General features: G+C 42.6%; 5 protein-coding genes across 5 annotated transcripts; 2 read left to right on the plus strand and 3 right to left on the minus strand.

Annotated features, from left to right (window-relative positions):
• The first annotated feature begins 14,303 nt into the window (after nt 1-14,303).
• hopx (HOP homeobox) lies at nt 14,304-20,540 on the plus strand. The gene is made up of 2 exons (XM_079229191.1): nt 14,304-14,622; nt 20,244-20,540. Exons 1-2 carry the CDS (start codon nt 14,473-14,475, stop codon nt 20,319-20,321), a joined length of 228 nt encoding a protein of 75 aa, XP_079085317.1. The 5' UTR covers nt 14,304-14,472; the 3' UTR covers nt 20,322-20,540.
• Nucleotides 20,541-33,906: 13,366 nt separating this feature from the next.
• Nucleotides 33,907-38,191, minus strand: arl9 (ADP-ribosylation factor-like 9). The gene is made up of 4 exons (XM_079228335.1): nt 37,859-38,191; nt 36,539-36,710; nt 36,280-36,455; nt 33,907-34,958 (listed from the first exon to the last, which is right to left on the minus strand). Exons 1-4 carry the CDS (start codon nt 38,102-38,104, stop codon nt 34,782-34,784), a joined length of 771 nt encoding a protein of 256 aa, XP_079084461.1. The 5' UTR covers nt 38,105-38,191; the 3' UTR covers nt 33,907-34,781.
• A 1,511-nt stretch (nt 38,192-39,702) lies between these two features.
• LOC306745732 (snRNA-activating protein complex subunit 1-like) lies at nt 39,703-40,791 on the minus strand (the record flags this gene model as incomplete). Its single annotated transcript, XM_079228571.1, has 1 exon — nt 39,703-40,791. The coding sequence occupies one exon, from the start codon at nt 40,789-40,791 to the stop codon at nt 39,703-39,705; it is 1,089 nt and encodes a 362-aa protein (XP_079084697.1).
• A 671-nt stretch (nt 40,792-41,462) lies between these two features.
• srp72 (signal recognition particle 72) lies at nt 41,463-50,498 on the minus strand. The gene is made up of 19 exons (XM_079228949.1): nt 50,389-50,498; nt 49,970-50,090; nt 49,200-49,320; nt 48,806-48,949; nt 48,473-48,584; nt 48,357-48,388; nt 47,733-47,857; nt 47,206-47,263; nt 46,890-47,021; nt 46,666-46,794; nt 46,151-46,223; nt 45,527-45,591; nt 45,345-45,440; nt 45,154-45,257; nt 44,665-44,742; nt 43,706-43,843; nt 43,586-43,626; nt 43,168-43,327; nt 41,463-42,420 (listed from the first exon to the last, which is right to left on the minus strand). Exons 1-19 carry the CDS (start codon nt 50,486-50,488, stop codon nt 42,240-42,242), a joined length of 2,010 nt encoding a protein of 669 aa, XP_079085075.1. The 5' UTR covers nt 50,489-50,498; the 3' UTR covers nt 41,463-42,239.
• Nucleotides 50,499-51,644: 1,146 nt separating this feature from the next.
• Nucleotides 51,645-55,212, plus strand: LOC306745448 (leptin receptor overlapping transcript-like 1). Its single transcript, XM_079228238.1, has 4 exons — nt 51,645-51,669; nt 52,127-52,202; nt 53,744-53,930; nt 55,082-55,212. The coding sequence occupies exons 1-4, from the start codon at nt 51,654-51,656 to the stop codon at nt 55,196-55,198; spliced, it is 396 nt and encodes a 131-aa protein (XP_079084364.1). The 5' UTR covers nt 51,645-51,653; the 3' UTR covers nt 55,199-55,212.
• Nucleotides 55,213-144,179: the final 88,967 nt, after the last annotated feature.

The raw sequence follows: 144,179 nt of genomic DNA on the forward strand, positions 1-144,179 counted from the left end.
TTTACTGATCTATTAAGATTTATTACAGATGTAAACAAACTGCTCCAAATAGTTAAACGCTTCATTCATGTGAAATTTTCAATCTAAATTAACATTTGAATTTACCTCGGTTAATTATTCATTACATTTCTTTTGTGTTTATTCATTGTGTTCAAAGACGTTACTTCTTCTCAGTTTCGCATAACGAGCAGGCGACACTAATATATTAGCATATATTTGTAGCATTATATCCCAATTGATCCAAACATTTACAATAACTAGTGTTTTAAAGTCCAAAAGTCACGATTTATTCAAATAAATTGATAATTTCCCAAATTCACAACATGCTTTCATCTCACAAAATGAACGTTTTATTCTATAAAAGGCGGCATAACCAGGAGGCTGTAGGGCAGTGGTGTCAAACATACGGCCCGTGGGCCGGATCCGGCCCGCCAGGGGGTCCAGTCCGGCCCGCGGGATAATTCTTGCAATAGAAGAAGAGAGAAAAATAAAAATAAAAGTAGCTGAGCTAGGACTTGAACCACTGATCCTCTGCTTGAAAGTCATGCATGCAAACCATTGAAGCACAGTCACAGCTGTTTTGACGTCTGACATTACTACACATATTGCTCAACAGCAAGGGAATCTGCAGAGGAGAGCCCAGGCAGGTAAACAGTGGGCTGAATTTTTGGTCTTCATGTTTCTAGTTTATTGTAGAAAGACTTTTTTAAAATAGGGTTTATCATGCAAATACCTAAATAAATGTTGTCATTATGTATACGTTATTATGCTATGACTTGACTGGTCCGGCCCACTTGAGATCAAAATGGGCAGCATGTGGCCCCTTCACTAAAATGAGTTTGACACCCCTGCTGCAGGGTATGCATTGAAAAGCACTGCCGCACGGTTCATTCATTTAAATGGAAAGTCTTTCCCACATTTTCTTGAACTCCTCTCCAGCAGGAAGCGATCAGCCGGCAGTAGCGCTCAGACTCCTCAGACCTGCAGAGTGTGTGAGGTTTGTTTTCTTTAGGAGCCGCTCGAGGAGGAGCTGTACGACTCTGAGGCTGATCGGCTGCAGTGAACAAACATCCAGCCAGCGGCTCCCGGCTCCATTTGCAAACACATTTTGTTCTCCTGGGAAAAGCTGCTCCCTGGTCCTTTTTTTAAAATATTTTAGCTGGTCATTCTTTTGGTGATTTTATTTTTTTATTTATTTATTTATTTTTTTACAGAAAACATGGCAGATGATCCCGTCCAGCTGGAAAAGGGCGTTTTGAAAAGTCATCTTCAGCACTTCGAAGCAGCAATATTTTGCATTCTTTTCATGTTTTTGCATATCTAAAAATAAGTCTGACTTGTGATGCCAGATGTTCGTCACGCTGGAAGGTTTTCCTCTTCTCAACAACACGTCGTCTCTCTCTCTCTCTCTCTCTCTCTCTCTCTCTCTCTCTCTCTCATATAACAAACAACAAGTGGGTGTCGCTCTGCCAGATATATTTAAACTCCAGTTGGGCCTGGTCCGACCCTTCACACACACCCACTTCCAATGTGTCCAAACACCCCACACACACACACACACACACACACACACACACACACACACACACACACACCTCTGCTCGCTGCCCCCTCCACGACTCCTGGTCCAACTTTCCTTCTCACTACAGACCTTCTTTTATAAATTCACCATGAAGTCACAGTTTCCCCGTCTCGCTGTACATTTTACCTCAAGCGTTTCACGATGAAAATACAATATAATAAAACATTTAACAAACATTTAAATGCATATACATATATAACAAAATGATTAGAATAAACCAAAAGTGGCAAAAAACAAACACAATAAATAAATATCAAATAATATGAGCATGAAAATGGATCATTCATTCAGTTTTAGCATGAAGTAAAAGTTATAAAACAACTAGTTATTATGGACGTGTACAACTGATCCTATGAATATAAGACGGGGCGATTTTGAACACGTGGAAACATCTATTTATAGTTTCACTACATTTTAGGATAAAGTAAAAATGTTGGTTTTATCCCTCACCGAATGATTTTTTTTAAATATCTTTAATTTGAAACCCTGTCCACATCTTTTAAATAACGTATAATAATATTCATAACTAGAGCGCAGACTTCTGCCAAGGCCGTGAAAAATAATGCGTGTGATCGGACCCAGGGGTTCTTCCTCGGCCCGACCAGCGTTTCACCAAAGTTCATGAACATCGGGCAGCAGTGTCTTCATAATCCTGCTCACAAACAAACAAACAAACTCTTTTGAAAAGGTGCAAAGAGCAAAAACATAAAGTTAACTTGATTTCAGCTCCTCGTGAAATTAAACTTTTCTGGAAGCACATGAAGACAAAATAAATTACAATCATCTTTTCTATTCCGGCTCAAACCCCAACAGGGTCATTCATTAATCCAGAAGACACTTCTGAACCTCGGACACTTTTCAGGAAGCATCTGCATTTCTTTCACAAAGCGTACGAATAATTGCAAATATCAAAGCGTCAGGAATCCTTAAATCATGTATCAAGTTTTATCTGTACGGAATAAAAATAACAACATAATGCAATTTTTCCAGCCGGTCCTGTCGTTACATTTCTGATCTGAGATAACCTCCTCTCCCTCCTCTCCCTCCTCTCTCTTCCTCCTCTCTCTTCCTCCTCTCCCTCCTCTCCTCTTCCTCCTCTCTCCCTCCTTTTCCTCCCCTCCTCTTTCTCTCTCTCTCCCTCCTCTCCTCTTCCTCCTCTCTCTCCCTCCTCTTCCTCCTCTCCTCTTCCTCCTCTCTCTCCCTCCTCTTCCTCCTCCCTCCTCTTCCTCCTCCCTCCTCTTCCTCCTCTCCTCTTCCTCCTCTCTCTCCCTCCTCTTCCTCCTCTCTCTTCCTCCTCTCTCCCTCCTCTTCCTCCTCCCTCCTCTTCCTCCTCTCCTCTTCCTCCTCTCTCCCTCCTTTTCCTCCCCTCCTCTTCCTCTCTCCCTCCCTCCTCTCCTCTTCCTCCTCGCTCTCCCTCCTCTTCCTCCTCTCCTCTTCCTCCTCTCTCTCCCTCCTCTTCCTCCTCTCTCTTCCTCCTCTCTCCCTCCTCTTCCTCCTCCCTCCTCTTCCTCCTCCCTCCTCTTCCTCCTCTCCTCTTCCTCCTCTCTCCCTCCTCTTCCTCCTCTCCCCTCTCTCCCTCCTCTTCCTCCTCTCCTCTTCCTCCTCTCTCTCCCTCCTCTTCCTCCTCTCCTCTTCCTCCTCTCTCCCTCCTCTTCCTCCTCTCCTCTCTCTCCCTCCTCTCTCCCTCCTCTTCCTCCTCTCCTCTTCCTCCTCTCTCTCCCTCCTCTTCCTCCTCTCTCTTCCTCCTCTCTGCCTCCTCTTCCTCCTCTCTCTCCCTCCTCTTCCTCCTCTCTCTTCCTCCTCTCTCCCTCCTCTTCCTCCTCTCTCTTCCTCCTCTCTCCCTCCTCTTCCTCCTCTCTCTTCCTCCCCTCATCTGAAATCCAGTCGCTCCGTCTCGTTGTCCGCCAGTGATGCACTCTGGGAGTTTCTAGGAGTCTCCTCTCCCCTCTGAAGCAGCTTCTGTGTTCGTCCCGGAGGGAACAATGGGGGCTTGTTGCACCGGATGCACTTCAGATAGTCGCGGGTCGCCGCAGTCAAAATGCAGAGACAGAGAACGTCTCTTTTGTGGCGGCTGAGGGGGAAACCTCTGAGTCTGGGCGCCAGATAAGGAGCTCCGTGTTGCATGTTTAGTCTTCACCACCGAGGCCCGTATCCTTTAAAGAAAGATTCATTACCTCAAACTTGGTTGGTTCCTCTCGTCGAGTCTCTTTGTCGCTGAAAATCTGACTTTAGGCCTTTTTGAAAAAGAAAGCAGTGCGTCTGCTTCACACGGATTCATTCTATGTTTCCGTCAAAGCGGAGTTTGAGTAAAACAAATGTGTAAATAGGATTTACTGCTTCTTTTCAATGAGGCCGGTCTAACTGCTTTGTTCTCAGAGTTCGGTTTAGCGCCACATCAAAAGGTGCTGCTTCTCCAATCTGTTGTCCTCGGCCAGCAGCACCAGGCGGGCTTCAGCCTCCAGAACCTTCTCCAGGAGTCCGGTACCTTCTGGGGCCCCTGTGTTGGCCGCGGCTCGTATGAATCCGCCCCGTTACGCAAGAGATCTGCTTTTCGTGCCTCTGCTTTGCGCTTCCTCTGAATTGGTCGGCTCAGGAAGTCGTTTCCTGCCGTCACGTCTTGGCTTCCCTCTTTCTGGCCGTTTGAAAACGTCTCCAGCGTTTCCTCTGAAAAGGTTTGGACCAGAGCAGGAAGTGTCCTCACTGTCGGGGATCCCTCTGTGTTCCACCAAGCTGAAACTACACACATGGTGTGAAGCAGTTAGCATGTGAAGACGGACTGGATTCAATCACCGACCACCAACTGGACCTCTGACATGCTTATTCCACCTGGAACGGGACCGGAGCTTCAGAGGACGGACGTACTGCCGATGGTTCAAACCCTTCCTCGTCTTTATTGGAAAGACCGTCACATTCTAGCAAACCCTCCTTCTTTCGAGGTTACTTTAAGGTCATTTACTTTCTCCAACACACTCATCAAGGAGAACATTCCTGCCCTCTGCAATAAGAGTGGAATAAATCAGCCCTGGCCAGATCCTCCGTAAATTGAATCAACATCAACTCTAGCACCGCTTTCACTGTATATGCTGTTTATTTACACACTTCATATACTTTGCATTTTTGCACTTTTATTATTTAATTTTCTTGTATGTCTTATGTAACCATATGTCCTCTTGGGGATGAATAAAGTACATATCCTATAATATAATATGCTATTTAAAGCGTACTAGAGAACACCCAAAAGACCTTTAAGGCCTTTACACACCTTTTTTCTTTCATGCGATCAATTCTCACTACAATATCATTTTTCAAACTGTTTTTGTCCAATACTTTCACACAGAATGTGAATGTTACACGGCAACAAAAAGGCAGATTTTTTTGGGGGGTTTTGGAACAAGGTTGATTATTCCGAGCTGTCACGCTAAACCAATCACGTTGAGTTGTGCTCATATTTGAGAAACGACGACAAACTTCGGAGTCTCCGTTGGTCCGAACCGAGAATCCAAGAAGAGCGCCGGGCTTTGAAGCTAATTTTGACCTAGTGGCCAAACGGTGGAACTACACTTTCATGTCCATCATGTGACGCCATGGGGCCCAAAAATACTTTTTCCCAAAGAGATGTCTGTAACTCAGCAGACCAAGCCCAGTCCTTCTGTCCTCACCTTTCACAATAAAAGCCCGACACGTGATATTTGTAGACACGTTTTATTTCTTCGTGTTTCCGTGTTGTTTGTTCGTCAAGAGGCCTCAAGCCGGCCGCCTGGTTTCCGCCTCTCCCAGTTCAATGTGAATTAGCTCCTTCACCCCCAGATGTTTTAGTTTGACGGGGGAGTGGATGAGGGGCCTCACAAGAGGCTCATGTCGGGGCCATGTGTGCCGAACACGAAACCCTCAGCCAATGAGGAACGCTCTCTTCCAGGCGTCGCTTCTTACTTTAATGAAAACAAGTGTCCGTGAATTACGAGGGTTAAGCGGCGAGGAGACGTCGGAGACGGCGGAGACGACCACGCATCTGTTTCCCTTGTTTCCCGACACGACCCCCGGAGATGTATTAATAGAAGCCACCGCACATATCAGATTCTCCGTGGATTTACGGTCTCACGGCTCCGCTTCTGAACACAAACCCAGTGTTTGTCTTGGATTTCCCTCCATCGGCGCGGTGAACATCCTCTCTTGGCTTTTGTACAGAGAGAGCAATCTATTTATGACTTTGTGACGTTATGCATTCCCAATCCAGTGATCTGTGGAATTAATAACTGGATGAATCTGCTTTTCCCAAAACCTCATTTTAACCTTTAACCCCATCCAGATGGGAAAATGTCATTGAATTTGACTTTATCCTCCAAGAAATGGCCCCAAAACACAATATCTATACAATGACTTCAACAAATATACAATAATAATGTTAACAACAGTGTATATAATCAGAAATCAGCAGTACTTAGGAACAGGTGGCTGGTAGTGACGTCAGTGTTCTGATATCATGACATCAGTGACCGAGCGGCTGCACTGAGACTGAGAAGTGAGGAAGACTCTGGACTCCTGTGACTGAGAAGTGAGGAAGACTCTGGACTCCTGTGACTGAGAAGTGAGGAAGACTCTGGACTCCTGTACCTGCGACTGAGAAGTGAGGAAGACTCTGGACTCCTGTACCTGAGACTGAGAAGTGAGGAAGACTCTGGACTCCTGTACCTGAGACTGAGAAGTGAGGAAGACTCTGGACTCCTGTGACTGAGAAGTGAGGAAGACTCTGGACTCCTGTGACTGAGAAGTGAGGAAGACTCTGGACTCCTGTACCTGAGACTGAGAAGTGAGGAAGACTCTGGACTCCTGTACCTGAGACTGAGAAGTGAGGAAGACTCTGGACTCCTGAGACTGAGAAGTGAGGAAGACTCTGGACTCCTGTGACTGAGAAGTGAGGAAGACTCTGGACTCCTGTGACTGAGAAGTGAGGAAGACTCTGGACTCCTGTACCTGAGACTGAGAAGTGAGGAAGACTCTGGACTCCTGAGACTGAGAAGTGAGGAAGACTCTGGACTCCTGTGACTGAGAAGTGAGGAAGACTCTGGACGCCTGTACCTGAGACTGAGAAGTGAGGAAGACTCTGGACTCCTGTACCTGAGAAGTGAGGAAGACTCTGGACTCCTGAGACTGAGAAGTGAGGAAGACTCTGGACTCCTGAGACTGAGAAGTGAGGAAGACTCTGGACGCCTGTACCTGAGAAGTGAGGAAGACTCTGGACTCCTGTACCTGAGACTGAGAAGTGAGGAAGACTCTGGACTCCTGAGACTGAGAAGTGAGGAAGACTCTGGACTCCTGTGACTGAGAAGTGAGGAAGACTCTGGACGCCTGTACCTGAGACTGAGAAGTGAGGAAGACTCTGGACTCCTGTACCTGAGAAGTGAGGAAGACTCTGGACTCCTGAGACTGAGAAGTGAGGAAGACTCTGGACGCCTGTACCTGAGAAGTGAGGAAGACTCTGGACGCCTGTGCGTGAGATTGAGAAGTGAGGAAGACTCTGGACTCCTGAGCCTGAGAAGTGAGGAAGACTCTGGACTCCTGAGCCTGTGAAGTGAGGAAGACTCTGGACTCCTGAGCCTGAGAAGTGAGGAAGACTCTGGACGCCTGTACCTGAGAAGTGAGGAAGACTCTGGACGCCTGTGCGTGAGATTGAGAAGTGAGGAAGACTCTGGACTCCTGAGCCTGAGAAGTGAGGAAGACTCTGGACTCCTGAGCCTGAGAAGTGAGGAAGACTCTGGACTCCTGAGCCTGAGAAGTGAGGAAGACTCTGGACGCCTGTGCGTGAGATTGAGAAGTGAGGAAGACTCTGGACTCCTGAGCCTGTGACGGCGTGTGAAGGCACCACTATACGTTCCTGTGTGGCGCAATAATCCGTCTCCCCTCCAGACCGAGAGGAGAAGATCCCGACGGATCATCGTGATTCAGAGTTCGTCACGAGTGTGATTACCTCTGGAATGTTTTCTTCTTCTTCCTCCTCTTCCTCTTCTTCCTCCCAACAGAAATCGCATCCCGAGGGGAACAGAAGGCGGCTAACGACCCAGATAGAGCCGCCTCTGTTATTTATTTTATATATAAAGTTGTGCTAAGCTAATGTTGCTCTTCAATAGACAGATTTGAACATAACAAGAACCTAAAGGAGAAGAAGCTCTCTTCATGGAACAAAGTGTGACACGTTGTTTAGTTTTCATGCTCGTCAACAGATGAACAAGAACGACATTTAATAAATTCTATAATTTACAGACGATATCGCAAAACTCATTTTATAACCATTTCTCCCTCCTTTAGTAGACAATGAACAGAAGTTAGTGTCTTAAGTTAATATGAACTCCTTTGTATCGCATTAATTGCATTTTAATTGGATGCAAATTATACGACCACGTAATTCACATTTTATTATATATAATAATAATTATTTTACTTTATTCTAATCTATAAACGACATTAAGACAATGAAGTAAAACATTAAGATCAGCTCACAATAATTAAACAAGGAAACTAATAGAGTAAATATACATTATTTACTACATATTTGTATCATAAGATATAGATTTTGGCTGTCAGTATACAAATCAACACACATACTTACAAAACATTACAATAAGTGCTTCAGACAACTGTCGCCAAGAGAAAGCTAAATGTATTTTCAATATTTAATACGTCTATCTTTAGTTTATGTGAATGTTTCCCAGCCGCAGCTTTATTTAATGCATTGCATTGTGGGAGAATAGCATCTAATCGATTGCACACTCAAGATTCAACCATATATATATTTAATTCAGTCACTTTTCCAATAAGAAGACACTACTGATACGACAGAACACATTTGATGACGTCTCAACCAAACAGGAAACTTTAGGGAACAGATTCATGGAAAAGAGTCGACTCGGTAAAGAACAATAAGACGGCAAGAACAAAGCGGCCAATAAAGAGCGTTCCTTATCTCCTGTTCTGAATACAGAGCAGAGTGTTTCAGTTATCAGGACAGTTTGTGAATGAAGGAAACCGTCAACAAGGAATACATGGAGTCAGACGGATAGCAGTAAAACTGTCCTGCAGATAAAGAATCTTCAAAGAATCATCAAAGAGAGTTAAAAAAAATCACTTCCTCTGTTTTAGTTTTCAAGTTTTTCAATGATAAAAGTAGGTTTTCTACGTATTTTATAGTATAAAAGTCAGTTGACATTTTTTGGGCATTCTCATGTATTCCTTGTGTTTATGTGTCTCTTATCCTCGTCTAGTCCGGTATGGAGCTGGTCCGTTTCCGTGGTTTCTTGGAGGCTATAACTTCCTCAAGGTCTAGGAAACAAACCACAATGTGAAGAAAATAAATGGAGGAATCCAGGCAGTGGAAATCGGACCCTGAGTGACGTGTCAACAAGACGACTGCGTCTTTGAAGCGAACTTGAGAAATGTTTGGCTTTTCTTTTGAAGAGGGATTCACGTTCCTCCTCGCGGTCGCACCAGACGTGAAGACTTCCTCACAGGAAGTCAACTGGAGCGTTCAGGAGGCGGCGGCACCAACACAAATCATATTTTTGCATGATACGTAGGTTTGTTGCCTCGTAGGCCGGTTCCTCCCATGTTCTCCCTTCTACCTATGTATGATGTGTTTTTACCCATAACCCCTTTCTCTCTTTCCATCCATCTCTGCAGAAGCTTCTTCCTCTGACGTACGTTTGGCTCACACGTGATTTGAACTATTTCCTGCTGGCGGGAAACCCGGGGTCGTGACCTGTGGTATTTTCACTCTGGTGTTGGACTCTGAGCCCTCGCTGTTATCAGACGTCCTGTTATCCGTCGCACCTGAACCACCGACCCGTCCACCGCGTCTGCAGTCTGCGGATTATGTCTGGGATTTAGTTTAATATTCAGTGTTTTTGGACACAACTCTTCCATCAGATTGTTGGCTAAATAAAGTCCTCCTGTGTGATTTTGACTTTACTGTCTTCTTTTTTTTAACATTGTTGTTGTGTTTTTATTATAAGTCGTCTTAAATCAAATCACTGACATTAATGAAACTGAATTTTATAGTAAATTAGTTCTGCTTAGTTACAATGACTTGGTTTAAATGTTTTATCTTCATATAATAAACACAGTTATTGGTGTATCGCATTTATTTAACAGCTTTCGATTCCCCATTTAATTTTGTCCAACTAAGAACAGATTAATATTGATTAGTTGAATTTGAGAGTTTGATTTGTTTTGAAAATAATACTCCCTGCAGACAACAGAAAATGTAATTTATACAATACATAACCTGTTAGATAACAAAATGTAACATTTTATAATTATTTTTTCTAAAATATCTGTACCGTACTATATATACAACCAACATTCTGATCATCTTTTTATATTCACTCATTAAATGATCATTTTCAGATCTGTGTCCATAAACTCACCCCTTCAAATGAAATATAATATATATGTATATATATATATATAGATATATATATATATATATATATATATTTATACATATATATATATGTATAATGTATGTATTTTATTTATATTATTATTATATTTTATAAATATATTTGTATTTATATATAATATATGTTTATTAAATAATATGTATTATATATATAAATATATATATATATTATGTAATAACTATATATATATATATATATATATATATTATATATAAATAAACATAAATATATATTTGTTTAAATGTGTGTGTATATATATATCAATATTTTCGATTAGATCTGACCCTTTGCTTCTCTCGTGTCATCTTCTCTCTCGATCATTTAAAGATATTTTTCACATCTGTGAGACTCGCTGGAGATAAAACAATAAAACCCACATTTAGTGCCGTGTGCAAACATCGGTAGAGAGTGAGAGTGAAGCCAGACGGACGGTCAGGCTCCCGGTCGGGCCCTCGATGTGAACTTTGGATCAGACCAGATGGGATCTGCTTTTCTTATCGCCTGCTTTCCCCTGAAGCACAGACCTGCACTTCCTGTTGGTCTGCCATAAACTGACAGCTTGTGATCGGCCTCGGCGTGGGAGAGACGCTCCACGTGTCCGTGTAGCGTGAGGCGCTCCACGTGTCCGTGTAGCGTGAGACGCTCCACGTGTCCGTGTAGCGTGAGACGCTCCACGTGTCCGTGTAGCGTGAGGCGCTCCACGTGTCCGTGTAGCGTGAGACGCTCCACGTGTCCGTGTAGCGTGAGGCGCTCCACGTGTCCGTGTAGCGTGAGGCGTCCGTGTAGCGTGAGACGCTCCACGTGTCCGTGTAGCGTGAGACGCTCCACGTGTCCGTGTAGCGTGAGACGCTCCACGTGTCCGTGTAGCGTGAGACGCTCCACGTGTCCGTGTAGCGTGAGACGCTCCACGTGTCCGTGTAGCGTGAGACGCTCCACGTGTCCGTGTAGCGTGAGGCGTTATGAAGCTGGTGGCTCTTCAAACATCTAAACTGGGTCGCTGTGGTTTCCCAAAAGCATCAGCTGATTCGACATTGGCCTAAAGTATAATTTGTATTTCTGGTCACATGCTCGTTCAGCTTCTTGCTATCAAACTGTTTTTGTTTTATTGGAAATCAAACTGCTTTTCTCCGGTTTGTGTTGGAGCAATCGGTCACACGGTCCATCGATGAAAAGTTAAAAACAGATGCACTGTTTTTTTTTGCAGGTTTCTCACGGTCATGGAAAACCTGGAAGAGTCATGGCATTTTAAAATGGTTATTTCCAGGCCTGGAAAAAGTACTTGGAAAAAAAAAATCCCAAAAGTTTAGTAAAAGTCATGTAAATGTGTTATATTCATGTGTTCATGTCGTTCATTTACGCTGAGTTTGAAATAATGAATATGCTTTTAAAAGAAAGACTCAGAATATAAGCAGGCATACATAAAGGCATCTATATAAATGTTTATTCTTTTAATCAAACTATTGTCTCATTCATTTGAGTCATTTAAGGTTTACTGTATGCTTTGTATTCTCATTGTTAGTTTAAATACTACATTCACTCACTTTTTACTGTTTACACCCAGATTTCACTAAATGTTTGATCATGGAGATTTGGTTTAAAGTCATGGAAACCCATTGGTCAGAACCCTATTTTTATTTGGAAGTAAAGTGTTTATATATTCATCACGCTGTTGGAAGGTCGCACGGCTTTAAAGTGCAGACTCATCACATTTGTCGTGTTTTACTTGTTCGCCGAGCGTCACATCTGATAATCTTTATGGCAGTTTGTTTGTTTAGTCAAACGTTTCGACGCCTTTAATCCCATTCGTGCTCATTTGCTTGCTTTTAGCGTGGGAGCCGCCTGTCAAAGGTCCATTTAGACTTGGAGGCCTGAAGCCACATCTTCTTCGTTGGTGTCTGTTCCAGTTGTGAAATATCTTCACGCTTTAAGTCCTCCGGCATGGAGGAATAAAATCCTTAAACCCATCCAACTCATGACTCGTTTACCAGACGTAACATGACAACACAAGCAGAACAGAGCATTACGATAAGATAATCCTTTATTAGTCCCGCAGTGGGGAAATTGCAGGATTACAGGATTATTGAATAAGGAAAACAAAAGCAGCATGTTCAGCACGCCTGATGTCCCCTGAACACCAGCGCCAATATGACGGCATTAAAGGATGAATGCAAACAAGCTGAGTGTGCGTCCTCGCCGGTGGGATTCCTGTAGGCGAGGTTTCATTTGCTATAAACAATCCACAGCGAGAGGAAATCACCCAGCAAGCTTTGCAACCACTTAAGTCTGGCTTTCAGTGAGAGTAGCACATAATTACAGGTCTAATCAGAGCCCAAAGATAGCATCAAAAGGAAGGGTGTGTGTGTGCGTGTGTGTGTGTGTGTGTGTGTGTGTGTGTGTGTGTGTGTGTGTGTGTGTGTGTGTGTGTGTGTGTGTGTGTGTGTGCATGTGTGTGTGTGTGTGTGTGTGTGTGTGTGTGTGTGTGTGTGTGTGTTTGTTTACTGTTTCTACCACGTGAAATCCAACATGCTTGTTCTGATCAGAGGCCTGTGAAGCTCCACTCACTGCAGAGAGAGCAGGGCTTTACAGGGGAGTGTGAGGAGGAGGAGGAGGAGGAGGAGGAGGAGGAGGAGGAGGAGGAGGAGGAGGAAGAAAAGGAGTGTGTTATCTCTGCAGTGGACAGATGCCTCCCGTAGTATCCTGGAGTCAGTCGACAGTAACGAGCACAAACAGAGAGATTAATAGGAAGGGAAACCCCCTTAATGATCCCATTGGGACACAAACAATGTCTTTTTATACTTAATAACCGTGAGTTATTACGTGATTTATGGTTTTATGAAACCTTAAGGCTGAATTGTGGTATTTTTATCCATTTGTATATAACATTTCTTCATATTCCTCTACATGGTTTTAGAAGTTATAGTTTTTTAGCGTTCTAAATATTTTTTTTATTCTAATCGTCCTATAGCCGATGTATGTAAAATGTTGTAATACTATACAGTAAGTTAATATAAACCAATGCCATGTTTAATATCTTCTGCTGCACAACACTGCTGTGTTATTATCCAGCTGTGTGTTTCCTTGGTGACCTTTATCCTCCTTTAATGCGTTTATCTTATCTCTTGGAGCAGGTCATTAGCTTAGCTTAGCGTAAACACTGGAAGCAGGGGGAAACTGCTAGCCTGGCTTTATCTGGAGAAAACAAAAAGATCTCACTAATAAACACGTCTTGTGTTTTTTGTTCAACATGTAAACTAATGTTGTTGTTGTGGTTTTAGAGGGACTGACATGTTGTCATCAGCATCAGAGTTACCAGATTGGACTGGTTTCCTCCCAGTTGAGCTACTTTTGATTAAGTTGTGCTTGTCAACATGTGGGGAGGTTTTGTTGAAGATTGTGCAAACATTATAAAACACGCTGCAGTTTAATGTTCAAAAACACAGATATCAGTAAACGTTGTGTTCGTTGAATTTGAGAAACACTGAACAGGGATTGTCAAATCAAAGCTCAGTAAAAAGCAGCAGAACGCATTTTTAGCCTTAATTTTTGGCTCAATCTCGGAAAACATGACGACGATTTCAGGGTTATGTTTCCCAAAATATGAAACTATGCCTTTCAATATTAGTTAATTATATTATATAATAACAGTATAATACATTAGACAAACAATGATAGCGCCCCCCAGTGGCAAAGGTCATAAAGATTTAAATATTATATAAACTTCAACGTACAGTGTGTGTGTGTGTGTATATATATATATATATATATATATATATATATATATATATATATATATATATATATATATATATATATATGTATAATACATATGTATATATAATGTGTGTGTGTGTATATGTATATTTATGTATGTGTTTATATGTATGTGTATTATATATACTTCAAAGTACAGTGTGAGTGTGTGTATATATATATATATATATATATATATATATATATATATATATATATATATATATATATATATATATATATATATATATATATATATATATATATATATATATGAATGTATGTGTGTGTATATAAGTAGCTGGCAAATGAAGTGAATTTGTTCCTGATAACTTTTATGTGAAGGTATGTCCGCGATCATAATACAGAATTCATAATCTTCCCATAATGTCCCTTTAAGCGCGGTCACCGGGATGTTTGGGGGAGGACTCTGCCGAGGGGATCGGCCTCATGACGCACCGCTGTTGACAGTAGTAAAACCTCGCCTCACACACACCCCCACACACACACGCGCACACACACACTGCCTCCACTTCACCCGCACACTCCCGCCAGAGCGCCTCCGCTGCTCCGACGCCTCTCCATCCGCGCGCCGCGCTGCTTCTGCTCTGCGCGTCCAGCTGTGCGCACGTCCCGCTGCCGGAGCTCCGACCGAACTGGAGAGCGGAAGAGGAACTATATAGGAATATGTCTTCTCAGGCGATGGAGTATCTGAAGCTGTCGGAGGAACAGATCAAGGTGCTGGAGGACAGTTTCAAGAAAACCACCCGGCACCCGGAGGGCATGACGCTCATGCTGATCGCTGCGGAGAGCGGGCTGTCAGAGGAGGACACGCAGGTGAGGAACATGGCAATATCTATTATATATATCTTCATGTGTGTGTGTGTGAAAAGTGTTGCTATATGCTTACAAGTAGGGTTTTACCCTGGAATGTATTCGTGGTCCTGAGCAAAAAGTCTGCGTGATTTCTGGAAATAATCGACAGTAGAACAGACTGTTCTCTGTTATATTCCGACATGGAGAATTACTTCTGATGCTTAAAGTAAGATTAGTTTATATTGATTTCTTATGGAATCACTTTTATTTTTTAGGGCGGTTTTAGAATAATAGTTCCTATATCTAAAATATAGTTTATTACCATGTGCACTAAAATAATAAATTACAAATTCCCTATTACACATGAAGTGACCTGTCAGTGTGTACAGTGTTTATTTTGTAAGCATTTAGCAGTTTATTCTTAAGCAATGCAAAAAAATGTGTGGCAGTAATTTGCAAAGTAACTATGAAAAATAGCACAGGTATAATAAAAACCTTTACTGAGCAACAGTATTTTAATAAAGTAGTTTTGAGAGGTTTTACTGGAGCGACCAGCTCTGACACAACAGCGTGCGACTTGTCTTTATGGTGTCACAGCTTGGTGTCAAGACAGTTTACTAGGCTGAGTGTCAGCATCACTATCAGGTGACCTCTGACCTCTGAGGAAGTAATGTGTACTTCTAAAGACACACAAAACAAGCCTTTGAGCACGTGGCAGGCCGCTCCGCTGACAGTGGGCAGCAGCTCTGTGGGCAGCGTGACATGGGATGATGCATCTGTGTTGAAATGTCACAGTCTGATGAAATAATCCTCATCAGAGCGTAAACACAGAGGGCCGGAGCTGCTGCTTGTTTTCCTTTGATGAAGTCACAGAGGCCAGTTTCCTGCTGCTGCTGTTTCTTTTGGCTCGGTTCATTCTAATGTGAGGATGTGTTGCACGTCTTTGTCTTTATTTGACGGGGAAATGAATATCTTTGAGTTTTGGTCGACTTTGTGAGGGACATTTTACAGACCAAACAAATCGATTAAGAAAGATGAATGTAGTTGCAGCATAAGCTGTGATTGGGCGTGACCTTGGGAACACTATTTTGACAAAATGATGAGGGCTGTCCTGAGACCAAAAACATTTTTTATTGACTAACACTAATTGATGAAGTGATTTAATCAAATTTCTCCACAAATAATCACACAAATGCACCACTTTAAATCTTGTGTTTACCAGAAATGATCTTAGTCTTTTGGAAATAAGTCGTTGAGCATAAAAAACAACATAAAAATAACCAATCAACTAAATAAATCTATTTTGACAAAGACTAAAACGACCAGTAGCGATGTTCAATTAATATCACGTCAATCCTTGTAGGACACGGGGAATCCTAAAGTTAACGTTTATTAGGGCTTACAATTTCACAATTTCTTTCATAATCAATTAAATACATTTTTTAGAACTGCTGCGTATTTTCATCTATACAGTTAATATATATATATATATATATATATATATATATATATATATATATATTAACATAATAATAATCAATAATAATGTTTCTAGAGCCCGAGGCAATGTCTTATTTAATCAATGTCTTATTTAATCAATGTCTTATTTAATCATACAAAAGCAGCAAAACTTAAGCTGCCATCTGTCATCAACTATTTAAATTACGATACATTAATAATAATTAATAATCATTGCAGCTCCAGAGCTTGAACACATCGTCCACTCCAGCAGGAGCTAAGCACCAAAAGTCCATTACAGAAAATGTTTCAATAATTGAAGACGATTAAATAAAGCTTCACATTATTACTTAGGTATTTAATCTCTCCCACCCGCTCTCTCTCCCTCTCTCTCTCTCTCTCTCTCTCTCTCTCTCTCTCTCTCTCTCTCTCCCGCATGTAAACACTCCCACCACCCCTCTCTATCTGAGGAATGTCTTACTGTAAAGTCATCACATCAGGAGCCAGATGCGAAGCTTCAGAGCCGATAACAAGTTCCACAAGCACCTTCAGTAGCATTCCTCCGATGGATACATCATCTGAAAAGCACTTTCATGTCTCCATCCAAAAACAGTGCTTTTAAAGAGCAGCCTAAATGTTGAATGCCTGGTTTTTTTCTTATTTTTTTTTGGCATGAACATTGCCAGTTGTTGTTCCTCCCTCAGGATTTTGTCCGAGGGAGACAACACGACTATTTGCTTAGCTGTATCCACCAGGAGGGGAAAACCCTACATGTAAATTCTGTCATTTGAGTCGTCGGGTTCAACCTCGGAGGCAAATTTCTGCTCGTGTTTGTGCTGCCGAGGCTGACGGACAGGTTCAGATCTCACGTGTCATGCAACGTGGAGCCCTCTTTCAGAATTAGCTCACACGGTACAAACACTTTAAGTCAATAACTTGTGCGCGTGTGAATGTTTTTTTTTTTTTTCCAGTTTCGACTCTGCAAACCAGTTCCTCTAGATTCCTCTGGGCGGAGGGGTTGACGCGGGCACAGCAACGGCATCACTTGAAGTGTTTTGTGTAAAGCCTCTTTTACAACTAGTCTACACTCGTGTACTTGAAGCCTTCAGTTTACATCGTGTGTTATATCGCATGTGAAGATGAAAGACTCGGAAAAACCTGGACGAACGTGCTGATTAGTTGGTCCAAGGCGGGTTCAAAACCCCGGATACACACATTATTCTAGTTGTGAGAACAACTATGCGAAGAAGAAAAAACATGCAGTAGTCTCCAATCTATGTGCAGCCCAAAAGAAGCATGTTTCAGCCTCAGTGCTCCGGGAATTAGCACTGCATTTCCATAAGGAAAGGTCAAGAAAAAAAAATGGCGCTGGCCGTATTCCAAGATGGCGACAAGGAAACTAGAGGCTTTGTAACAAGCGGCCCACAAACCAACGGTTGATGTCATGACTCATGATGACTACGTCCACTTCTTATACAGTTATGATTGGACCCCTTTACTGAAAGACATTGAATGCAGAAGAAGGAATTTGTAACTTTTAAAGATGCCCACTTCATCCGGCTAACGGCTAACAGAGCGCCATCTCCGTCACTATACCAGCAGAGGTGTTTCATTATTTGTCAAGGTTTATATTTCAGCTTTTTCTGCTGGCAGAGCCGCAATGAAAAATGTCCGATAAACTAAAAAACTGCACTAAGCCGCGTCCTAATTCCTCCTCCGGTGTCGGTGACTGTTCCCATTCATCGCGCACACAAAGGTGGGAGGCGCCGGAGCGACCTGACAGGGGAAGCCTGGTCCAGGGTGAGGTAAAGGTCTGGCCTCTCTTCAAAAGACCTGAGTTCATTTCCAGCTGATGTGTTGGTTTTTCTTTTTCTCGCTTTCTTTTTCTCTCCCCCCCCCTGTTGAGTGTTAACAAAGCTCTCATTGGAGAAGGTTTAGCTGAGGAAACACACCCCGGCTACCACTCCCCGTTTCACATTAACAATGTTTACAAGGTGCTCCGGGCGTTTGAGCTCCTTTCATAGACCAGTTTTATATTTGTGTTCAGTGCTGCAGTCAGTAAAGGTTGAGTCTTAAAGTTTAGAGTTTTAAAAGAGCCCGTTGTGTAATGCAGTGCTCGTCAATCTTCTTTTTCTTCTGGAAGTGGCACGTGTGTGATGTTTTTACAAGACATGCAATGATCTTTTACGCCACAAACACAGTACAAAGCAGCTGACCTTCCATTCAAAACCTGGTTGAGAAAATGGCCTTTTTCTTTAAAGGTTCATCACTAACTTTCCCCCAAAAAACTGAGCGACATTAATGTAAAATCCCGAAACACAGATAAAAAGCCAAGTTCAGACAGCAGTCAGATTGATTTAGTCTTGAGTGCAAATCCAGACGACTCCAAATGTGAATCTCGTGTGTTTTCAGGACAAAATGTGAAAATAGTTCCTCCTGCTAGGCGCGTGTCTCGAAAAGCAAGCCAGGGTCTCGGGCCGCCGATTCCCTGCCTGTCCCCGATGGCGTTGGACGAGATGATGTCAGCATTGTTGTGAATCCCATGACAACACGAACCGCAACACAGCAATGTGCCGGGTGTGTGTATGTGTGGTGTGGTGTGTGTGTGTGTGTGTGTGTGCGCAGTCATCATCTGGTCGGAGTTTCAGTAGAGCAGTCTGTTCAAAATTGGATGGAAACATTCGTTTTTTTGTGGTTTCCCTGAAACAACTTGGCCTCGGGGTCACTGTGAGTCAGTGACCACACTTACATGCACCGAGCAATGTGACTGTGACGCGATAATGAAGATAATAGAAGTCAGAAAGGAAACATGGCGACAATGACTCCCTTTTATTCAGAGAGTTTATGTTTAGGGTGATGGTATCACTATGGTGACCGAAAAATGTTGTTTAGTATGCTAAACATTAGTATGTTAACGTGTCAACTGCAGGCACATTAATATGCTAAACATTATCATGCTAACTTCCAAACTTTAGATACATTAATAGGCTAAATATTAGCATTGCTAGTGTTAATGCTAATATGCTAACAAGCTAACAACCAACATATCACTTTTATTATACTATGAATATGTTCACATGCTAACCGTAGCAGGCATAAATGCAAAATTTTACTTGATGAACGTTAGTGAATATGGAATTAAAATACATTTACATGCATTTTAACATGCTAACAGTAATGTTAACATGCTGAATGTTGTTGAAATCAAAAGCTGTTTACATGATGTTAACATGGAAACGTTGCTAAACGTTAGCGCATGTTCAATTCAGCAGCTCTAAAGATGTCCATTTGCTAACTTTAGCCACGTTAACATGCTCATAACATAGCATATTAATATGTGAGCTACATGTTGCTGATGAGCTTGTTAGCTTGCTAGCTTGCGATAACATGCTACAGTTAACGTGCTGAATTGATAGCGCTGTTTAAAGGAAAAGATCATAATTTTGCTTCAACCTAAAATCACAAATATGTTGTTTTGACAGTTCTGTTTTATCACAAATTAAAGATAAAACTCATCACTTAGTGAGTTTTCTGTCGGACTAGCTGGCTAGCTGTCCCCATTGCGCTAATCTTTATGCTAAACTAGCTTAACATGTTCTGATTCCAGCTTCTCATTGCACAAACACAGGATCGTCATAGTTTCACTAAAACTATTCGGTTTGCCAAGAAGGTGCTATGGCATCTTTATAAAAATGAACATTTGTAATAGTGTAATATTATGAACAATACTAGTTTCTAGCTAGCGACTAGTGAGGCGGTAATGCTACCAAAGTAAGTTACCTCAAAACAAACTGTAACAGACACAAGTAGAAATATTTAACAGGTGTTTAAGTTGCACTTCGTGTCTCGTGTGTCTGTCTTGAATACTTACGGTAACATTATTAGTGTGTGTGTGTGTGTGTGTGTGTGTGTGTGTGTGTGTGTGTGTGTGTGTGTGTGTGTGTGTGTGTGTGTAAGCGGTGCGCCTGAAGATGAGAAAAGTACAACAATGACTTTTGAGAACTCATTTTCGTTCAAATCGTTCTCAATACAACTTGTGTAACTTCTCAGGAATATTCGTGTCATGACTGTACATCCTGTGACTTCACCGCTCTCGTGTTTCAGGCTCCGTTACACCTTGTCCACTACCTCCCCATGGGTGCGATTGTAATTCTTTCCCTTTGTTTATTTGTGTGTCCTTCCAGAAATGGTTCAACCTACGTAACCAACAGTGGAGGAGGGAGGAGGGCCTTCCGGCTGAACTGGGATCAGTGTTGGACTGAGACGCTCTGTGCTGGCCTCGGTTTCTCCTGGACAAACTGACCCACCACCTCCTCTTCCTCCTCCTCTTCCTCACACACACTTCCCCCTCTCCATGTGTCATTCGCCCCCTTTTTTGTATCTATGAAGCTATTGTACCTTGCAGTAAGGAATGTGAAGGCGTTTGTGTGTTGTTGCCTAATATAACCGCCATGTCTACAGAAAATAAACATATTGTTATTATAAGTTAAAGATGACTTGAGTGTGCTTTGTGGCTACAGTGCGTCCGGGGTGTAAATTCACTGAGGTACACGAAGAAGTAGAGTATTGGGAACAGCGTGCTTTTGTTTCTCAGGCTTTGTTTACATGTGTGTCTGTCAGCGGAGAGCGGCGCTGGACGCTGAGCTGTTCACAGGACGATAAAAGATGTGAGGAAGGATTACAATGGAGGCTGCTGGAATCAGCTGCCGCTCTCCAGCAACATCCAGGGACAAAATCTGGAACATTTCCAGTTGTTGAGGGAGGAGGAGGAGGAGGAGGAGGAGGAGGAGGAGGAGGAGGAGGAGGAAGAGGAGGAGGAGGGACGACATGTGAGCCGACTGAGCTGAACAAATGACAGGTGATGTCATTTCAGGGTCCTTTTTTCACCCTCGTGATCACTCTTTGTGAACGAGGAAGTGATCTCAGCAGCCAGTTTTTTTTTTTTTACTTTCATGCCAATGAAGCCACATTGAATGAGTTATAAAGATAACTGAGACGACTGGTTGATTCATTAATTAAAAGAAAATCAATCGTTTACTATCGTCCCAGCAGTCTCCTCCAGAGTAACTTTTTACTTTTACTTTGTTGATTACTAGATACTAGAATTCATTTGTTTTAGCCTTTGCAGAGTTATGCAGAATACATGTGTGTGAATGTATATACATATACACATATACAGTATATATAATGATACTTCAAGAAGCTACAGAGGAGTTTTTCATATTTAATAGTCAAGAGGTCATATTCATTCTTTAAAATAAAGGATATTGTTATTGAGCTAAGGTTTAGAGTAAACTGAGTTTGAAAAATGTCCTGAAATCAGACTGAAAAAGTGGAGCTGGAGAGGAAAAAAGGCGACAGTTTCTCATTTTAGAGAGAGAGACAAAGAGAGAAAGAGAGAGAGAGAAGAGAGAGAGAGAGAGAGAGAGAGAGAGACAGAGAGAGAGAGAGAGCTGTGATTATCGCTCAACGAGTTCGCCAGAAACCAACACACCGACCCAGCAGGTAGTTCAACACACTGCTGCCTTCATCCCGCTGTGGTGACGTATTCATAAAGTATGAACACATTAATGTTTATAAAGTATGAACACATTAGCGATCCTGAAGTTAAAACTTTAATTGTATCAAAAAAGAGAAAATTCCCTAATTTTAAAAGTTTCTTTTCTATTTGTTTATGAGAGCATTTGTATCGTAAGCAAACACACACACACACACACACACACACACACACACACACACACACACACACACACACACGCACACACACACACACACGCACACACACACACCGATGTCTGTTTCCTGAGTCTGCATAGGGGTGTTTTCATATGTTCAGTATTAGTTTACATTGCACACACACCCGCACACACACAAAGTTAAAAACACACATTACATCCCAGACCCCGCCCCTTTCCCACTGCTCATAAATCTTTTATTCCAGCAGCTTGTTTGGCTTGAAACCATTAAATTCTTAGACATGATGTTGTCCAGGATTATGAAATAAAACTCAGGCATCACGGATATGAAAACAGCAGCACAGGATTAAACAGGAAATATTTGCTTTTGTACTTTGTAAAACTTGTGATTTAAAACCAGCTGTGAAACCCTTTTACCAAAATATGAGACACAAAAAAAAAGATGACATTTTAACAAATTCATTCAATGAGCAAATAGAGGTTCAGTCATTTTAATTTGTGGGAGGAGGTGGAGGAGGTCATTGTAAATGTTTTAGCTTGGTGGCTTATCCAAAGTGCTAAAAGTGGAATAAATGACAAATATCACTGTGAGAGGTCTCGAGGCCTCCATGGGGACAACACAACGTTCTCTCGGGTTCCACAGAGGCTCCACAGAGGTTCCACAGAGGTTCCACAGAGGTTCCACAGAGGTTCCTCAGAGGTTCCACAGAGGTTCCACAGAGGTTCCACAGAGGTTCCTCAGAGGTTCCACAGAGGCTCCACAGAGGTTCCACAGAGGTTCCTCAGAGGTTCCACAGAGGTTCCTCGGAGGCTCCTCGGAGGCTCCGGTGAAGCCGAGTGTCAGGCGGTGCGACCGTGAGCGTGTGCAGCATGTGAATGCAGAGCGGTTTTGTCTGTTGCTAAGAGGACTCTGCAGAGCGCTGAGGAATCTGCCATTTAGGAGCCGCCGGGCTCGGCCTGCGTCTCTTTGGGCCGCCGGACTTTTTGTTGCTCCATGCGGGCGCTCTGAGGGGTTTGACTCCATGGGAAGAAGTGCAAACATAAAACTAAATATCTATTCAAGCGCTACACTAGCATTAGCGTTAGCATCGGGGCCCGAACGTGCTTCCAGTGAAGCCGTGCAACCAGTAAGTCTTCGCTCGCATCATGGAAAACGTTTGTTAGGGGACCAAAGTTTGACTTTAGGACTTTAGGACATCTTTGTACACTATCTCATTTTTATTACTTTTTTTGACACTTTTATTAACTTTTTTTAAATGTATGACATACGTCCATGGGATTTTTTTATTCTATTTTTGAGAAATACTAGTCAAGATTTCGATGAGGTTTTTCTGGCATAAGCTTTTTTTTAATAACAAATATTTTATTACGACAAATATGACTTTTTACGACAAACCATACTGTGACATTGTTTATGACAGTTTACGATTACCTTTTTTTATAAAATGTACTTTTGACTTTGAAATTGACATATATATTTATGTACATATTTATATACATATATATGTTTATATATATGTATTGATATTGATATATGTATATTTATAGTCAATTTAAAAAGTTTAACATACTATACAATTACTTTTTCCCATATGATATACTGTTCTTTTTAAGAACAAGGCATTTTACAACATGACTTATTATGCTGTAACTTTTTTAATGATATACAAACAATGAATTCTAACATTTGAATAAATAAAATAAATCCTGGGTTTGAGTGAAGTCCAGTTGATGTATTGGTCAGACTGGTTCCAGTTTAAAAACCCAGTAGCATCTGCTGCCTGTTTTGTCACCGCTCTGAGAATATTTACCTGTGAGGGTTTTCTTTGGAGGGAATTCCTGTTGCTCCACCCTGAACTCACCCACGCAAACCAAAAAGAGAGAGAGAGAGAGAGAGAGAGAGAAGTCTTCAACGTTTTGTGGATCACACCTTTACTATGAGAGCAGGTTTTAGTTGACTTTCTTTGAGCATTCGTTGCATCACTGTGGCTGAGTTATTGTCTCCATCTCTGGCCGAGCAGAGCGATGTCATGAATGCTGTTTCAACTGTTTCCTGTGAGCAGAAGGTGTGAGTTAAACTAGTCCATGATCATACATGATCATACGTAGACCTTAGACCAGTCACACCAGTAGCACCAGTAGCACCAGTAGGTAAGGTTCTTTCCTGATATCAGACAGATTGATCAACTCTTCATAAACAGTCTGTTGAGCTGTGACATCACAAACGATGGTTTCACTCACCTGGTTAACAAATGATTGTTGGGCTAAAACTCAGCTTTATTTTTTTTAAAGTCCCCATCTCCTTCCTTCCTTCCCTTTTCCTTCTTTCCCCTCCTTCCTTCCTTCTTTCCCTCCCTTCCTTTCCCCTTCCTTCCTTCTTTCCCTTCCTAACTTCCATTTTCCTTCCTTCCTTATTTCCCTCCCTTCCTTCATTCCTTCCTTCCTTATTTCCCTTCCTTCCTTCAATCATTCCCTTCCCCTCCCATTTCCTTCCTTCCTCCCTTCTTTCCCTCCATTTTCCTTCTTTCCCTTTCCTCCTTCCTTTTCCTCCCCTTCCTCCCTCCCCCTTCCTTCCTTCCTCCCTTCTTTCCCTCCATTTTCATTCTTTCCCTTCCCTCCCTTCCTTCCTTCCTTTTCCTCCCCTCCTTCCTTCCTTCCCTTCCTTCTTTCCCATCCTTCCTTCCTTCCTTCCTTCCTTCTCCACCCCTCCTTCCTTCCTTCCTCCCTCCCTCCCTTCTTTTCCTCCATTTTCATTATTTCCTTTCCCTCCCTTCCTTTTCCTCCCCTCCTTCCTTCCTTCCTCCCTCCTTCCCTCCCTTCCCTCCTCTCCTCCTCCTCCTCCTCCCAACCTTGTGGTCCCAGGTCACATCACAGCAGGGTAATCCCAGATTAGCCCCCAGCGGCACATCGGTTCAATCTCCTTTGATGTCTAGCCGAGTCGTGCTGCGCCACAAACCTGCACTGATCTACCGCCTGAACACACACACACACACACACACACACACACACACACACACACACACACACACACACACACACACTTTTATTGTGTTATATATTCACGCTCACTTACACAAGTGTAAATATGATTACAGTGGATTTCCAGTGGGCACTTTTTGTAAACTAAACTGTGGCCAGATTTTTTGTATTTCCCTAAAAGATGGTGAAGCGTCTGAAAGTCTTTGGTAAGAACGTCTCCTGCATGCAGAAAGTGGCCTGAAGGGACAGAGAAAAGAAAAGCTCATGGCGGACGCACATCTGTCCCAAATCAGCGAGAGATGGAGAGGAAGTGGTAAAAACTGAGAGGCACAGTGTCGCCTCAGAGGAAACTCACTCTTTAAAGGCTAAAATACCTTCAAAATAAAGGTCAGTGACCTGACGCCGTCTGTGTGTGTGTGTGTGTGTGTGTGTGTGTGGATTCAAACACACATGGTTGTGTTTTAAATGCAGACTCCAGTTTTAAAAAACCTGTGGAATATACCTTTAAATATGTTTTTACTCCCAACATTATTCATCTTCTCTGATTTATTCAGAAGGTCTGAGATATAAACCATCAATCTGTCATACATTTTAGTCTCCAAATCTTTTATTCAAGGTTTTACACACATGGGAACATTATCAACAGAGCCGCAAATAAACAGACGCACCAGTTTCCAGGTTTCCCTTCCAGATGTCTCAAATTGAGTTTGGAATTTAAACGCATTCAATACTTTCATAATCTTTGATCTTAGTTTTCTACAAACTTCTTACAGCATTCATGTGTTTTAGTTCATTTCCACGCCATCATTTAGATCAAGTTACCAAATGATCCGGATTTCTATTTTCATTTGTTTGTGGTTTTATGATGTTTTACAGCAAATTATCTCAGAAACTCAAGTAACTGCTATCGTATTCTTTTTTGGTCTGCAAACAAACACTTTATCTGAATTATGAGCGAAAAGGAATTAGGAAAAAATGGGCCGTGACCTTGAGGGAGGCTCAGGGGGACGGGCCGTGACCTTGAGGGAGGCTCAGGGGGACGGGCCGTGACCTTGAGGGAGGCTCAGGGGGACGGGCCGTGACCTTGAGGGAGGCTCAGGGGGACGGGCCGTGACCTTGAGGGAGGCTCAGGAGAACGGGGCCGTGACCTTGATGGAGGCTCAAGGGGACGGGACCGTTACCTTGAGGGAGGCTCAGGAGGACGGGCCGTGACCTTGATGGAGGCTCAAGGGGACGGGACCGTTACCTTGAGGGAGGCTCAGGAGGACGGGCCGTGACCTTGAGGGAGGCTCAGGGGGATGGGCCGTGACCTTGATGGAGGCTCAAGGGGACGGGACCGTTACCTTGAGGGAGGCTCAGGGGGACGGGCCGTGACCTTGAGGGAGGCTTAAGGGGACGGGACTGTGACCTTGAGGGAGGCTCAGGGGGACGGGCCGTGACCTTGAGGGAGACTCAGGAGAACGGGGCCGTGACCTTGAGGGAGGCTCAGGGGGACGGGCCGTGACCTTGAGGGAGACTCAGGAGAACGGGGCCGTGACCTTGATGGAGGCTCAGGAGGACGGGCCGTGACCTTGAGGGAGGCTCAGGAGGACGGGCCGTGACCTTGATGGAGGCTCAAGGGGACGGGACCGTTACCTTGAGGGAGGCTCAGGGGGATGGGCCGTGACCTTGAGGGAGGCTCAGGGGGACGTGACGTGACCTTGAGGGAGGCTCAGGGGGACGGGACGTGACCTTGAGGGAGACTCAGGGGGACGGGACGTGACCTTGAGGGAGGCTCAGGGGGACGGGCCGTGACCTTGAGGGAGGCTCAGGGGGACGGGCCGTGACCTTGAGGGAGGCTCAGGGGGACGGGCCTTGACCTTGAGGGAGGCTCAGGGGGACGGGCCGTGGGTTCGGCTCCACTCGGGTTCTCGTGGGGGGACGTAGTCCTCGGAGAGCTGCTTCGGCGTCGCCAACGCTTCAACACGGGCGCTCGCCGTGGCTCTCAGCGCCGCCCGAGAAACCTGGTTGTGAGAGATTGAAGTTCAGACTTCATGTCTTAAAAGATGTTAATCCCGTTGCACGTTCAGCTGCTGCTCAAAGCAAAAAGGAATCTTTTGTCATTACACAGTTCTCTGGAAACGTTTCATTCATCGGAGCCGGAGCCAGACTAAAACCTCATCGTGAGGACGGAAAAACATCTGGCAGCCGTGTGGAAGCAGTCGTTGGGCCGATGACAATGATTGGAAAATTCCACAATTAATTGCAAGGAATAGTGAAAACAACTCCAGTTGACTGCAGAGAGCTGGTTCCAACAGCTGGAACGCATCTAAACTCACTGTGCCATGTCAAGCAGGCAGCCATTTTTAGAGTTTTCTCCACAAGTACTGACTTGTTCGTGAACGTTTGAACTAAACTTGACTAACTATTGAGGTGGATTCATCAGAAGGAGCTCTTACGGTCCAGATCGGGTCCACTGGGCGTCCCGGCTCGTGGCAGATGTTGCTCCGCTTCAGTCGGGGCAGCGACAGCTGGACCAGCCGCTGAGAGACTCGAGCCGTCTTGGAAGCGAAGGACACGACGGACGCAACGCTCTGTGGAGCACAAACGGACTTCAAGCACCTCCGACAGTCTGGATTTATTATTAGAAAACACCACTACATTTCATTTCAAGCGGTCATTGTTCATCGATGAAGATCCCTAGAAGGAAAATATGGAATAAATACACTAAATAATAAGAGATATATGAGACTAAAATGAGAATAAAGTGACAGCAGTGGGATAAACAGCAGCAACAGCAACTTAGAGGTGAGTGAAAGCGATAAAATCTCTACCAGTTTGTGTCATTTTATATCAGATATCACACAATGTGGAAGTTTATATGCTTCAAATAATCAGCTGATCCTGCGAATAAAATACCTAAAAATAAAGCTACATCACATCCCGTGAATCCGATATAATAACCGGCCTGATGTGCTTCCTCGGTGAGGAAGAGCTGCAGGATCTCATGTGCTTCCTCGGTGAGGAAGAGCTGCAGGATCTCATGTGCTTCCTCAGTGAGTAAGAGCTGCAGGATCTCATGTGCTTCCTCAGTGAGGAAGAGCTACAGGATCTCATGTGCTTCCTCAGTGAGGAAGAGCTGCAGGATCTCATGTGCTTCCTCGGTGAGGAAGAGCTGCAGGATCTCATGTGCTTCCTCGGTGAGGAAGAGCTGCAGGATCTCACCTCTCTGTTGCTCTGGAAGTCCGGGTGGTTGCTTTTGGGGATGGAGAGCCGCAGCAGCCGCGGCGTGAGCACGGCGGTCCTGATGCTGCGGTCCACGTGCCAGACGGGACAGTTCTTATCACACAGAGGCGTGTGAGGAGGCCTGCAGGCCGCAGAGACGCTTTAGTGCACAATGAACTGAGGAAAAGTCAAGAGGTTTAGTTATGAGCTTCATGCTTCTGAAATTAGTCATTTCTTTCTATTGTTATCATGACTTTTTCCTCACCGGATTGAGTCTTTATTGTGAACTTCTTTGGGGTTTTTTCCCACTAAAAACAGTTTCTAGAACATTTGTAAGTGAGAGCATCGCATCAGATTTTGGTTTTAAGAAAAACAAGACAACAACAAATGAAATGCTTTTCTAAGTAAAGAATATTATCTGACGAAATTTCTCAAATATTGGTTAAAAAGAAAGTGTTGTGCCTCATCTCCTCCAAGTCTCAGTCTCTCAATAAACAACGTAATGAAGTATTTCGGACATGAAATACTTAAATATGTTTATTATTATTATGAGTTTGCTGTACATGTTTTCCGGGTATTCTTGTTTTGTTTTGGTTCTTTAACATATTCGGAATAATAAAGAAAAGTCCATGAAATACAGAAAGGGAACACTCGTCTTATAAATACTTAAAAATTATTAGCAACCAAGTAAATAGTTCCATCAGCTTTCGTTACACCAATATTTTTGTCACGGTAGGCACATGCGTTTAATTTGAGCAGAAATTCATTAATTTATTAAGCTTTTGTTGTGCTGTTTTTTTTTTGGAGCAACGAGATGAGAGGATTACGTTTCAGCAGCTGGTGATTCATAATGTTTTCTGCAGGGCATAAAAACAAAAATAATCAATCCGTTATGTCTGCAATCTAAATTACAAAAGCGAAAATTCATTTTGTGCATTGCCTCCAGAACGTAAACGCTGAATAAATCTCTCTTCGCCGCGTTCAGGGTTTATAAAAAGACTTCCGGCTGCCTGCGAGCGTCCCGGGGGAGCTGGACGTCAGACAATGAGCTCCATTGTCTCCTCGCTGTCCCGCCTGACACTGAAATAGCAGACGACCCAACGCGGACTTCCTCACACGGCGACCGCTGCTTCTCATATTCGACCATATGATATGCAATATTCTGCAGAGATTTCATTCTAGACTTTGGTTTCTTTTCTTTTCAGATTACCACAAAAATGCTCATCTTGGTGATGCCTTCAGGTTTCTCGTTTTGTGTGATTAACAGTCCAAAAATATTCTCTATTTACAGTTTGTTTTATATATATATATATATATATATATATATATATATATATATATATATATATACACATTATATGGTTATGTAAACCACAGAGGAGCAGAACGTCCTCACAGTTAGCATTATTAGCAAGATCAATAACTTAAGTCAGTGATCGTCACCCCTTAAAATGAGCAACTTCTACTTTTAGCTTCAGTGTGAGAAAGTTTTTCCTTCACAGATATAATATTTATCGAGGCCTGTTGTGCTGAAACTTATCAGTAAGTCCCAATAATTGATATTAACATTAATTAGCGTGACATAAATATTGCTGTTTTCTTAAAACCTTTTAAATTTCTTCATGCTTTTTACCCAAAGATTGGGAACCACCGTCTTGGATAATAATGACACTGAATATGTGCTTTCTGACAAATCAACAGCTGATGAGAAAGTGTGCTACACACACACACACACACACACACACACACACACACACACACACACACAGGAGGAGGAAGGCCCCTCGTCACCGATATCTACTGCATTATGCAGACGCAGCTCAGCTTCTGGGCGCTGCTCTGAGCCCAGTGTGTTCGGTGCAGCTTTACCCGGCTTCCTGGGAGCTGCAGCTCCGGGTTCTGGGTGTTGACAAGCGGACAATGCGCTCGTACCGGGACGCCTCGGAGGAAGGACGTCGGGTCTTCCTGGAGAAGCTCGCCTCCTCCTTCCTGCAGGAAAATGGAGAGGCCATTACCACATCCATTAATGGGACAAAAGAATGTCTTGAGGCAGAAGGAAGGAGGAGGAGGAACAATGGATGAGTGTCTGTACCCACAAAAACATTTAAATGTCTTTCACTTCGTGGAGACAGCGGGGTGACACACGGCCAAGGTCAAACGTTGACATTATCACAGGTCATGTCAAGGGTTTACGGAACGAATCATCAAATATCAAAGACAAGGCTCCTATTCTTTATATTTCTTATGGTCAACAAATGTCACTAAAAACCTAAATGTACGATGAAGGTCCCAAACGAAAGCAACATCGACTCATTTCATCGTTTGAGTCACTGCAGTCAGCCTGCAAGAAGAAAAGCTCTTGAGAAAAACACTATTTCTCTCTGATGGTCTTGTTCACTAATGAAGGTCTTAGAGAGGCCTCCGTATTAAACTGACACCGTTTAATGATCGATTATTCTATTTGTTTGACTTTTTTTCAAGCAGAAACGCCGAAACACAAGGATTTCCCCACTTTTCTCGATCTTATAATCACCATCTTTGGGTTTTGCGGCGTCAATCGGACAAAACAGATCACTTGAAGCCGTCCGGCGGGTCCATAAAGGAACCGTTTCAAAGACTAAAAGATGATTTAATCTGCAGATTAAATCCAGGGACAAGATGCTCGGTGGTTGCAGCGTCACATGGAGCGACGGCAGCAGCTGCTCGCCATCCTCTGACGCGTGACACCGTGAGATATTTAACCAGATAATCAGATTATAAACTCACTAAAGGGAGGAGGGGGCAGACTGATGTGATCACAGGAGCAGTGAGGTCATCACAAGTCATAATACAGTACAGTCGTCATAATCTAGATTAAGAATTTAATCTAGATTATCGATACAAAACAAGCCGGTTTGAAGAATAAATAAATATATATTTATATATACATTCAGCAGTTCTTTTTCTTTCCTGATCGTCAATTACAGTACATTAGTGCTATTTGTTCTGGGAGCTGCACTTCCTGTGTGGGCTTCTGATTGAGTTACACTGCATGTCACTGTGTGGAGATCTGACAGCTGAGGCAGAGGGGAGGAGACAAACAACAACAACAGAATAAAGGCCTCTGGAGCTTCTCGTCCACTAATTGATCCGGTCGGGGCCGATCAGCTGGCGTCCGTCCCGAGCATCACTTTGCAGTTTCATCGTTACCTTCAGCTCCAAAACATTGTTCTCAAATATGTCGACGCAGCATAAAAAGGGCCTGTGACAGGATCCATACACATTTCATGACCAAATTCCCATGACAAACATTTAGTGAAATCTGGGTGTAAACAGTAAAAAGTGAGTGAATGTAGTATTTAAACTAACAATGAGAATACAAAGCATACAGTAAACCTTAAATGGCTCAAATGAATGAGACAATAGTTTGATTAAAAGAATAAACATTTATATAGATGCCTGTATGCATGCCTGCTTATATTTCTTTTAAAAGCATATTCATTATTTCAAACTCAGCGTAAATAAACGACATGAACACATGAATATAACACGTTTACATGACTTTTACAACACTTTTGGGGATTTTTAGGGACTTTTCCATGCCTGGAAATAACCATTTTATGGATGAACACAAACAACTCCCTCCTCTCAAGCATCATCAATGGAGTCGTGGGTGCAGACGGTTACCTGCGGTGGTCCTCCCTTGCCGAGAAGTCTCCTTTGTGGCCCGCCAGGTGTTGGGTTCTCTCGCTTGGACGGGCTCCCAGCGCCGCGGCGGCCGGCGGCCACATGGGCTCCTGGTCGCCCCAGTTCAGCTTCCTGCTGCTCGAGGAGAGAGATGCAGAGGCCTCGCTATTGATTCCAGGCGAAACCAAAATGAAAGAATACTTTCAAAATCGAAACGCGACCACTTGTTCGGCTCCCCGTTGTTGTTCTGCTTCGGCCGCACAAAGCGTGCCAGACATCTGTCTCTGATCACGCCGGGTACAGAGGAAGCCAACGCCGACCGCACAGGCTCCTGGATTCCTGGGAGTCGGTTTCACACCCGACCGATGAGCAAAGAGCTACTTTCTGTGTGAACGCTGAAGACGTTTACAGGCCGAGAGGAACCAGGAATGATAATAATGATGATGATGAACGTACAGCTTCTTGTTTCCTTCCATGCAACTGATTTGAGTTGAGAGGAAAGCTGTGGAAGGACTCAGCTGCTCACCAGGGAGTCGTAGCCCAGACCGACTTTGAGGTTTTGTGCTGCGCCAGCTCCAAGACTCTGCCGAGAAAAACACACAATCCAGAAACAACACACACACACACACACAGACACACACACCGGCTCTGAATGAGAGTAACTCTGAGGCTCTGTGGGTTTCCCGTCTGTGTTTGAGGGGTTTTATTCTCTCTGGCAGAGAAACTGAATCTAAACTCTGAACCTCTCTGTGGCCACGAGTCAAAGTCAGAGACTCAACTGAACTGTTTTACGTTTATCTTCAGAGTTTCTCATTTTTTAAAGCTGACTGAAGGAGAAAAGTTCACATTTTTGGCCTCAAGAAAGTTTTTAACATGGTGACGTATAAAAAAATGTAGGCAACACTTTGCTTTAACACCCTGTATGTATTATTTATGAGCAGTATATATAATATAATACACTCTTTATAACGCATTACAATGTAGGCATCACCAGACATTTTAAGTGTCTATTAATGTGCAGTAATTTTAACAATTACAACTTCTTCTATGAAGACATATTTTGTGTCTTTCATCACATTTAAATAGTAGTATAACTACTAAACAAAGACCAAATATCTGTGGTCTGTGGTCATTTTAGGTTGTTAGAAAACATTCATGGATTGTTATAATGCTGCGTATATATATACACTAAATAGGGGGATGGGGCGAATACAAGACAATAGAGGAGAAAATGAGACAAAACATGAGACTGAGGTCATAAAAGCAGCTCAACAACTATTTGAATGAGGTCATAAATTAAGGAAATTAGTGGGATGACATTAAAAAGCTACGTAGAAATACTTTAAACCAGCGGTTCAATACAATGAAGACAGAAATAAGATAAATTTGAAGCAATTATATGAATGAAATAGATAGAACACTAAAAAGCTATACTAAATCTATAAAGAAATTGCAATATGTGGTTCCCAACTCTCATTATTTTGGTTTAAATAGATAGACAGACAGATAGTTTGTGGCAGCAGTAAAGTTACATAGAAGACATAAAATTATTAAGTATGAAAAATACTCAATACAAACCAGCAGAGCCTATTCATTTAAGAAAATTAAACAATAAAGGGCAAATATGCAGTGTTTGGAGTATTATACAAGTGATATATTGTGAAAATGATAAACAGATGAGCAAACAAATTAAAGTTAAAAAAGTGTTATTGTTAAAAGTAGTCATTGCTTTCTTACAACAAATTAAATGTTTGTAGACATTAATAAAAATGTTGTTACTGCACCTGTTTGATGGACCGAATCTGGGCTGAATATCTGCAGCAACAACAACAACAAGAGAAATAAACAAAACTGAAAATACAAACGTACGAATGTTTTGAAGGTCGTGTTGCAGAGTTAGTAAACGCACCTCGTCTTCTGGACAGCATCTCAACGTGCAGCAGGCGGTGTGTGTGTGTGTGTGTGTGTGTGTGTGTGTGTGGCCTCGCTGCCCGCCGATGGCGTCACACTGATCTCCTGCTGTTGCTATGGAGCTGGAGTCCTTAGCAACCAACATCCCACCCGAGGACTCCTTGAAACCGGAGTCTGCACTCGTCCGTCCGGCTCCGTCTCCAGACGTCCGCTTAAAGAAGCGGATACGTGGAGATCTTTTTGGGATCAGATTCCAGACGTGAAAGAGAGCAGCTTTATTTATTTACCTCACGTGAGTCCGTCTGCATCCTCAGATTAAATGTTGTTGTTGGTTTTATACCCGTGAAAGTGTCGTCGCGACAAATAAAAAGTCACACCAGATCGATTTAGTGGAAACGATTTATTCAAGTGTGAAAAAACACAGAATACAAGACAATCAGACGGTTGATGAATACTGTGTAGTGGAAACTGTTATATTCCTGGATTAATGTAACATGAAGGTTTTGCACACAACAATGGAGTTCCCCTTCATCCCAAGGTTAAGAGACGGGGATTAATTAGACAGATTTGACCAAATTAAACACGGTTAAAATGAAATCCCCAAAAAAGAGAGCAATAATGTTTTTAAAGCTAATCCAACAAAAACACAAAAGTTATTTGGTAGTGTTAACGTTCGGCGACTAGCTATACGATTATTCAACAATAAAGCAAACATCCCATAATATCCACTTCTTTAAACAACCGTTTTATTTAGACATTAAAAGAGAAACTTCTTCTCTTTCTTAAAGCTGTAAATAGTCAAGTCTGCGCGTTGGCGCCCCCGTGTGGTCAAAAGAGGGAACAGTTTAAAGATACCCAGAAATCATGATCGCTGACCTGAAGACATGTTTTACGTTTTAATCTTCACCAGAAGAAGAGGGGAGGCTGATGTTTGGACTTTGTATTACACTTTGTCCGCTTCGTCTTTCGGTCTTCCTGTGGAGGAGGAACACGGAGCTCGTTGCTGGTGAGAAAGCTGCAGCCACACAGACGTCGTCCTGAGTGAATAAACCCACGTGAAAACACTCGTGGCTCACCGCCGCCATCTTGGATGAGCGTAAATCTTTGGTGGAGACGCTGCAGGCTTTAAATGAACAAAGTACCTCATTTACTTTTGGTAAACGATGGGAAAACAAATTCTAAAAACTCTACCGAAAGCAGAAAAAAACAAAAAAACACTGAAATAAATAAAGAGTTTCAGCCGGCGTGGCGAAAGCGTCCACGCTTCTATCTGCCGTCACAGACCATGTGGACGATCAGGTCGCGGGCGTCCTGGACGCCGGAGCCGAGCGCCGCCTCGCCGCGCCCCACGTGGGTGTCGATGAGGAACAAGCGGCGCTCTCCCACCTCGGACAGAGCGAGGGCGTCGTGGAGGTCGGTGATGCCGCAGCTTCCCGGAAGGTCCTGGAAACAACATTACTTTTATTATTAAGATGAACATCAAGAGGATACTCGCTCGGGGTTTTAATGTTTTCAGCGTCTGAACGGGACGAAGTATTTTAGGAATATTTAAATTATCTTTTATTTCCAATTTTAAATCTTGGACTTCTTTTTATTTTTATTCCAACAAACAAAAATGAAATCTATGGATTTACTATGATGTTGAATTTATGTTCAATAAATCTGTAGCTAAAAGATCTGATGGACACATGATTAAATATTTTTAAAAGGGTAGATGATAGATGGAAGGATAGATATTTAATTTTTTTTTTTTAATTTTTTAAAAATTTTAATTTTTTTTTTTTTTAAGTTACTTCACGAAAACAAAAACTTGAATTTACTGAGATGACAGCTGCATTAAAAACATTAACTCAGAGAAAAGAAAGCTTACATTTTCTGATTTTAAGAACATTTTGGAGCACAATCATGCTTTTTAAAATCTGATTCAATAACATGACAACATTTGGATCATTGGATGATTCTGAGCTGAAACTGTGAAATCTATTCTCAACTGTAGTGTTGAAAGGAGGATTCCATGAAGTTATTCGTCAATTGAAAGAAAATACAAAAATTAAAATCAAAATCAGCAAATGTGTTGATGATCGATTTATTGTGAGTGATTTTATTTATTTTATAAAAGGAAAAATGCAGAGTATTCACTGGCTACGGCTTCTGTATGTGTTTTTTTCTCCTATAATAACAAACTGAATATATATATATATATATATATATATATATATATATATATATATATATATATATATATATATATATATATATATATATATATATTTGGGTTATTGAGCTTTGATCGGACAGAACAAGACATTTGAAGATGTCACTTTGGATGTTTTTTCCTTATTTTCAGACCAAGTGACTAAATCTAAATAATAATCTGCACTTTAATCGATAATGAAAATAACCGTCCGTCGCGGCCGACGTGAACATTAGTCTCTGAAGCTTCGTCTAATTTCAGATTAGATTTGAAAGAAAATGACCGATAGTTATAAACTACTTCCACTTCATATTGATAGTAGACCGCCTCAAGATGTCACTCAGAGACAATCAAGACATTATTATGTTGAATTACAAAACAAAAGTTCTTTAAAACCTCCTTTATGCGCTGACTTCAAATCAATTTATGAGGCAATTTATGTCTAATTTCAGATTAGATCTGAAAGGAAATGACCCATAGTTATAAACTACTTCCACTTCATATTCTCCGAGCACAAGAGGCCGGCGGGTTCTGTTTAAAGCGGCGTGGAGTGTTTCCTGTCAGAATCACCTGCTTGTTGGCCAGCACCATCACAGGCAGGCGGGGCTCGGAGGCCAGCAGCTCGTGTAAATGCTTCTTAGCGACGGGGAACCGCGCCGGGTTGGAGGAGTCGACCACGAACACCAGCAGCAGGGCCCTGGACATGTACTTCTGCCAGTACGGCCGCAGCTCCTCTTTACCGCCAACTGGCAGACAGACAGGCAGACAGACAGGCTGTGACATCGAGCTCACGACTGACTTGAAGCGTCTCTTTTGAGGCCAGACCTACTTTCTAGGAACTCGATGTGCAGGTCCTCCCTGTTGATGGAGACGGCATTGAAGCCCTGCGTCGGCTGCACGTCCGGGTCCAGGCAGCCGGTGGAGAAGCAGTTCAGCAGGCTGGTCTTACCGGCGCCATCCAGACCCAGAACCAGAACCTGGGTCCCTGCAGAGCCCGCGGACTGGAGGCGCACACAGACCGGTGCTCGTCAGATTGAGGACGGACACACGGATACATAACACTGAGCAGTCTTGTCAGGAAACCCCCTTTTTTATATTTAGAGATATCAACAAAGAAATGTCTTTAATAACATAAAGCAAAGACTAAAACAATCTGCAATATTTGATTTAAAAAAAAAAAAGGAAACATGAAGAATCTGCATTGACTGGAGCTGAAACAATTAGACAGACAGAAATTTAACTGCAACATTTTGGGGGAATTTATTTACCGTTTAATAATAATTATAATAAATAATACATTGTATTTGTAAAGCACTACTAAGGTACTCAAGGCACTCAACGTGGTAAAAACGGAAACAATAGAAGCAATAACAATGCACACATGAGAGGCGACATAACAGGAAACAAACAAAAACATACTGAACTAGCATCACAGATTTAAATAAATAATGAAGTCAATTATCAAGCAAAAATAGTTGCAAAACAAAAGTATGCACATGCAATCTGCACACGTTTATGCTTCAAATGGCATATTGTTTTTAAATGAATGTTGTTCGCTGACATTAGTCTGGTATGTTTGTTTTCTTCTGCTATGACAAGAAAACCCCAACAAAGAATAAATTAAGTATATATCAACTATTACGAGAGGATGTAATGCTTTTCTTTTGTTATATCAACGTAAATGTAATCTTTTTTTGCAAAAGAAGAACAATTGCAAATGATTTTCCTGATTAATCGATTGGTCTTTTAAACTATAAAATGATCAGAAATGTCCATCATAACTCCCCAGAAGACAAGTGACGTCTTCTAATTACTTGAAGCCGAACATATTCAATGTACTAAGAATAATCATCACATTTGATAGCCTTTAAAAATAATGTGTCCGTGTGACTACATTTCCCAGAACCCACCACGGCAACTCCGCAGAGAACTTGCCTTAACTTGTAGCTGTTGTAACCCACAGAAATAAAAAGGTATCCGGCTGTTTGTAGTTTATAAACTCTGAATGTTTATTTAAGTAAAACGTAGTGAAAATGTGCTCAGTTATATCTTCCCTTCGTCTACGTAAGAACAGTTGGATGTTAAATCAATTAAAAGCTTATGTTTAAAGTAATTATTACGACACCAACGGCTGTTTTTATTTTTTTACCTCCGACTTTTTCTTGGGTTCAGCAGCAACAACCGGCGCAGCAGCAGCGGCAACCACGACGGGTTGTTCACTTTTAACGTCTCTTTGAGGCTTCTTCCCCGCAGAGGAGGAGGAGGTGGAGGAGGAGAAGGAGGTGGAGGATGAGAAGGAGGTGGAGGAGGAGGTGTAGTTCCAGACGAAATACGCGACTCCCCCCGCAAGAGCCGCGGAGGCGCCGACGACTGCGGCTTCTCTCCACCCGAACATGGTGCTCAAACCGCCGTTTTTTTTTTTTTTTTAGTCGTCCGTGTCCGCCATTGTTACACTTTTAGTGGCGGTTTGTTGTGTGTTCACCTCTTCGTCCTCCTCAACAAGTGGATTAACCAACAGACAGGAAGCGAGGAACTCCTTCAAATGCGACTTCCGGGTAGAAGTGCGCCGCTTTGTGTTGTTGATGCAGTGTCACAATCCTACCGCTTGAGGGCGCCATTGTTCCTACAACTGTCCTGACACAGGAATACAACTTTTGCCTTATTGTAATTAAAATGGACGAATAAATCAATTATAACCAAGTGACTAAGTACATCTACACATGTGCTGTACTTAAGTAACCTAAAATATAGGTATTACTCAATTATAAATAAAGTATCATTCATTAATATCAAAAAAGAAAAAGAAATAAAGAAAGAAAATAAATATCTCTGTTAAGACAAATTGTAACATTCAACCCAAAGCTGTTCTCAAAAAGCTGTGTTCGTATCCTCGGTAATAAGTCAGACACGTTCCCGGTGGGTGTTGGCCTCCGCCAGGGCTGCCCTTTATCACCGGTCCTGTTCGTGACCTTCATGGACAGGATATCTAGGCGCAGCCAGGGGGCGGAGAGGATCCGGTTCGGGAGTCTCGGGATCGCCTCTCTGCTGTTCGCGGATGATGTGGTCCTGTTTGCCTCCTCGGATTGTGACCTCCAGCATTCACTGGGGCGTTTTGCAGCCGAGTGTGAAGCGGCAGGGATGAGAGTTAGCGCCTCCAAATCTGAGGCCATGGTGCTCTGCCGGAAACCGGTGGATTGCTCCCTCCAGGTGGGGACAAACGGCCTACCCCAAGCGAAGGAGTTCAAGTATCTCGGGGTCTTGTTCACGAGTGAGGGTAGGGTGGAGCGGGAGATCGACAGACGGATCGGTGCGGCTGCAGCAATAAAACAGGCGCTGTACCGGTCCGTCTTGGTGAAGAGGAGCTGAGCCGGAAGGCGAAGCTCTCCATTTACTGGTCGGTCTACGTTCCAACCCTCACCTATGGTCACGAACTGGCAAGAACAAGCTGACTTTTAAGAAAGTGAGGTTTGCAGACTCAAATCATGTTGGGCTATGATGGATAAAATAGAACAAGCCCTTCTTTGATTAGAGTACTTTAAATGCATTTTGCTGATAGTACCTCATTACCTGTATCTTCTTCTTGCTTGGAATACTTCCTAAACAACTTATAGTAATGGAAGAAGTACTCTGATTTTGTTTGACCTAAGTACGAGAAGAGATACCCTGAATACACTGGTTTCTAAAACGATACAGCCATGAATTGTATGTGAAATTGAGTAAGTAAATCATAAATATAGTGACAAAAATAATGTAGGTCGACCAAAAACATCCTTGGATCCTTGTAAATACCAGTTGAGTCGCATTAAAACAGATCTTTTATTACACAAACCAGCAATTATTAAATACATTTATGAACAAAATAGATAAATAACTGATGCGTGACGAGTGAGAACCAACTCAAATCCAAGTGTTTATGAAACGTAAAAGGCTCGTGGATGAGCACAAATAGAAAACACAACTTCTTTCTGCATCTTTAGAGTCCGGGCCTCCGCGTCACGCGCGGGAGGACGCAGCCGGCTGGTGGTACTTCCTTCCCGGCCTCCTCCCCGGCCTCCTCGGCGACGTCTCCTGCGTCTCGGGGACACTCAGCAGCCAGGTCTGGAGCGTGCGTTCCTCCCACGCCACCCCGAGGCTCTTCCGGGTCCGAGCCCTCAGCGACGGGGGTCTCTGCCGCTGCAGGGTCGCCGAGGCCTCCCGGGTCTGCTCGGCCCCGGAGCTGGAGGAGTCCGCCGCCGCCTCGGACTTGGAGGCGTCCCGGAAGTTGCCGTAGCTCTTCTGCTTGATGGCGGACAGGAGCCGGGCCCTGCCGCTGCAGTACTCCGCCTCGCTCGGCTTCTCCTCCTCGGCGTCCGCTTCGGCCTCGTTGCCCTGCGAGAAGGTCCTCTGCTGCCACGCGAGGAACTCGGACACGCAGTCGTTGATGCGCACGCACAAGTCCGGGTGCGTGACGGTGACCTCTCGGTTGACCTTCGCCGTGGCCTCCTTCAGCTTCTCGTACTGGGTCTGCACGTTGGCCACCTCCTCCAGGACTTCCGCGGAGGAGAACTCCTGCACGGCCGTGGTCCTCCCGAGGAACCCGGCGCACACGGACTCCATCTTCTTCTTCCTCTGCTTCTTGAAGAACAGGAAGTGCGGCATGGCGGCGTAGTGCACGGCCTGGGCGGCGACGAGCTTGTGGAAGACGTAGACCACGTCTAGGTGCCCGGCGTCCGCGGAGTCCCGCAGGAACATCTGGACCACGGCCCAGTCCTTCAGAGCCAGTCGGACCTTCACGCGGGGACTCGCGAGCTGCGCGTGGAAGAAGCCGAACATCAGGTACAGGCCTCCCACGCGGATCTGGTAGCTGTGCGGAGGCAGGAAGAACTTGGCGGCGGTGTTCAGGGCCACTCTGCAGAAGCGTTTCATTTCTCCCACGTTCGGCATGCCCATGAACAGGTCCGAGAAGCCCATCGCCCTCCAGATGGCGGAGAAGTCCTCGAACCGGACCGAGTCGGCCTGCTGGAAGCGGGCCAGCAGCTCCTCCACGTCCTCCGTCAGGGGCGGGAAGAAGGCGTCCGAGTAGAGGGGCGGAAAGCGCGGCATCCCGACCCCAAAACTACCGGCTCGTTGGTAATGACCTGAACTGTGACCTCAAGTGGCGCGACTCAATTATAAGCAATTGAGGGGTGCGTTCACGGGGCGTTGGAATAATCGGAAAAGGTATGTCCAGATCGAGTTAGCTAGCTAGAGAAATTTCGAGACGCTTTCATGCGATACTGGCTACAGGAAATTATCTGATGTCACTCATTTTAAATATATGGAAACCCATTTCTGCAGCAAAATAAATAATATAATTATGAGATAGAAAGTTGAAATTATGATAGAAAGTCATAAGATAAGCAAGTCATAATGAGATAGAAAGTAAAAATTATGAGAAACAGGTTTGTTACGGGAACCTGGCTCCTGCTTTAGGAACAGTTTAAGAATAAAGATTAATATAAACATTGCTGTGACTATTATATATTATTGTAGTATATTTATGTTGCAAAGTTTCCAGACACCAGCTTGTCAGCGTTTAACTAAAACTGGTTTATGACATGCTTTTATTCTGAAAGTTTTATTCCAACAGATTATTGCAATCAATAAATACAAAATTATAATAAACCTACTGTGACCACTAGCCCTAAATAAATATCTGTTTTTACATAGCTCAGGAGTCGTTGCCATCTAGTTAATGTATGAACCACAGGGGCCGTGTCTTTGTGAAGGGTTTTATTAAGACTTAACAAAAGCGGACATCTGTTGGGCCTAAAACATGCATCGGACAGAATTAAATTCAAGAAGTTAAATTATTTTTCTTGAACATAGGGACTCAAAAATAAATATTTCTCAATGTTTCAGCTGATTGAAAGCAAAGGGACAATTTTAGGGAAATAAGAGTATGATTTAATACTCGGATCCAAGAAATATTAAAGACAATCCTCCCAAAATGTAACTTCAAGTTACTGCAAAAGTAGTTTTTCTAATTAAAATAATAAAGAAAGTAAAATACTGAGATGGATTAAATGTAGTGTTACAGAAATGTAAAGTCCCACAAAGCGTTCTTGATGAAGGACGGACATGATTTTAATGATTTAATTGAAACTTCAGTGATTAGAGGTTGTATGGACATTTACAGCACCAGGTAACAGTAAAGAAAAGTATTTTTTCCATTCATCTGACATTTTAATGAAGAAAAAAATTATAATATCTGCATTTCATTTTATTGTATTTCACCGTGACCTGAGAAGGTCAAAAGTAAAAAACAGAAACACTAAGAAACCATCTGCTTTTGCAGAGCAACGAAAAGTAAATTTCGGCGGAGCCGTCCTTTAATTACTCTCTTCTGTACTTTCAACGCCACAAGTTAACGCCGTAGAAGAGCAGAGCGGAGCTTTTGGTTTCACGTGTATAAACGAAGAGCCAGGACAAAAGTCAAATTTACCTAGAAACATAAAAAAAGAAACGCTCATGATTTCTTGGTGAGGCCCATCTGTCTCGCTTCCCTCCGACTACCAGCCTCCTTTGCCTCCCTTCTTCTTCTTCTGTGGTGCCTTCTTGCGCGTGGCCCCCGAGGCCGCGGGTTTCTGCTGTCGCGGTGGGACCACGCTGGGGCCGGCGGCCGCAGAGGAGCCGGATGCAGACCCTGGTCTGGGGGAGGTAGGGGGGCTACTGGCTGTCTTACTGGCATCCCTGGAACAGAGGAAGAAACAAATATAAATATATATAAAAAAAATATTTATTTATAAATATTACATATAATATTACATACATTTTATATATAATATTATATATTATAAATATATATATATATATATAATATTACATACATTTTATATATATATAATATTACATATTATAAATATATATTATTTTTAACAAATATACATTTATATATACACATATATACACACATACATATACACACATACATACATACATACACATATATACAATATATTATATATATATATTAGTTTTAAGAAATATACATTTATTTTATATATATAAAATATACATATAAAATATATTAAAAATATATATACATATAAAAAATATATTAAAAAAAATATATAAATTAAATATATATATTATTTTTAATAAATATAATACATTTATTTTTGATATATATATATATATATATATTTTTTAACAAATATACATCAAGAAACACCAATTTGTTTTATGTAATTTTTCTAAATTCTAGAAGAAGTTATGACGAAGGGTTATTTTTCAAGAGCAGAGGTAGTTTGATAATATAACAATAAAATAAGCATGTGGAGTTCTCCTTTGGTCTAAATAACACACAAGCCGTTTCTTCTGGACGTCTCCACTGAGGATTCATCGGCAGGAAACAAGCAGGTCACTCTGCTGTTCCTCCATTAGTCGATTACTGGGTTTCATTACAGGAAACTGCAGCCAGGCGGTTTCTTTACTCACAGCTCGGCCGACGCTCCGGCTGTCGCTCCCTGCGTGCCTTTTCCTATCTGGTCCTTCTTCTTCCCCTTCTTCTTGCCTCTGTAGGTGGTGCGCTCCTTCATGGGCATCCACCTCTCCACGTCAGGGGTCGCTGTGGGGTCGCAGTTCTTGGGCAGCTTGCCTAAAAATAAAAACAAAAACATCAGGATTACATGAGGAGATGATTAGTCCGTGGTCAATCCCTCTGCATTATACATCAACGGTAAAGCATTTTGTATAAGATTAAATATAACAAAGTCGACCTAACATTGGGTTAGGTTGTTAAACGTCACACAATGATTGTTTTTTATTATTATAAGATATAAGCATAGAGACCTTTTGAATATTATTTGTTTTGCTTTAATCGTTCTGTCCCACAAACATTAGATTAACTGCATACCTTTCTTCTTTTTCCTCTTCTTTTTGATCTCGCCCGGCTGGCTGTGAAGCAAAAATCAGACGTATGAGCATCGGGGTGAAAGCGTATGAACATCATGAGTGAGAGAGAAAGGGCGTTTACATTTGTTCTTTGGGAAGGTTCTCTCCGGTGACCTTAGCGGCCTTCTTCCTGATGTAGGTCGCTCCGATGGAGTTCTCCAGCTCGTCCACGTCCACGTTTAAGGCCATTGTGTCCGCGGACGGGAGGTGCTTGCTGAGGCTGGAGAGGAACGCTCAGGACAAAACCGTTAAATATGGAACCTTTTCAGGTGGAGGATCGACTTAAAAATTACTTTTACAATCTTGCTTTTAATTAATTCTATTACATTTCTATATCTTATAAGTGTTTTTCCACTATCAACATGTTTTATTACTAGTATCGTCCTATTTTGTACCTTTTTTATAGGATTTTATTTGCTCCTTGCGTCTCCTGTGTTTTTAAATACCTGCTGCATTTTATGAAAGGTGCTATATAAATAAAGCGTATTATTATTTTAACCTTCATAGGGTCTAAAGAGTCTTACGGTTCTTGCATTATTATTGTTAGGAATGCAATGTTGTACAATAGCTTATAGCATAAATGAAATGCAATTAAAATATGATGATAATCTCAGGTTGGACAATATATGATGGAGCTCCAATACTGTGCTCCATGTTATCTAAATAATCATATTAGCCATTAGAGTCTAAGGTGTGGTCTTCCAGGGCTGCAACAAAATTGTTTTTTAATTTGGGATTATTCTGACAGTTATTCTGACACAACTAAGCAGTTAATCATTTTGTCTTTAAAAATATGAAAAATAGTGGAAGTTGTTTATTATATTTTCTCCAAGTCCAAGGTGCTGTCCTTATATACCTTTCATCTCAACATTAATAAAAAATTAAAAAAAACTAATTTACCAGACAATCCTCACATTTGAGACCTTAAAAATCAGAGATGCTGGGTGTTTTTGTTTGAGCTGTTGGCAGTTAAAAAAAAAAAAAAAAAAAAAGAACCTTTTCAGCTCAAGTGTCTTAAATGTCAGGAGATCAAAAGGATACGATTTGGCTTTGTCCGTGTCCACCAGAGAATACGCCGAGATGAGTTGTGCCAGCGTGTGGATGTCCTTGGTGTTTTGCCTGTTTGAAGAAAAATGAAACAAATGAAGCTTCGTTGAAGTAAAAAGGAGGAAACCCAACAACTGTTAAAGTAAAAGACAAAAATAGACCAACACAAATAAATGAAAAAGGTTCTACTGTAGGCATTGCACGACTAAGAAATGTTGAAAACAGCCGAACTATCCCTTTAACCTCTGCAATGAATAAACGCTTTGCCTTCACATGGAGTTTAAATTGTCATTTTATAGTTCAAAATTTTTTTTCTGCTCTACAAGCACATTGCAGTGATGTTTATCAAGCCGTTTAAAAGAACTCAACAAACACATGCGCTGCTTGACAAGCCTGATGGAACACAGGAGCAGAATCAGCAGCTGTGAAATGACCTCTAACGCTCCGCACATGTTGGGCCTCGCAGTTCTTTCTGTAACTCACTTCCACAGCTGCTCCAGATCACTAATGGCTTCTTTTTTCCGTCCGTACTTCAGTTTGAAATTGGCCGCTTCTCGTACGAGCGCCAAGTGTGCAGCAGACCCGGGCTGTGGAGGAGAACAGGCCGCCGATTACACACAGAACCAGTTTGGTGTCAGGCGGCCATGGACTCGTCACATCGGCAGAACACCAACCTGTTCAGACTGGTAGTGCTCGATAGCTTGTTTGAAAATCTCGATGGCGCTGTCGATGTCTTCTTCGTGGGAGTACATCGTTACCAGAGCGGAAATCTGGAGGAGTCCACAACAAAGTTTAGAGGTCAGAGGTCAAGACGATGTGGATATACAAAAAGAAATAAAAGTCTGAAAGGACTTACCATCCCCGATTTGTGCTTGAACTCCTCAATGGACCTCAGAACATCACAAGCTTTTGTTACGTGACCTGAGGACCAAAAACAATTAAAAAAAAAAAAAAAAAAAAGAGTATTAGATAGATAAATATATACTTTATTCATCCCCAAAGGGGAATTTGTTTGTCACAGTAGCAAAAACACAAAAATAACAGGAATGAAAGACGCTCAATACATACAACAAAACAGCAGAGTGTATTCATTTGGGAAATTAAACAATAATAAAGAAAGTATATGAAGGTTATGCAAGTATGTACAGTGAGTAACAAACAACAAAAGCGGTGCCAGGGCTACTGATGATGACAACACAAATGCCCACGATGGAACATTATTAAACTTATCATCACAAAGTGAATTGATTACTGGAAAACTACATTTTAAAAAAGGCCATAAAACAAGTTTGAAAGCGGTTCAATTCTTCTTGCTAATGAATATTTAAGCACTCCAACGATTAAAAACTGAATGAACTATTCCGTTAAACAATAAAAAATGCTTTCATTTGAAGCTGGAACATTTTCAACTGACATGCCGTCCTTAAGAGTAATGTGTTTGAACACATTAAAGCATAATCAATGGAACAACATGCATTACCTTGTATTAAATAGAGTTGAGCCATCGTCAGTTTGATGCCAGAGGCACTTTCTGGATGTTGGTCTGAGAAATGCTGGAAAACAAAATAATAGTCGTTAAAAACAAGATCTAAAGAGAATACACTTGATGCAAATAAAACAGAACTAAATCATTTAATGAAATCCTGCTTAACGTACTAAATAGGCTTTATTATTGTCTCTATGGACGCATGGAGCATCATCACTTCTCACATTCAATATTTACCTTCTTTTCTTCAGTCACAGAGCAGTAAGATTATTCTTGAGTAAATAATTCAGAGCCACAAAAAAGATGTGGTAACGTAGACATTGTGTGCATGCAACTATACCGCCTTTTGGGGAGTTTAAAAGTACGAAGATCTGAAGGTTTTATGGAATGAAAGTGAGAAGGAAACATCAGCAACAATGGTGTTTTACTTTTACGCGATCAGAAAGCAAAGTAAGGAGGATTCAGTTTGTCTTTTGAGGACGCGAGTCGGCCGCGCCGTGGCCTCGTACCTGCAGCAGCTCGATGGCCCGGCCGTGCTGCTTCTCCCTGCACAGCTGAGCCACCTGGATGAGGACCGGCCGCGGGTGACCCGGGTTCTGAGACTGGAGACTGGACGCCAGTTTCCTGCACTGGTCCGCCTGTTGACGCCAACAAAATCCTGGTCAGTAATGACGTCTAACAATTGTGGAAGAATAACCCAAGACTTCACATCCTCTTCTTCCGAGGACGCTACCTGGTTGGTGTACATGGCCAGGAGGGCTTTGTTGAAGTCGATGGCCTGCAGCTGCTTCCTCGCCAGCTTGTACTCGACACCTTCCGCGTTCGTCAGTTTCACCTTCTTCTTGGAGTCAAACACGTTTTGGTCCTGTGAAAGCAGACGAGCGCTTCAATCAAAACACATTGTGGCCAGTTGGAACATTGCTTCCTGATTTAAGGACTGTGGATAGATGTGGACGGATTTCAGTAGTTTGGACGAGGCTGTCTGAGGTTTACTCTTATGATACTTTCATGATGAAGTACTTCCGTTGGTAAGATAGTCTCACACTCACCTTATTTATTGTAATGATATTGTTGGCGGTCACAGCAAGCAGCCCCACATCTGACGGCCTGCAAATTAAGAGCATATGACGTTTAGAAACTCCTTTGTGCCTCCCACAATAAGAATATGAAATGATGTTCGAGCAACAATAGCTCCACGGTATGATGCCAGCGGCTCTGCATTATATGGTTGTAATATCTGTTTGTGTAATATGGGCAATGTGTCATTTTAGTACACCTTGCTTTGTTTGACCGTCTCTTTTTTTCACTACTATGGAGGCAGCTATAATGAAAAGACGATGTGTTATGTGTCATCATGTGCGCAGCGCTTTAGTCCACGCCAAAGTACATTGTATATAATGGAATATGTATTTGACATCTGCTTTGTTGACACATACTACTACATATAAGTACAAGCTGTGTACAAATGGAGCACAAAGTGCCACAAATAAAAACAATACAACAACATCCTCGTTGTTTCAACCCGTGCTACACCATCTTCCCCTGCTCTTTAAAAGGCATTAAACTCTGCACTCACTTGAGCTTGATAACCTGGTTGTAGAGCTGCAGCGCCTCGTCCGTCCGACCTTGTAACTGCATGACGTACGCCATCTGAGAATGGATGCAGGCCAGCTCCGACTCGATGTCCTCCTCGGTCACATCCTGAAAGGGACAAAGCGGCAATGACGGTTCGTTCTGGGAGAATTAAGACGTCAAGCATTGTTGTACGTTTATTTTAACCATTACTAGTTGCCTGTAATGTTAATATTTTCTTGTCATCCACCATCGACCTTGATAACATTTAAACTCAAATGAGTGATTTCCAAAATCCCAATCTTTGTCCAGACTATTTCTGGGAATTGACGATTGTGTTTGTTCAGTAAGATTTAACTACAAAACTTCACTTTACAGATAAAAACAAAAACCCTACTGACAAGATTAATTCCTTATCATGTACTAAATTATAAGACATTTAAGACTCTTTCGTTATTCTCCACTTCATGATCTTTCATAAATATACAGAGTCCACAAAGAGCATCACATCCTCATCTCTGAAGCATCTACTTCTGTCTTACAGGTGACAATGTTCCACATTAAAAATGTCGCTTTTCTTCATAAATGGTGCGTAAATGTTTTAGGAGCCAAAGAAAGCAACACTCACAGAATCATCTACCAACGAGACTCTGCAAAGCTCTGTGAAAGAAAAACAACCACGTTTACGTCAGAGGAAAGAACGGAGAACAACACAGCGAGAAGGTAGAACGGAGCGCGACTGACCCTCCGCTTGCCGTAGTTTATTGAAGGACTCCGTGAGCTGTCCCTGGCCAATCAGAGCGCAGGCAGCGTTGTAGCACAGCTCATACGTGGTCTCTGGAAGACCTAGATCCTCCTGCAGGGGAAAACATAACACGTCAAAAAACATAATACAATAATATCCAGTTACGACTTAGAAGTAGCTGAATATGAGATTTCCAGTCGTTTTACTCTATTTTGTTATGCTCTGCATTCAAGTTGCACTTCAAAGTTGCTTTTTTGTATTAGTTTCAAGACCGAAACATAAAACATAGTCCGTGAAAAAACCCAACATGTAAATACTGCATAGGAGCTTACCAATGGAGCTTCCTCCCACTGACTCATAGAAGCCACCACAGCAGCGAGGTTGGTCTTCCTCTCCTCCTCGTACTCATCCTGGGAGTTCCGGATCAGATCTGTGTACGTGGACTTGCAGTCATCGTAGCGCTCCAGTCTGTACAGCTGGACAATGAGAAGAGACACTTCCCATCAGCAGGAGTCTTTACACAAACACCAAAAGCTTCAGTGATTAAAAAAAAAAAAAGGTTTCTTGTTGAGAGAGCAGGCAAATACAGACATTCAAAAATACAAACGTCTTGTGGGCTTTTACAAGATGCTCCACATAAAGAGGCACGCTGTTTTATTTCCCCTCAGAAGTATACAGTCTACAAATAGAGAGCATCCATTTTTTTTTATGTCTTAACAGCCTCACCACTTGACCGTAGAGCTCCTTCAGCTTGTCCGTTTGCTCGGGCGCAGCCTCGATGGTCTTCAGGGCGCTTTCCACTCGGTTCAGCCGGTACTCGCAGTACGCCTTCTCAAACACAACATCACTGAGAGGAGAGAAATACACATTATTCACACCGCGAGTCACACACTGCAATGGACCTGTACTTGTAGTCTTACGACCATTTAAAGCGCTTTAACACTACTCGTCATCATTCACCCATTCATACAAATATTAAAAACGAGGCTGCAACTACTGATTGTTTACGTCAACAATTGAAGTGTTGATCATTTCTTTAATTTAAACATATCAGATAGAGCTTCAGCGCTCATGCTCTTCATGTATTGGAACAACTTTTCTGCTGAGTGGAGGTAAAACTCGAGCCACTTATGGACATGTTTGCGTGTCTGCATGTATTGACTACTTATTCACTACAGTTTAATCCCCATGTTAAACTCAATGAGCTGATTTTTGTGCAATAAAGTGCTCTACAAACTAACCTGAACAACAGATTAAACATTGAGTTAATAGCGGTCTCTTTTGTATGTCCGTCCAGCAGTCCAAAACACAAATATGTTTAATTTACATCACCTGAAACAGTGTGGAAACCCTAGCATTTGAAAAGCTATAAATGTATTTAACTAATTGATGATCTGGTTAATCAGATGGTTGTTTCTCACCTTGGGAATACACATTCACCCTTCATACATAATGTGTTTTAAACATTAAAATAAGCACACAGTTCAGTGTATTACCTGCTGAGCACTTTTGAATGCGTGTTCATGACGTTCAGCGCCTCTTTGAAGCTTCCGGTCTGAACGAGGCAAACAGTTTTACAGTGAAGAGCCGTCACGTCGTCCCTGTTTTCCTGGAGAACTGCGACCACAAACACACACACATTCATTAGCGGCGCAGATTAAAAAGGGACAAGGACACACACTACCGACTGAAACCTGAAGAGCCAACGGGCACTGCACGCGCATAACGGTGTTCGGTGACAGCTGACTGTAAAGCTGGTGGTACACCGACCATGTTGAGCTAGCTCAAGGGCTAGGGACACGTCACGAACCAGGAGAGAAACGGCACGTTCCTGGGGTAAATTACTGCTTTACCAAGGCGCGTGGACCGTCCTGTTTCCGGTTTGGAAGTAAAGACGACAGGCGGGAACACCTACTTTTAGTCACAGCCTTCAGGGCTCTCGTAAAGTCTCCATTCTGCCCGCAACGGTTCACTTCGGTCCACAGCGAAGCCACCGAGACCCCTCCGCTCGCCATCTTGGCTGGAATGGGCTCACGGAGTCGGCGGAAGTAGAAAAGTGGACACATCCGGGTCAGAAGTTAGACTAATAATAATGTATTATTAATTTTAAAATAACTTAAAAATACACAAGGTGAATATTCGTGATATACCACGACGTTTTTTCATTGATAATTACACTTTACGTTATATTTTTGGAAATAGGCTTTGGTTTCTCACTGTTCGGTGAAGTGATGCCTTCACGGACGATTTAGAAAGTTTGATTTCCTGCAATGCGACCATCAGTCCGCCTGCAGTCTGTGGTCCCCGTCCTCCATACCTGGGAAAGTTATACTAAAACACAGTTACTTACTGGGAAAGTTATATTAAAACAGAAAGTAAAAAAGTAAAGCAGAATAATTTTGATGAACAAGAAAAAAAATAGTGGTGGTTCTACTTTAATATCAAGGCTACTTGACTATATTTCTGAGGGTATTGTACTTTTTCCTCCACTGATTGAGCTAGTCAAGCGTTTACATACAAAACATGAATAGTTTTTTAAATATTATATATTTTTTATAAATTACCCAACAGTAAATATGAACTGAACCTCGATGAGCTTCTATTTAAATGCTTCTAACACGTTTATGCATCCGTTGTAATAAACTAATACACATTTCTTTGCTTTTACTGAAATAAGATTTCAAATATGTTTTCCACCACTAACCACCAGGTTGCAGGACACTAAATACAAAACACTCCTTTGTATGTTATACACATATATAAATCATAAATATCAAAAACCCTAGCACCACTTTGGTCGTTTAGTTAGATACCTACTATTTAGTATAATATCTATTTCACTGTATATACTTTGTATACAATTTACATACACCGTATATACTTTGCAGTTTTGCATTTTCTTTATTATTTAATTTTCCTAAATTGAATATGCTCTGCTATTTTGTTGTGTTATATATATTGAGTATTGTGTTAATACTTTTATGTTTACTCTTGTATGTTTAACTTTGCTTGCTGCTGCTACAAACAAACGTTCCCCTGGGTTTGTTTTTTTGTATCTTAAAAATCCTATATTCCTGTAAGCACCGGAAGGCAGCACGGCAGCAGGGTCGTAGGTACGGTTGGACGTGCGGACTGTTGTCGTTCGTCGGCGCCGCGTGTTGAGCTTTTTGTCCAGGAGAAATGGCCGGGATTAAAGGTAAAATAAACAACCTTTTAATAACCCCGGCGCAGTCTATATAACGGTAACTACTCCTGAAGATGGATGGCTGGCTAGCGGTGACGCGAGGAAGCCGCAGGGCCAGTACAGTCGTTAGCGTTAGCTTCACGGTCTCCATTCTTTAATCAACACAATGATGCGCATTATAACAATAGAACAGACGCTTCAGTCACGTGACGCGTCACTGAGAGGCTGCAATTAGTGCCAGTTCCTCTTTTTTGTCGTTGTTGTGGTGCAATAACGTAGTAGTTACCGTTATAATGCGATGCTAGCTGCTTTATATCAGCTGATTCATCACATGGGCGGCTGCAGGAGGAGGGGGTGATGATGGGATGGAAGAGGGAAGATGTGTGACTTTCATAATAATATTTAAATATTATAGTTTTATATAGACATTGTCCATGCTGATGTCCTCTTGTCTCCTCTTGTCTTCTAGCTCTCATCAGCCTGTCCTTCGGAGGGGCCATTGGCCTCATGTTCCTCATGCTGGGATGTGCACTCCCTGTGTATGAGTAAGTACCACCATCTCTCACACACACACACACACACACACACACACACAGCATGTGAATGTGTGTGTGTTTCTCAGTGTTCCCACTTGGCACTCAGGTGCATCTTGGGTGATCCCATCATGGGTTTACAGCTTTAGATGCAGGTGTGGATGCAGGGGCCGGATTAACCCGCCGCACGACTCTCCTCCCTTTGTGAGCAGTAACGTTACCTTTCAGTCCCACATTTAGACTTTCCTTCTTCTCTCTTCAGTATTTTTACGGTGGGATATCGAGACGGCCCCCTGGGTTTGTCGCCTGGTAATTTGTGGGACGGTTCATTTGAACTACAGCAGTTAACATCCAAGCTGATTGCAGAAATATGATGATCCTCACAGGATCACCATGTTGGGTGATAAAGTGCCTCAAAGACATCGAGCGTGACAGTGGATGTGTTACTTTAGTGACGCACTTTCACAAACAATGTTACAGTTTTTAAAATGGCCGCAAACGAATTGAGAAAAAGTGAATCTTGGGCTTTCGACCACATTGAAAGAGAGCCTGGTCTTTTTGTCTCTCTGCTCGTCGCCCACCACTCTCTCCAGTGGGGTCGACCCGCTAATTGAAAACGACTCTGACGAGGTTTTCCACGCCCAACACGAGAAACCTGGAGCCACAGCCCCGAGGTCTGGCTCCAGAGATCTAATCTCATTTCCATTTGAGCCGTTACCGGGACGCCAAGTGTCGGCCTCGGTCCAGCAGGACGTGTTGGAAGGAGGCCGTTAGAAAATCAATGGAGGATATTCATCAGCAGAGTCCGATGTCATCGGACGGTTGAAGCTCATCATCAGGATCAGTTACCGTAGAATCGTCGGCTCATGAATAACGGGAAGCTGCAGATCATTAAAACCCCGACGTTCAAGATTCAAGATGTTTTTATTGTCGTATACGCAGATAACAAAGTTACTCCGTACATGAAGAACTCCTTCCACACAGATTACAATAAACTTAAGGTACACATTTGAATTAATAATGCAAAAACTCAAATAAAAACATTGCTATAAATGCTAATAGTGTAAGAAAATACATGAATATGAGAACAGTATTGCACAATCAGTTTCACCGAGTGTATAAAGTGCAGATTCATTTAATGTTAATAATACAGGCTTGTCCCCTTCAAATAGTATCTTATTTATGGTTTATTATAAATAGTATATTGAGTAAAATTCATATTTAAAATATATGCACATGGGTTTTATTCTTTTTTTGTATCTAGTTGAACTTTTGTTGTTAGGTTTAATAACTGTTATAGACGCTAAAATGTACCATTTAAGGCACAACTCAATCATAACTAAATGTAAGGGAGAGCTTCAGCGTTTACGTTAAAAACAAAACATGCAAACCAGTTATCAGGTTGTAATAGAATAAAATAAAATACTATATCATAGAATAAAATACTATAATGTGCTGAAAAGTGTTTTGTCCTTTATCCTTCAAGTCACTCGACTTCCTCCTTCATCATCACAGCGTGAGGGTATTTATCTCTCTCTCTCTCTCTCTCTCAGTAAATACTGGCCCCTGTTCCTCCTCTTCTTCTACATCCTGGCCCCCATCCCTTACTGCATCTCGCGGAGAGTGGTCGACGACACGGACTCGGCCAGCAACGCCTGCAAAGAGCTGGCCATCTTCCTCACGACGGGCATCGTCATCTCGGCCTTCGGTCTGCCCGTCGTCTTCGCCAGAGCGGCCGTCGTAAGTTACGGAGGCTTCACGCCGCCGTTTACCGTCACTGTGACGGGGCGGCGCCGTGAAATGAAACAAAACCAGACTTTTGTGGAAAAGATAGAAGATAGAAGGCATCACTTCCACATAATAACTTCTGTTATGAAGATATGTTCTTATAAATATAGCGCCGCAACCCGGGAGGCGATTAGCTTAGCATAAAGACAGGAAGCTATCCTCGTCAAAAAAATAAAACGAAGGCATCACTTCTACATAATAATAATAAAAAAAGCCAACTTTCCCATCATTTAAAAACCTTAAAATGCAACTCTTAATCCGTCATTTTTACTTTTCGCTTGTTGGCTAAATTTTGACCAAAGCTAAAATATAAAGGCCTGGATGATTTGGGGAAAAATATCTAATTGTGATGCATTTTTCACTATTCTCATATTCATTAATAATTGATTTTTTTTGTCACTTAAATGTGTATTCATTTAGATATATTAACATTAAACATAAATACAAAAATGAGGTTTGTCAGACAATAATAAAGTACAAAAAAAATACAATCACCCCGACACCCCTTTATTTATTATATACCTGTATCTTCTTGAACACACAAATCCCGCCCACGAGTACTTGACCACTCATATTCATTCATAAAAAAAATAAAGATATTATATATAAAGATATTTTCGTGGATGTGAACCAAACGAGACGTTAAGTTGTTAAGTTTGATGAGCCGGATGATTGACTGTTTTTCTTTTTTTATGGTATTTTGACACATGTTACTTCAGTATTGTGTCTCCTGCCATGTTGTACTTTTTTGAAATAAATTTAGATTAATTGTGCAGCCGTGAAAACAAGTGTTTCCCTCGTGTTCCGTTCCACCCAAAACGTCCTGTTTATCAGCAAAATAAAGGTGTAGCCCTTTATCATGCAAGTAGCCATATATGGTCATTTCCCTCACAAAGTATCTCAACGAGTGCCCTAGAAAGGTTTTAACATTTTACAGTAAAAAGTACATGAAGTAAAAGATGAAAACCAACACTGTATTGATGCTACTAACAGTCATAAGTCTGATATCCTGAACTAGATCTTCGGCCTGAATAATGCGCTGCGGCCTGGCAGACGTGTGCGGCAGCATTTGTTGACCTGAATTATTGACGTGTTGCCCACAGATCGCCTGGGGCGCGTGTGCGCTCGTGCTGACGGGCAACGTCGTCATCTTCGGGACCATCCTGGGCTTCTTCTTGGTCTTCGGGTCCAACGACGACTTCAGCTGGCAGCAGTGGTAAAACAGCAGAGGGAGGGAACCGTTTTTATTAGTATTATAATTATTATTGTATTACTGTTTGGTTCTTATTGTTATTTATATGATGACCGCCCATCCATAGACTCACACCAAACCAGTGCAATACTTTCTTCTTTTTTTTTTTTTACCGCCTGCATTATGTTGAACTGACACTCGTGGGATGGAAACTGCTGACTTTCTGTTGGATTTGTACTCATTTTAGTTCCTGTGGTTTTTTTTATGTTCTCCATTTGTGTGTTTCCCGTTTGAGAGGTGTGTGTGTGTGTGTGTGTGTGTGTGTGTGAGCTGAAAGTACTGCTGGTTTTATCTGTGAAAAAAGAAAGAAAAAAGACTTAGAAGGACGGGGTCGTCTGGATTTTATCGCCCATGATTATCAGAAAAGGTCTGTTTCCTTTTGGCACCATCAGAATAAAACTGTGTCTGTTTTATTTATTTTTTCTCCTCAAAAGTAAAAGGTGAAAACTTAAGCTAACGTAGCGTCAAGCTGTGATAGTGATGCTGCCACCAAACCCTGTTAAATGTGTGACTGTAAATCAGTTGTTGGGAATATGTGTCACTTTAAAAACAAAAGTTATCCCCTTTCAACTCCCTAAAGTCCCGCGTCATCACACAAAGGGAGACGGAGATCAAATTAAACCGACGCGGCGTTTTTTCCCAGGCGCCCCGTCTGCAGAGCTGTGACCTCGCTCCTCCAGCATTCAGCTCAAGAAACCATGAAAAGCTTATTTTTTTAAGTAGCCGCCAGCTAGCGTAGGATTAGCTCGAGGACGGCGGCCTCGTGAGAAACTGAGCCAAGCTGAGACTTAAGCTTTCACATGCGACTCCTTCAAAATAAAAGAATTCAGCGTCACGTTTTAGGTCCAGACATGCCGTCACACCTCCTCACACCAGCATTGTCATGATAAAACATATTAATAACACAGTTCTGATTTGTTTTGAGGTGTTTCTGTGAAGGAGATGTGCACACTGGGTTGTGAAACCTGTTGGCAGCTTACGGCCTCTCGTCTCCTGGTCGCTGTTGAAGTGCATTGTGGGAGCTTAAGCGCTTTTTTAGATCAAGATGTTTGGGTGGAGGAGTTGTTCTTGTGTTATGGTTCAGTTTGCTCTCTGGAAGATTAAAAAAACTGATTTTTAATGCTAAATAATACTGACTCATATCTTTGTGAGCGGGGTTTCCAAGCACAGCAGATTTCCAATGAAAGTTTCTGACGCTCATAACGTCAACGCGTTTGGTCCCAAAACTAAATGTTCCACTTTCAGAATCCACTTTAAAAACCAACAAGTAAAATTGTCGCTTGTTAACTAGCGATCGCACATAACTCTTTTTATATCTCTGCTCGGGCGCGGATGAAAGAAACGAGGTACAGCGTGTTAATCGATAAACTTTCGGGAAGTTTTATTGTTATGCTAAGCCGGGAGGCGATGCTAAGCTAATCGCCTCCCGGGTTGCAACAATATATTTGAGTCTTCACTTGAGTCCCAATAACACAACAATAACACACACGATGGAACTCTCAAGGTGAACGCAGTGTTTCCTTCATACAAAATATGGAGGAAATACACATTGGAAATCTGCAGAAGGGAAACCCCAACAATACTCACACACACACACACACACACACACACTTTGGTATTAAAGCCCTCACACTCAGCTGTGATATTTATTTGAACTTCCTCGTCTTGTTACGCAACTCTTCCAGAGATCACGACCTCGTGAAGGAACTGATTGTATTGAAAGCACCACTGATGGCAGCTTTTTAAAGTTCACGTTTAAATTGTATTTAACTTCTACTACTGACACGATCCGTGGTTATTGTTTACGTGACGCCACCCGGTGTGACGGGATGGGCTCCTCTTGTGTTTCTGTTCTGGGAGGATATTGTGTTTATTTATTTGAATAATTGGACGCTTCAAAATGTCAAATGTCCCTAACGCCATTTTCTATCTACAACGTTTGTGTTAAAGAGGCAGAAGTCAGCATGGTGGTTTTCCTTTCTCTTTCTTTTCTTTCTTTTTTTAAATAAACGCCATTTTTGAACATCCTCTCCTTTTTGAATGACTACCGGTGCGGCTGCATCAGATTATATCGTTCATATCCCCTCCTAAGAAGTATATAAACATTTATTAAAGGGTTTAATACAATATAATAAAGCCAAAATATATTTATTCCGTTTATTTAGCCTATTATATTGATTTTTCCCTCCCAAATAAATCCCATAGATAGAATTTTTTACAAGAAATGTCCAGTAGTAAAAGTGGAAAAGACGTAAACCAGAGTTTAGATCATCACGTGATCCTTAATCAAAAGAAATACCTTGTTTCATGAAATATTAATCCCCAACATCTCTTGGTTGATAGCACCACTGCCCTGCAAACACAAATACATGTTTTAAAAAAGGTTGCAAACTAATAATGAACACATTGAAATATAAATGCATGAAGATAAGTGTGTACACAAACTAAAAACAGCTTTCCTGAGAGGAGACCGGGACGAGGAGCTTTGTCTCCCCCTGCTGGCGTCAAAAGATTCTGCAGCAACATGCGACTCGTGCAGAGAAGAAACAGGTGAGTGACATCACAGCGTCTCTTTTATAGACGAGCCACAACAAGCAACTTCTATCCTCTTCTTCTGCACAGGGGACCAAAACCTTTAGCGGCTGTTTATTGTTTCTTGTTTACTCCATTAGTCGTGTTTTAGAGGCTATATATAAATATGAAGAGCACACAACATTATGCGCATTTGTTATTTGTAATTAGTTATTTATTTGTATTATCAAGCTATGAAACATCATTTAATTTAATTCACACATTAAATAGAGATAAATAAAAACTCCTTAATTGATCCTGACAGAAATTATTAGTTAAATGAATATTTAAAGACGTAAAAAGACTGTAAAATAACCTGCTTTCAGATCTGCATTACAACACAAACAGTGGAGAAAGTATTCTACTACTACGAGTACTACGAGTACTAATACTCTGTGAAAATATTCTGTTAAAAGTAAAGGTCCTGCATTGAAGATGTCACTTCAATGTATGCTAGTATAAACCAAGAAACCGTACTTAAAGTATTAAAAGTAAAAAAATGAAATTATTATCACTCATGTAAAAACACAGTTTTACTCTAGTATTTGGAGGTGGAGCATTTTTTTTTTTTTACTATTTTGTTTCAGGCTGCAAGTAGTGATTATTTTCATTGTGGTTTAATCTGCTGATTATTTTCCTCATTGATCGATTGATTGGTTTGTAAATATTCAGAAATGAGTGTGAAGCGCCAATCAATCAAATTCTCAGAGCCCAAAAATGACACCTTCCTAATAATAAGTAGAACGTTACGTACAGCTACCTCAGTATTACTAGTACATGTATCAGACGTCTTTGAGTCTCATACGTGGAATTTGACTCCGGTTTCACGTAGCTCTCATCGTACATATGTACATATTATATACAATAAACAAGATAAATATAAAAAAAGACATTAAAGACAACCGAGACAAAAAGACAATTATGAGAAATTATGAAAAATAAAACCGTTTCAGACTGTATTCCACATACGAACCTGCCCAATACATAAGCTGTAATTAAATGCCGGTATGTTCCTCCATGAATTCCCTCTCACAGAAGAGCTAACCCGCCGCCTGCGAGACGCAACAAGCTCCTGCAGCGCCGCCGCCTCGGGGGGCCAACTTTATATTTCCATTTCACGGCTTATCAAGCCTTCAGTTTGAGCACGAAATCAAGTCAAGCGTTTTCCTATCTATTCAAACAGTGAGCCAGATCACAATGAAACGCATCAGGTCTAAAAACACACACACACACACACACACACACACACACACACACACACACACACACACACACACACACAGTGGCAGCACGCCTCCATGTTATGCAAACAGCAGCTTACACTGATGCCTAAACTTGCCCTCTGTAGGTGCGCTCTTGTCTTCTTAAGACAGACTTACAGGGAGAGTGAAATATTGCAGGTAGACACACCTGCCTGCTCCTAAGGATCATGGGAAGCCGGAGGAGGCTTTAGATCGGGGATCGGAGAGAGAGAGAGAGAGAGCAAGAGATCCATCATGAGGAGGTTCTTCCAGGCGCACCGGGACGAAGACTGCAGTCAGATCCAGTATCTGACGGCCAAGTGCACCCGGCTGGCTCACGACAAAGGTGAGAACGAAGTTACACATTTACCTTTCGGCTGCTGGAGTGCACGGTTCATGGGGGGAAACTGCCATTATGACCTTGTTAGTCCAGTTAAAGTCGAGAGATTCTATAATATAATATATAGGAGTAGCAGAATGTCATGTAAAGTGTAATTTAACATATTTCTGTTGTAGCTAAATGTTCATAAAGGTGTTTGGTTTTCATAAATGTGCAGAAAGCAACATCATAACCAACAGAGATCCACGCTACACGCTGAAGAAGAACCTGTTAGCGGATAATATCAAAGGTCACGACGTGAAACGGTTTACTGCTTTGATGTCATCAGGATTCACGAGGAAGAGAAACAATCCCCACACAGCACCTGACAACCAGCCAGTGAAACCTGCAGGAGAAACATCCTCACTCATCTTAATGTTTCACTTCAGCTGCAAGGAGAGAAATCACACCTTTTTTTTTAACGTTGATTAGCAATAGCTGCCACCATCTTTTGGCAGCTACTTTTAATGCCTGACCGGGTTCATGTCTCCCTGAGTTAGAACGGCTCCGTAAGAGCCGGATTCCTTTCCTAAAATAAGACGGGAAACGTGTTTCTGTAAAACCCAAAATCCTAAATGATCATCCTCAACTGAGATTGGACCTGCATTCTCTCTCCTGACCACCAGGGGGCGACTCCTCTGGTTGTATAGAAGTCTATATGAATGACTCTACTTCTCTTGATTTATTCCCTCAGTAAACATTGTAAACATGAGTTTATGTCTCAATCTCTAGTTTCAAGTCTTCTTCAATACAGCATGACGTTCATTTAGTAAATTATGGTCATTTAGAGTCAAACAGACCATAAAGCAGGGGACGCTTTAGGGGCGGGGCTTACTGTGATTGACAGGTTACAATTTTAACCCCTTTTCAGTGTGTTTTCACGTGATGAGGTGAGAGGAAAGGGAAGAGTTCCAATGCCAGAAGTGTCAGCAGCTGACATACAGCCCTTTATTCTAGGTGTCGTGGTTTAAAAAACGATGGTTATTCTAAACACACTTTATCACCGTCTTGAAAATGCATCATCCAGCAGATCTTCTGTGGTTCAGCGGTTCCAACCCCGACTGTTGTCTGTTGTTGTCTGTGGCTGCAGCGGTGCTGGACCGGGAGCTTCTGGTGGCCAGAGACCGGGACAGGAAGCTGCAGAGCGACCTGGACGCCGCCGCCGCTCGACTCCGCCTCCAGGAGCAGATGAGCGCGGAGCTCCGGGCGAGAGAGGAACATCTCATCGGCAAGATCCACCGGCAGCAGGTTCAAGAGCCCAGATATTTATATTGTCGGTCCTCCTTACACACAGAATTATGGTTCACTCTCTCAGCTCTCATCAGTGATGTTGTTTTCTTCAGTTCACGACTAGCTGGTGATCATTTAGCAGCTAAAGAGACGCATATCTCCCTCCGGAGGTGGTGGAGACCAAACACTGAGCCAAAAGGAGAATGAATGTTGGACTTCTATTCATCAGGTGGCCGTTTTTCTTTATTTCATGCTGCATTAAGGGGTTATTTTGGGCCTTTTGGTAGCGTTTAACACATACAGAGCAACATAGCATTCATTTTTAGTCTTTTTCTGGCTTCTCCAATACAGCACGATGTTCCTGGAGTAAATGATGGTCCATTTAGAGTCAAATAAGCCATAAATCAGGTGTTTTAGGGCGGGGCTACAAGGTGATTGACAGGTCACCACGGCGTTGTCCGGTCTGGGAGTTGTCTGAATCAGTAGTTCTCAAATGGGAGTACATGAAAAGAAATTACAAAATATATGTATTTAAAATTAGCATCCATTCAAAAATCCTTGAAAAAACTAATATTAAATCAAATAAAAGTGTAAATGAATCAACAGATATATTAAATCAGACACTGATGGCACAGCCATTACAACGTCACCAAGAAGCCAAAAATAATCACATAATGCAGCACGAGATGAAGGCCTGGACAGAAGGTGAGGACAGTGTTATATTATATATGTTATGTTATATTATGAATAATATAAATAGAGATTTTAAAGATAGACTGATGGTTCTAGTTTCCCAAAAATAGCATCTTGGTATCTCCTCCTCCTCTTTAATCCCCAAACATTCAGCCACTGTCTCTTGTTCCTCAAATGATTCCACTTTGAAACATCAAAGGTATCCTGAGATGAAGATGTGGAGGTTTAATGAAACCGAGTCGGGCTCTTTCTTTCTTACCAGATGTTTTCTGCTGTTTGCTGCTATAAAAGCAGAAAAAGGCCGACCCACACAGTAAATGTGCCGTAAAGCCAAAACTATTAGTTTTAAAAAGGCTTCAAAAACCTCGGCGGAGTCGGCGGATAATTTGTCGCTGTGTCACTATTTTAACCTCAAACGCCGGCGTTACAATTAGAGTCTTGGTGAGGAAATACTTACCTGAAGGCTAACGGCTGTCCAATTCAGTGGTTTTTTATTTTTATTTTTTTAATCTTGTAGCGTTTAACCCATAATTTCAATGCACATAGCCATGACCGTGCCAGCCGGCCACCTATGCTGCAATTACTGAAAATGACTCTGGAATGAGTCTACCAGTAAGAGCCAGTTAGCATCAGTACCGTCAGGGGCTTTGCTCGTGGTTACCAACCTTTTGGGGCTTTTTTTTTACTCTTTCTGGGTTTTTGGCTCCTACTCAACTAAAGTTGTGCAAGTTTTAAGCTGTGAGCAGTTTTAGCTCAAGAGATATTTAGTCTCTGAATGCTTTATTTCAAGGATTTTACAAGCAAGGAAAAAACAAGCAAGACGAGACAAAACTCTGAAGAAAATGTGATAAATTCTGGTGGTTTTGTCTCTTCTTCTTGAGCGTGCCAACAACAACCTCGAGGATTTATCCCTGCTTCACAGTAACAAACGAGCAGCTCTGCTAGAAGCCTTCATGGTGTTTGTTGGAGATGTGGAGAGTGTGACTCACACACTTTACACTCACAGATTAGGTATAAAGTCAGGTTTGGGCTCGTCTCGAACTCGTTGACCTCTAGCTGTGTTGGAATCTGCGTACAAGAGGATGATGTGAAGATCAGGGAGGCTTTAATAGATAAAGCAATAGAGGATACATATGCATGATAATATGCCTTTTGTGCACATTTTGACCATTTTGCATGCATCTTTATGTAAGAATGAGTATGAAGAGACGAAGCTAAGCTAACTATAGTGAACTAAGCAGTACAACAATAAAAGCCATAAAACAGTATTTGTGTATTTATCAGATAAACGTGTGTGTGTGTGTGTGTGTGTGTATCATTGTGTATGTGTGTGTGTATCATTGTGTATGTGTGTGTGTATCATTGTGTGTGTATCATTGTGTCCGTGTGTATCATTGTGTCTGTGTGTGTCATTGTGTCATTGTATCCGTTTGTGTCATTGTGTGTGTGTGTGTGTGTGTGTGTGTCATTGTGTCCGTGTGTGTTATTGTGTCACTGTATCATTGTGTCTATGTGTGTGTGTCATTGTGTGTGTGTGTGTGTGTGTCATTGTCTGTGTCATTGTGTCCGTGTATGTCATTGTGTGTGTAATCGTGTCCATGTGTGTTATTGTGTGTGTGTGTGTGTGTGTGTGTGTGTGTCATTGTGTCCGTGTGTGTTATTGTGTCATTGTATCATTGTGTCTGTGTGTGTGTGTTATTGTGTGTGTGTGTGTGTGTGTGTGTGTGTGTGTGTGTCATTGTCTGTGTGTGTATGTGTGTGTGTCATTGTCTGAGTGTGTGTCATTGTGTGTGTGTCATTGTGTGTGTAATCGTGTCCATGTGTGTTATTGTGTGTGTGTGTGTGTGTGTGTCATTGTGTCCGTGTGTGTTATTGTGTCATTGTATCATTGTGTCTGTGTGTCTGTGTTATTGTGTGTGTGTGTGTGTGTGTGTGTGTGTCATTGTCTGTGTGTGTGTGTGTGTGTGTCATTGTCTGAGTGTGTGTCATTGTGTGTGTGTCATTGTGTCCGTGTCTGTCATTGTGTGTGTGTGTGTGTCATTGTGTGTGTGTCATTGTGTCCGTGTGTGTCATTGTGTGTGTGTGTGTGTGTCTCCCCTGCAGGACCAGCTGGATCTGCTGCAGCAGCGCGTGGTCCTGCTGGTGGAGGCGAGCTCCCGTGACGGGGAGCTGCTGCAACAGGTCGGCTCAGAGCTGCTGTGCCTGCAGAGCTCCGAGGTGGAGCTGGAGGGCCTGGTGAACGAGCTGCACGGCGAGGCCCAGCGCAGGGCCGCGGTGGCGGAGGGCCTCCGGACGGAGCTGCACGCTGAGGCCCAGCGCAGAGCTGCAATGACGGGGGGCCTCCAGGCGGAGCTGCTCAGGCAGGCCCACTTTTCACTTTTTCTGATTTTATAGATAAAATAATGAATTCACCGATTATTTGCTGTGTAGACACTTATATTGCATCAATGGTGGGGATATTAATATGAAAAAAGAAGATGAAAGAAATCTAAACGATAACAGGGACGTTCATATTTACTTAAAAATGTATTTAAAATTCAGATGAACCAACAAATCTGTGGCAAAAACACTTGAAATAAAAACATTGTTTTAGTTTAAGAGTCATATTTTATATTCAAACTGAACTTGAACTTAAAGCCATTTTAATTAAAAGTCTTCGTGCTACTTTCTCCTTTTCAGTCATAAAAATAACGTTCTTTCTCAGTTGTATTGTCCACATTATAGTAGAAAATAAGGTATTTTTAAGGTACAATCTGCTGTCCAGCGGTATTCGTGCATCATTTTGCCGGTTAGTTTCTGTTTATTAATGTAAGAAATCAGATGGATGGAGTTTCCTGTTCCTTGTGTAAAAATCTGGTCAGAAAAGTGAACGTAAACAATCAAATAAAATAATAAAACAATCTTCTTTGTGTTTGTCCCCAACAGGAAGACGTCCGCGCTGGAGGAGCTTCAGGACTCCAACCGAACGCTGACAGAGGAGCTGAAGGATTTACGCTCCGCTCATCAGAAGGAGGTAAAGTCAAAATTAATCAAAACGTCTTGAACGACTCCAGCAGCATAAAACATCCATATTTATATCCACATGTGTTTTGATGCATATTTGATTTACGCAATTTCCACTATCAACTGATCTGATTATTTTCTTGATTAATCAAATAATAATTTGTGAATAAATGTCCGTCAAAAGTTCCCAAAGCCGAAGTTGACACGTTAAGATAGTCCAGAAGGCAAAGATGTTCAATATTAATATTAAAGAAACACTGAGAAAACCAGCAGATTTAAATTATTTTAAAGAATGATTTACAACAATGAATCAATATAAAATGTTCTGCCAATTGTTTGAGCTCCATTTGCACATTTTGGATGAACTATTCCCTTCAGGCCTATTTAAATCTCTTTAAATTCTTGAATATGTTTGATTAAAAAGTAAATTCATATCAGTTTTAATATCACTAACAATGTTGACACAGAGAGCACAATAATAATACTAATAACTGGGTGTTTCAGTCACATTAAGATAATAATTGGTGATGTAAACTGCTTGAGGGCAAAAAAAAAAAGTTATTAAACAAATTGTCGATGGTGCGTTCAGGTACTCATTGAGTTCAGTATATAAAACAAAACAAGAAGAGATGATAATCTGTAATAACTGCTTTGACATGTGGGCTGCAGTTTGTGTGACTATATATTAATAATGTGTGAATAATGAATGAATAGTTTTATTTACAAGAGATTATTCACACAAATTAATCAGCAACAAACCAAACATTTAAACAAACTCCAGCATCGAACAAAACTAAAATATAAGTAAAATGGTTGTAATGCAGCTTTTGTCCAGCAGGTGTCAGGAGTGGACGCTTTCTTCCCCGCTGCTTTGGTCCTCCCTGTTTGTCCATAAATAGATAACTAATGGACTTTTAATGGTTTAATAATGAATGCGGGTTATTTTCTCATTGCCAACTCCTGCAGAGATAATGCAGTGCAACACCCTCCTCCAATCAGAAGGGTTCACACCATTTAGGTCAGTTAAAAACAGAGCAACAAAGTCCGCTGACGGATTTTAAATAATTAATTTCATGAAACGTAAAAACCCCAAGGTTCAAATTTATGTTCTGTGGCCAGATTTGAAGAAAAAAAAACTGACAACCACCCGAGAGAACGCACTAATTCAGATTATTCTCCTTCTGGCATGAGGTTTGTATTAATGTGTGTCGAGTCGGGGCATTAGGGAAACATTCCTACACACTGTGAGGATATAAAATCATTTTTTACTTTTTTTATTTACGCTTGGCTTCAAAAGGCTCACTCCCCCTCCTGGCCCCGGTTTCAACCAGTCCATCAAACAGGGAGAGAATCCAACTGTACGGCTATCTCTCCTGCGAGAAGCAGCAGAGCGAAACAACAGACCGCCCTGCCAGCGAGCAACTTAATGAGAACTTTATTTGCAGAGGATAAAGTCTGTGAATTATTGTGAAAGTCCAGGGAGTCGGCGATTAAGCCGGACCCCCGTCGAGCCTCGCTCATCTTTCCAGATGACGGCACCGAGTTCCAGAGACTTCTTTTTTTATTTCCCATTTAAGGCCTTCAGCTAAGGCCCAGTCCTTACATCCTGCTTTCCTGTTGTCTTGATCACTTCCTGTCGTCTTGATCACTTCCTGTTGTCTTGATCACTTCCTGTTGTCTTGATCATTTCCTGTTGTCTTGTTTCTGTCGTCTTGATCACTTCCTGTTGTCTTGGTCCCTTCCTGTTGTCTTGGTCCCTTCCTGTTGTCTTGATTACTTCCTGTTGTCTTGATCATTTCCTGTTGTCTTGTTTCTGTCGTCTTGATCACTTCCTGTAGTCTTGATCACTTCCTGTTGTCTTGATCACTTCCTGTTGTCTTGATTACTTCCTGTTGTCTTGATTACTTCCTGTTGTCTTGATCACTTCCTGTTGTCTTGATTACTTCCTGTTGTCTTGTTCCTGTCGTCTTGATCACTTCCTGTTGTCTTGATCACTTCCTGTTGTCTTGATCACTTCCTGTTGTCTTGATCACTTCCTGTTGTCTTGATTACTTCCTGTTGTCTTGATCATTTCCTGTTGTCTTGTTTCTGTCGTCTTGATCACTTCCTGTAGTCTTGATCACTTCCTGTTGTCTTGATCACTTCCTGTCGTCTTGATCACTTCCTGTTGTCTTAATCACTTCCTGTTGTCTTTATTACTTCCTGTTGTCTTGATTACTTCCTGTTGTCTTGATCACTTCCTGTTGTCTTGTTCCTGTCATCTTGATCACTTCCTGTTGTCTTGATTACTTCCTGTCGTCTTGATCACTTCCTGTTGTCTTGATCACTTCCTGCTGTCTTGATCACTTCTTGTTGTCTTGATTACTTCCTGTTGTCTTGATTACTTCCTGTTGTCTTGATTACTTCCTGCTGTCTTGATTACTTCCTGTTGTCTTGATCACTTCCTGTTGTCTTGATCGCTTCCTGCTGTCTTGATTACTTCCTGTTGTCTTGATCACTTCCTGTTGTCTTGATCACTTCCTGTCGTCTTGATCACTTCCTGTTGTCTTGATCACTTCCTGTTGTCTTGATTACTTCCTGTTGTTTTGATTACTTCCTGTTGTCTTGATCGCTTCCTGTTGTCTTGATTACTTCCTGTTGTCTTGTTCCTGTCATCTTGATCACTTCCTGTTGTCTTGATTACTTCCTGTCGTCTTGATCACTTCCTGTTGTCTTGATCACTTCTTGTTGTCTTGATTACTTCCTGTTGTCTTGATTACTTCCTGTTGTCTTGATCACTTCCTGTTGTCTTGATCACTTCCTGTCGTCTTGATCACTTCCTGTTGTCTTGATTACTTCCTGTTGTCTTGATCGCTTCCTGTTGTCTTGATCACTTCCTGTTGTCTTGATCACTTCCTGTCGTCCTGATTACTTCCTGTCGTCTAGATCACTTCCTGTTGTAAAAAAACGTAGTAAAGAAACGTAGTAAAGAAATAAATGCGTTAAAGAAACGTAGTAAAGAAGATGGCAGTAATGCAACAAAAAGAATGCACACTGCCGTTAAACACCACAGAAGAAGAACTTCCTGTGGTCTTGATCACTCCCTGTTGTCTTGATAACTTCCTGTCATCCTGATCCCTTCCTGTCGTCTTGATCCCTTCCTGTCGTCTTGATCCCTTCCTGTCGTCCTGATCCCTTCCTGTCGTCCTGATCCCTTCCTGTCGTCCTGATCACTTCCTGTCGTCCTGATCACTTCCTGGTTGACCTTGTGACCGTTGTCCTTGAGGTGCGGGAGCTGCAGCAGGAGAACGAGGGCAGCTTGAGGAAGCTGCAGGGCACAGCGGAGCAGTTCGAGTGGCTCTGCCAGCAGCAGCGCTACTGGATGTGTTGTGTGAAGAGGTGTGTGTGTGTCTCCCTGCACTTCCATCACACACATCCGATACACAAACATCAATATTATTCAGCAACAATAAACAAGACGTATGCTGTCGATATCAGAGCGATGCTGGTTATGTCACATGAGAGATTCCTGTATTATTCATTTATTTATATGTTCTCTTTTCTCTGGCTTCAACAAGTCATTTTCACACACGCCAACGAACATTTTAAAGGAATAGTTCAACATATGAGGGAAGTCCGGGTGTTAGATTTCTTGGTTGACTCAGTTTTACAGTCTTTATAGATAAACACATGAGACATAACGTGCTAATTAATGAGCTTTAGAGGTGTTGGGAGGCAGATCTGACTTGATTGTCACGTAACTTGTGTACTTCAGTATTTTAACACAAAGCACAATTTTTTCACAAAACCTAACTAAAGTATTTCGCAGTATTCTCCTAAACTGAACCAACTAGTTTTGTTTCCGAAATCTAAATTTATTGTTTCCTGTCAAGACCGAGGTCTATTTAGAAAAGACCGTTACTTTTATGTAGGCTATCGTACGAACCGTTGTATGAGGATACGTTGGATTAGCCTAGCTTAGCATAAAGCCTGTAAACGTCTAAAAATATGTCAACCAGCATCTTTTAAGCCCATTATTTAACACGTTATCTACGTTTCTGTAAACTTTAGAGACGTTGATAGGCCAGTATAGCTGTTTCACTGTTTCCAGTCTTTATGCTAAGCTAAGCTAAGCAGCTTCTGTCTGCAAAAAGGCATTTCTTTCCCCAAATGTTGAACTATTCCTTTAATATTATTATCTTTTATACAAGTTGTATTCCTCTACAGAACGTAATAACCTAAATACACCCCTTTAAGCACCGCTTCTGAATCTATGGGAAGCTCCACTCCAGAGAGCTCCACATGGACTCATGTTACTTTATTAAGTTTAACAGACGCTCACTTCCTGTATTGTGTGCGTTCGCGTGCTTCTCCAGATTCAAAGACAGCCTGATGGAGGAGAGAGACGCTCTGCTGCGACAGGTCATCCTGCTGAAGAAGAAGGCGGAGAAGCTGAAGAAGAGTTTAAGTGAAGAAAGCCCCACGCGGAGCGTCCGCTGCCCCCTGCAGGACGCTACGCGCCATGACAGGTAAGCAAGGCAGTCAACCCAGAGTTCAGCTCTGGAGTGTTTTAAAAAGGACTATTTTTTTTAATACATTTTCCTCTGTGGCCGCACTCCCATGGCCTTTCTTTGGAAGCAGCGTGACGTCGTGGGACGCCGGCGCTGTGGCCGACCTGGAGTCTCATGGGGAGAAGTCCAACATGCTGTATGCGGAGCTCTTTAACCAGGTACCAGCTTCATTTGGTTCAGTGTTTAGAGGCCTCTGTGTGGGGGAGACTCGTACAAACCTCAGGGGTGAAGTATGAGAGATTTATCAGGGAGGGCTAATATCCATCTGAGCGCGGTCGCCAAACCTCAGAGGAGTTGCTGTTCTTTCGGCTCTTCCAGAAATTAGAAGTACTCGTCAAGAGCAGCGGGGGTTCGGTTTTCTGTCTTCTGCTCTCTGAGAAATGAGGATCCAGAGGGGCTTGACCCAGAACCATTTCAAAAAAATGTTTTTATGAAGGGTTCTTTGTTAGACTATGGGTTAACCTTTTAAAGAACCCGTTTTGGTAGAACGAGTTCAAGGATTGTTGAAAGCACGGTGTTAAAAGTTCATCTCAGCCCAAACACCCCCAAAACTTTGAGAAAAAAAGTACTGAAAAATGCTGGTTTCCTTCAAACCAAGATATCATGTGTAATCCAAAACCCATTCATGAGAAAGAAAAGCATCAAAACCTCGCATTTGAGAAGTCAGAACCGGTAAAATGGTCGACATTTATCACTTTACAGAGTTCTTACGGTCATGGAAAACATGGAAAAGTCCTTGAAAAAAAAAATGAAATCCCAAAAGTCATGTAAATTTGTTAAATTCATGTGTTCATGACGTTCATTTACGCTGAGTTTGAAATAATTAAAATGCTTTTAAAAGAAAGACTCAGAATATAAGCAGGCATACATACAGGCATCTATATAAATGTTTATTCTTTTAATCAAACTGTTGTCTCATTCATTTGAGTCATTTAAGGTTTACTGTATGCTTTGTATTCTCATTGTTAGTTTAAATACTACATTTACTCACTTTTTACTGTTTACACCCAGATTTTGGGTCATGGAAATGTGTATGAACCCTGCTTGAAATCCATAACTTGATTAAAAAAATAGTTGCAAATGGATTTTCTTTCGTCAAACTAAATGTGCAATTATCATTCTTAAAAAAAGCAACAAAAATAATCCAATTGCTCGTTTGCTCACTTTTTATCTTTTACGGGAACCATTAGACAAACTTTTATTTATAAGAGCAACCTCTTGTGTATTAAAACCTCTTCTGTATTAAAACGCTTTCTGGATCAAAGACAAGCGCTGATCCGAGGTCTGGAACAGAAGACGTCCCACCAGACGGAGCACACATCCGTGTGACTGCCAGTCCCTGCAGGACCCGTCAGGCAGCCAGAGCTCTGCAGCCTCACGGGTACCAGACTCATCTTTGCTTTTCCTTCTAAAGGTTTCTTGGCACTCGGCGGCCGCAGAATGTTCTGTTGAGCCTCATGAACTCTGACAGCAAATCTTTCACTCGCATGTTGTGAACATCCGTCCATCACGGGCCTCTTTCCCAACGCCGTCGATTCAAGTAGCTACAATGTCAACGCATAATCAATATTAGACCCTTTGAGAAGATGATCCATAACTGAAACATTGTATCAACCTTTCTTGTTGCAATAGGTCGTTACTTACTTACTCTAATGTGAACAGGGAGGATCAGTGACTTTTTAAAGGCATAAAATGGGTACAATCTACAATCTTTATACATTTTAAATGCCTTAAAAATAACTCCAGTATATTGGGTCTTATGTATTTAGCTTTGGGCATTTCTGTACAGATATATAATGCAAGTGTACTCACTAAGTACACTTTATACACTCAGTGAAGCTGATTGCGCAATACTGTTCTCCTATTTTTGTCCCTTATTTTATACATTTTCTTATACTATTAGCATTATAGTACTTTTTTGTATTCTTAATTCTTAATTTTAATGCAGATTTGTACCTTTAGTTTTAAGTTATTGTAATTTTGTGTGGAAGGAGGACCTAGCAAAATAAGCTTGTTATTGTACGGAGTAACTCTGTTAACTATCCATCCATCCCTCCATTCATCCATCCATCCATCCATCCATCCATCCATCCCCCCATCCAACATTTAGAGAAGGTCTTCAAAGACGACCCGTCCACCCGGCTGAACTGTTTTCTGATTATTGGACCCCCTGTAGTGACGTCTTCTTGTTCCCATAACTTAAATTATGACCAAATATATCTACAGAAATTAGAATTCAATGGGCGAAAAAAGGAATATGACTGAGAATTGTTGCCTAAATCTATAAAATCCTTATAATCAAGGGTTATTCAAAGTCTTTCTACCTCTAATATATTCATGAATTCATCTTTTAGACTTTTAAAGCTGCGGAAGTACTGAAGCTGCCTTTTGGATTTGGAGAAAAGGTCCCCTGCCTTTTTAAAGTGACCAGTTCAGTCCTTTAAAGCCTCCGGATCAGAGACGAGGGCCGATATATATCTCAGCGGAGAAAATAGAAATGTAAAACACAAATGGTCCTCTGAGGACGGCTGCCAGTCCCCCGTGGACTCGTGACGGCTGCCAGGACGATCACAGAGCCGATACTTCACGGAGCCTCGTCCGTGATTTACTCTCTCCGTCTCGTCTGCTTTCAAGACGTCAGCGTGCTTCGAGGGACTTTTGATTGCGAAAGCTGTTTAGCAATCAAACAGGAAACCCCTCGACGTCCCACAGAGAGCTCGCCAATCCTGACAGGGCCTCAGAACCCAAAAGGTGTTCGCTGCCCGCTTTGGGATTTTTTAAAGCTCACACTAAAGAGTGACAAGCTCAGTGGTTTTTTTTGTGTTGTTTTTGTGTTGTTTTTAAATCTCTCTGCGGACAAGAGGAAGCTTGAGAGACAGAACATAAGGCTGATGCTCCAGTGCCAGCGGAGCCGCCGCGCTGCCAAAAGCCTTGAGAGATGGCTGATACTTTCTGGGCACCGGAGTCACGTCAGGTCTTTTTCCTCTGTCTGTCTGTCGGCTGCAGATGGCTTCCTCCCAAACCGTCCGGGTGAGAGAGAGAGATGGAGAGAGGGAGAGAGAGAGAGAGAGAGAGAGAGCTAATAACGACTGGAGGAGAGGCGGATGCCAACAGCCTCTGTGCTCCGTTCCCCTCGCAGGCTCCGCGCTGCATTTCTTCAGATAATTATTCTGATTGAGTGCAGATGATGCAGGGTGCTGTTTTTCTTCTTCTACTTTTTTGTAGTGCAGAGAGAGAGAGAGAGAGAGAGAGAGAGAGAGGAAACAGCGGCGATAAATCACATCACCAGCCTCGTGTGATGTGATTTATATAAAGCGTAGATTCATAGGCGTGTTGGTGAGATTAGTCAGACTAAATCAGAGGCTCAGAAGAGGAGAGTGAAATGATTCTCGTGGTTGATATCGTTCACTTGAAGGCAAACTCTTCCAACTCTAAGACAATGGAATCATTTGTACCGTTTGTATAAATCTTGGTGAGATCGTCTGATGTCTTCATGAATACATGTGTATCAAAAGAGATGTGTACGAGGAGAGGTTAACTTTATAATGGAACAAGAGCTTCTTAAATTGCAGGAGACTTGATTGAGGTCTCCAAAAATAAGATGACTTTTTGTGAAATGATTTGTTATTTAAAATCGGTATATTGTGGTATTATGTTGCCGTAGTTGGAGAGTCTGGTGTGGAGGATTTACACAAAATAGTTTCTAAACATCAGTGCTGCGGTTTCTAGGAGCCAGTAGACATCGACATCTTTCCCTAATTGTGACCTCAGCACTATGTTATTAAGCTGTTTAGTCACAGAAGGTTAACACAAAGGTGGAGACTTTATCCTCTACCCAAGACTTTGGTGCTCGACTGTAAACCTGCAGAAACACGATCTGGAGCTGAGACGTTCCTCCGAGTCAAAGCTGCAAAGGTTATCACCGAGTTGCGCCTTTTTAGTCACTTTACACTTTGAATATGTCCTCCACATGAAGCAATAACCCGATCCAAGTATCGCGTTATTAAAGTAACGTAACTCGATTACTCTCCGTTACTTTTGGATGTGCGAGTGGAGAAAGAAGAGAAACGAAAGAAATGCAGAAATGTCCTGCTTTGTGAGAACCTAACCTGTACAGTGACGTCGCTCCTTTTCTGCTTTCCATACTAAATAATGGTCACATCTCTTTCCCTAATGTTAGTAACTGTAACAGGATACAGGTCACGTAATGCGCTCCATATTCTGTGGTTCTGTTGGTTAGAACCCACTTCTGAACTCATCTAAAAATATAAAAAAACATGCAAATGAAACCCAGTTTGAACCTTTCTGTCTGGATGGATTCTGACAGTCCATCACTTGCTGGGTTCGTTTCCCTCTCTGGGTTCCCCTCCTGCACACACGTGATGTTTATTGTGTTTGGTCATCTTCACTTACAGTTTATTGTTCTGTCCTCAGGCAGGGAGCCCCGTCAACGGACACCGAAAACCTCCCTGAGGACCCGGAAAAGCCCGGAGCCTGCACTCGTCTTCTCTCTCTTCCTCGTCCAGACCAGAACTTTACCACTCCATGCTTGTGTGTGCGGTTCGCGTCGTGGAATACTTCCCAGTCATTGTCTTTGGACTAGCTCAGTGGTTCTCAAACCTTTTTTTGTCACGCCCCACTTTGGAGGAAGGTAAATGTTCACGCCCCACCGCCCCAACAAAAAGCCGATCTCCGTGAGATATGCTTTTCTGACGTTTCTGTTTTGGCAAAATGTCAAGAATTGGTGAGTCGTCGGCCGTCGCGCAAGCTAGCCTGTTAACGGCGTAACGTAAACGTTACCACGAAAGTACAGGCATTTCGCCATGTATGTACTATGTGAAGTTCTCATGTAACTCATGGGGAGAGAGGTCGTCCTAAAACCACAAGGTAGCCGGTTCGATTCCCTGGTCTCCCCATAGTTTGCATGTGGAAGTGTCCTTGAGCAAGACCCTGAACCCCCAGTGGGTAAATTGGAGAGAATAATTTCCCCACTGTGGGATTAATAAAAAATATATAATCTTTTTTTTATAAAATTCTGCACCCAACCTGTAATACCTCTGTGTCCCACTAGAGGGTTGCGCCCCACAATTTGAGTACCACTAGGCTAGCATGTGAAAACAATAAATAATGACGTGTTATGTCCGTGTACTTTGTACTTTTGTACTATGTGAAGTTGTCATGTAGCTCATGGGGAGAGTGGTCATCCTAAAACCACAAGGTCGCCGGTTCGATTCCCTGGTCTCCCCATAGTTTGCATGTGGAAGTGTCCTTGAGCAAGACACTGCACCCCCCTGAACTGCTCCTTAATTACTAAGATGCAGTAAAATGCAGAGGATAATTTCCCCACTGTGGGATTAATAAATGATTATAAAAAAGATAAATCTGCACCCAACCTGTAATACCTCCGCGCCCCACTAGAGGGTCGCGCCCCACAGTTTGAGAACCACTGGGCTAGCGTGTGAAAACATACTGTTTCTTTCCACTATTGTTCACCTGTCTTTAAAAACAATCTGCTTGGTGATATGAATTAAAACCCTGCCTATGCGCTCGTGTCCTCCTCCCTCTGCGTGACACATGAGCATCACATGAGCATCACATGTGCCGAGCGCTCCTGAAGTCACGTTTTCCGGTAATTGCGCGTTATCCGGACCTTGTAATCGACACCGCTAACAAGAGCAGTGAAGCACCTGACAATGTTGCCGTTTGTTGTTTTGCCAATGAATCCTCACAGCTGGCGAGCAGAGGAAACGACACGACTGAAGCTCGACTTATTGTCCCCCACACACCGGGGATCTGGTACGTCTCAACTCTGATGATCGGATCCTCACTTATCAAGAAACTAAAGCGCATGTGAGGCGACGTCGACTCGATGGGAACCATGTGACGCACACGTGGTGCGGACAGTTTGAAAAGACCAGGGAAATGTTCGGGGAGTTGCTTTTGAATGTCACACCATATATTAGGGAGTGAAAATAAAGTTGAACTTCATCCGCACCCTAGAAATAGAATAGGAGCAGCTTCATAGACTGAAGTGGGCGTCGTCACCGTGATGTCACCCGTTGGTTTGTGGACTGTCGTTATGAAGCCTCGGCGTCGCCATCTTGGAATACGGCCGTTGACATATCACAATAAGCCCCGCCCCTAAAGCGTCCCCTGCTTTATAGTCTGTTTGACTCTAAATGACCATAATTTACTAAATGAACATCATGCTGTATTGAAGAAGACTTGAAACTAGAGATTGAGACATAAACTCATGTTTACAATGTTTACTGAGGGAATACATCAAGAGAAGTAGAGTCATTTATATAGACTTCTATACAACCAGAGGAGTCACCCCCTGGTGGTCAGTAGAGAGAATGCAACTTTAACACATGAAGCATGTACTTCTATACAACAAGAGGAGTCGCCCCCTGGTGGTCAGGAGAGAGAATGCAGCTTTAACACATGAAGCATATACTTCTATACAACCAGAGGAGGTGTGATGTAGAGACCTGTCAATCACCTTGTAGCCCCGCCCTAAAGCGTCCCCTGCTTTATGGTCTGTTTGACTCTAAATGACCATAATTTACTAAATTAACATCATGCTGTATTGAAGAAGACTTGAAACTAGAGATTGAGACATAAACTCATGTTTAGTCGCAGGCAGAAACTGACCAATCAGAGCAGACTCAACCTTTTCGGGAAGTGTTTTAAAGGGACAGGCGCTAAAACGGAGAGTTTCAATTATTATAATTTTTTTACAGCATATAAACATTCTTGCAGAAACCCCAAAATACAAGTATGAACCTGACAATGCGCATTAAATGTCCCCTTTAAACAAACAATACAATAAGCAGCCTCTTTATGTGCAGATGTTGCTCACCACATCCTCCCCTTCGATGTGTTTCATTCATATTCATATAATTGCATCGTATTCACCACAAGGATAATTTATGGGCCTTTTAATGTCTGTGTTTTGCAAATCTTTTCACACTGTCGATCACTTGCACTCCTCTTTCCAAAGTCACATCACGTCATAAATAATTAAATTAAAAAATATTTAAAGTGCAAGCAAAACTTTCCCCGTCAACACATTTAATCAGTTTTCCTGGAGCACTAAGCAGAGCTGTCGACTGGATCCACAACGGCTCTGGCAACTGCAACACGACTACTATTTTATGGTCATTTTTGGGCAATTCAACACACTTAGTTAAAGTCACGAAAAGGTTGTGGTTTTCATTAACTAAAGAAGTCAACACGGGAGGTTTGTTTCGAAATATTTGACAAAACCACAACCTTTTTCCTAACCTCAATTAAAAGTTTGAAGAGCACAAATGGGATGCAGGATGTGAACGCAGGTGTCAACGTCTTGTAGAGGCCTTGGATTACACACATGCAGGTTTAAAGTGACAACCAACGCAATGAGGAGCGGGACATGAATTAACATTCTTGCTAAAACTACATACTTAAAAACAAAAGATGCTTTAAAAGTCAAAACTTTCCGCTCACTCTTGTGGGGTTTAGTTCAGCATCTTAGTCATCTTCCAACAACCCTGAGTTTCATTACCGCTCCCTGTGTGATAATTAGGGTGAACACCCTGAATAATGCTGGATATTGAGGTCAGAGTGGGCTTACAATAAAGCTGACTTTGCATGAAATAGAAACACGTTTGTTCGTTTACACACGATGTCAGTTGGGTCACGTAAACAACAAAACAAAAGCTGTGTGGCAATGTGAGGATTAAGAAACGGTTTGATGGGTCAAAGGTGCAAATGTCTTCCAACAAGCTCAACAATAAAGTAAAGATATTAATAACGGCAAAGACAAGCAGGGGGAGAAGGAAGTGAAGATGCTTTACTACTAGCATATGAGAAGTTTAACGCTAATGATGTAGCTCTACTGCTGATGGTTGATTTCTGTACACGTCAAGATGTACACATGTTTGATTTTTGGGCTGTAAGGATTGAAAAAAACATATCAGTCATGCATGATTCCTACAATAATTATACTATAGTATAATATATTCAATAAAATAAGATTTTTCTTTTTCTACCACAAATGTTTGGTGCTGGTTTACCTGTAATAATATTTCAGACGGGTAAAATTCACAGGGTAAATTATTAAAAAAAGTGACTCTCAAAGAAGAGGGGGTGGGGGGGGGTATTCGGGTCGCCAAATACATTTGCAGAATTTCTTCCAGTCTTTTTAGTTAACATTCATATCTGCAGTTCACCTTCTAGCCACACGAGGGAGCCTGAATGTTCGTGTTGTTCCGATATTTGTACCCATACCATGGAATCTAATACAAAAAGGCTGCCGTTCATTCTGATTGTTTGACAGGTGAGAGGAAACAGAAGAAGAACCTAAATGCCTTCATTTGGTATTATTTATAAAGTATTTAGCATGTGGGTATGTTTTCAATAACACGTGCATTAAATAAAGTTGTGGTTTATCAAACCGCACAAATGTTGTCGATATTCAAGGCCTATTGTGAATTTGGTCGGATTGCTAGTGGATCCCAGGAAAAAAGTTTCGTAAACACTGCAGTCGAGGACAGAATGAGAAAAAGTACTTCTACTCCAAAAAGAAATAAAGATCTTTCAGTCTCAACTTCCGGGTTCAGCGGGTACATGTACAGGCCCGGGTTCAGGTCCGAGTTCTGGACCCGAGTCTAATGCATCTCCCGCTCCAGGTGGTCCACGTGTCCACCAGAGGAATGCGAGCCTGTATTTCTTTTCAACCCTTCCCCCGCTCTCAGCCCGTTGCGTTACGTCTTGTCAGGAAGGTGTGGCGGCCCCCGGATTCGCGGCCCCTGGCGCCGTTGACCACGAGGGACGCCGGTGGCAGCGGCGGGCCGCCCTTGCCCTCTGACTGCCAAGCGCTAAATATGAAAATATGAGAGTCCGACCTCAATGAGGCTGCGAGCGGCGGAGGTGTAGCCGGAGATTAACAACGTGTGGCGGCTGGAAGCAGGCTCGCGTTTGCACACAATAAATACCGCTGCGCCCCGCCATGCGGAGCGAGACGCAGACGTTATGGCCCGTTATTAATAGAACAGGTATAGGTACGGAAAGAATAGCATGTTTATGTCCAACCGTCGTCACAGCCAGACCAAACACATAACAGATATTTAACACCAGGATATAGCCGTTAAAAAAAAGAAGTGAGACTTGTTAAAGTGGAGACTTGTCTGTGCACTTGCTTGTGCAAACACAGATTATGTGGTACAAGTATGTACTGTATGAAGCTTATGTGGATTATAAATAACACCACATGCAGGCTGGAAAAGGCTCACTTATTGTGAATAGAAGGCGCATTTATGAGAGCTGGAGTCCCACTTAGGGAAATATATTCGTCTGTCTCCGCTCGTGAAAACAAACTCCGGGATGTTTCGGCACGGAGACGTTTTGCGGTTTTTCGGAGCTTAACCCCGAAAAGACAAAATGTTAGTGAAACCCGGCGTCGCGTCTCGTTCGCTCCACGTGGAGATGAGACCTCGACCCGGCGGAGCGAGGAGATGTTTACTGCCGTGTGCGCCGCTGTTTGGGTCCATCAGATTGATTACTATGGGATGTTCTGGGACCGTTCCTCCGCCTCGGAGGAGGAGGCGGCGCTCCGCTCGGCCCGCATGCTAATGCGAAACAGAGCGGGCTTCTTTTTTTTCATTCTTTCTTTCTCTCTGACACTGTTTGGATGGGCATGTAAATGTTTAACAGCGGCGTGAGTAAACACACACCGGGGTTAGGTGTCGCTTTTTTTGTTGGTGTTGTTGAGAGGTTCTTGTGGATCTTTAGCGCCGGCGCTCACGAGCAAACCGGACGGCACAAACGCTGCACGTAAACACTAAAGAAAAACACTGACATCACGCGGAGAGGAATCCTTTATCCCCGATAAACAAAAAGAATCGACAAGTCAAGTGAAAAGAATGCAAACTGGGCGACGTGCTCAAGAGGGAGTTGAGGTTTCTGCAACAATAAAGCAAACACAGCACAGTGAGGCGCTTGAGCTTCGTGTTGTAACAGACTTTATAGCGGTTAAATGGCATTTTCTTTAAAAGGTGGGCGTTTGCAGAAGCCAAAGTCCACGTGTCAAAGATTATACAACAAAAAAACAAAAAAAGGTGAATGCTGAAAAAGAGGGAACCGCATTAGTTCATGTTCACAGCGGTGGAGGAACTTTTGGATGACGAAGAAAGACCGTTGACGAGAGCATTCGCTGTCATGCAAGTGCACGATGTCACCATGCCTGTGGTCTCGGGTGGAGGGGGTGGCATGTGCATCTTTTAAAAGATGTGACACGAAAGCTGGGGAAGCTGCACGCGATGTTTCTGTTAACTCTTTCACAATGACGGCATGTCGCCACGGGAATCAACAGCGTGCGTGTTGTTGTCTTTTCTTCTTCTACTTTCTGCTGGCGTCTTCCTCATCGTTGGCTGTGTGTTTATGGAAGGAGGTGGAAGAGGATGGGATTACTATGTACTGTGTACTGTGTGTACTGTCAGCATGCAGGATCTGGGTGCAGGCCTGAAGGTCTCCGCACAACAAAATACAGTTGTAGCTCGTTGATAACACACATGAAAACACGACAAAACAAACACAACAAATATCATGAGTGACATATGACACATGTAGTCTGTAAGGGCTGCAATGTAAACGCATATGCATGAATAGAAAGTAAGAAGTGAGAAAGACTTCATGGTGGGCGGGTCAAACAAACACAGGACTTTCAGCCAGGTGACCGGCGTTCATGTCCCAGATGAGTTATTTTGAAGTTACGACGTTCACAATGTTTTTGTGACGTGTTTTCCGTTGTTTGCATTTGACTTAGTTTGCGTACTTATTACCAAGTGAGTTTATTGCCTCAAACTAACTGTTTGTGTGGCACGAAAATGCTTCATCCCTAACCCTTAATCCTATTTATTGTTTAGAGGTTGTACATGGGGATTATATATTATTGTAGCTGTGATTTCTATGTTTAATTAGATTTTTAGGGGTGATTTATACCATGTGTTTTTTCTTGATTCGTACCTTGTGACCTGATATAAAAGGGTCCCCATTTTGGGGTTGTTGACTTCATCCTCTGTCCTTTAAACATGAGAAGAAACTTCCAGCAACAGAGGAGGATCCCTCTACCAGGACGGACAGAAGTGGAATAGATGTCATGTGTACGGAGTAAAGAAGATAATAAAGTGACAACACAGTCAATCCATAAGACAGAAATGATACCTATAATGAGAGGAGTAACAGCAGTATTAGCGTTCTTCGTTTCCCTTGTTCCCCTCACCTTCAGGGCCCATGTGGGTGAGATACTCTGACAGCCGTGAGCTTCTCTGGGGCCCTTTTCCCACCGCAGTATCCTCTCCGTGTCACCGCGAACACGCAGACCAGTCCTCCGGCTTCCCGGCTCCACGCCTCCCCCGATTGTACGGATTCAACCAGCTGTCTGCGGACGGAGGATGATGGATGAGGGCCGCAGCGCCGGCCGAGCGTTTCTCTGTCCAGATCGGTGTGTGAGTTCTCAATCCTCAGTGAGGTCAAGTTGGCCGGGCGTCACTTCTTAAAGGAGCGTTTATGGGTTTGGACTTGGTTAAAAGTTGCGGTTAAGCACTGCGGAGCTGGAAGGAAATTTGTTTGAGGTTTTTAAATGTAGCCGATGTCGGCCCTCCCAGCGGAAGCAATGCAAACACGCGTGTAGCCGTTTTCCTCGCTCGGCGGCGGCGAGACGTCGACCCGCCGGTGACCCCTGGTCGGCATGTGGCCGCCGCTTATTTTATTTTACATGAACGCAGGGCGACAGGTGGAGCGCAGCGGAGGTCGTCGCCTCAAGGGCATCAAGGGTCTGGGAGACAGATGTGTTTTAACGTGGAGGAATATACTTTTCACTGGACGGGAGTGTTTATCCTGGATGATGTTGTTTTAATGTTATTACGTTGTCAATACTGACAACTGACTTTTTTTTGTGATCTCACCCGTGAAGGGTTCGACGCAGACGAAGGGAGGACGCTTTTCTCTCAATTGATTCTAATATATGTATATATACAATTTATTTTCTACGCATCCAGCGGAATTAAAATACTTTGTGGAGGTAATACTTTGACATTTTTGGAAAATACACCCATTTTCCAAGCGCGAGACGAGAAGATTGACCACTCTGGTGTCGGCAGGGAGCCAAAGTCCTGGGGTCGAGTCCCGGTCGCTCTCTGCTCCTCCAGCTCCTGCAACTCGAGTCTTTTCTTTCCTTTGTCTTCCTGACGCTCGGCTTGACTCACAGGCTCCACTACAGCGGGCGCCACCAAGAATAGAAAGCTTTGTGGTTTTAGCAGAAGGTAAACGATTACAGTGTGAACACAGAGTAATGCTCTTCTTCTTCTTTAAATTTAATAAACTGTAGTCTCTGTCCTGCCGTGACGTTCCAGCTCTATAAAGTATTGGAAATGATGTGTCACACGACATACTTTTTGAGAATATCTTAAGTCTCTAGCGTGCAAATTTCTTTGATTTTTAACGAGGTATTTTACTGCTGGAACAGAACCTGGAAGTCCTGTTTTCACTTTGATTGTTTACTTCAGTGTAAATATGAAGAGCATGAAGGCTGAAACACCACAAAACCACAACGTGGTACTTAGTGAGCCTGTAGAGGAGCTCACAGGTGGATTCAGGGTAGACTTGTTTCTTTTCTAATTGATTATTAGGATATTGCACTAGATTATCCTTCAGCTCTTTTATTGCCCTTTGACCCGCAGATGCACAGATGTGTCGCTCCTGGTTCACACATAAATGTAAATGAGCCTTTCCTACAATGTGGAATGAGCTAATCTTTTAAATCACGGCCAAAATCCCTTTTTTTTGGTGATTTTATTTGTGTTTTACAAAATGTTTAGTTCATTTCACTCTGTTATTTATGTGTTTACGCTCTTTGCCTTGTGTTTTAAATGTGCTCTGCGTTATTGTAAAGCACTTTATTGCTGTTTTGAAAGGTACCTATATAAATAAAGTGAACTGTTATTATTATGGATTCCAGTCTTTATGCTAAGCTACGCTAAACAGCAGCTGGCTTCAGAGTGGTGTTGATCTTCTCCGGTTCTTGGCAGGAAAATAAGAACTATTCCTTTTAAAGAGGTTTGTTTTTAACGGCCTGATTGCTTTATTTTCGGAGAACTTGTCAACTAACGACACTTTCTAACTGTTGATTTTCTCCTTCGCTGTAGCGCCGGCGAGATATCAGGCCGAGCCGCTGGCACCACTTCGCTGTGCAGGTTGTAAACATTTCCTCCTCGGGTTCTGGCAACGACATCTGCGATCTATTTCCTCTCAGACCTGAAATGCCTTTTGTGTGCCAGGGCAGGGTTGCTTTTCTTCTTCTTCTCTTTCTTTAATCGTTTCTTTTCCAGACATCCATCTATTCGTTTGGCACCTTAAACAAACAAGATTGGAGATGCGAGTGAAGGATCCTGGGAAGAAAGTCAGAGTTTTTTTTCGTCGTTGTCAGATATCAGTAGTTTAGAAGAGATGTCTTTCTTTGCCTTTCTTTCTCTTTTCTTGGCCATGAAGACATCAGCCGGGCTCCTGGCGGGCTTACATCACGTTGCGTGGGGAAGAATCATCGTCAACTCTCTTTAAATCACGACGCTCTTCCTCGGCACGTGAAGCCACGATGAAAGCTCTGGTAAAGCCCGGCATTAAAAGGCTCAGTCAAACTCAGGCTCAGTCGAGCTCAGTCGAGCTCAGGCTCAGTCGAGCTCAGGCTCAGTCGAGCTCAGGCTCAGTCGAGCTCAGGCTCAGTCGAGCTCAGGCTCAGTCGAGCTCAGGCCCGGCCTCACGCTTCTACACATCGTGAACCAGAAGGAGGAATTTGAGTTTGAGCAACAGACGGTTGTGAGAAATGGAAAAGACTTGGTGCCACATGGCGAGGACGGCCATATTGGATGGAATATCAGACTGGCTGTCCGCTCCAATACTCAGACTACCACTCTTATTGAGCCAGAAAAGGATTCAGTATGTCCTAATGACAGTATGCTTGATGCAGATGCCAAAATACCAGTTTGTCTACTACATCCAGTTGAGTTTTGCAGTAAAGCCAGGATGCTTTTCTGGCCCTTCGACCCACAAGGGGGTCAACATACCGCATGTATGCACTTTGTAAGAGCCGCTGCAGCACGTACTAAAATACAAATATAAAGAAAATCTGGACATGACAATGAAAAAGTAACTCTGGCTCCTACAGAGTGTTGCATTATGGGTTGTTTGGAGCCTTAAAGCCCTTTACACACCTCGGTATTCCTTTTTTTTTTTTACATGTATTCATTCATAAACATTAATATATTTGTTTTTGCTTTGAACACTTTCAAACAGAACATGAATATTGCCGTCAAAAAAGAAAAGAAATAAAGGCATCGACCAATCACGTAATAATATAGTTAACCAACACGGAGGCTCAACCAAGACGGCAAACTTTATTTCTCTCTTTCAACTTCACTATGGCAGCGCAGACCAGATCCACTCCTTCTGCTCTTGACCTTTCACAATAAAAGCCCGAGACATAAACACAGGGTAACTGTTCACTCAGAGGAAACTCAACAGCCTTCTTGACCTCTGCTTGTTTTATTTGTCTTGCATTCAGCAAATCATTCTAATTGAGTCCGTGCAACACAGGGAAGGTCGTCTACTCACCAACTGGACCTCAGCTTTAATGCAACGCTGCAGTGTCTTTAACTTAAACCTTATGGACGTACTCTCAAACTACACTATCACAATGAAAGTCAGACCAGCTGGGAGCTATATGTCCGTGTTTGTCTCTACATCTTCTACATGTGCTCCAGGCAGCAGGACCGTGTGTTCCCTCTCCACCGACTCGGCCACTGGAGGTCCCTCTTGCACCAGGATTTGCCCGGTCGGCGAAAAGCCCCGTTTTGGCACTCGCCGAGAGACGTCTCTCAAATGTGTCTTCAATTAGCGGGCCGCAGTCAACACCATGCTCTGACTTGGAATGTCAGCTGAGCTGCAGATATCCTTGTTGTTTTTTTTCTTGTATCTCACCATAAAGAAAACCCACAGCTCTCTGTGTGTGAGTGGAAGTCCCGCACACAAAGTCGAGCAAAAAGGAAAACTTAACTGAAGGGATACTTTTCAGTTCAGTGCCGATGCTCCGTTGAGTTATGCGGGCTGCTCCTGCACAAGACGCTCCCTCCTCGGTGCCATCACCACGCCGGCGACCTCGTGGTGAACGGGTAAGATGAGAGGATGAAGTCGCTCGGTGCACATGGGGGAAGAAGATTCTTCCGCAGCTGGGGGTTGCAGGGATGAAACAAACGCGCAGCTTTGAAAGTCGTTACGGTTATAATGTCCTGATATTCAATATCCATACATCTGACGGATTTAATGTGCAAAAATGACAAGAATTCCATGTCTCTGCAGGGATTCTATTCACACCACCGTAGGAGAGTCTTTGACACCATCACCGGTCACGGACAAATTGTATTTATTTATTATTTATTTTAAGTTTCTGCAGCCACCAAACATATGATAGGACACTGAGATTCAAACATTTCATATTCATCACTTGAGCAGAGCGAAGGTGATGCTTGTTGCTCCTGCTGCTAGTTCAGGGAGCTTCAAACCCACAGCAGCGAGTAACGCTGTGGCCTGAACATGGAGCACATGGTCCTGAGATTGGAGAAAGTGCTCAAACTGTAGACGGGACCACTGCCGCAACATGATATTGATTAGATTAGTTAGAGTGGGACACCAGGAACCTCTGACACATCAACAAGACGCTGACAACATGGCTGCAAAAGTTAAATAAAAATGCCAAACCAGAGCTAATAGAATAAATTCTGGATCTGGTTTCAATTCATATGAACAAATTGCTACAAATACAAAGTGAAAGAAACTAGTTGAGGATGTTTATCTGGTACGACTACAAGCTCATCAGTAGGTATTAGATTATCAACAGCTTGGAAAAATTGCCAAACTGCAGACAAAGTTGGCCTTCCAGTTAGTTAAAGCTGGGGTTATTAATCTTGAAAAACCAGCAAGAGCAAACTAACCAACCTAAAAACCCAGCTCAGTGTCAACTCACGAGCTCCAAAAGTTGCTCAATCTCACAGGAAAGTTGCCGAGTCGTCAATACTGACCGTCCCCCGTCCCTTCAGGCCTCCAAAGCCACACGAACTTAAAGGAGGAACACGGGCAGCGTTAGTGCTCGCATCTCTTTTACACGACAGGCTGCCTAAGTCAACCCGATAGCCCAGTTGGTTAAGACACATCAATCTAAAAATATGTTTTACAACTAGACACCATCAAGCAATGGGATCCCACCAGCAGCGACGCCAAATCAGATCTCAACCACACAACCTGTAAAGTGTGATGACGGCATTGCTTTGACAATAAAGACATGGAAACACCCGGCAGGGGATAGATGAGAAGATACTTCTGCTGCAGTCGATGTCTCCGGGACGCGTTCTGCCCCGACGGCTCGCGGCCAGACGCACGGGGTGAAAACAATACCGTCGTAGCAGCTGATAATAAAAGGATTGGAACTTGTTAAATCATATTTTTTTGCTCCGAGCCGTGACAGTGGAGGTCAAGTGTGAGTCCGTGTGCAGGAACGAACACAGAGATTCTCAGCACTTTTCCAGGTTTATATTTCCGTATATTGGACCGATTTTGTCATAATTTAAGACATCATTTTAACAGGTGTGGTTCTACACACACACACACACACACACACACACACACACACACACACACACACTTTAGGTCCTGATTTGGCTTTGCGGCTGTTGTGATCCCCCTCAAAGTATTTTTAGAGCCCGTTCACAACAGATTTTGCTCAAATCAGATTAATAGTGTCAACATTGTCAGTGGTGTTGACAAAACAATTAACTTAAAAACCGACTTCTTCCTTTTTGTTCTTACTAACGTAAATAAGCGCACAATTTAAAACACGGTTAAAAAAGTGGTACGAATACTTTTCATTCCACGTTTGTTGGTGTCTGTGGTCACGGTGTCCTTTTACACATCAACTGACATTAATGCATGCATTCAGTCACACACACACACACACACACACACACACACACACACACACACGCTCCTTTAACTCCTGTGTAACATTATTGTAAGGTTTCCCACCTGTCTGCAGCTGTCAGCAGGGTCTTCTAGCTATGGATACCTCCCACCTACTGTGTCTGCAATGTTAACACACACACACACACACACACACACACACACACACACACACACAGTAGTATCCCCCCCAAGGCGCCTGGAGGAGCATGATGACCGAGTCGTCCACCGCAGGAATGCAGCCTGCTCTTCTGCCATAATTAGATATGACAACAAACCTGAAAACATTCAGCAAACAATTATTGAAGCTGAGAAACCGTTGAATTGTAACGTCGCCTATTTTGTCAAAACAAACCACAAAAAATAAAAAAAGTGAAACACCTGGAGACCCAAACTCTTTTTCTCTGCAAAGTAATTTCAGTTTTTTTTTTTCTTCTCCAAATTCTTGCAGTTACGTCCCTTCCAAAAGTATGTTTTGAATCATGTGTTAATGTGTTGGGAGGCACGGCCACTGTTGATATAATGTGGAAAATGTGCTTTTAATTGCGTAAATATTAGTAGGTAATATATTGGGTGCAGGTTTGTGCCATGTGCTCATTTTCTCACAAACACGGTGCCGACGTGTGCGGGAAGGTGGACCGTCGCTTTAAAAAGACACGTCCAACAGAGAGCGACACAGCGGTGTGTGGATTGTGCCGCTTTTATGTGTTTGTTTTGGATTTAATTAAATTAAAAGAAAAAAGTCACCCAAAGATTTGTCATTAATAAAACCAAACATGATCTGGCCTCCAATTAGGACCAAAGAGTTGCATTGCATTTATTTTATATCAGAAATGTAATTCTAATGACATTACATATGACTTAATGACTGAAAATTGTACAATGTACAATGCCATATGTGAATATTTTATTCTAATTTCCAACTAACGTATTATCTTAGCTACTAAATATGAGGCAAATTGATTATTTAATTAGCAAATGTTGACCTTAGTAAAGACCGATAAGATTAGCTTAATTTCATCTGTTTCCATTCATAAAGATAAGTTTGATTATTGGTACAAAATGTGTTTAATACTGTGTTGACCAAGTTTAATTTAGGAAAATAAAACCAGCACAACTTAAATCACAATTTCACAATGAGATGTTCTCTCATTGTTTATGCTTCTGTCCCTGAAGGGGTCTGGTTCCACGTCTAAATGGTCTAAATGTTGTTTCTGTGGTTCCTCCGCTTCCACAGGAATAGCTTTGCGGGTGGAAACACTTGTGTACATTCCTGCAACCGTGTTTGCATTCATGCGTTTGTATTTGTGTGATCTCCCCGTGCATGTTGTTGCACTTCGTTGGCTCGATCTACTTCTTCACTCTGCTTTCGTGTTTTCTGGACCAGAGGGTCGAGCAAAAAGCCTCCAACGTAAATGAGGAACAACGTGCGTGAAAGCACTGGATCCTATTTGTGTGTACATCACGAATGTGTGTGTGTGTGTGTATAAATATACGCTCAGCGTCTGTCGGTGGGTAAATCCTTCTCCACTTGCTCTCGGACGTCTCTGCCAAGCAGACAGGGTGTCATGAGAATCGAACCATCTGCCTCTCCCTCCCCTTCCACCCCTTCAGCTGGCCCGATGGCCAAACAGCCAGTAACTCGCTCCAGCTGTCTGGGAAAGGAGAAGACGATCCCGAGACGCTCAAAGCGAATTGCAAACGCGGCGCAAAAGAATGAAGGATGGGAGGAGAACCGAGAGTGAGGCGAGGCGAGGCAGATGTAAGACGGTGCTTTCTTTAGAGCGGGATGAAACCTTTCAGAGGCCTCTGAGAAAAAACCTGTTCAACCCGTGTTTCTAATGACGCCTCCGTGTCAGGACTGTCAGGAGCACAGCGGGGCCGCGATACCCGGGACACTTGACGAGTGAGATGAGCTAAAGGGCCGCGGAGTCTGCATCGCGGCCGCTGGAATGCTCGGCTTCACAGGCTTCAGGCTTCAGGCTTCACAGTGCTGGACAACCACATTTGGAAAATCTGCCCATTGACATTCAATGTGATCACGTTATCAGTATTAACGGCAGCGGATATATGGCGTTTCATCCGCCTAAATTAGACTACTGATAGAAAAGAGGGGTCGCATCTCCCTTCAGTGAGAAAAGTGAGAGTTAAACTTTGCCACCAGGTTTTTAGCTTTTTATCTAGTGCTTATTTAGCTTTTTTCTACCCTGTTGGCAACCCTAATGTGAAGAAACTTTGCAATGTGGCAACAAAGTAAAAGAAGAACGCTGAAAAGTTGGTTTGCAGTTCGTTTGATTTCGGTTAGCACTGCTAGCATTGTTAGCTTCCAGCCGTCAGCTCATCCATCTCCATGTCAAGAAACATGTGGACGGCGTCAACGGACTAAACCAATGAATTCGCCATCTGTTTCTCTCATCCCGCCACACACCGAGTTGACAGACACGAACACGCTACATGCTACACGCTACACGCTGTCGTTATTTGGAACCACCCAACGCGTGCGACCGTGACGAACGCTCAGAATAAAACGACAATACAGACGTTTTGGCACCGCGGCGGTTTTGATGAGCCGACGATCATCACACAGACATGAGAAAATGGAAAGACGTCAAAGTAAAATGCAAAATGGTTGAAAAGGTTAGTTCAGTTGAGCCGCTGTCAAAACAAGCAGCTGTGAGTAAACCTTTGATTACACGGAGAGATGATATCTGCGGGATCGCCATTGAAAACCCGCAGGCGGCTGCATGGCTTCTTTCGCAGGCCGCTCATGTTTAACGCATTTGCTGATGTGTAATCGTGATGCTATCTCGCCACAAGCTCAGTAGCCTCCGGCAAAAACTGGGGCGGCGATGCTATCGCTGCGCAGTTATACGCTCAAACTGTTTCATAATGCACTGACAGGAGGAACAGGAAAAACTGCTGCATAACATCATAACAGGCTCCAAGAAATATGAACTATACATTTGGATTTTGTTTACCCACCGTCCCGCAAACAAGTAGTTTAGATGAAGATCTGCAGCAAGCTCTGTCTTTCTCCACGTACATCACTTTTTCTCATTGTGCAATACACACTTAATTCAATCCACAAACCGAATGTTAATGATGGTAATGGTCGAGACGAAGTCTTGCAAGGGAACACCGTCTTCGCACTGAGCCACCTGGTCATAAATCAGTGTTTCCTGGCCGCAGAGCGTTCCTCAGTGATCGTAAGAGCGCCGCCGAGGTGTTTGGACGCCGTTTTTCATCGCCGTGGCCCAAAAAGCTGACCCGCGTGTCACTGCAGGGCTCGTTTTTATGCCACCGATGCACACTGTCGGCTGGTCTCAAGCTCCAATTTGGTATCAAAACACAAGGAACATATTTTAATGCTATATTCTGCACAGTGTGGCTTCCGTACGTCCATTAAATTGCCTCAGAGCTGAGGTCCAAAAGCACTCCCAAGACCGCAAGCTCCCTCAAAGAAAAACAACGCATTCGAGTGGAAGAAAGAATACCTATTCATCTGAAGGCCAAGGTATTTTCTTTGCGGCGTGCTCGTGACTTTTTTTTTTAATAATCCTATATGGCCAGGTTTAAATCTTGACTTTATAAACGGCCGTGTTCCCTCCAGGTATTTTCATTGTCAATTAACCCGTACGGATTGGTGTCAAGGGGTGGTGGTTGACTCCTGGACCCCAGACAGGTTGGAGAATGTCTGGCTGTAAAAGAGAGGAAGAGGCGTCTGGGTGTGGAGCTGGGAGTTGGGGGGTTTTGGAGTCTGGGAGTACTAACCGTACTGGTTTGCACAGCATCTGCAAAGTCTGGGTTTTTCAAAAGCGAAAAACCTTCAAATTGCAGTAAGATTGTCTTCCCATGATGGCTTCCACTTTGAGTGTCTTGAGGAAAGTTAAAGTCTTTGAGCTTCTGGAGGAGACCCGCACACACACTCGCTGATACTGTTTATGTTTTCCTTTCAGCAATGAACTCCGATTGTACTTTACTTGGACTCTTTCCAAAACTCTTCAAGGAACGTTTTTGCAGAAATCTGATTACGAATCCATGAGCATAGAAAGTCATTTCCACAATCTCGTTTTCTGATCTGGGCTCTACAGTTGAACATGTATCAGAGAGTTGTGGGTTGTTTATCGTAGCTCGCCGTACAGTTACCAAAGAAACACGTGTTTCCAAACAACAGCCCATCTCCACTAAGCTTTGGAGGTAATTAGTGTGGGTTTGAATGAAGGCCAGAGCATGCTTGCTTATTGGACACTGGCGAGGGGAAGAGGATACGCCGCTTTGATGTAACACGGATTGGAGAGGATTGAAGGGTGGCTGTGCGCCCAAAATACAACGTGACCTCTACAAAGAGCCCGTCTTCAGTCTGCGCATGGGGGCAGAAGCCACGCTGATTGTGGATACAGAAGCCAAAACAATGATCTTAGATCCACAAGTTCTCACAGGTTTGTGGAGCGAGCCGGTGGGGCTTCAAAGTCCAAACTCACCGCACTTCAGTCGAGGCATAATGTAAATGAAATGAAGGCTACATTTGTATAAGCTGGAAGGTCACGGGGTCAAATCTAAAGCCCAGCTGGAGAGCTCAATCATCGACCCTCAACCTCCAGCCAGACAACGGGTCTCCAGTGGAATAAACTCAATGGCCGACACCACGACTCTGGTAGTCTTGGCAGAGGGAGAATCCTCCCTTCTGCGCCTCTTGATCTGCAAGTCAAAGCTCTGACAGTCTCATACTTCAGCAGCTTTATGGCAGAAATGTGAATGTGTAATTTGACAGACATCACATGTTTAATTCATGGGACAATTCAAAAGAGATCAAAGAATGATTTGTCTTGCCGTTGACTACTTATTTAACAAAATAAGTGGTCAACCAGAAAGGAATGGGATCCGCCTCTATTCAGAGGTCGGGGACAAGGCTGGCAGTTTTTTCCAGATAATTGGCAGACATTTTTCTTGTTAATTGCAAGGTCAATATATATTGATAATAATCCAAAAGTCTGGCTTGTTTTGTTTGTTCCAAGGAGACACAGGTTAGGTGATAATAGAATATATGGGTTTGGCAAAATGATATATTGGTTATATTGTTACCAAAATGGTCTCTTAGAGACAGAAATGTGTTTGAGAATACGGGAATGCTGGGCAACACCAGGTCAAGTTACAGGAGAAATGGGGGAATGATTGCAGCCGAACGTTAAATGACATTTCCTAATAAACAGATCTGCATTTTGCTGCTCTCCGTCACTGATTGCTGAAAACACAATTGTGACTCCAAATGCAGCTGTTGCTGTTCCAAACACACATCGTTTGTTTGGTGGAAATATGTATTGGCCGACAGATGGGGTGTGATTTACAGCGCTGCTCCAGTCTGTTTGAATTTAATTAGTCATTTTTTTATAAATAATAGATACATTTTGAGTTCTCGGAACTTTACACTAGACATGGCCACAGAGAGACAGAGGCTGGAGCAGGTGACTGAGAGGAAGTGAAATACAAGTTTTAAATCCACTGTCGTAAACAGACAGCATTTCCCGGGTCGGGGCCGTGGGTTGTTCCTATCCGCCAGATAGATAGATGAGGAGGAGGGCGTCCACACAGACAACTCAGCAGGACAAAGTGATCACTATATATAGTCAGTTAAGCGCTTTAGGAAACGATTCTTAGAAAAAACAATTCCTGAGTCCGATCCATCCGTGTTCCTCATCTCATGGAAAACATAAAAGCCAAAGAAAAGCTTTTCAGGGCCATTATCGAGAAGTGGAAGGACCGATTCTGTCACATCTGGTGGGAGCATTGAAATATAGTGAAATATCTTCAGAGCTCATTTTGAGATCCCCCCCCTTCCCCAAAAAAGTTCTCTGCATATACGCGCAGCAGAAAAGAGGCCACTTTGACTGCACTATATGCTAGCTAACGTTAGGGCTAGATTTTTTGGGGACAGTGGAATAACAATGTATTGCTGGTATGGCGTAGCCCTTTAAGCCCTCATCCTAACCCCTAATCCGATGTATTGTTTAAGATGTGTTTAGAGGTTGTACATGGGGATTATATATTATTGTAGCCCTGATTTTTATGTTTAATTTGGTACTTAACATGTTTTTCTTTTGTTTTTTGAATCTATATCATGTTTTATTCTATGTGACCTGATTTAAAAGGTCACCCTAGGGCTCAACGGGAGAACCTTGGAGCAGGCAGAAACACAGCAGGACAACAGTCAAACTAATTAGCCAAACCAAAGTGAACACAGTAAAATTACAACCCAATCTCCTCACTTCAACTCCAATTAAGATTAAAATATTTAATATTCTACAAAGTGTGGCTAAAGCTGATTAGCAGAGCCGATGGAACACAATAACGTTAGCTACCAACTTAGCCGAGGCCTACACCTACGCATTTGAACCCGGCTAGTAACGTTAGCTACCATGGTCGTATTAGACCTTTGCATTTCCTCATGCAAAGGTCACAATAATGTCAAATTTGCGCGATATGATTTTGTGCCATATGTATTGAAGAAGCCGAGCTGAGGTGTGCGTTTAAGGAAAAGAGAGAGAGCGAGTGTTCATGCAGGGTGGCCTTTCCCTTCCCTCCTAAACCGTTTTCCATCAGAGACAACGTGTGAAACCAGCATAAAACTTTCCAAATCTTTTATAACTCCTGGAGGAGAACAGATGCATTTCACCGTTATTATCGAATCAATTGCAGTCTGGAAGGTTCCAAAACATAAAGATCTCATGTGGTGCGATCCGTGACGACAAAATAAAAGTCAAACAATACCCTGTCTTTCAGCGGTTTTGATATGAAAAATTGAAACGGAGACTTTTGAAGCTGGACCACATGACAGCTTATGGATTTCCCAGCTCTACTCCCCCCACATTCTGAATGCAAATAGCTTTTATTCACGATAACACTTGATGGAGGTTGCAAATCAAATTTTGGTTCTTGGGGTTTCTGGCACACGGAAGCGTGTGTGATGTCTTTGTAACACCCGAGCAGGGCAATGTGGCCTGACCCTCCAAGTGAGAACAAAAACTGCTGGCTGAGTTCAACATACAGATGTAGAAAATGTATGACTTCTCCTGAGCTGCTGATTCACTTTGGTTCCTTCTCTTATTGTTAACAAATCCAATAAAAAGACCAAAACAAGCAACGCATCAGTTCGTCTCTCATATGATATAATACGATTTATTTATTGCAGACATAAAAAAAAAAGACAGATAAAGTGTCTTTTTCCCGTTCATGTTGCATTGTAGGTTTTCACAATTGTTATACGACAGAAATAAATGCAAAATAGTTTTAATTTGTGACTAAAAACTAATTTGGTGCACCACCAAACTGTTCATGTTAAAGGTTCTAATAAACTGTGCATGGTAATATTTACCAGGACAGCCAAGAGTATGGAATAAAACAGGCAAAAGGTTAAGAAACATTTCCGTGTGTTTATCTGTTCAAACCCACAATGATGTGTAAACAATAGATTGCAGCGCTAACAGACAGAGGCAGTCAATGCTTTTGTAGGAAAGACATGCTGAAGTAATTTGTAGAAGTAAGAATGGATAGCTTTCTTTTCTTTTACAGACGGTTGTTTTTCCTTTTTACGCCACAGAAAGAATTCACGACAATTAATTTCCATTAACTTTCACACTTCAGTTTCCTCACCCTTTGTCTATTCATGGTCAAACCCCCATTGGTCAACAGTTCATAACAAGACAGTGAATGCATCATGGAAGGAGAAGAAAGGACAGAGGAAAGAGAGGAAAATATGAGCTGTTACTTTGGAGCACTGAAATCCCCTTCGGTGTCCAAAAAGTCACTTCAAATGAGGCAAAACATTAATACATTCTGTAATACTGCCCATTAGTTTACAAACGCTGCGATTCTCGTGTTCTGAGGTTTCATTAACGGTTGCCAAAATATACCAATTTATCCTGAAACGTCCAGTATCTAGTGGACTATTTTTACTCTCCCTCTATGGGAGTGGAGACCTTCAGAACAACGTAATTGAGCAATCTTTTTTTTCCTGTTGTGGAAATGATTCACCAGCAGTCCTTCTTAAAAATTAGCCCTTTAAAAAAAAAAAAAAAAATTCTTTTACATTTATTTGATTAAACTGACCCCTGTGGTTGTGACTCAAGGTTCTGTGATCCCTCCGTTTCTATCTCAACTTCCTGCAAAAATACACATCACGGAGGGTCTTCCTGTATTTCCCCTTCCCTTAAACGGAAAGGAGCCGGAGTCACCGCGACGTTGACCCCGAGCGCATTCACAGAATTCTCTCAAGTTGCACATGCGAGACGGTTTCTTGACGGCTGTGTGGTCTGTAGCCCAGCGGTTTCCTCACGCCTCTCGCCGGGCCTTCTGACCAGCGGCGTTTGTGTATTCTGGGCCGCAGCGCGGTCCCGAGTCCAAACCGGTGTGAAAGGCTTGGCCACGGGGAACAGTCGAAAAAGGTTCATCCTCCAACAAAGGGGAAGCACGACCAAGATCAACAAACACACCTAAATACGCAGGAGGAAGGCAAAATAAGCAGGACACGGACGGCGTTCGAGGCCCGGTTGCACGAGGGTTGGAATAGCCTTGGAGGTAATCCCGGCTGCCGCCTCGGAAATTGATTGGCTAAGAAAAACAGGTCCAACGTGGGTGAAGCATTTGGCTGATGGTTTATCTAAGAGGTGGCTGTAAGCCGACGTTACGATAATTAGATCAGCATGTTTTTGATTATTACTACGAAATGAGACACCTCATATACCGGCCCCAACGGGCGACGGACAACTAAACCAGATCCCTGTTTTTTTCAATCAGGAGACTTACAAAAAGAGGCCAATCTTTTAAACCACTGGTTTCCAATATTGTTTTGGCATGTGGCCTTTTATAGCCAGGAAATGTCTGCATGCAACGCCTCCTCTCACAAGAACCGCTCGTACAAATATATTTGTTCTTAAAGGTTACTGTGAGGAATTTCTACCTGGTTATGTCTTATGTGTACAGTCTTATTTTAATACTCATGCCTCTTTATAAGTAAATGAGACAATCAGCTGTGGACAGGCCTGAGAGAACCAGGACTAAAGTGGGGCAAAAATGAGGTTTTAAAAAAAGGGACCCACTCGGAAAACACGACCACACGGGTCACCAGCCTTTTTGAAGAGCTACTTCAACAGTACCGAGTAGTACGAAAGTACTTGTACTTGTTAATAAGAACTTCCCGAATAACAAAGTTGCACATATATTATTTTAATAATAAATGTGAAGTGACTGTCTAATAGTATTAATGATGCTATTTTCTAGCCCTACTACTTCCAAAATGGTGGGACAACTGTGCAACTTCATTTCCGATGTAAAGATCCTTGAGATAATTTGAGGCTTTTTTTCCCTTTATTTGACCGCAGCTGAAACACTTTTAATCAAAACCTAAAATGTTTCGTGAGAAGTAACCACCATGTGTCCTTTATCAACAAATCCTGATTCACGCCTACCATCTTGAGGTAGTTGCCTGCGTATGCAATGATTGACGATAACGGATGGATGTACCTTCAGTACCTGGTGGAGCTGATGGGTGTACCTCCATACCGTACATAACCAGACTAATCTGATGGGGCACGCCGGTGACGTGACATCTGATCGGGTGTTACCTCGTCTTGAGTGCCAGCTCTCGCCTCCTACTTTCCTCGCGTCGCCGCCTCTCCTCCCACATCTTAGTGTGTTTCTTATACCACTCTTTTCAGCCGCATCTCCAACTTGTGTAATACTGAGGTCAACTGATCTAAACTCCTCTGCTCTTTAGTGGCTGCCTGAGAAGCTGTGCGTTGAAAACAGTCTCCAGCAGCTTCCGGTCTCTCTCTACCTCCTCTTCCACAGTAGGAAGATCCTCCGTAAACCCTCCGACCACGTCTTGAGTGCCAGCTCTGCTTCACTTTCCTCGCGTCGCCGCCTCTCCTCCCACATCTTAGAGTGTGTTCCTTTTACCACTTTAGCCGCATCTCCAGCTTGTGTATTACTGAGGTCAACTGATCTAAACTCCTCTGCTCTTCAGTGGCTGCCTCCTTCCACTTGGCCAGTGGCGCTCCCTGAGGACCTGCTGCTCTTGAACCGTCAAGTGTTTCTGCTCCTTCATCACCTCCAAGAAATCGTTCATCTCCCTGAACTGAACACAACTCTAATGACGGTGGCGTGTCACGTAAAGCACTAAGGAGACGCTCACCAGGTCCGACAGCTGCTCGTCCTGATGCTCGGCCTCCTTGCAGAGAAATTAAGAAGAGTACTTCAATTTGCCTTGTATTGTTGTATTTTAATGAGAAACAAACAGGACATACAGTGAAATGACCTTTTCCACCTCCTCACACATCATGAATTCCTCCTCATAATGTGAAGTCGAAGACATTCTGCGGAGAAACAGACATCTATGGTTAATGATGAGCACGTTTTTTATGGGGCCGCGGATATCCATCGTTTCAGCCAGTTCATTGATTGGTTCAATCAGAAAGTGTGATTTAAGGGAGGACCCAAACACCGAAAAGAAAATGTAATCCATAAACAAAAGTTAGGTCAGGCCTTACACAGGCCGAGGAACGCACAGACAAAAAGAGGAATCCCAAATAGGGAGCAAGAACAGGAGGCAAAAACCAGTAGCAAAAAAGGGAACAAAAACAGGCATAAAACAGTTAAACTCACGGGACATCCAACAGGGGTAACAGACAGGGGAAACCAGTACAATCCGACCAGGGAACAGGAGACAAACAGGGTTTAAATACAAGAGGAAGGTAACGAGGCACAGGTGGAAACAATGAGGGCAGCACAGGTGAAGGGAACAGGGCAGCCAGACAATCACGGTGCAGGAAGTGCAGGATCGCAGTGGACACACAAGACTTCACAATAAAACAGGACACCAAACAAACCAACATCATGACAGAAAGAGTGTGATTTTTGCTCTGTAGCTTTTCTTGCCTTCAATATATAACACAAGAGACAGAATGTCAGGTCATAGTGAAATTTGACGACACAAATATGAACTTTTCTCAAATAAGAGAGAAATAATAATTTTCCCGCTTGTTAAAGAAAGACGGAGAAACTAGCTTTCATATCTGCGTCACTCCAAAATCCTAATTCTTAAAGGGACCTGACAGTGTCAACTTTTGAGTTTTATTATGAGCAGAAGGGAATAAGATTTTGATCAACATTTACATCTATTTTGTTGTCCGTGTAGCTGCCACCTCTCCTAAAGAACCTTCTTATATCCATCTAGTCAATTAATTGGATGATATACCGGTACAATAGTGTTATGAGGGACACTGGCATTTAGTTTTATTGTTTCGAAATACTAGAGAGATATGATAATTCAAAGAATAAAGAGATGTCGATAGTAGTAGAAGTAGAGGCAGTAGTAGTATATATAGGCTTCTCTGTGTTGTAGAGAAATCTTGTGGTTTTGTAGGCTTGCAGCAGAGCAGTGGATCATTACATCGTATGCTACCAGCACGTTTATCAAAACCAGCCACTAAACAATGAGCTCATGATGCAATTCAATTTGTGGTGTTTTGTACCGCAAACTGTTCATCTAACTTTCTCCCTCTTTCTGCCCCTCTCCGTTCTCCCGGAGTAAACGGCAACTTTACCCTCTCTGCCGCTGTGCGGTCTCTCCAGCGACAGTGACCTTTGACCCCGGAAGAGGGGGCACGGTTGAGCTATGGCTCGAGTAACTTCCTGGGTCCTAAACAAATAACTCGAGGCTCGTATCCTTTGAACCTCACGGCTCCCCAGGTTCCCCAGGTTAACACCACCCCTGCTCCGGAGAGCGATCTGTAGTTTCATGCTTTGTCGTTTTTATCGAGCCCTCTGCACGCAGGGTCATTTCAGCCGACCGCATTAAAACCGTGAGCGGTAACGAGAGCGTTTTCTGCCTCGCTGAGAACATAATGGTTACACACACTTAATGAAAAGGACACTGAAACAACTCTTTGGCCGGAGACCTGGTGTAAGGGTCGAGTCCGTCGGGGGATTTAGTGGAATGAATGGGAGTCAAAGGGGCTGTTGTACGCCTCTTAACTCTTGGACACCTCACCGTCAATCAACATCAACCCGGCAGCACTTTGTTTTACGGTAAATGATGGTGATTTTGTACTCGCCATTCTAAAATGTTCCAAACTCTGAGTTTGCTGGCAGGAAAAAGATGTATCCTCACAAGAGCCATGGACGTGTGCTGACTTGAGGAGACCATGGCGTACCTGCACGGCCCGCTCCGTGGCCCCGCTCTCCCGAGTCATTCCTAATTTTTATTGGCTACTTTAATACTTCAAGTTTACAAATGAACGGCTTCCTTCCAAAAATACAGTTCATCCACTTTGGAATATATTTCCTCGTGTGTGTGTGTGTGTGTGTTATTAAATAACCTGTGAGTGAAATGTTAGTCATTTTTTCGAAACAAGAACTTGAGTTACAGGCTGACGGGACACAATCCTCCTAATTGGTTTTAAAGGTGCGCCAACAATGACTCGACTGGAAGAGGTGTCAGATATTTGAAACAATGGAGTTTTGATTTATATAAAAAATAATATTATGAGTTCTCTTTTTGTGTTTCAAGGCAGTTCCAGCTGTTACAGATGTTCTGATTTACAAGAGATTTCTTTAAAAAAATAAAATAAACTTCACCATCAGCTACAGTAGGAGCCTCACTTCTTCAGACCTCTGGATCGCTGCCAATACCTCAACTTTGAGGGGAAATTCAAGGATTTTTTTTTACAAGTTGACTTAAACTGAGCTATTTCTTTGATAAATGTGACAAACGTTAGGTTAACTGAGACCCACAACTTCTATAACAGCTTCAAGTTATCAATGTAAAATGACGTTGGCAGGAAGAATTCCCATAAAACCAAGAAGATGGCGTACCAGTCACCTGGTCACCTGGATGCTGCGACTCTTCTTGACCTCAACTTGACTTTCACTATTTATTTGAATGTCATTCTCAGCTGTTGTCCCTTGACCCGATTTGAAAGGAGTTATTAGCTATTATTAATAACAGTGCAAACAAAATGAAAACTCATAAGAGAAAGCAGCTGAGCAAAGAATAAAAAGCTCAAAGGAGTAAAACTAAAACTAACAGACACAACTTGACTTGATTGATAAAGTAAATGCAAAAAGACTGTCAAACACGAGCACGCCTTGTCATCGTTTTGCACCTGGGCCATAAAGGGAGTTTTCAGACGCCTCGCCAAATCAGTGTTATCCCTGGCAGGTGCCTTACAGCCATTAGTTGCTGTGCAACAGTAAAAATATTTCTTGTTGCATCTGAATATCCAGGGAGGCGAAAGCTAGCGCTCGCGTTATATATATCCAGTGAATCGGGACTTTGTCTGTTATCTGCACATCTCCTCCACGTTACGCAGGAGCATGATGTGTGTGGCAGAGCAGTAGCCAAGTTTGTGGAAAAGTGCGTACACTTCACGATAAACACTTCCAAACCGCGGCGATACTCGAGTGTCAGCTAATAAATACAAACGAGGACGCCCTATTAGATATCGGTGGAGGCTCCCGCTTTGCTGCTCTCTATCAGCTCACACATGCAACTCTTGGATTGGATTACAACGAGGCTAATGTCTTTTGGCTCCTCTCGTAGGATGTGATACAAGAAACGGGAGTGTTTTTTTTTATTTTTTGGGTGGGAAGCGAAGTCCGGGATGTAATGAAGAGCCCCAAACACTTCTAAGCTTATCAAAAATCAGAGCAGCTGTGGTCAGAGGACAGGGGAGCTGCGCTTTGGGCCCGTTGATGGTCACTCCATCTTGCCAAACGGTGGTTAAAAGGGATGAGGCGCAGCTGCTTTTGCAGTTTGAGACGGTGAAGACTCGCTGGATGGACGTGAACTGGCTCGCGTGAAGTCCTGAGGGGGAGGTTTGGGGGAAGGAGACCCGAACCACAGCTGCAGGGCAACAGGCCATACAAGACCCACGTCTCTTCCCTTCCCTCTCTTTGCATCGACGCCCGTTTCCTGTCTGAGCGAGGATATCATGCAGCTGATAATGACACGTAAAATAATAGCCGCACTTGACCTCCAACCCCATGGGGGATGATGGCGGGGGAGAGAATCTGCTGCCGAATCAGAGCCGCCTCGTCTCGTCTCGTTGTGTGGCCTCAGGAAAGCGTGAAAGGAGGCTGATTTCTGCAGCCTTGATTTTAGGATGAGAGAGAGAGAGGAGCTGTGGTCACGACTCAATCTGTCCCATATGGGGAAGATGTAAAGCTCCCGGGATGAGCTGGGTGAGGGGGATATGACTGTGGCGGGGACAGACGATGGTTATCTGGTTTAATTGACCTATTTTTAAAATCGTTTATCAGCGTTTTATTTATTGTCCAACAACCGTTATGAGTAGGAGTCAGTGCGGTAAATGAACAGTTTTCTTTTTCTTTTTCTTAACAGAAAAATGTACACGGTCATGGTTTATAGGCTGTTTCTGCATCTGACACTCCAATACTTAACTAATACTGTAATACAGCTGAGCTAATACATTTTCTGAGTACACATAAAGCGCAACTTCTCGTCGTGGGTTGTCAACTTTTATTCACAGTATTTCAAATACAGCACAGACACAATTTGTATATATTAAAGACATTTATACTTGGACAGAAGCAGGAGAACACTAGCTAGCCTGCATCTGTTCAACGCTGCAGATCAACACTTATTAACATCCATCTGTGAGCTTCTGCTTATCCGGGGTCGGGTCTTACCAGTTGAACGTGCCTAGAAAACCTCTCAAAGGGAGGCGTCTAGGAGGCCACCTGATCAGATGCAGGAACCACCTCAGCGGCTCTTCTCCGAGCTCCCTTATATCCACAACCTAATTATTTCGGTCACGACCCAAAGCCCATGACCATATGTGAGGGTCGAAACGTAGATGGACCTTCCAGCTCAGCTCCCTCTTCACCACAACGACCTGCTGACGCCACATCAAACCACCTGTCCATCATCTGCAAAAAGCAGGGATGCAAATCCGAGGTCCCCAAAACGGACACTGGAGCAGAATGTGCCGTCTTCTATCCGGAAGACACTTCCGAGGGCTGTGACGTCGGCTTATGACTTGGTTCAGTCCTGATGGGCCGTTGGGACCTTGCCAGTGTATGAATTAGCAAATGTAGTTTACCATTTACTGTCAGTAAAATTAAGAGGTTTTCAAAAGGGAAGAAACACTACCTCGTTTGGCCACAGGGACCGCCAAAACGAACAACAACTTCAAGTACAGAAGTTACGTGACAATTAAATCTACGCCGACTTCTCTTTCTCACACGGAACGAACAGCAAGGAACCCCCCCCCCCCCCCCCCCCCCCCGGTCTTCCTGGTTCATGCTTACGTGAATTACATACGAATTATTTTGTCCGATATCCACGATTTCATTTTCTTAGGAATAGCTACAAACGCCGTATGAGAGCAGCTCGCGTTGCTCAGAATATGCTTTCGCTATCAGAGGTAGAAGAGAAACGTGTTGAAGATATGTGAAAATAATGAGCCCTAAGATGGAAAGACAGACAGTGAACTTCACTAATCCTTGTGGGAAGTTGGGGAATACCACATTGGCCTAGCCAGTAGCCTGCAGATTCAATCCACACAACAGCCAATCCATCAGATGACATGTTGAAGTGCGAGGCTTTTAGTGAGACAATGAGGCCCTCCCTGCTGACGTCTTCACAGGAACCCAAGCCAAATGCCTAAAATGCATTTAATAAATGTAAACTAAGAAGGCTGAGAAACGTGTCTACGGTAAACCTTAGAGGATGACGTTCCCTTCTGGAAAGATACTGGCCTTTCAGATTGCAGGAAGCCTTACAGGATGTTCTTCTGCCTGTATTCCTCGATGATTGAGGCCCTGCTGCGAGTCCCAGCGGACACACGTATCATCTGACTCCTCAAATAAAAGAAACATAAGGGGAGAGGGGCTGATATGTTGCAGCTGGGATTATCTTTTTTTTTATTATTTTGCCCATCACCGCATGGGAAGTGTTCGAAAAAGGTGAAGGAAGGGTTACCTGCAACAGCTGAGTTGACTGGAAACGGTTTGGAATGAGGGCCTAATGAGCCGTGAAGCATTATCATCGTGAACAACATTGTGTAATTACCTCATTCACACATGGACACCATAACATTTTGTCTGTGGATGCGTATGTATGTATGTGTGTGTCTATGTGTGTGTGGTTGTGTGCATTTAGTGCAAACTAAATTACTCAGTGCCTGTGAACCCAAACACTGGCTAATGAATACTCAAGAATACTCCAATGCATACCGTGCATCCCTGCGTTTGCAGCTGTGTTGAAAGCACCAGATATTTCATAGCGAAGTGAAATTTGGCGCTGCGTCAAGTCAAGTTGGTCTAAGACCACGCAGAGGGACCAGGAGAGGAAATGAATCCAGGCTTTGTGATCATTCACCAGGTCGAAGTTCACGTTCCAGACTCTGAGAATGCTGAGCGTCAGATTGCTGACAGTTTTTGGGGATGTTGTCGGGTACAAGTGGTGGAAACGGACTAGCAGAGAGCAGCTCCTATGCAGTTGTGGAGCAGTAGATAAATATTTGAAGAAACGGAGGATTCAATGGCCACAAAGGAAGTCCTTGCTGCTCAAAGTGTTGCATTTGGTTGGTCGGTGCTTCACTTTGGTCCTGAAATATCTCAACATCTATTTGATGGATTGTCATCCAATTTGAACATTCATTCAAGGTCTCCAACATTATTGGTGATCACCCAATGTTTCCTTTAACGCTACCGAGAGTTTGAAAAGTGTGGTGAACATTGTGGAAATGTCTCGAGAACTACACGATGGATTATCATGATGTGTTTATGGATATTTGGTTCAGATATGAGAGACAAGAATGTTCCATTAAAGGGGTCACATCATGCTCATTTTCAGGTTCAAACTTGTTTCCATTAAATGTTCCATTAAGAAAAATGAAGAAAAAAAGCCCTGTCTGCTCTGGTTGGCTTTTGTGAAAAATATGATGCCCCTTTACAAAGGTTTATTTTTCTAAATAAATGTGACAAGGCGAGCCTAATCTGATTGGCTTGTTTCAGCTCAGTTTACTTTGTGCTGTCAGCAAATCCTCTGATTGTAATGCATATTGCTGTGATCCTATAGTGGGTAACGACTGTGGACAGGTTTACTTTTTACTAAAACAAGGGCTGTTTGCCCATTTGCTCTTAATGGAAAAAAACACTATTCTTTTCTCTCAAAAATAATACATTTAACCAAAGTAAAAACACTTAGCAGTCATTGTGAGATATTTCATATTCCCTCAGAACCTCACATGTTCCATTTAAGAAGACGGTTCAAGATTAATTTGAGTGATGTCTTGCGTACAGGGGAAAAAGCTGACACCTCGCTGGAGGCAGAAATCTCCTTTCCAAGTAATGGCTGGGGAGTCTTTGAGAGAGAAGGTGAAAGCCCTGATTTCTTAAAAGACAAACAACTCAGCCTGCATTAATTCACCGAACCCTCCCTCTTTTAAATCTAAATATAAAAGGCTTTACCTTGCACCTATGGACCCAAAGGCTGAAAACATGTTCGCCATAATGTCCCTATCCAGTGATGGATGGCTCGCTGAGGTTGGAGCGCTGGCAAAGTGTCTGTTTGAGTTGGACAGCCACTCTAAGCATCTCTCCAGGCTTAGTTCTTCACTACGTCCCTCTCTGTATGTTGGTTCAGCTCTCGTTCCCTCTCTCTGCCTTTGATATTTTAATCCACGATCACGGCTCTAACTGGGACAATAAAACCATGAGGGGCTTTAAGTGCTAAACGCTGACAAATAGAGCTGGAAGGAGTTCAATCACAAAAGTCGGTGAAGGAATATTCTCATGATTTAGGGTTTTATTTTTGAAAAGCCGTGAAAAAAAAAAAAAAGGATGCAACACTTAAGGACTTATGGTTGAAATTCACAAAATGAATGGCGGTTAAGACGGGATATCCAATCTAAATTCATCATTGTTTGATACGCTGCTGATTTTGAGGGAAAGACTGGATGGAGTTTGTCCGTTGAGGGAAATCAGCTGCCATACATAAAAAAGCACAATCTGTTTCCAGTCATCTCCGTGTTACCTACGGGTGAACCTCACTTTACAGCCAACATGAACAAACACAAAGGAAAAGGATGTTTTATGGTATTGACGTTGAGAGAAGACCTTCTGTTAACATAAATAAAAACTAAACATGTGGTGGGAGACATGTCTCTGAAGCAGACTGGATCCTGCACACTGATTGTTTGTAAGCCCTTTGTGGCTGCAATCACCAGCCGCCCCAGAGCAACGAGCCCAGCCATCAGATACAACTCCAGAATCCTTGAGATCAGGAGCGGAAACACACTCAATAGGCCAGAGACATTCAGTATTGCATCAGTTTGGTATCCAAACAATCCTGGTTTTACCTGCCGGTGTGTAAAGAGTTAACAGCATTGGCTTTTGGTTGTTACATTTCTTTTCTGCGTGACAAAAGACCTGAAATAAATGTTTAATTTGAGTTATTTGTCTCGTGAGAAAACGTGGATGTGCTAATATATTAGCCTACCGTAAGAGTCGCCGCTACTACCTTCGGTCATTGTCACCATTTGCACCCCGCTGTAGCCAGCTGGCGCTCATGCTAGTTCCGCGCTAACTTCCGCTAGCTCTCCGCTAACTTCCGCTAGCTCTCCGCTAGCTCCCCGCTAGCTCCCTGACAACCACCAAAGGTAGGGACCAGCCCCGGCTCGACACCCGACTTGGGCAGAGGGGACTCGGTCAGTAGCAGCAGCACTTTACATTGTTTGTCATGACTTTTTGTTTTAGAAAAGCAAAAAGATGCAATCCTCCCCAACTGTAAAATGTTAAATAGTGTTGTTTTTCCTCTCTGACAGGCCACCTTGCAGCTTTTGATGCAGCTGATAAAAAAATTAATATAGGGACACTTTATGAAGACTGCCATTGTCACAATGGCACACTCTCAAACCCTGGAGATAAATCGCTCTAATTAGATCATGAGGATATTTAGGAGTTAAAAAAACCTATTCAGATAAATGCTAAACCTTTAGCGTCCGCATATATCTTCTTATCGTTGTGCATCGCCAGACATGCATCACACGAAGCCCCCTCTGGAGTCTCCTCATTTCTGCAGCGCTTGGTCTTCATCTGCAGACTCATGGACAGGAGACGGATCATCACTCATCCAAAACAACATGTGCAAAAAGAAACAGTAGTACAAATCGGCTCATGAGTATTAGACGTCTCGGATCCACATGCGAGGCATTGGGGATCCGCTGTCCTTGGAAAACAGCTTTCCGGCACTTCTGCGAGCCAACGTGCCCTTTATTTAGCCGCCAGAGATAATCGCACCTTCAGCCAGATTCAGCAAGGGTGTGCTCTGGCATTTATTTACAGTGGAGTCCACAGCCAGGACGTATCATCCAAGATTCAGTAATTCAAAGAGCCTGGTCTCCGGTACAGACTCCGTCCCTCAACTGCCACATTCATTGCTCCAATTATCGTGTTACTTGGGACGTAACTAAAACATGAGATCACTGTGGATCAAGCCACCTGTGCTATCATTCGGTTCTGTGGACTGGCTGGGAATGCCTCTAATAAATGGCATTTTAAGGTGCTAATTTAACTGGTTTTGTCCAGCCAAAGACCAGTTTCAACCTCTTCTTTTGGGACTCTCAGCGATAAAAGAATTTGTACTCTCTGTTCACGGAGAGAAGCTGAAAATCCCCAATCGGCAAATTTTCCGAACACATCAGCTCTGGATTAAATTATACATTTCAAAATAATGTTCTTAGCCTTTTTTTCTAAATCGTATTAAGGCAGCAGATGTGTGAAGGTTACTGTATCCAGATAATTCAAACTGCGCCAGAGAAGGTGTCAATCAAAGTAAAACTGGAGGATTGGATGGAAGTAAACGGAAGAAGAAAACAAAACAAACACGAGAGAACATTCCTGAGCTTCCAAAATGAGCTCAAATATAAACAGACTACGACTGTATATTCACAAGCAAGTCACAGTGGATAAAAAATAACTATTTATGCTCATAAGTGGAAAAACAAATGGTGTGATTCACATTGACTTCCCATTTGCAGGTAGAATAGATGGAGCCAAAGGCCTCCGAGTAGGAAAGCACAAGACCTGGACCAGCACCAGCACTCAGAACTCCATGTTTTGCAGCTTTGGCAAGTTTCAATTACAAAAAAAGGGAAGCTTTGCCATTGCATTGCATGTGGGCAGTGCAAATTAAATTAAGGTCCCACACCAATGTAGCTACACAGCAGCAGAGTCTTTTTCAGAAAGACGGCTGCAGTTACTATTTGGACGTAAAGCCCGGGATTCCATGTCCAAGTATCCGAAAACATCAACACACAAGCTGAAATTATAGATTTCATCTTGCGGCTCAGTAGAACGTGGTTCCATGTGGTCTCATTTGAAATATGTCATGTTTATGGTTTGTTACAAAGAGATGATTATGAATAAACAAAACCACTGCTAGTGAACGAGTCGGCTTGTCAAAGTTGAAACATTTTCTATTGTTTTCAAATAAAAAACATGTGGTTTGGGGAATCTTACCTATCTTAAAGTAATATACCCTTTCAGACGTTGAATTGAATAATCACTAGCTCTGTCAGTGGGTTGTAGCCGACAGTGAAATTCTCTCCTCTGGCAGAATTACAACCCAATTGTTCAATTTAATAGTTCCTCTAAATTTTCTCACTCAGCTGTCCGGACAAGGGAACACATGGTGTTTTACTGGTCATTTTGGTTCCAAGTCAAACATATCTTTCTGGTATTTATTAAAGTGCATTTTCACATATATGCGCCACAAAATCCTCAGTTTTCTTTAGTATTAGTACCATAGTTTTACCACTATAGCGGTGGAAACATTAATGAACTGTACTATAACAGCAGGGTTTCAAATCAATTTCATGACATCGGCGTTAGACCTAGACTAATTTATCAGGCTAAATAAAAGCTGTTTTGTCTCGCAAGCACACCTGTTTTCCTCCAGTATTTACATTTAGCTTCATTTCACTCCGCATTGTGTTGACTGAAGCCGTAGTTTGCACACGATATGACATTTCTTTCTGCACCAGTTCTTTTTTATCTGCACCATGACTCCCACTTTAATTACTCCAACTGTTGAGTCGTTTCTTCTAATCTCGTTAGACTGTGCACTCATAATAATTACAACACTTAAAACTGCATGGTAGAATAATTCCAACTCGACTTTCTCCGATGTGAATGAAGCCACAGAAAGGACACAAGAACAACAACTGGCACTGATTGGTTGTTACTATTATTGTATTCTCCGGTGCATTAAAAAGGGGAAAGGCTGCAAATGTTAAAATGTATTTACTGAACTGAGTCATTTGTTTTCCAGCCTTCCTTCCAAATCAACTACATCAATTGATGTATTATCTAAATTATAATGATAAGTCAAAAGCATGAGCAAACAAAGCGGTGAGGGTCAAACCAAAGGAAAAATATTAGAAAAATACGTCGATTTTATTTTGAAAACTACCCTTAAAAGTTCAAAAACACATTGAGAAACATAGTTCTGTTTTGTGTACTTTTACTCTGCAGCTTTATGTAATACATGACCTACTGTACACCGGTCTGCAGCCCCCGCTGACTCCCCACAAAACCCCCCAAGCGTCACCGCTCTCTGTAAGCAATTAGGAATAATTTATTCTCTGACTTGATGCAAGCCATATTGATATTTCCTCCCCCCCTCCTCCGGATGAATGCGACGAGGAAAAACATGGGCTTAAAGGTAGTAAACATGAAGAGGATCTGGTTGAGAGATAATTACAGCAATTTCCGTGATTCGTTCATAGCGGGCACGGCGATAACGTCCATGAACTCTTGCAGCAGAATGACGACAGCGAGAGGATGCAAAGGAAAGAGGTTTATTCATGAATCGCATGCAGTGCAGCCACTACAGTGAGAGGTAAACAAGACCTCGCTTCTTCGTCCACCCACAGCACTTCGAAGCTCTGATCTCCAAGTCCCGTCCGGTCACCAGCTACTGCTGAAAGGTAGGTGGATAGAAGCAGTCTGTGATGCTGCTGAGCTCCGAGCTACAAACCACTAAAAAGATCCAGACGGCAGTTTGTCAACCTCTAAGATGGTCTTTCCCACAGCTCACCTGTCTGGTATTACTACAGCTTCTACTACTACTACTACTACTACTACTACTACTACTACTACTACTAAAGCTTATACTACTACTACTACTACTACTACTACTACTACTACAGCTTCTACTACTACTACTACTACTACTACTACTACTACTACTAAAGCTTATACTACTACTACTACTACTACTACTACTACAGCTTCTACTACTACTACAGCTTCTACTACTACTACTACTACTACTACTACAGCTTCTACTACTACTACAGCTTCTACTACTACTACTACTACTACTACTACTACTACTACTACTACTACTAAAGCTTATACTACTACTATTACTACTACAGCTTCTACTACTACTACTACTACTACTACTACAGCTTCTACTACTACTACTACTACTACAGCTTCTACTACTACTACAGCTTCTACTACTACTACAGCTTCTACAGCTTCTACTACTACTACTATTACTACTACTACTACAGCTTATACTACTACTACTACTACTACTACTACTACTACTACAGCTTCTACTACTACTACTACTACTACTACAGCTTCTACTACTACTACTACTACTACTACTACTACTACTACTACTACTACTACTACTACTAAAGCTTATACTACTACTATTACTACTACAGCTTCTACTACTACTACTACTACTACTACTACTACTACAGCTTCTACTACTACTACTACTACTACAGCTTCTACTACTACTACAGCTTCTACTACTACTACAGCTTCTACTACTACTACTATTACTACTACTACTACAGCTTATACTACTACTACTACTACTACTACTACTACTACTACAGCTTCTACTACTATTACTACTACTACTACAGCTTATACTACTACTACTACTACTACTACTACTACTACTACAGCTTCTACTACTACTACTACTACTACTACAGCTTATACTACTACTACAGCTTCTACTACTACTACTACTACTACTACTACTACTACTATTACAGCTTCTACTACTACTACTACTACTACTACAACTACTACTACTACTACTACAGCTTCTACTACTACTACTACTACTACAGCTTATACTACTACTACAGCTTCTACTACTACTACTACTACTACTACTACTACTACTATTACAGCTTCTACTACTACTACTACTACTACTACAACTACTACTACTACTACTACAGCTTCTACTACTACTACAGCTTCTACTACTACAACAACTATCACTACAGCTTCTACTACTACTACTACTACTACAGCTTCTACTACTACTACAGCTTCTACTACTACTACAGCTTCTACAGCTTCTACTACTACTACTATTACTACTACTACTACAGCTTATACTACTACTACTACTACTACTACTACTACTACTACAGCTTCTACTACTACTACTACTACTACTACAGCTTATACTACTACTACTACTACTACTACTACAGCTTATACTACTACTACAGCTTCTACTACTACTACTACTACTACTACTACTACTACTACTACTACTATTACAGCTTCTACTACTACTACTACTACTACTACTACTACTACAGCTTCTACTACTACTACAGCTTCTACTACTACAACAACTATCACTACAGCTTCTACTACTACTACTACTACTACTACAGCTTCTACTACTACTACAGCTTCTACTACTACAACAACTATCACTACAGCTTCTACTACTACTACTACTACTACTACTACTACTACTACTACGACAGCTTCTACTACTACAACAACTATCACTACAGCTTCTACTACTACTACTACTACTACTACTACTACTACTACTACTACTACTACAGCTTCTACTACTACTACTACTACTACTACAGCTTATACTACTACTACTACTACTACTACTACTACTACTACAGCTTCTACTACTACTACTACTACTACTACAGCTTATACTACTACTACTACTACTACTACTACAGCTTATACTACTACTACAGCTTCTACTACTACTACTACTACTACTACTACTACTACTACTACTACTACTATTACAGCTTCTACTACTACTACTACTACTACTACTACTACTACAGCTTCTACTACTACTACAGCTTCTACTACTACAACAACTATCACTACAGCTTCTACTACTACTACTACTACTACTACAGCTTCTACTACTACTACAGCTTCTACTACTACAACAACTATCACTACAGCTTCTACTACTACTACTACTACTACTACTACTACTACTACTACTACTACAGCTTCTACTACTACAACAACTATCACTACAGCTTCTACTACTACTACTACTACTACTACTACTACTACTACTACTACTACAGCTTCTACTACTACTACTACTACTACTACAACCACAGCCTTCACAACTACTATCACTACTGCTTATACTACTACTACTACTACTACTACTACAGCTCCTACTACTACAGCTTCTACTACTACTACTACTACTACTACTACTACTACTACTACAGCTTCTACTACTACTACTACAACTACAGCCTTCACAACTACTATCACTACTGCTTATACTACTACTACTACAGCTTCTACTACTACTACTACAGCTTATACTACTACTACTACTACTACTACAGCTTATACTACTACTACTACTACTACTACAGCTTCTACTACTACTACTACAACTACAGCCTTCACAACAGCTACCACTACTGCTTATACTGCTACTACTACTCGCGAGCTAACAGCGAGCGCTGGTTAGCTCGCGACCTAGCTAGCAGCAAGATAGCGCAGACCTGCTTTCTATCGCGCCTTGGGTGGCGAAGCAGGGTGAGATGCTTTGCGGGGCGGGGAGGACAGCAGTCCAAGTTATACAGTGTCCACAGGAAAAGTCTGCAGGGAAAGTCTGCTTCTTCTTCTTCTTCTTCTTCTTCTTCTTCTTCTTCTTCTTCTTCTTCTTCTTCTTCTTTAGTTTAATGGCAGATCCCAACCAACTTGACTAGGTGCATACCGCCACCAAGCTGCACCAGCGCGCTGACCAGAAGCAGACAGACAAGGCAGGAGGAACAGACAAGACAGGAGCTATGCAATGACAAAATAAGCTAATAGGGAAAAATAATTATAATACATGTAGTATTTGAAATTAAATTATAAAATAGCTATAACTTTGTGATTCTGTTTAGGCCAGCAGAGAAGGCTTAGCAGGCCCTGACGCCCCGGCACTAATACTACTACTACTACTACCACAGCCTTTACTACTGGTACTGTTACTACTACTACACTCAATGAATCAGGCATATTGAACTAAACTCTAACCCTGCATACTTTCTGCTACTCGTGGATGGATGATGGCAGGTTGACAAGGGAGGTGGATTCTGGTCCTATTGCTAACAAGAGGGACGCCTCCGCCCCAAATCGGATTACTACCACCACCACTACTACAACTGCCTCTGCCAGAATACTATTACTACCAGAATACACTTCTGTTTACACTCGTTACACAGCCGATAAAACAAAAAGGACCATAACATAATGAGTGAAGCAAACGGGGCACAGACAACTGCAACAGAAAGATAAAAACACAACAATCCCTTGGAGTGTGCGTAGAGGAAGTCATTTACAAGATGACACGAGAGCCTTTTACTCATTATGTAGCTGTGTTTGGCCCTCCAGACCTCCGGGCTCCTCCTCCTCTGAGCTGGCTCTGCTTCCAGCTATGACGGCTTTGTTCTTCCAAGGCCTCTTCGGGGCCTGCTAATGCAATCAGTGCGGGAAAAAAAAGCTTGAACATAAAATATAATAGGGGGGAAAAAGGAGCAGGAAGAGTTATAGGGCTGGGATGAATAGTTTCCCCTTTGAGTTGGTTCCGTTTTCGTTCAATTTATTGCTTTCAGCTAGCTCCTGACCAGAGAGCGCTGTGTGTTTCAGCTCCACGCCGGAGGGGTCCGGTGAGTCTGCAGCAACACTGACCTCATCCGTGTGAGCCAAACATATGTTCTGTTTCTGCAGGTTCTCCAGTCAATCTCCCCCATTGCATCAGGACTTAATCCATCTCGATGCCAACACTACTGTATGTTGTCATGGAACGTCCCAACTGGAGATGCATGGGACTTTAAAAACAGGTATTCAAAATCATGAAGTTGTGGGCGAGCTCTGTTGTAAAACCGTGGCATGCCGTGCACTTCAATCTTTTTATAATAGTGCACGAGTAGACGGGCTTCAGGCCGGATCACACCAGCATTTAAACCGTATAAATCTGTTCATTTCAATGGAACCGCCACCATCAAGTTGCTTCCAGGGGCGAAATAAATCCGAGCAAATCTTTCAAGTGGAGTACAAACTGCTGGAAGATAAGCAATGGGTTGCAGACAGTTATGGCATTATCTTTTTTTGAAAGAAATGCTTTAACAAAAAACTGATTTTTACAAAAAGACCAATATTTGTAAGTTGTTTATTGTTGTTATATCCTACTGTGTTGTGCTGTAGCTTATAGATAAAGTTAATATTGTTAAAAGTCCAGTTATGCCCGACATGGATCAAAGATCTGTGGCTGTGTTTTAGTTGTTTAAAATACACTCTTTTTTTTCCTATCTATATTTCAAACACAGAAAAGGAGAACGCTCTCATTTATTCTCCGACTTGAAAGACTCCAAAAGGAGGGTGAGAAGAAGGAGGAGCCGGTTTTGGGTGATTATCAAGGCCGGAAGGAAAGGCCATGGCGGCCGTCGGTGATCCTGAGCACAGAATGATAGTCGGGAGTAAGAATCCCAGAAGAGAACACATAAATAAACTGAGATATATTGTTATAACTATTATTTCCAGCTGGCTTAGTTAGCTCGCCTGCTTTCTTTCCTGTTTTTTTCTTCTTCTTTGATTTAATAAATTAGAATAGGATGTACAGTTTGCAATAAATGCACAAAGAGGAATATATATATATATATATATATATATATATATATATATATATATATATATATATATATATTCAAAAGTCAAGAGTCAAAACAACATATTAAACAATATTAGAAGTTATGACAACATAGCAAACCATTTCCAGAAGTCCTGAAATAACAATCACAGTCGACGTCAAACCGCTGTGAGTTGTGCTTTTCATTTAACGAAAGGAAGTGCTGTAACATTTTAAATCAATACCTCGGCTTGTAAATGACCGTTTTGCTTTATGGGTTATATTTCATGATGATGCTGAACACATAAATAGCTGAAATCATTTATAAAAGCTGATTTATCTCTAGTTTTGATCTCATTTATTGCTCACATTGCCTTCCAGTGGAGGGCAAAGTATTGATTTTATTTCAATGATTTTTAGAGACTTTTAATCAGCTGTTAGTACCCCACTTAGCCTTCGCACATTTGTTTTAGTGAAGCCAATAAGTGGCGGGAAAAAAACCCAATGATTCCCTCCATCACCATGTCATCACCTCAGGAAACAGACATGCAGCTCAACTGGAAATATGTTTGATTAAAAGCAAAATAGCAGCAGGTGTCGTTCTCTTTATATATTTTCTAGACGTGTTCAGGTGTGAACAATAAAAATGAGTCACCTCGAAATGTTCAGAAAAGCATCACACGCTCCAGCGTCCTCACAGGGTTGGCGTCGATGCTCAATGACATCAACAGACTCTGGTTCCAATCTCAGCCGGGACATTTATTAATTGAAAGTGTTTTTTGTTGTGCTACAGTCAAACTGTGCTGGCTTTTGGGACATCTGAAAATGGAACCACACGCATGGATGACTTCACTGATGATTTACCTTCAGTGCGAACAGTTTGAGTTCTGCTTTCATTGACTTCTCCCCAGCAGGCGGACGCAGTGGGAGGCGATGTATTGATCACAACAATCTGTGTCACTGCGTTACTGTAATGAGGCCAAACGCTCAGAAGGCACTTCTTCATGCCAGTTAAGTGCTGCCTTGCGGACGTTGTGACTCCTATTTTTAGGGGGCGGGGGGTGGTTCCATCAAGGGACACGAATTGAGTTGATTTAGTCTCAGTCTGGATATTTGGAGCTCATCATGTGAAAAAGGGGCTTTGGTCGTGACCCTCATGCAGTATTTCAAACTTTTAGAAACTCAAACAAAGACGGACATCCTCACATGAGAACCGAGACATTGACTGTATTTGCAGAACTTAAATTGCAGTGTTGGGATTAAACACAGGTGGAAAATCAAAAGTAAAAGCTTTTTGTTTGCTCTTACTTGGTGGGTGTACTTTGGCGGTGTAACCTAATAGAGCATATATATATATATATATATATATATATATATATATATAGGCCCTGGTAGAGACCTGTCAATCACCTTGTAGCCCCGCCCCTAAAGCATCCCCTGCTCTGTGGTCTATTTGATTCTAAAAGGACCATCATTTACTAAATGAACATCATACGTCGGAGGTTTGTTTTGAAAATGAAGTGAATGAGTGTGGCAAGAGGAAACTGACACGTCCAAAACTGACGTTACTCTTTAAACCTTCACTTTCCCCTTTTCACCTTTTGTTAAACGCAGCAGAATCGTTTGTGTGATGACCTGGACTCCGGTCAAAATGCGGCACAACTTCTGAGTAGTGAGGTCTGAAAACCAACTGAATTGCAATCAAATAAAACCGTATTAAAAATCTGTTTTCAGCACAAAGACTCGTACAAACATTTTTAATTTTTTTTTTTACTTAGTCAGATGGTTAATAATCAACTTCCCTCTACACTTATTGCTGCAGGAGCCATTGGTGTAAACGTCAGTGAGCAAACATGAATGTGGAGAAACATTACATCTGTTTCAACTGAAAAAAGAAACCAGCATTTGTTTGAAAATCAATCAGATCGTTGTCATGTGTGAGGGAGACTGTATTGGTTTTCAGATGCAGTGAAAAGGCCAAGTGCAGCTTTCATAAAGTGCAGCTTTCATAAAGTGCGCTTCCATAAATCTTCTCGGGGACTCTTCATCACACAGTTATGACACGAGCTCCTCGAGGAAATGACATCGCTGCATTTGGGGTCTGCAGTATAAATCGGGTTGATTCTTTATTGTCTGTGATGAGCGCTACTTTAAAAAATAAATCTGTATTTGCTGTAGCGCCGTCGCCCCAGGAGGCCCTTGTTATGAAATGATTTACTGGACAAAAAAATGTTCTCACTAAAATTTACAGCATGCTCCGTTGACACAAAGAAAGTTCTCAAAAAATTACATTTTCCATCCGTCAGCGACGGCCCCGTTGGAGAGGAGAAACGGGATATTTACAAACTTGGACCGCGGATCAAATTCCTGATTGTCTCCGTAACATTTTGGGTTTCAGGCATCGCTGCGTCTGAAAAGTGACGTCGGTTTCAGTTTTGAGCCGTAAAACATCCCTCCCCCCCCTTCCCTTTTTTCCTTCTTCTTCTTCCTCTCTTTCCTCCCTAGAAATCATGAACTCATGTAATGGGTTCTAGTCTCTGGCTCTGCTTCGCCTCACAAACCCGTTCCACTGTCTGGCTCTCATCACCGAGCGCTCCGTCACCGCTCCGCTCCGGTTAATCGTCCTCGCGGCCGAGTCGCGCATCGCTGCTCTCGGACGCCGCGGCCATGTTGGACTCGAGGTTCTTTAAAGTTCTGAAATCCCGCCATACCCCCGAACACACCGCACGCTAACTCTGATCCGCCGTTTATTGACGTGCCGTTGTTAAAGTTCACGTAGTTAAAGCTTTTATATTTCAACAGGAAAACCTTGAGGTTTTTTATTTTAATTCAAACACATTCGCTTTTAAACTCGGTGATTTGAACAATTTTGGTGTTTTAAGAGAAACACTCACAGGAAGTGTTTTATGATTCAAGCTTTTTTGTGTTTAGCCAAAGAATGAATAAATCTTTAATACCCAATCCTGAAGCTGAGCGCATTGAAATACTTTGAGCTTCGTGCATCGGAGTTTCACATGTTGGGAAAATAACGGCGGTTTACGACGTATAGGAAGTTAAATGATAGGAAGGTCAGCCGTCAGAGATTTTACCAAAACAGTTTGAATCTAAACACCGGTGTTCATGTGAGATGACACAGTGCCTTGATGAAGAGCATCATCATCATCATCAGCTGTGAAACGAAGCAAATGCATTGTGGGCAATGTTGCCAATTAAACTCCATCAATGTGATTAAGAGCCTCAATGTTTGGCTCGATTAGCCGAAATAAGACCATCCTGTCTGATTATTTTATCCATTTACGGTCTCTGTCTCAATTGATTTTCGAGAAGATGCACGACGATAAAATACTAAATCACATAACATCCTTGTGGATTTGATCCATGTCCACTTCTTCTGGTGACTGAAAGTGATGCCGTCAGCTCAGCTGTGGTGAATAATGTTTCCTGCATCTAACCAGCGGTTCCTAAACCCTTTTGTCTGCCGATGTCTCAAAACAAAACGTCTGTAGTTGTGACTCCTCGTCACGTTTAATGTCTATGAGGTGTCAGCAATGTTTGATATAAACAACTGTTTCAGGCCAAAAGCAGTACAATTATCCAATATTTCACCAAAAAATGCAAAGATTAGAAAATACAAAATGAATATATATATATATATATATATATATATATATATATATATAATACTAATTATTGCACCAGTAAAAACAATTATAATCTAATGTAATAATATATCAGCCACAAGGACAACAACCCCAACAAATACATTTTCATGACAATACTATGTATCTCTACTCTTTCCCTTATCATGGAGTATTTTTACATTGTTATTCTGGTACTTTTTCTTAATACTTTAGTGCCAACAGCAGTAAATCTCCAAAAAAACGTCACCTTAACATTAAAAACTCCAACACATTGCTGTACTTTTTCAAAGAGGTTAATCAGGAAGTCGAGCCGCCACACAACATCTCCCATCCTGGAGGAGGAAGTACCAGTGACTCCAAGTGTTTGCAAAATAGATGGACGCTGAACTCTTTGATTAAAATTCCCTCGGTAATGTCTTGACATTTAACTCCATAATTAGGAGCGCCGCTGTGGGAGGCTGAACCCCCTCCTTCCTCCTCCCCCCTCCTCCCTCCTCTCTGGGCTTCGAGCTGTGCAGTCATGATGCAACACGCCTGCTTTCTCGGTGAGGGGTAAGCATCTGTTTTCACCTGCAGGATGAACGAGTGACCTCTCGCTGCAGACGTCCTCCAGACGAGCACAGGGGAGCGATGGCGGCGGGGGTCCTCACTTACAGCGTTCAGGCCAGAATGCACAAACCGCCGAGGCAGCAGACACATTACAGAAGGTGGAGATGCAGCGAGAGGTGGAGTCTGGAGGTTTTTCGCTGCGTTCACATTGTTGGGACATTACGCCGCTCTACTGACAGCGTTGCTGGAAAACAAAACACACGACAATAACAAGATGTTGAGTTTCTTGTTAGTTTTTCTCACTTGTTTTGAGCCGTTTACGTTGAAGAATGTGCGCTTTTTACGCTGCTTTCGCTTCTGCGGTCGGCGACGTAATGTTTTTGGTCCAAAGTACAGCGATGACACATGCGGCTTATGTGGAAGCATCGATTTACCAATGACCAATGACCAATTTGTGGCCCGGTGCCTCTTGAAGACCCGCTCCCCCGAGGCGGCTGCAGACACGAGATTTTAAATCACCGCCCCGATGCGTCCTGGTTGTGTTTACGCTCGGCCTCATAGCCGCTCAACTGCCAGCCCATCATTCCTAGAGAGACAAAGTGGCCACGATGAAGAGGTTTCTTGGCCGAATGCAGTGAACTCTCTGGAGTCTTGCTGTCACAGTGAGGTTGGAGCACAGACATCGATACTGACGATCCAGGAGATCCAAAACTTAAACTAAATTAACTAATTTTTCTTTGAGATATTTAAACTCGGCCAGAACTGTTTAACTTTGGAGAGCCTGTCTCCCCGTGTCCCCCCGTCTCTTGGGTTTATGCTAAGCTAAGCTAATCGGCTCTTAACTCCAGGTCTATTCTCAACGCACAGATGACCGGTGAGAGTGGTATACATCTTTTCATCAAGGCTAAAAACTATGCGCATTTCCCAAAATGCTGAACAAATTCCTTTGAAATGTTAAATGACAAATCCGTGGGCAATCATTTTTGAAAAAATCATCCAAAAATATGTGAACAAGGTAGAAAAATCTCATTCTTATTAAAATTCTCTTCCCAAACGCACTGTTGTCCAGGCATTTATTCATATTTTACTTAAAGCAACTGATACATGTCTAATATTAAACTTTAAATTGTATTAATAAATAAAATGTGCATGGTGTGCAGTAATCTGAGTTTGCAACTTCTTTGATAGATAACTTCATGTTTGCAACCAGGTATCACATGAAACAGCATTTAATATGATTTATTTTGCAAAACAGCGCCACCCTCCACCAGTAAGTGACAATTCAGGCGGAGAGTGGTACTACATCACGGGAATACAATATTATTATTATCATACTTGAAGTACCAGTACTTATAAAAATTATTCTTTTAATGGCACTGCGATACCTTTATAGTATCGGTATCCCATCCAACGCTACTGTAAACCGCTTTCAAAAGTCCTCCAGCAACAGGAAACAACATATTTGCTTTTGGTTTAATTCTGTGAAAACGTTTTTTTTGGTCTTTTTTTAAATGTCCCTCAGGACAACAAGCGTATTGTTGGTGAAGCTTGACAGAGACATCAGACCTATTTTTCCAGCTGCAATGTGCACAAAGCGAGTTCCCATCTTCTGGCTTCAGAGGGAAGTCAAACAAGGAGGGAGGATGTGCTCACGTCAGAGAGAGAGAGAGAGTTTAAGACAGTAAAAAAAAAGAAGCAGCGACCCTATATGACAGCAAGAGAGAGAGAGAGCGAGAGAGAGAGAGAGGTTGAGTGCTTGTGGATGCATTCCAACGAGGCCACAACCTCCGGAGCAGATTTGGAGTTGGAGCCGTGATGCAGCCGCTGCAGAGAAGAGATCTGCTGCCAGACCCCTGAAGGACGAGGGGGGCCGAGAGCTAGCGGGCGACCGACGCCTCTCATGGTCCAGAACAAGTCTTCAGCTCACCCTTTTCGTTCAAAACATCACAAGAATTATGGATGCAGAAGTTTGGGTCCGACCACAAAAGGTTTATTTTGTTCGACTGGTTTAGAAAAAGGCAGGATTTGGGAAAAGATGATGTCAAAGCAGCGCGGCGCCTTCGATTCATAAAACTTAAGTCTTTTGAGTAATAATGGCAAACATGTCTTGAGTCCTCCAGACGATGACTGCAGTCTTTCGAGGGCGAGAGTGAGTGATTTCCTCTGGTGGTCGTGTCAAAAGCCAGAGGCGGCCCCGGCGGTTCAGAGTCATGCGAGGTATACGAGCTCGACCGGAGGCCGAGGACGCTCAGGATCTGACGCCGCCTCGCTCTGAAAAGGTCAGAACGGAAGTAAAAAGAGCCCTTAAAAGAACCCGTCGCTTTCTTTCTGGAAGAAACGCCCGGGATCTGACTCCATCTCTGGCAGCTGGAGTCTGATTGACTGCAGATTTCACTTCCTCGACGCTCTATATGAGCGTTTACGATTCCAGTGCATCGCATGTCCTCTGGAGCCCGCCGTCAAAAGAGAAGAGATCTGAAAGCAGCGTTACAAAGCTCCTCGCGCTGTTGACCAAAACAATCCCTCTGAAACTGATGGGAAACAGATCAAGAAGAGGCCCCGGCGCTGCGAAAAGACTCGTATACCCTCGGATTGTGTTACTCTGACCCAGAGGCGGTTTAATGAGCCCTGCATTGATATGTTCACTGCTGCTATGCTATTATCTCCCAACCGACTTCACCCTAATTGCCTTTATGTTTAATTGAGTTATCCAACAATCGTCATGTTAGCATTTCAGTTTTTTGTTTGCGGCTAGCAGGCCCCGTTGGCTTGTCCGAAGAACCCTGAAGATGTTTTTCGGTCCACTTTCCTGGCTCGGCATTTTGTAAAAAGGAGAAAACCAGACTAGAATTTAAAAATGTCTTCTAATTCCCTTCTGCTTTCTGTCTCGGCTCGAGGCCACAAATCACTTGAGCTCCCGCCGCCGCCGCAGACCACCCGATTTCTCCACACTTTATCAGACGGGCACCAGCGGCTCCCGAACAGATACAACTTTGGTCTAAATCAGCTGCTAATGATGTGCAGAAAACATGTCCTGAACTCAAACTTTAAAGTCTCAAAAGTGAAGCAGATAAATGGTTAAAAAAAAAGAAGAAATTGTTACATTGTTGCACTTGCGTTTGATCTCGAAGGTGCAAGAACTGTGTTGTCGACGGACCCTTTGCACAGATGCAATAAAGTGATGCCGTTTATAGCCGAGCAATTTCACGGTGGCGGCAAATCAGTGATGGCACAAAAACACAACGACAACAAAAGAGACGTGAAGGAAACGTTACGTTTCAGCCACACGAAGAAAGAGCACAAACCAACACGAATGACACACTGTAGAAGAAAAACAATCAAAAGGAGTGTATTTAGTCTGCGTAGGGAAACCGTCCCCCGGCCTTGAGTACGCATCATTTCCTAACACAACAGAGGAGGAGAAATATTTACTCTGAACCAACCAAAGACAACAACTGAGCTCCGAAGACACTAACAACGGCATCAGGGCCGTAAACTTCTGAAAAACTCTTTGAAATATTTGCTGAGAAGCAGTTTTATTCTCCACCGGATCACTTTTACAACCCAACAAGCAGTAAACACCGCCACTAACAGGGACGGAGGCAGATCCAGGGTCTGCTTCAAGAAGCAGGTCTGACTCACAGCTGTGCCGAGGAAAACCAAAAGATTTGGTTGTTTTTCTTTTGCCGTCTTTACTCGGCACATTCGAACAAGAACTCAGTAATGAGGGCAAACGTGTTTGGAGACGTGTAAGAATTCACTCCCTCAATGAACATGAACATGAAAATATATATCACGGGAAAATGTAGGTCAACAATAAATTGATGCTCAACTAGAAAACTATGAGCTATCACAAATAATAAAAGTTTTTTTTCAATATTTTGTATTTATTTAATATTTTTGTCACTTTACTTCAAGACAACAATGACCACATATAGTTACTTATAATCACACTTTAATGCATTATAATAAAAGATTATGATGTATGACAATGGGAATAAAAATAATCATGAAGTAATCGTGTCAAGTATTAAGATAGTTGACCTTATAAGTCTTTATAAAATGATTTATAATGTGTTTAAAACTGTAATAATGCAGTTATAAGTTGATTATAAAGCATTGGAAGTAAGTTAATTCGCAATATAGACATGTGTGGCATATAAAGTGTAACAATATCCCATAACATTGACTTAATGTACATATAAATAACTATATATTAATATAACATTCTTTAAGTCTCATTATAGCACATATGTTTTTGAAGCTTGTGTTAAGCTTTTAACCCAAAGTTTAGTGTTTCATGATTATTGTTTTCAAGGACAGCGCTTTTTCAAAAATGTATTCAAGTTAAAATAATAAAAATGAGTCTTGCTGATAGAGGTCAATAAACAGCAGATTACTGAACGTCTGTTCGATGTGTATCTCCGTATTTTATGCTTCACACGTCAAATCTCTCGGTCGCACTTCCTCCCCGACTGTAAATCAATCCTCCAAAATAAAAGCAGATTGTTCCAGAACTCGTGGCAGAGGATGAATCCTCCTCATCTGTCGTTACATAACTTTGAACGCATCGACTCTGAGTTACTGGTCGTGGTGAGACGGCTTCATGATGACAATCACGAAGAAACGTCACTGCATAAGGGAGAGGGGCGCTGGAACGGCACGGCGCCTCACTTCCCATCAGCCACTGGGAGTTTGTAAACAACGGCGAGATCTGAAATAAATGTTTGTGCTGAGCGCTCGTGTCACGGGGTGTGGAAACACCGCTTTCACACGGAGAGAATCAAAAGATCTGCTGTGTTTCAATCTCAGCAATTACACTTTAGACATGTCGGGTTACACACAACCCGCACTGGCTGGAAAAAGTAACCCCCCCCCCCCCCCGACCGCCCTTCCTCAGTTTCGACTACGCAGACTTTGAAGGGTGTTTTGTGAATCAGCATTTCATCCCTGAAAGAGCTCCGGAGTCACGTCCTTGGAGAGAAACGTGAAAGAAAAGTGTTTTCTCCGTTTGGCATTTACCTTTCTTCTAAAACTGCCTGGCAACCGCACACACACACACACACACACACACACACACACACCACACACCACACACACAGGTACAAAGGCCCGTCGGCTGTAGAATCAGATGTCCCCTTGAAGCGCTTCCCAAGCCGCATGCAGAGAGCTGGGACGTCGGCCCACCGGCTGTCTGCAGCTTCACTCTGTAATTAAGCTTCATTTAAGACGCCGTGACGGACGAAGGGCAATGAACGTCTCGTGAGAGTGTTTGTGCTCGAGAGCGTCTCCTCGTCAGAGCCGTCAGCGGCTCGTCTGCTTCCTCATTTCCTTTCACCGCCGCAACGAAGCCCACAGTTTATTTTGCCTTCGCTGCAGGTAAATGTTTGAGTTAAAGCGGTCAGTTCTTAATATTATGTGCAATTATTACTTTTGTACGTCCTCTGATTGACGTCTGAAAAGTGAAGCCAATGCGGACGTGCCTTACACCTGCATTCTCTCTACTGACCAGCAGGGGGCGACTCCTCTGGTTGTATAGAAGTCTATGCTTCATGTGTTAACGCTGCATTCTCTCTACTGACCAGCAGGGGGCGACTCCTCTGGTTGCATAGAAGTATATGATACTTGATTTATTCATTATTAAACATTGTAAACATGAGTTTACCTGTCCTGTCAATCACCTTGTAGCCCCGCCTCTAAAGCATCTCCTGCTTTTTGGTCTGTTTGACTCTAAATGACCATAATTTACTAAATGAACATCATGCTGTATTGAAGAAGACTTGAAACTAGAGATTGAGACATAAACTCATGTTTACAATGTTTACTGAGGGAATAAATCAAGAGAAGTAGAGTAATTTATATAGACTTCTATACAACCAGAGGAGTCACCCTCTGGTGGTCAGAAAAGAGAATGCAGCTTTAACACATGAAGCATATACTTCTATACAACCAGAGGAGTCGCCCCTGGTGGTCAGGAGAGAGAATGCAGCTTGAACACATGAAGGATAGACTTCTATACAACCAGAGGAGTCGCCCCCTGGTGGTCAGAAGAGAGAATGGAAGTTTAAGGCTCTTCACTTTTTAGACCCAGAGATTGAGGACTGTATTCTGCACATTGAGCCACACCAACGTACCGGAGCACACTAACCAGTTTCAGGGCCACGCTGAGGCTTGGAGACCAGAGAGCCTCATGTAATCGAGGGGTTGGTGGTTTGACCCCTGGCTCCTCCTGCCATGTCCTTGAGCAAGACGCTGAACCCCAACTGCTTCTCAAGGATCGGGCCAGCGGCCCACTCTCTCGTCCAACCGTGATTTGAGCAGAGACTCGGGTAAAAGACGGTTCACTGTAACCGACATCGAAAACATTCTATTTTATTCATAATATCACGGAGCTGACCTTTTTTCCCACCGGAATATTATTCATGCAACATCGGCGGCTTGGCAGGAAATTCTCCGTCGTCCTTCTGTTTTGCAAATAAAACAGTAAAGTCAGTACATGTGCAACATCTATAAACACTTTCCTGGTAATGTTCATGTGGAAAATGTCTTCATATGTACACGAATATGGCTTTCTGCATTGTTCTGTGCGATGCATTCTCAGTGAGGATCGAGGAAGCACCGCTTTATTTACATTCAAACTTCCTACTGCAACGTTGAAGCTTCAGAACAACAGCCTGAAAAATAGACAGGAGAATTTAATTTTCTGTCTCTTAACAAAACACAAAAGACTTGTTTAACCGCGGCTCCAGACTTTGAAAGGCGCGGCGCTGCTTCATGCATGATCTGCGGTTTACTGAGCGGCTCTCGGTAGGTTCACTTGATGGTCAGAGCCGGCCGCTCCAGATTGGTTTTGGTGACCGCTAACTTCCTTTGAAACCTAATCAGGTCTTCCTGTTGCACTTGGGCTTATCCCACTGCACTGATTAGCAGCGAAAATAAAAAACAAAGCCTTTTCCCAATTTGGTCTCTGAGTCTGTGAGTAATACGAGTTTTATCTTGTGGTTCTCGGCTCTCCACATCTGTCAGACTTCTCACTTCCTTTTCCATCGCATGCAACGGACTGCAGCGACACCTCAACACCTGAAGTCGTATTTTTATTTTTTTTTTACCTCAAATGCTCCGTATTCACAATAAAAGCCTGGCAGTGCCAAGATGGGCTTGAAAAACTGTTAACGTCTGCTGCGTTAAAATAGCGCTCAAATCCCAGAATAAGCGATGGAACAAAAGCAGCTGTTGACACGCTATTGTTGGTTCTGGGACGTTTTCCTCGGAGAGTCGGCTTTTTGAGGAATTTAGATAAGACGTCTCGCTGAACGGGGCTGAAATGTGCCGTGTTTATAAAACATCATCATGGGCTTTAGGAGGAGAGTTCACACACTATAAGAGCAATAACTGCTTGTTGTTTTAGTGCTGGCGATTCTGCTCCCTGCAGACCAAAAACACTTTACCCAGAAAACCTGATTCCGCAATTGTAATTGAATTATCTCCTCACTTTTTAATATTGTTAATGTTTATTAAGCTATCTGGTATGTCAAAGAATAAATAAAAATGCTGCCTTTAGCTGCAGAAAGAAGGGTTGGCGGACTTGCACAGTATTTAAGCTATAAAAAAGAAGAAGAAAAAACTAAAAAAGGGGCTAAAAATCTCTTTTAGCCACTGTTGATTTAAAAAGTATGACTGGTGGAGCTCTAAAGATGGTAGCAGTACCTTCGGATGCAACTGTATTAATTTCTTAAAACTGTAAAATGGCTTTCAGAGTTCATTCACAGTCATAAAACCGCTGAAATGCATGCACAAATATTGCCAGACCCCCCTGGACAACAGCAGGCTGTCGCTCACTATCCTCCATAAATCCTGACCAACTGGTTTATTCCACACAGGTTGTTTTCCGATCTCCTCCTGAGTGATCTCACGGCTCGGACAGGTGGCTCGCAGCTGACTGGAAACCTTATTCCCACTGTCTGCTCGCACTCGGCCCTCCGCCTCCAGCGCCAAGGTGAGGGCCCGCTGAATTATGCTGGAGGTGAATTCCCGGCGGTGGCAACGGGATACGGTAGCGGGGGGCACCAAATGGACCTCTCAGGAGGAACGGCCAGTTCATGAGGCGTAGAGTTTCATATCTTGTTGACAGCTCACGGGGAGCATTACCATGAGAGCCGTTTGATTCGCCTGCAGGACTTTTCTTCTTGATTTACCTCCTGGTCCTCACCCTCGTCCATCGTGAGACACTGGCAGGAGCTGCAGTTGTGGGTTTTGCTTTTGAGGCGTTGTTCCTGTCGTGTAGCGAGCGACGCCGACGGGATAAACCCGCTAGGAATGTTGGGTTTTTGTGTGTGTGTGTGTGTGTGTGTGTGTGTGAGTGTGTGGTGCGACTGTGTTCATTTCCGGCTGTCTCTGGCATGCGGATCCTTCAGAGCGGCATTCTGCGGCGAGCCGTAATGCAACACGATCGGCGGCGATAAAAGATGGAAAGCATTTAGAATTCCTCCTTCTCACACAGAACATGTCCTTCAAAAAGCTCGTCGTCTGCGATCATGTGATCCGCTCACAAAAGACACGCCAGAGGAACTCAAACAACCTCTCGGCCGAGGCGGCGGGATTCACGTTGGCGCGCTTATCCAGAGTTGTTTTGACAGAAGGTCGATGTTAGGGGGAAGATTTAAGAGTACCTGCGTGCAGCCTGCAGGTATGCAGCCGCTGAGCTCTGCGGGGCCACACGCATGCAGAAAAAACTGTAAGCGTGTTTTTATCCACTCAGAGAGAAAGAAAGAGAGACTGAAGAGAAAGGCAGAAGAAAAAAAAGAAGAAAAAAAGGTGTTTTTACAGGATAACGGGCGGTTTGTTTCTGATGCGATCGTGGAAACTAGATTTTTTTAAACAATATGTATTTCCTTGAGTATAAACGGAAAACTTACACAGGAAAGAAAGAACGAGTGTCAAAAAATTAATAAAAAAGACATAATGTAAATGTATTTCAATGGATTTATGATTATTACATGCTTAATTATTAATTAATGTATCCACCTACGTCATGTCTTTAGAGCAACCTGTTAGATTCATTATGTAATATTCATTCCAGTAGATTTGCACTACTGTATTATTCAGGCAATACAGAAGTGGCTCTTTTATCTCATTGGGGTTATTTCTGCTGCACAGCAGATCCATGAAATATTGTCAAACAAAACGACATAATTGAGAGTTGATTAGTTGTATGGGAGCGTAGTTTTATAGGAGACACGGTCGGTTTAATCTTTTTCTTTGTGTGCAAATTAAATGAAACATCTGTGAATAATTACATCAAAATTACATTTACCCCCCCAAACACTTTCAGTGAAAACTAGCATTCAATTAATAACTGAAAGATCATCGATTGATCAATAAAAAATGCCCATTACGATTTCATAACGCTCGTTTTGTCCGACCACAACTTTGCATAAAACACGTAGACAAAGGTGAACGAGGGTAAATGATGGGACTGAGGAGAAAGTGTGCCGGCTAGCGAGTGGAAGCTCTTCAACGCTCAGCACGAACACCGGCCCCCTCTGGGAAAGTCCTGACACAGATTGATGCACTCAGCAGAGGCACGTTAGCCGGCCTGGAGCTCACATTTAAAAAGGTCAACCCTGATTGAATCCGGGATAAGAACATGCAAGAACAATTTGTAGATGCCTTGAGTTAGGAGCAGCGGTGTGGTTTCTCTCTGAACGCACAGCGGGGGCTAAACACAGAGACGTGTTTTCTTAACGGCTCGCTACTGAAAACTCATTTAAAAAAGATAATTAATCTACACTGAAAGTGTTCAGAGCTTGAAAGAATAGAAAATCTCACTACAGTGTTTATTTTTGTAGGTGATAGAAATCCATACAGTATCGCCATATTTTACTTGGCATTGTTGTATTGGTACACAGACCCAGAATGGATCTTTTATTATATACAATATTATATATATTTATATATATACACTTATAGTATATCTATATAATGTAAAAGGTATCTTCGGTGACCATTTAGCAGCGGTTTTCTGGAGCTTTCAGTCACATCACATCCTCTTCTTCAGCAGATGGAGTTTCACAAGTTGTCATGGAATTGCAGATTTCCACATTTTTGAGCATTTTAAAAGACTTTGAGTTCAAAATGTATTTTAGACATAAACTCCCTTCTCTCTTATTCAGTAGCCGTTCCAGAGCTTTTGACCACATCACATAATCACCAGCAGAAAAGTTTTGAAGATGATTTTATACATCAAGCGTAAATGTTACAGTTCCACTCTAGAAGGCAACATTGTTTGACATAAAAAAAAGTCAAATATTTTAGGCGAGTTATATTCTACAACTCCTTCAGTGAGGTTTTAAACATCCGTACTTCCTCTACTTAACACAACAGATCACATAGACGGCAACTCCATCTTCCCCTTCATACTCAAACTGCCAAGGAGGACCAAAAAGAAGAAGAAAAAAACAAGTTTCTTTGGTATAATGCCGAACAAATTTATTAAAAATTCCTTTTGGATACTGCTTTCTGGGTGGCTTCTGCCATAATCTCCAGCATGAGGTGATGTGGAGCGCGTCCAACACAAACCTCGCTCCAGACAGCAGCGCTGCTCGCGGGTACCGTCCCGGCGCTCGGGATTCCTCGCAGTTTGGGAGCACAAAAGGCAGCTTTCCCTCCCCGGATCGCTTCATGAGGCATGTGAGAACATCCCGCCCATAATGTGACAGTAAACAAGAGGATAGGAGGCTACACCCGGTTCTGCGGCTTGAAGAGAGGTTTGCAAAACACAATCTGATGACTTGGCATGAGCGGCAAAAACAAAAAAAATGGTTCGCTAATACGGTCGTCCTGTCGAATGTATGGTCTCCCATTATGTCGGGGAAATTACACTTAATTAATTTCAAGAGGAGGCAGACAGCGTTCACTTCGAGGTCAGAGGTCGTTCCCGTTTCAGTCCCTCAGGCTGAGTGAATGGAGGGGCCTGTGTGTGTGTGTGAGGCGGGTGTGTGTGTGCGGGCCGGGTGTGTGTATGGCGGGTGTGTGTGTGTGTATGTGTGTGTGCAATGCTTGTGTGTGGGGCGGGTGTGTGTGTGCGATGTTTGTGTGTGTGTGTGTGTGTGTTGAGTGTGTGTGTGTGAGGTGAGTGTGTGTGTGGGGGGCGGGTGTGTGTGTGTTTGCGATGCTTGTGTGTGTGTGAGGTGGGTGTGTGTGTATGTGTGTGTGCAATGCTTGTGTGTGTGGGTGTGTGTGTGTGATGCTCATGTGTGTGTGTGGCCGGGTGAGTGAGGCGTGTGTGTGTGAGGCGAGTGTGTGTGCGGGCCGGGTGTGTGTATGGCGGGTGTGTGTGTGTGTATGTGTGTGTCAATGCTTGTGTGCGGGCCGGGTGTGTGTGTGTGCGGGCCGGGTGTGTGTATGGCGGGTGTGTGTGTGTATGTGTGTGTGCAATGCTTGTGTGTGGGGCGTGTGTGTGTGTGCGATGCTCGTGTGTGTGTGTGTGTTGAGTGTGTGTGTGTGAGGTGAGTGTGTGTGTGTGAGGTGAGTGTGTGTGTGGGGGGCGGGTGTGTGTGTGTGTGCGATGCTTGTGTGTGTGAGGTGGATGTGTGTGTATGTGTGTGTGCAATGCTTGTGTGTGTGGGTGTGTGTGTGTGATGCTCATGTGTGTGTGTGGCCGGGTGTGTGAGGCGTGTGTGTGTGAGGCGTGTGTGTGTGCGGGCCGGGTGTGTGTATGGCGTGTGTGTGTGTGTGCAATGCTTGTGTGTGTGTGCGATGCTTGTGTGTGTGTGTGTGTGAGGCGGGTGTATGCGATGCTCGTGTGTGTGTGCGATGCTCGTGTGTGTGTGTGAGGTGTGTGTGTGTGTGTGTGTGTGTGTGCGATGCTCGTTTGTGTGTGTGAGGTGGGTGTGTGTGGGCGGGTGTGTGCAATGCTCGTGTGTGAGGTGTGTGTGTGGGGCGGGTGTGTGTGTGTGTGCGATGCTCGTGTGTGTGTGTGTGAGGTGTGTGAGGCAGGTGTGTGCAGGGCGGGTGTGTGTGTAGCGGGTGTGTATGTGAGGTGTGTGTGTGTGAGGCGGGTGTGTGTGCGATGCTCGTGTGTGTGTGTGTGAGGCAGGTGTGTGTGTGGACGGGTGTGTGCAATGCTCGTGTGTGTGTGTGTGTGTGAGTTGTGTGCCTCCAGCATAAACCTGCGTGTGCGGCGGCGCTGCAGAGAACTCATGACCTCATGGAGCCGACAGCTCAGCTGCTGGCGTTCATGAAAAAGCAGATTCTCGACTCACGGCAGGAGGGCTGGAGCGGTGGAGCGGTGGAGCGCCCCGAGGTTTCACCAAACCCTCCAACGGTAGCGGGACGCTGTGAGCTCAGCGGGGCTTTCCACGTGGCGGCGCCCCGCGGGACCTCGGCCGGCGTGACATTTCACCACGTGATTAGATTACAAATGTAGTGCGAAATGAAATGAGAGAGAACCAGGTGTTCTCCAAGGTCCCGCGTGATTCGTTTCCTTTGCCAGTAAAGTCCACGGTTCCCTTCACGGTCCTACAATGGTGTCACATTCTGCCTCCAAGGTCTCCATGAAGTCTTTTATGAATTATTTCTCTGACACCCCCCTCTCTCTTAAAATCCACCTCAAAAGTTGCTCACACACTCATTCCAAGGTTGTTTCAGAATAAAACGATTACCCCCCCCCACACACACACACACACACACACACACAGGTTGTCGTTCCTGCGTGACCTCCCAGGCGCTCACAATAGCTTCCAGCTGTCTTCTTTGGGACTCTCAGGGAATATTTTCCCGAGTCACTTGGGCACCGGCCCTTACAGTTGATTAGCGAGGCCTCATTCCAGAGGTGAAAGATAATTGTCCCCACCTTGAGGCACCAACACACTCTTTACACACATTGTTTAGTTTGCAAGGCAGAGAGCTTTTGTCAAAACATTGAAAAATTGAACTCCATCACGGCAAAAGTAACGGTTAATTAATGCGATAAATTAGATTAGCTGCACTTTACACAACCCCTGTGTTGAATTAGAGAAGTTTAGAGTGAGGAGAAGAGTTTATAAGAGAATGTGCTTAATGAGTCATTTATACGACAATAAATGCCAAATATCCTACGGGCCACGTGGTCAAATGGAAAAACTCCATCTGCTGATGAAAGCCAGAAGATGTGGCTGAAAGCTCTGGAAGAACCAAGAAAATCAACCTGGATAAGGATTTTGTTTGACACTGTCAACTAAAAGATGAATTATTTTCTTCTTCATTTATTGAAGCCCAAAACATGAAAATGGTCGATTGGCAGAAACATTTGATAATTCCTTAATTCTCAAAAACACCGAACTGATAGCATCTTAAATGTGGTTTTGTTCGTTTTCTACCAAAGTAAACTAAATATTTTGTGTTTTGGAATGTTTAAAAAAAAAAAAAAGACATGTAAATGGTTCTTGAGCTCAAGGAAAGTGAGATATTTAGTGTTTTTAGTATGATCAGCATACAAATAATCCTTATTTACAGTCCTAATCAAATACAAGTGGGTCGTACAAATGTGTCGGTTATGATTAACACACCAGGCTTCTACAGAAGTTAAAATATCATCATATTCCCAGTAATAAAAACCACAGCAAATCATAGAAACAAAGTTCAAATCCCTCAAAAAGTCATACAACCTTTGACAGAGAGATACGTTCTCCTCTGTCTGGACTGTGAACCTCCAGGAGTTCATGAAAGCTGTTCATTGACTATGAGAAGATAATTTGCATCAGTGACCTGAGGTAATAAACCAGAGGCTCTGTGCAAACCCCTTTAGGTGCACCTGTGGACATGTTCCAGGGTGGGAGGCAGTGGTGAAGGAGGTTTCAATGGCGCATAATGGATTCTTCTCCAGGAAAAAGAGTCTACTGAGGCTTGGAACCCATTTCCACATCCAGGAATCCCCCAAAAAGCTGCACGTCACTTCTGTTAAATCACACTCTCCTTCACTTCCTTGATGCGTTTAACAATCGTTGTTTTTCCCTCCAGCACAGGGCCGCTGTGAACAGGAGTCATCTCAAGCCTCGTACACAGACAGGAAGTGCCCTAATTTCCGGCCGCTATTACCGAAAAACCTGCATTTGCACGTAATCGCTGCATTTCCGGTGCGTGCACCATCACACGAAATATATATATCGGATGCGGAGACGAAACATCTGGCGACAATCAGAGGGCATCGGTCTTGACAGCGTAACTGTCAGCACGCATCTCCTGCAACAAACCATCGGCTGCCGTTAACCAGAGGCCGTTTCTTTGTTTCCCCTCCTGTGCGGTTCTGCGAGGAGCGTGTTTTCACAGATGACTCCCTGATTGGACGGTTCTCACAGGGGACAACGAGGCCTCGACCCGCGGAGGCCGTCGTTACCCGTTCGCGATCACGAGTGGTGAAGGTCTGCAGGCTCGCTTTAGATCCATCTGCACTAAGTTGTTCTTAGTTTGCCGATATGTGAGCTTTTACAACAGCATTATTAGGAGCTAAAACCAGAGGAAAGTACACATTCTAAAGTACCTGTGCCTTAATGGAGTATTTCCATTTCATGATACCAAGTAAAGCCACTTACATATTTCATCTAGCCCAAACTAGAATCTTCTCATAAAGCCAACAAATCTACTAGAAGAGGTTTATGTTGAAAGACTGAATCAGAATCAGAACCATTTATTGCCACGTATGTTTTCACGTACAAGGATTTTTTCTTGGCAGGCGGTGCATACACATTAAACAATAAACAATAAACACAGTGCATAGTGGATAATACAAAATGTATGCATGTAAAGAGCAGGAGGACGCGTTGAACATCCAGAGGTTTGGTGTTGTTTGTGACAGGAATGTGCTAGAAATGTAGCACTGAGCCAATAAAGGCAACGAAGAAGAAGAAGAAGAAGAAGAAGAAGAAGAAGAAGAAGAAGAAGAAGACTGCTTGAAGAAACCACAGATTGAAACGATGAAGGTTTCAACTTCTTCCAAAAAAATGTATTGGATGTAAATGTAAAATATATGGTTTTGCAAATAAATAAACGCATTAAAGATGTGCGTTTGACCTCAGAGAACACAAAGTGTGTTCCTGAGAAACAGCGAATATAAACATAGTTGTGTATCTAATATTACTTTTATTTGACAAGCTGCCTCTTCTACCAATCATAACGATTACTTCAATGTACGTTTAGTTCGCAGTACTTTGACAGAGTATTTCTAAACTGGCATTTGCTCAAGAGAGAAACCTCAATATTTCCTCAACCACTGGTTAAAATAGGCATTTGAATGGATCTGAAACAATTATATCATAATCATGCCAATTACTGTGCAATGTCCCTTGATAAATACATAAAAACAACAACAATGCTGTTGCACAATGACTCCCCGATGAGATACACTGCCATTGTTACACATGTAGATAAACACAAATAAAGGAAATGCTAAGCAACATCTGACGATTGACAGTTCAGAATAAAGTGTAAAGTACTTCCTGACCGCTTCAATCTGAGCCCAGATATAATAGATGTCGACATAATTTTTAACACAAATTTAGACTGACATTTGGTCTCTCTAGATAGTTTGGGGATGTCTGCTAGAAATTAAAACAAGGTTTTGTGGGTTTGAACTGAGTTTGGCCGCACGTCACATGTTTTGTAAGAACCGATCAGTGAGGTTCAAGCTGTTTAACAAGCTCAGCAATGTGAAAGAAAAAGATTCACGAGTAACATGCATTTTGCTAAAAACAAAGCAGATAGCCAAAAGCATCTCTCTGAGCCAACTCGGCCTCCTCCCTCGGCGGCTCCCTGCAGGGCGGCAGTCCCACATTTCCATGTTCGGGGAAGAGAAAACATCCTTCCTGCTGTGATCCCACTGAGAGCTGACCAGAGAGATCAATCTGAATAAACGATGGTTCAAGCGGGTCTCCTCCAGCATCCGTAGGTCGGAAGTGAATGTTTCGATTTTTCACGTAGCTTGCGTAACTTCCGTAGTAATTTTAACCCAAACAACCATCTTTTCCTGAACCTGACAAAGTGCTTTTGTTGACTAAACCTGACTACGTTGTTTCCTGCTAAGACAAAAGTTAATTTAAAATAGACTGTATGCACGTAACAACCGGAAAATGAGAAGTAACTTTCCGTGAGATCTCATTGGATGGTTACACGATGGCTACCGTAAAAGACTGGTTACGAGCCGCTACTACCCTCGGTCAGTGTCTCCGTTAGCTCCCCACTGTAGCCAGCTGGGGCTCCTGCTAGCGCTCCGTTACTTCCCCGCTAACTTCTGCTAGCTCTCCGCTAACTTCCGCTAGCTCCCCGAAAACCACCGAAGGTAGCAGGACCAGGCTCGACACCCGACTAGGCAGAGGGGACGCGGGCAGTAGCAGCAGCAGCGGCCCGTAGCAGCAGTAGCGCTAGCTAGCAGCAGCGTTAGCTAGCTGCTCCTAGCTTGCTACAGCGGGGACACTGACCGGAGGTAGGAGCGGCTTGTAACCCGACTTTTACGGTAATTGGAATTCATCCATCCTTCGCTGACATTTCACAAAGTGACATGTACATTTCGAGGCGGTTTAAATATGTTGTTGGCTGCTCTGTAGGTGGGAGCTTATTCAGCTCTATGCTACAGATGGTCCAGTTTATGAGCATATAGAAGGGCTCTGTGCTAAAACATTTACAAATATCACGGTCGTGCTTCACTGTTAAAAACTCTGCAAAAACATTTTCCGCGCAGACACTTGAGCTTAACCAAATACCACCACAACTTTAAAACTGGAAATTGTGCATGGACAGGAAATATTGAGTGACGTTTTGCAAGATTCCTGAGTTAGCATAAAACTCAAGCCCCCGTTTAAGCACATTAATTGGTTATTTTAGAAAAGAAAAAGCACAAATGACATGTTAGAGTAGAAGCTAGAAGCGTACAGCTGGGGCTGCGTAATGAAAACAATGAAAGCACTGCACCTGATTTTTTTAACAGCACTAAACCCCAGAACCGGGATGTAAAGCGAACCGCAGGGATTTGGTCAGCGCCGCGTTCAGGAGCGGGCGGGTTCGTGGCCCGAAAGACGTGGGTTTGAGTTTCCAGACGAGCTGTCAAAATCTGGGTCAAGAAAACTGTGTGTGAAAGTCTGCATGTGTGGGAGTGTGATGGAGGCTTTGTGCTCAGGCGACCTTCACTGAGCTCACCGAGGAGATCCGTGTCATCGCAGCCGCTAAAGAGTTGAAGATGTTTCGTTTGTTCCTGCGTTTTCAGTCGCGTCTTAAAAAAAAAAAAATCAAACTTGGCTAAAAAGCGGCTTAAGTTTCTTTTAAACCGTTGACAAACATTATTTTTAGTTTTGGGCACAAAAAATGATTCAAACCAGAAACAAAACTTGTTTAAATTGTTTAAACCTGAGCATGACAGTTCAGTCTTTCCAAAACAAGTTTGACGGCAGGTCCTCAACAGCATGTTGAGTTTTCTCATTTGCCATACTGTGGATGTTCAAACCTTTCATCGTTTTGAGTACTACTTATTAAGTATATTCAATTAAAAGTTGTTGCAATCTATTTCCACTCAAGATACCGGCTTAAAGTGGTTTCAAACTGTTTGTCAACTGTCAAATGGATTTAAACGGGTTCTGATCTATTTTTAATCCAATCCAGTTTGAATGTCACAGATAGTTTTGGTTTCATTTGCAGATGTTTTGAGATTTTCATCTCAAAGGTTTTTGTCTCCATCTAATTAATGGATGGTTTGTGGTGGGGAAAGCCTTATAAATTACATCAATATATCTTTCCAAAAAACGATGTAGCCCTGACTTTAAGTGCCACAGACTTTCATTGGAACAATTTATGACTGAAGAAATAATGCTTTCAATTTGAATGTGTTAGAAAGGAACATGCACCACTTACACACGCTTTGGACTGGGTTCAACCATCAGATCTTGAGGTTTTGTTGATGCAGTTTGGTGGGAGGAGTCATCGGGGTCACGGGTTTCACAGGGGTCACGACACGCCATTACAGAGGAAGTGGTGAGTTGTGGAAGAGGTGTGACCTGCAACAAGGAGTCCCCAGAAAACAATGAGATGGGATCCATATGCACCCCATAATCCCTCACAGTCCAAAACCACTTTTGTCTCGTAGCGATGGGCGTAGCTGTGGGTTCAAATTCGTCCATACGAACATACGAACGCTCCTCATGTCTGCTTTCCTCGGCTAGTTCTGTGATTTCATCATGACTCGCCAATAGAGAGGCGCATTAAATCTGTTTGCACTGGCTCTGCTCGAAGTATGGACACATGTTTCATCTCAGCTTAGATGAATCCAAAACGTGTCACTCCCTCCAGTCCAAGACACTGAGAAGTGTTTGACTCTGTTCTGTCATTTATATATTTTTGAAAAGGTTTAATGTCTAAATGTATTTTATACATTGATGATGGAGAAAGCATGACATGGTTATCGAGGGAGCCAAGGGGTCAGAGGTCCCACAAACTTACAAAGAGGCAAAAACAACCATAAACGACCGTAAAGACATGCAAAATGACCACAATAAATCATAAAACAACCATAAAGACATGCCAAATGACCATAATAAAACATAAAACGACCATAAAGACATGCAAAATGACCACAAAAAAAACACAAATGACCGTAAAGACATGCAAAATGACCACAATAAAACATAAAACAACCATAAAGACATGCAAAATGACCACAATAAAACATCAAACGACCGGAAAGACATGCAAAATTACCACAATAAATCATAAAACAACCATAAAGACATGCAAAATGACCACAATAAAACATAAAACAACCACAGAGAAATGCTAAATGACTGAAAATGGACGCAAAACAAATGCAAAGGGATGCAAGAGAACTGCATAGAGATGACAAACAACCGCATAGAGATGACAAACAACCGCAAAGAGACACAAAGTAACTAAAGGGATGCAAAACAACTGCCAAGAGAAGCAAAATTACCACAAAGAGCCAGAAGACGATCATCAGGCAACGATTGCAAAGGGACGCAAAATTAAGTGCAAAGAGATAAAAAAGAAAAACACAAAGGGACACTATAAAGGGATGCAAAGGAAGCACACAAAAATGACAAGAAAGACATGCAAGCAACCACAATAAAGTGCAAAATAATGCAGAACTATGTTAACACTAAAAATGAACAACTTTTTGATGTAAAACATTCAATTTATGAGATAAACAATACTTTAAAGTGGCAATATACACATTTATTATCAGTTATCATGAAGTAATCATTGTACAATGTAGTGGCCATTAAATAATGACAGTATGTGCGTTTCAATTGGTTCCCCGTTAGCCTCACTTTCACCATGCAACTCTGCCGTCCTCTCAGTATCTTCTGGGAAAACGAAGGCTCAATTTAGGGCTTAAAGGAAATGCGTCAACCATAATGTGCAACTTGACAAACAGGACGAGATTAGCGTTTTTGTTTCCCCCCCTCCGCTAGCTGTCGTTTAGCAAAGAGCACCAATGGAAGGTCTTCGCAGTCGCTGTGGAACAACGAAACTGACAGCGGAAAACAAAATGCAATGCATCCTGTGTTGTTTGGAAGCTTTTTGGCTTTGAGGGAAATGAAAGGCGATCCGGTGGTGTTATTGCGACAGCAGCCCCGACAATACGATTTGGAAACACATAGCGGTTTTTCTACTTTCAGGGTCAAGAACTAGAGAGACTTGATGAGAAATGACGACTTCATTACTTATAAAGCTTTGCGCTGGAACTTGAGCAGTGAGTTCCACTTTGCTGCTGAAAATTATGCTTCAATATTCCTCTGAAAGAACCCATTTGAAGCCTCTTGGCGCGCCTCAACCATTGCATCTCCTCCAGACTAATAGGGTCAAATTGCCTTTGGATGCTAATCCAGGGTCTGCTTTGCAATTTCCTCAGCCATATTTTAGGTGAGGGGCTACAGCAGGAATCCTGATCTCCAGTCAGGACTCCCAGAGAGTAAGGGCCAGCATCCAGGAGGTTAAATTCTCTTAACCTTTCATTTATTACAGATAATTACTGTAATTAATCACAAACTGTCACATCCAAAGTAATAAGACCACAGAGTCAATATCAAATTCCAGTACAGTTCAACATATTTATTGAGCTCTCAGTGTAAGCAAAAAAAAAGCTAAAAATCAACACAGTTTTAAAATAGTCAAAATAACGATGTCATTCATTGGATTAGATATTATTGTGCTAAAGCCATCTGCCATAGACGTCACCTAATATAAAACACATTTTAATAAGCGTACAGTAAGTAAAGTATCATAGTGTCGTTAACGAATAAGGAAAAACAAAAGGTTTACATATCAGTGCTTGTTTCTCAAATTAAATATTTTGTACGCTTTTTTGCAATCAGAGGAGTCGCCCCCTGCTGGCCAGTAGGGATAATGCAGGTTTCAAGACACTTCCACATCGGCTTCTTTAGTTTGTTTTGGTCTGGAAATTTAGCTTTCGACCAATTTGTTGCGGCATTAAAACTTTTATTTTTTATCTTTTTACCAAGTTGCTGGTGTACGATTTATTATTTCAATTATCAATTATAAATTCAGTAAATGTATATCTATGCTTTTTTTGTTATAATTTGTTTTATGAAGTTAGGAAAGCCTTGATGTTGCTTAACACATGAAAGAATGATCCCAGTCTCTTCCACACAGCGTATTAATTAAACATTGCTATAAGGTACTCGTTATCGGCCGATACCCGAAGCCACGGTATCGGTTTCGGGAACAGTCCGCCTGCCCGACGCTGATTAATAAACATCAGTGTGCAGCCTCATCTAAAATTGCACCAATGATCAAACACGGTTATCTGGATTTTTCTTTAAAACAGAGAAACTAATTTGCAGACCAAGACTCTGGGAAGCATCACATCCAAAATATTTGACTTGCAGTGAAAAGTTGAGACGCTTTCGTCTGCTCGCTGACAGACAGCGGCGTTCACTGAGACTCGCCATGAATTTCCACCTTCTTTTCATCGACCGCGCAACATCCAAGAAGAGTTTTGGCCGCGATATCCGAATCATAATCGCTTCTAATTGGCGAGTGGAACCCGGCGCGTGAGGAAAACAGCTTTGTTCGCCGCTGCCTCCACGTTTCAAGACAGTTACACAGAGCAGGACTGACGGCGCTCTGCAGGTAGAGGACCAAAGGTAGCTGGACCTCCCATACGGCGCAGACAAGATGATAGGTTTGACTTCATGTTGGGAACTTTTTCCCCCAAATGTTTTCCAGTGCATCAACAATTCTGGTAGTATTTTTTCTTTAAAAATTTGAGATGATAGAAATCTGCCAAAAGGCACCAAAAAAAACAACCTAACAGTGTACACCTTTTTAAAATGTATAGACGTCTCTTTATGGCGTATAATGTCACAATCAGAGCCAAAGTGAAGGGTAATAACCATCAATGTCAAAACAGAAGAGAAACCGCGGCCTTAAAAAAAAAAAAAGACGCTTCTTGTTTGAATTATATGCAAGAGTGATGTGCGTGATCGGCCTCAGTAAACCATAAATGACAAATGATGCTCTCGGTGGCATGAAAGGAAGACAATACCAATCCCGTGACAGAGGCTACAAACTCTTGGATGCGTTTTTTGGATCGCGGCCCTCGTGGTGAAACAGCTGAAGGAACGAGACCCGAGAGGACCGGCTGAACCGAGGCTGCATGACTGAAACATAGTTAATCACCTCGGCGCGTTACGAAGCAGATGAGCTTAACATCGCCTCGGAGTGATGTTTGCGGAGATAAGTGGTTTTTAAATTGCCGTACAGATGGAAGGATAATAAACATCGTGTCAATCATTAGCTGGACTTCATCAGAGTCACACTGTGACGGCTGTTGGTGTCTGCTGGATGAGGGTTGGCTCCAGAGGACCAAGTAATGACTTCTGGGAAGTAGGTTTTCTTCAGAATAAGGTTGTTCTTCGTTCGACTGCAGCTGCTCGGGGTCGCAACAGCGGCTCAACTGTGTCTGTCGAGTTGGTAACCGATGCCTTAGGTGTTACGGCAGATGCCCTTCCTGACGCAACGCCAACATCCACAGAGCCCCGTAGGAAACCCACAGAGCCAGCGGTCATACTCTCAAAACCACGTCTACGGGAGAATAAAACAGTCTGCAACCAATCGCTGAAACGCTAACAACATTTTTCCAGCTAGCCAAAGACATTAGATTTAAGTATGTCAAAGAATTATTGGAGCACCTTCAGGTAATAACTGAGGAGGGTAAAAGCTAGCTGTTAGAGAGCTAATGTTAGCTAAGTGTTAGCACGTTAATATAGTTAGCTACAGGACTTTCAAACATAATACTGCATTGCTTTTAATAATGTTAACTAAGTGTTAGCACGCTACTGTAGTTAGCTACAGGACTTGCAAACATAATACTGCATTGCTTTCTAATAATGTTAGCTAAGTGTTAGCACGCTACTGTAGTTAGCTACAATACTTGCTAACATAATACTGCATCACTTTTAATAATGTTAGATAAGTGTTAGCACGCTACTGTAGTTAGCTACACGACTTGCAAACATAATACTGCATTGCTTTCTAATGATGTTAGCTAAGTGTTAGCACGCTACTGTAGTTAGCTACACGACTCAACCATAATACTGCATTGCTTTCTAATTATGTTAGCTAAGTGTTAGCATGCTACTCTAGTTAGCTATAATACTTGCTAACATAATACTGCATAGCTTTCTAATAATGTTAGCTAAGTGTTAGCACACTACTGTAGTTAGCTACAGGACTTGCAAACATAATACTGCATTGTTTTGGGTTCTTTACCCTGTTGGTTGTTCATCCCACCACTTTTAGACATTTTTGTTGTCGTTGTTTGCTAGCAGAGGAAAACGACAAAGAGGCACCTTCAAACAGCACAAAGTCAATGATGAGCGATTATTAGATTTTCCCTCTGGGGGGCCGGGACTAAACTCAGCATCTTCTTTTAACTCTCTTCTTAAGACTCTCTTTTATGTAAATTATTTTTCTAAACTAATTGTATATTGTTGTCTCTATTTTAATAATTTTATCTTACTTATAACTTTTCTAATCTTATTGTAAAGCACTTTGTAACATTGTTTTTCAAAAGTTATCATTGGTATTACTTGCAACAGTGATAATCACTACACAACATCTCTTGAAAATACGACTCACACATTTGTTTAAAGTGCAGGAAAACAACAACAATGGGCACCAACATGTATGAAACACCAACAAATACACCAAAGAATAATCACATTAAAAAGGCCAAACATTACTTTACACTTCATCATTTTTATGTTTGCTCTTGCGTCTACTAAAAGTATGTTTTACCGTTTAGGAGACTTCACAACGCAGCGCCTCCCTGGTGCGATCGTGTTTAGAGTAGAGGTTTCTGGATGGCATTTCCTGCCGACACGTCCTAATAAATGAGGTGTTGAGATGTGGTGCCCCTCTCCGCTTTTAACAGCGACTCTTCCCAAACACCACGGCACTTTCACCCTGCATGACTATACATTAATCCCCACCGTCTGATTGATGTGGTCTGGCTGGATTCTTGCCTCATTGCCGCGATTAACACGTCGTCTAAAGCGGATTAATTCAAGATAAATGAGGTGAGCAGAGTGCCGTTTTCAGGCCGGACGGACAGAGGCGGCGTCGCCATTTTCACACAAGAATGAGCGCAAACTGGTGCGAAATCATTGCTTTGAGACAACAAACACTCACATTAATCTAATATCATGGATCAAAGTTTGTCTTTAATACTGAACTATTCTTATCTTGACGCACATGTCGTGTTTTCCACTGCATGGACTCACATGTTGGTACCAGGTGCTGTTCTCTATTGGTTTCCACATCAGATACAACCTCCTCATCAGTGTAGACGCCATCATATTTAACGGATTGCCTTCTGAATTGTTTTATCGGCAACCTCACAGTGGGACGTCTGCACCTCGTCGTAGTGAATGCTGTAGTTGTGCAAGGTAGGATTTTCCTGTTTAGTACCAGCAACGATTCTCTCTGAGCAATCAGTGTTCGATCGAGGTGGTACCGAAAAAACTACCAGGTACCATCTACAAGTTTCGCTCATGGCAAAGCAAAAGTAACGGTTGCAATGTGAAACACAATGAACTGGACTGCTTGGTGGAAACGTGACGATATACAAGTTGATACTGATTTAATATCTTCCAGGGTGCCCGGCGGTTCCCATTGATTTCATAGGATTCCACAAAAAGTTGATCGTTTTCAGCCTAACCCATATTTTTTTAAGTTTGATGTCTTATGTCCATGTACTTGAAATGATCAAAAGCATCTCATGGACGCATCTCAAGGCCTTCATCAATGGATGGAGTTTGTTGTCGCAGATTTTCTGATCTTCAGAAAATGTATTTGTACGTAGACTTGATAATTCTGTCATTCTGCTGCTTATAAAAGCTCAGTAAGGAACCTTCATGCTTCAAGTTGAACTCATTGTTTTGTCAAATTCTCATCTGGTACCGCAGCAACGAGCCAAGGAATCGTCGCTGCGGTTACCTTCAGTTAGAAATACCTTGCACATCATCTCAGAACAGGGTCTATGGTCGATCAAATGTTTATTGGTGCCAGCCATTCAAAGTATGTTCTATAACCTAGACAATGATATTGAATTATTACTGCGTGAGCGGCAATCTTTTGCAAAGCTCTCCTCAGTGGCAGATCCAAGGTTGTTGTGACATTTATGAATATGACAGTCAGCTGTTGAAAAAGCTCAAATTCATGCTGCTGCAAGATCAGATCCAGACAAGGGAGAAGAGATGCATTTCATAAAAAAAGGTCATTTGGGTTTCTTATTGCAATAAAAGCATTTATTAATGTTCTGCGACATACTTTTATTTTTACATGTTCTCAAGTCTCTTTTAGTTGACTTTTCTCTATAAAAAAAAGAAGAGAATTATATGGCAATTGAAAGGAGTCGATGGACAAACATGTGGTTTGCATTGGAAAATGGCAGTAAAAACATATTTAATTTGGAATGAATTTGCTAAAATGTTTGCACTGGTAGGATCCTTTAAAAAAACAGTGAAAAGTGCTTTTCTATAACAGCTACCTGACCTTTGACCTCTACTATTACACCCTTTTCTTTCACAGTTTCACAACTTGTGTGGTGTGTTTGATACCACCAGTGATGACCACCACATGTACAGTAAAAAGCTCATGAATGCTTCTCTGTGAACTGGAAAAACCACGAGTAATTATATGACATTAGGTATTTAAACTCAAATTACTCTTCAAAAATGTACAGGAATTTTCAATTTCTAATAAAAACTGACTTGAAATAGCGTGGGGGATCAAGTCCAAATATCGCTGAACACGGTTGTTTGGTAGTTTTTAAAGCAGGTGACGCATAATGATCCATCGTCGCCATTTATAGTTTGTCCCTCAGGATCCTCCTCACCTGAACGCCTGAATGTTCCCATTCACTGTGGAACGTAATCCTCGGATATATGTGAAGCAAAGTGGTTTCCTCCCCTTATTAGCGTCCCTGTAAATCAAGCCAATGGGGTGTCCCGTCGTGAGCGAGGCCTCCTCGTCTGCAGAGCTTATGCCAGTGAAGTATTGTGGGAAATGAATGCTGCTGTCCATGTGTGCGCCCCAGTAGTACCATCGCAGTATTTTTATTGGTAACTGTCATGAGAACTAAATCCCTGTTCAGGTCTTTTTAAGACGAGTTCTTCTTGACATCTTCATCTTCATCACTGAGTCGTGTACTGAGCTTTAGGAAGGAAGACCACACAAAATAAGATGTCAGATCAGGGTTAAGTAGTGTTCACAAACCTTTGTGTTATGCATGACGATAAATATAGTAAGATAAAAGTAAAAAAAACACAAGACAGCATTATAAAAAATATGCATAGTATTTCTGAAAATGAAGAGCTGCAGAGTTTTGTACACACATGTGCAAAATATTGGCAAAAGAATGTGCAAAAGCTCACGGAATAAAGTAGAGAATAAGTGTTAATGTAATGCATTGAGGCAGATGTGGAGACTTTACACAGATCAATAAATTGTCATAATCCATAAGCAGCTGTTTAAAGACCTTTACTCGCCTTTTAACTGCTGTTTTTGTCATGAATACTTTCAGTATTGTGAGTATTGTGTGGCGAAAAAAACAGCAGCATCATTTTATTCCGCAAGAAGGTCAATTTTCTCAGAGTTTTGCTGCAAATAAAGGCATCAACCAATCAGGTTGCAGGCAACGGGCTGAGTTTTTGGACTTAAAAGAGTATGAGCTGCACCTATATTTATAATAAAAAACAACACAAAGGCTTCATGGTCCGAACCAAGACGGCACACTTTATTACTTCCTTCAACTTTGACAAAGATCAAACCCTTTTCCGTTCTCACCTTTCAAAATAAAAGACCTACTAGGTATAAAGTCGTTTTTCCATCACCTTTCCATAAAGGCCGTAATGCTAAAAACAGGACCTGTATGATGGTCTAGAGCTGCAAACTATGATGACAACTCACGTTGGATTTTTGATAATAAATACAGAGCTGTTTTGGAATTGTATTCCTGTAGTAAATAGTTTAGATGAGGTGCTGTATTTTTATATAAATGCCAGATTGTCTCATCCCTCGTCTTCCTCGGGTCTTGGCTAATAATCCATACTTTCTCTGCCTGGAGTGACAGAATATGATACACACACACAATAAACTGTACTTTCCCAAACAACATTACAATCGTCATGTCCTTGGAAAGATCTGCGCTCCCCTCCTTAGGCCAAACACTTAAGACTTTTGGGGAAGCAGGGCAGCAATCAAAAGCAGCAAATAACACACCACCACATACATCACAATAAATGCCAAGATCCATTTAAAGCTTTTGAAGAGCGGGATCGATCATCCAAGCTCCCCCGATGATCGTGAATAACCGATCTGCCAGTCAGGAATCCCGACTCTGTTTGCGCCTCAAAGACGGACACTTAGCGTCCCACTGTGTCCATGTGGTGTTTTTCAAATGGCCCTCGGCCTCCCTCTGGCCGGCGGTAAACCGAAACCATTCCTCCTGCCCTCATCCGTCAAGTGTCTCGTTGTGACCCAGACATCCTATTC

Source organism: Taurulus bubalis (assembly GCF_910589615.1).
Source record: "Taurulus bubalis genome assembly, chromosome: 13".
Lineage (NCBI taxonomy): Eukaryota > Metazoa > Chordata > Actinopteri > Perciformes > Cottidae > Taurulus > Taurulus bubalis.

Coding starts and splice junctions, on each gene's coding strand:
- hopx (XM_079229191.1), top strand. CDS start 14,473: ATGTCTTCTCAGGCGATGGAGTATCTGAAGCTGTCGGAGGAACAGATC. Junction 14,623..20,243: donor TGTCAGAGGAGGACACGCAG/GTGAGGAACATG, acceptor GTGTCCTTCCAG/AAATGGTTCAACCTACGTAA.
- arl9 (XM_079228335.1), bottom strand. CDS start 38,104: ATGTTCGGGTGGAGAGAAGCCGCAGTCGTCGGCGCCTCCGCGGCTCTT. Junction 36,711..37,858: donor AACCCAAGAAAAAGTCGGAG/GTAAAAAAATAA, acceptor GTGCGCCTCCAG/TCCGCGGGCTCTGCAGGGAC. Junction 34,959..36,279: donor TGGTGCTGGCCAACAAGCAG/GTGATTCTGACA, acceptor TGTTGTTTCCAG/GACCTTCCGGGAAGCTGCGG.
- srp72 (XM_079228949.1), bottom strand. CDS start 50,488: ATGGCGAGCGGAGGGGTCTCGGTGGCTTCGCTGTGGACCGAAGTGAAC. Junction 44,743..45,153: donor GATCTGGAGCAGCTGTGGAA/GTGAGTTACAGA, acceptor TTCTTCAAACAG/GCAAAACACCAAGGACATCC. Junction 43,844..44,664: donor GACACGGACAAAGCCAAATC/GTATCCTTTTGA, acceptor GTTCCTCTCCAG/CCTCAGCAAGCACCTCCCGT.
- LOC306745448 (XM_079228238.1), top strand. Junction 52,203..53,743: donor TGTGCACTCCCTGTGTATGA/GTAAGTACCACC, acceptor TCTCTCTCTCAG/TAAATACTGGCCCCTGTTCC. Junction 53,931..55,081: donor TCTTCGCCAGAGCGGCCGTC/GTAAGTTACGGA, acceptor TGTTGCCCACAG/ATCGCCTGGGGCGCGTGTGC.